The sequence below is a fragment of the Harmonia axyridis genome, chromosome 1 (assembly GCF_914767665.1).
Source record: "Harmonia axyridis chromosome 1, icHarAxyr1.1, whole genome shotgun sequence".
Classification (NCBI taxonomy): domain Eukaryota; kingdom Metazoa; phylum Arthropoda; class Insecta; order Coleoptera; family Coccinellidae; genus Harmonia; species Harmonia axyridis.
Window position 1 is genome coordinate 3,415,386 of NC_059501.1, and position 108,964 is coordinate 3,524,349.

Sequence of the window (108,964 nt, forward strand, 5' to 3'; positions counted from 1 at the left end):
TCAGTCAATTAGCCAAAATTAAAACCGATCTCACAATAATTGATCATAACTCTTTATCGATCATCAACACATTACAACCATTAGAAACCACACAATACCACCCAATTAAGATGCAAACTCTTTTCCTGTGCAACCTCCAAAAAAAATGCAACCACTCAACTATGTAAAATATACTAAATTCAAACGTTTAATACCAATATCTCTGCTTTCGCTTCATACTTTTGCTTAATTCATAGAGGGAAAGTACGCTTAATTTTGATGAAGCAAGTAAAGTGTTCAATTACTGCTTAATTGAATTATATCGAAGTCCACCTATGCGGGAGTCGAACTGCTTCAATCAGTAAGTAAACACTCGAGCTGGTAGAAACACATACCTACCTTCGATCTTTAGTTGTTAAAAGTCGCGCGTTTGTTGCAGAACGTACGTACAAATAAGTAATAAGGCCTTTAGTGCTACGTGCATCGTGATTGGTCGTTTGGATAAGATGTGATTAGCAGTTTCCGTGTTTGAGAGTTTTAGAAATGAAGGCTGTGTTGGTACTATGGGTTTTGGCCGTTTTTGGTATGTGTTTCTCTGATACTGATCAGTCGGTAGTTTGAAAAAGCAACAATGTTTTGATTGACAGAATTTTTTTTTTATGAAATTCTCACAGGTTATATTTAGGAATATGTAGGAACTAAAGAAAACACATTGAAGAAAACTTTGCACAAAGGTTTAATATTTCATTTATTAGAGAATTGGATTAACAAGGTTTATGGAATCAAATTCTCAGAAATAACTTCTACACGTGCATGAAATTGTAAAAAAAAATCACGCAGAAATGAAAATAGTTCTTACGTAAAATTTTTGATATTTTTTCAAGGAAACCAGAAAGTATTTTCACATACGTTTTTGGCTCAATTTTTTCTTTCCATACATACACAGGGTGTTCCTAAATTGGAAGTAAATGAAGTATATTCAAAATTAAAATGCTTTTCTGGTTCGATTCTTCTTTTCCATGAATGCAAATATACAGGGTGTTCCTTAATTCGAAGTAAAATGGAATAGAGAGATTCCTTAGATAATTTCAATGAAAAAAGTCCTATAAACATGGGCTGCAAAAGCTGTGCTTTTGGGATACAGGGTGTTTATTTTCTTGTAGTCCTACTTTCTTGGTGATGATTATACAATTTTATCGAATATTCATTAATTTTCTCTACAGATTGGGTAAATAAGTACCAAAACTTATAATTAATTCATTCATCACAGCTTTTTAACTGGATCTTTAAATTGATTCAGATTTTCCTGAGGATTACTTGAGAATTGTTCGAAATTTTCCTCTCGAAATCAGTAGCAGGTACTACAAGAAACCAAAAAGTATAGTACTGGACGAAGTCCTGTTTTGCATTTTTCCAAAATACCAGTGGCACACCGAAATAAAAAAAAAATTACCCTGAAGATTTGCATTCAAACTGAGCTTATCAGATGATGAAATCTTTAATATTTGAATATCTTTGCCAAATTTAAGTTGAATATCTTGCGAGGGGAAAGTGCTATGAGAAACGACTTGAAAAAAAATCAAACTGTAACATCCTGTTTCTCGAAAACAAAGCATTTGCTGATTCATGTTTATAGTCCTTTTTTTCTTAAAATGATACGAGGGATCTGTCATTTTCTTCTGTACCTCCAATTTAGGAACACACTCTATATGAGTTTAACTCTGGTACCATCTGAGTGGTTTGCGCCATTAACGAACTTAACTATAATATATTCGCAACGAAATATTCTGAGCTCTTAGAGCTATCGTGTACGGACGGACAGAATCGAATTTGACCACGAATTCTTCCTCAGTGGATCGAACCCAACTCTCAGTTCCAAATTTCATCATTAATAATAAATTATAGCCCACTGTCGCTCTGAAACCAGCGTAAAATAAACGTATTTATGTGTCTTAAACTCTCACAACGTTTATGTCCAAAAAACATTGAATGAGCACACATTCAATTCCTCTTTCTATACCCTAGTAAAAATGGCAAAAAACATTTAAGATGTACGATGTACTGTAAAAATGAAGTAACATAAACAAACTATTGTAATGACCATGGAGTAATAAATATAAATTGTCCCCAACAAGGTTAGAGTACGTTGTCGGATTGTGATATACATACATATTTGCAAATCCACAATTTTACTATATCATTATGAATGTATATCATATTGAATGAAATATATTTATTTGAATGATTCTCAATTAAATATTTGGAACCCAATATTTTTCGTAATTGTCGAATTTATAGTATGCAGAGTATTTATTATTTTCTGTATCTATTTGCTGAAATCCAAGGTTTGGCAACAATTGCTCTCCTAGTGTCATCCCTTGTTTCACGTTGTTTGGCTGAATTTCTGATATATTTAGGTCTTCATCTCAATATATTTCGAGTCGATATGAAACGTTGATTCACTATGGAACATAAGAAATGCGTTCTTTGTGGAGAAACTCGCGAATTGAGTGAAATATCGTATCATTGATATGTAGGTATTCATTTCCGCGCGCTTCATTTCAAATTTGATAGTTCATGTTGGAGACAAAATTTGCTTACTGAAAATGACATATGCTTTCTATATCTATGTTTTTTACTCTGGGGTAATGACAGATAGAGGAGGAGGTAGAGGATACTTGCGTCAATTTCACATTGAAAGAATTCCAAAAATCCGCGCCTTCCAATTATCAAATGTAGAATCTACCGCTTGGAAGCGCGCAAAACAACAACCATTGAAGTATAATTTTCTTCATCTTTTTCGCAAACCAAACCATAGACTGCATAAAATACCGTTGGCGGCTCCCAATCATTACAGATTCCACACATTTTTCTTTTTCACCTCGCTGGCTTACTTAAAATAACGATCATTGATTAATAATTTCCACTGGCTGATCTCTACACAGTTATACCTAAACATCACGATTTGCTAACACTCCAACCATGAAAATAATAACGAATATCAAATGAGATGGGAAATTACTCTCTATCGAGGTCTGCATGGAATGAAGTAGGAAGGAAGGAAAAAATTAGATAACATCTGTAGAATGGGCCGCTGTTACTATTTTAACGTGAAACTTGGAGGAAGTGATTGCTTTCTCCAAGTTTAGATACTTAGTTTGATCGGGCAGAATATTCATTCATTCACAAATGAAGACATGTGAAGTACGTAGTGTCCATTCAAGATGGTGTTGGTGGCGTTGATAGTTTATGGTGCTAATGTTTTTTCTTACGTTATTTTTCCCTCCAAAACTGATGGTGGAAACTTGACGAGATGTCTAGAGTTCGAAGGTGAGAACTCGTGATAGAATACTATTATCTACTAAGTTAATCTGCTATGGGACATACAATTGCGTGATACCTACTTTCAACGCAATGTCATTTATTAAATTTTTGGAAAAATTTGCTTGAAGAAACAGAAGAGCTTTCCACAAAATAATTATATGGTCAGATATGCAGGCTGTTAGTGAAAAAATGAGACTAACTTAAGAGGGTAATTATGCATTGAAAATTAATAACAGTTTGCTATACAATTTGTGTTTGCAAATGTATTTCGAGATACGGGGTGTGTTGAAGTTTTTCTTCAGAACTGACTTCTTATTCATTGCTCTAAAAGCCGTAGAAATACTCAAATGAAATTTGGGGTGGGTTTCAAGAATTAGTTATTGCGCATTTATTGATGCAATAAAGAATTTCATGTTCACCATTGGCGCGCATAACAGTGACGATTGCTTTCCCTTTAAGAAAAAATGGTACGCCACTGAAATATGTCAAGCATTATTGAATTCCTCGTTCAATTTGTGACAGAAAAATATTTTGAATGCCTTTTTTTCGTTTTTATGTATAAATTATGTAAAAGAAATCTAAACGCGTATTTTCATTTTCTTAATAAAAAACCCATTATCTGATAGTTATTGATAATGTATTAAAGTTGAGTTGTTTTAATTTTTTTGAATAAAAACTTCACCAAACACGTAAAAAGGCATGAGGACTTTTTGTCACCAATTTGATGATTTTTATTTTAAGAATCTCATTGGTGTTTCATTTTTTTTCTCAAGATATTCAGTTTTTAAGAATGAATTAAATACCTCATTTTGGAATAGGATATATTTTTGAATAAAAGGTGAGTAGCAAGCAGTACTTATATTTGCATGCAGAATCCCTTATTCACTGACACCCTGTATGCATGCCTTTATAGCGGGTGTGTCAAGTTCATTTTTCTCACGAGTGAGAAAAGGGCTTTCTCCACATATTGCACACCATACCTTTTCCTCAACTGCAAAAATTTGAATAATACAAGTATAATGTAACTGAATCAATTCAAAATGTCCTTTTTTGACAGAACCTATGAATTCTTTGCGTTTCCATAGAAACGACTCTTCAAAAGCCTATTTCATTGGTCTATCAAGCGAAGTGTGGGCAGTGTGCTGTGAGGAATAATATTTCTCACATTATGAGCAATACATTGATTTGAAATTCAGTTATCAATGGAGAATATGCTATTTTTTATGGCAGTTGAAGAAAAAGGTTTTTAGTGTCATCCGACTTGATAGGATAGACCTAGAAGCATTTTTTTTTTGCTCTTTGGATGTTATGTACAAAAAAAACATAATTCTTTATTAGATTATGTGAAAAGTTGAATATGCTAAACAGGGTGTTTTATTACTAAGGCCGCACCTACATTAGGTCCGCATTTCTCCCGATCCGATCCGATCCGGCGTTGTCCGATGGTCGGACGACGTCGGAAGAAAAACAAACACCTTTATCTTAATGTTAGTGCCTACAATTGAAACGAAGCTTCCGAATTCTCGATTCCCGACGACTCACGACACTATCCGATTTGACGGCCGATTAGTTGTAGGCACTAACATTAAGATAAAGGTGTTTGTTTTTCTTCCGACGTCGTCCGACCATCGGACAACGTCGGATCGGGAGAAATGCGGATCTAATGTAGGTCCAGCCTAATTCAAAATTTATAGAATCTCAAACTTGAAATATAAAGATTTTAACAAATACCTTAGATAAAATTTATATCCTCTTTCAGTAGTAGGGTGTTTCTTTCAAAAATTTATAAATTATTTTGCCCATTACTATAATATTGCATAATGAATGCAATCCGTTCAGACATTATTTAATTGTTTAAGTCGATCAACTTAATAATATCCACCATGAATTCCTAAATTTCATTCAGTATTCACAAATGAGTACTGATTTTGATAAAACAAGTTCTCAACGTTATTGAAGCATATATCTTTTCATAATTAAATGGCATAACCTATTGAACACAAATGACTTAAAAAATTTCGAAAAATTATATACAATTTTGCCCTTATAACCATTTCAAATTGGAAAACTCTTTATCAAACATTGGATAACTATATTCTGATCAAACAAACTATTACGAGGCTTTCAAACTCGAAGTAATCAAACGAGTTCTAAATTCAGAAAACGTGATGAATTCTCTTGAAACCCTATTTGTTCGAAAAAAAAAGAAAAATTATTAATTCACTTAATTTTATGGAGTCGCTGTCTCCGGTGTAGCACAGGAAACGTTCAGGTAAATATTGATAGAAGCCGAACGTAATCACTTCATTATTTTTCGAATGTTTACCCAAGCAATAAATGATTTCGTTGGAAGATTAACAATAACACTCCGAAACCGGTAAACAATAGATCTATCCGCTTATACAAAATGATACATCGCAAAATGAACGTTTATTAACTTTCAACCGGTTTTTTTCTTCGAGCTGTTAGGTTTGGGTAGAAAAAGCAGGAAGTTTTAATTGAACTCAAGTCGATCGTGCACTTTATGATAATCGTCGATATATCGAGTGTTCGGAATAAACGATCGCGCAGTAGGCCATGGACTTCCTAATGTATCACTTAGCTTACATTTTATGCTGAAATTATCGGATTTTGAGTTCCGGTGAAAATTATACTTCCTTTTTGAGTGATCGGCGGCGAAATGATCGTTTTATCATTTCGTTATGTTTAAAACGTTATTTCTAAAAAACGTTATATCCAAAAAACGTTATGTCCAAAAAAACGTTATGTCTAAGAAACGCTATGTCGAAAAAAATGTTATGTCCAAAAAAAAACGTTATATCCAAAAGATAAGGTTTTACTCACTGATGTAAATTCAACTTCAAACTCGATTATGTCTATTAGGTTCAATTTGTTACTAGATGAAAAAAGCGCTCGAAAGCATCGGTACTTACCTAGTTATTTTTTATACAGGGTGTTCCTAAATTGAAGGTACAAATGAAAATGAAAGATTCCTCGGATTATTTTAAGAAAAAAAAGTCTTATTGACATAGGCCCGCAAACGCAAATTTTTTCAAGATATAGAGTGTTAATGTTTAATTTTTTTTTCTAATTTTTTCTTAAATCCTTCACAAGGTATTTGACTTGAATTTGAGATACATATTCCATTTTTAAGTTTTGATCATATGATATGCTAATTTTAAACGCAAATCTACAGTGTGATATTGTTTCTGCAATACAGAATGAAAAATGTAGAAACAAACTTTGTCCCAGTACTACACTTTTTAATTTCTTGTAGTTTTGTCGTATAATTTCAAACAATTATCTACTAATCCCCAGGAATATCCAAATTATTATGAATATCCATTTATCAAGCTACAATTTTGCAATTCAGTTTAGGTTATACAGGATGTTCAAGCATTGGCGCGAAGCTGTATTACGGTTAACCGCTGAAAAAAGTGTAGGTGACCAAACATATAGGTATGTTTCCTTAAGGCACACCCTGTTTTTATTTAATTATCAGATTGCATGGAATCAATTAATCAAATCGTTTCATGTGCTTGATACTTACCGTTTTTGAGATATTTCGATATTTCATAAATTGAAGGGTCTTTTAAAAATAACTGTTTAATGAATGAAATTTTGAAAGTGAATACTAGAAGAGCGGAGGTAAGTACTGACTTTTTGTTAAGCATTGAGAACCCTACAGGGTGCCCAAATTGAGACTATTCATTGATGACCCAGTTGAATATTAATATCTTATTTTCTCATTCGGTAGAGAATTTTTCAAAAATAATGGTATTTCATTTGAAGTAAGCTCGATATTGACGTTTGAATAAGTCATCAATGAATTGTATCATTTTGAACACCCAGTAGAGGGTTGCTTTGGCAAGAAGTCAGTGTTTACCTTCATTCTTCTACTATCTATTTTCAGAATCACAATAAAATAATTCATTCATTTCAAAGTTATGAGGTTTCGCCAAAGACCCTCCAATTAATGAAAAATCAAAATACGTATATTAAAAACGGTGAGTTTTTAGAATATGAAAATTCGAACAAACTTGGGTTCATTTACTACACGCAATCTACAAAATTCAATAAAAAATAAAGTGTTTCATGAGAAAAAAACATATGTTTGATCATTTACATTTTTGTTGTTTGTATATCGTGTGTATTTTTGAACAATTTGAATATGTAGCTCTAATGGAGCCTAATGATTCTGAATCGAAAACTTCAGCGCTTAATCGTTAAAGAGAGGGTCACGTCAATGGAGGAACACACATATGGAGTGTTGGATGGTTGATTGCTCTGTTCTGCATATGTCACATGTTCGAGCAGTATCTTACAGACTGAATATTTTCAAGACAATTTTCAGAAATAAATGAGAATAAATGAGCGAATAGAAAAACACACAAAAGCTACCTATAGTTAGCTCTTCTTCCAAATGTTTGTGCTTGCCAAATGCTCACACATTAAAGTTGATACCAAAAAATAGACAAAATCGACAAAATACTTTGTTCTATGACTGATATTCCACATATTGGAGATGTCTTGACAACCCATAACTCAAAAGCATTCCAATCCGAATTGAAAGTTAGGAAAGCCAAAGCGTGAAATACAACTATTGTTCTGAGTGATGATTGGCTCTCAAAGATGCAGTAAAATTGCCGTGAATCGATGTAAAGATTGGCATCAGTCGGCCGTGACTCTGAATTTAATGGCCGAAGCTGTAAAATGCTGGACATGCTTAAAAAATATGCCAGTCCAAGGTTATTGACGTCTCCGATCATGACAAGGCTATGTTTGTTGACTATTATATAAATTCTTTTCTCGTTTTATTTTTTCGGTAGCTAGATGTTTTTGGATGTTTGGACTTTCCGTGGTTATCTTACTTTTATCTCCCTATAAAAAAAAACAACTAAAATGATAATGGATGTTGTTAATTCAATTTTGACGTAAACATGTTGAAAATAATACCAATACAGAAAAAACTAACAATTTTGAGTTTTATCACTCGCGAATGTAGTACGAATGCATTTTATACTGACGCGAAATCTTTTTACGGTATAGAAACTACTTCAAGAGAAAAAGAAAATAGAAAGAGAAATACTCTGGCGGAATCTTCCATAACTTCAATACTTATTGAAATAGGGATATCAGAAACTGCCAAGTGTAGATCATGTGGGTAGAAGGAAGAAACTCTTGATCACCTGGACCTAATGCCTTGTCATTGCAACCTACCCTGCAAGGTATTTACGGCTTGGCTTGATTTTCAAGCTACTTGGCTTGAGCTTGACTTGATTTCAAGTCAAGTTCAAGTCAAGTAGTTGTTTTTCAATCTCAAGTCAAGTATTTAGTTGTCAAGTACTTGAATCATATCGAGCTACTTGATTTTGATTGAATCATACCAAGCTACTTGTTACATCAATAAAAAAATGATGAAATGAGAAGGAACCATGCAAAAAACACTTTTAATGAGTAAACTTATTGCATAAAACATCAGAAAATATCAACTTTTCTGAAATAGAAACATAAGTCAAATCACTATAAATCATAACAAAATAAAAAATAATAATAAAAATTAAAGTTTCTTAATATTGAGAAACCTCCAGGCTTTGTTTGATTTCATAAATTTCCATCCACGATCTAAGACACGTGAGTCATCTTATAGATTTGTCGCCTAACCTATTGCGGGTTTTTGTAACTGTAAGAGCAGCTCAGGGAAATCGTCTTTCAACAGAAACTGAAGATGCTGGCGTTAATGAAAATTCCATGGCCATTTTGGACAAGTTTGGAAAGATATTTCTGAAATTACCAAAATCTACCAATAGATTTTATAGAAATGTGAGAAAACTACTAATAAAGTCACACTGGCGAATACTTCAGTCTCCTGGCGCACGAGATTGCAGAAATATATGTCGTGCGACTCGTGCAAACCCAGCTCAAATATATCAAGTTGCTTGATATCAAATCAAGCAATAAATATCTAAAACCAAGTCAAGCTCAAGTATGTAATTTTTCACGAGCTTGATTTTCAAGTCAAGTAGTTGGTTAAAATGTCAAGCTACTCGACTTTATGAATCCCTAAATCTTAGGCAAAAAATACTTAGAAACTTGCTGCAGTGAGGATATAATCTTCTTGAAGCCTACTTAGATTTTGGACTGTATTAAACCTCTGAAATTGGAAGACGAGATGAGCTATTATGAGTTCTTTCATATCACAAGGTTGGAAAAGTAGATCGCAGTGTCAACTGACAGAGCTATCTTGCTCATCGTCTCTGGGATATCTGGAACAAGAATATCAAACAGTATGGGGCCTATTATAGGTCCTTGTGGTACACCCGACTATTTATTACTTGTTTTCGACCTCGCTCTTTGTATGTCGACAATGAACTTTCTATTCACTAGAAATGAGTGCATTATTTTCATCAGTTTCGTTCTTAATTGTCCTTGGTGCCACATCTTGTCGAATGTTTTTTTTATTGGCAACTGGTGTTCTTCCTTTTCAAATGATTGTAATAAATAAGTATCCTTATTAAATAAATGTAGAAGTCAATCACCTTAGGCTTCAAACCATTACATATTCGAAACCATCAAGTGTATATTTTCAGTTCTACCGATTGCAAATGATTTATAGAGAGTAAGCATGTTGTTTAATGTTTTGTTCACCTTTTCTTCAATTCAGTAACAAATTGATGTAACCAATTAACACTTCCCAACATGGACCTACAAGCATTAAACTGTTTGTTTACCTGATTTATACTGATTATCGTGTGTTCCATGAAAGTGCCGTGCCACAAGTGAATTACATGAATAAGCGATTTAATTTTTTTTTATTCAGCAAATTGAATATATTGATATGGAATTTTTATGCAATTAGTTCAGAGAATATTCTGAAGTGAGGAAACACTGGAAATATCTGAAATTTTCATGACATTATCAGTAATTAGTCTATTTTTATTTGATGTAAAAGTGTGTTTGTTGTGGCAAAACTAAATATTCGACAAATTCAAATGATTATTTGACATTCTCTATGATTCTGCAAGAACTATTTCATAGTAATCAAATTTTATTAACCTTCGCTACAGAATGGGTGAATAAGTACCAAAACTTATAATTCATTTATTCATCATTGCTCATTTACGGAAAATTCATCATAATTTGGATTTTCCTGAGATTTACTAAAGGATAATTTTGACACCCTATCACTGTTGTAGGAACGTTCATTAAAATTTAATTCTCCATTTTAAAAGGTGCAGGTTACTGGTGGAATCAGAGATTCACGGCTTGGCTTGATTTTCAAGTTATTTGGCTTGAGCTTGACTTGATTTCAAGTCAATCTCATGTTGAGTAGTTGTTTTTCAATATCAAGTCAAGTATTTATTTATCAAGTACTTGAATCATATCAAGCTACTTGATTTTTAAGCAGTTTAGCAGTTTTAGCAGTTTAGTATTGTGTAGTGTCACATCAATGAAAAAGTGATGAAATGGGAAGGCACCTTGAAAAAATACTTTTATTTATTAAACTTATTGTATAAAAGAAACGAAAATAGCAACTTATTTGAAGTAGAAACATAAATTAAATCAATATAAATTATAACAAACTAAAAAATAATGAAGAAAAAGAGTTTCCTAATATTGAGAAACCACCAGACTTTGATTGATTTCATAATTTTCCATCCAGGATCTAAGACACATGAGGTATCTTATGGATTTGTCGTCTGAACTATTGAGGGTTTTTGTAACTTCTAGAGCAGCTCTGGGAAATTGTCTTCGAATAGAAGCTGGAGATGCTGGCATTGATAAATATCCTTGGCCATTATGGCCAAGTTTGGAAAGATATTTTTGAAACTACCAAAATCTACCAATAGATTTCATAGAAATGTGAGAAAACTACTAATAAAGTCACACTGGCGAAAGCTTCAGTCTCTCGGCGCTCGAAGAATCCTCTTATTTAGTTTAAACGCGCACGAGATTTCAGAACTATATGCCTTGCGACGCGTGCATATCAAGCTCAAGTAATATCAAGTAGCTTGATATCAAGTCAAGCAATAAATATCTAAAATCAAGTCAACTCAAGCACAAGTATGTAATTTTTCACGAGCTTGATTTTCAAGTCCAATAGTTGGTTAAAAAGTCAAGCTACTTGGCTTGATGAATTCCTAAATCTAGCGCAAAAAATACTCTGAAACTTGTTGGAGTGAGGATGTAATCTTCTTGAAACCTTCTTAGATTTTGGACTGTATTAAACCTCTGAAATTGGAAGACGAGATGAGCTATTATGAGTTCTTTCGTATCACAAGGTTGGAAAAGTAGATCGCAGTGTCAACTGAGGACAGAGCTATCTTGCTCATCGTTTCTGGGATATCTGGATCAAGAATATTATTATGAGGCCTATTATAGATCCTTGTGGTACACCCGACTACTTATTGCTTGTTTATTGATTTTCAAGTCAAGTAGTTGGTTAAAATGTCAAGCTACTTGGCTCTATGAATCCCTAGGTGGAATTAAATTTTAATGACGGCATTGAATTTTAATGAACGTTCCATCCACTTGGTGCATATCTCATTTAGGAAGCGTTTGCGGGCCAATATTTTTAGGAGTTTTTTCTTAAAATGATTATAGGAATCTATATTCTTCGTTCGTACCTCCAATTTAAGAACACCCTGTATAATTTCTGCACCGTGTCCCTTCCTTCCACACCTCCCCCCTTTTCTGTTATCTCCCCAAATCAAAGGGTGTCCCCCTTTGATCGTTCAACACATCCCTCATCGATTACCCCCTCCCCTCCGTGCGTGGTTCCAGGCACCGGAGTCCTTCCAGCAGCAGAGAAAAATCACCTAATTACAGGAAGAATTTGGCGGAACATCTCTCACTATCGCCGCAAATTGCTCAGCGGAAAGTTCAGATTGATTGGCCTCTTAAAGCCACTTTGATGTCGGCGGGGAATCCCCCTAAACTCCGGTGGGGTTCGCAAAGGACTAAAGTGGAGTTTCCCGCCGGCAGATTGGCAAAACTGATTACAGAATTCGTTTCGGCTGGGGCGTACTGATTGATTCTGCAAATCCCGAATTTATTTTAAGGGAGGGGGGGTGCCCAAACTTGTCGGGGCTTATCTGGAAGAGGAAACGCAAATACGGGGAAGTTTACGAGTAAGGGTTGATATGGTTTTGAAAAGTCATGGCGGCCATGTTTGGATGTTAGTGGGTGTTGTTCTATTTTAACCGTTTCAATTTTTGGTTTATAAATTTTTTGATGAATATAAACTGAAATACTTACAAGAATACTCCAATAACAATGATTCACTAAAAAAAAAAAATTCACAATTAATAATTGATAATGAACATAAACTATCAGCTTAGTACAAATATATTATTTCCCTGAAAACTACTTGGGAAATGTTAAAAAAATGTATAAAAAAAATGTGCCAGTTAAAAAAATCACATGATTCTCAAAAAAAAGGAATTATATTATTATATTATAAATTTGAGGATTTATTGTAAAAAAAAAGGTTATAATTTTATGATTCAAAGTATTGCCCATCGCTGGCCGCTACTTTGTCCCCTCTTTCAGGCAGCGTACAAATTCCCCCGCGTTGAAAGTATTGGCCATCTTTTGAAGCGATCCACGAATTTATCAAATTTTATACTTCTTCATTAGACCGCAAGTGCTGATTATATATAGAGTGGGCAACATATTGATAGCAACTTCATTTTATCAAATGAAACACCCTATATATTTTTCTATATTTGACTAGCTCTTTTTCCCCTGATTTCGAATATATAACATAGGTTTGGCCTATCTTTCTTATTCTGAGTACCACAGAGTTTCAAATTTTAAAAACCACCTGGCAAGCTAAGTAATCAGTTTTCAATTGGAAGGCTGCGATGATTCAGAATGCCCTTTTTTGAATGATCTCGTTGGCAACGATATATAACATACGTTTGTCATTGAATAAAACACTACACAGTAGCGGAAAAATTTGAAATATTTTCGCTTTATGTGGAAAACAACAAAGTAAGAAAGCTACAAGGAGAGAATATATGGAATTGCATCCAAATCATTCAATTCCAATTTATAATGAAAAGCGTATGTCATATCGTTGCCAACGAGATAACTCAAAAAAGGCATTTTGATATATCGCAGCCTTCCACTTGAAAACTGATTACTTAGCTTGCCAGGTGGTCCTTAAAATTTGAAACTCTGTGGTACTCAGAATAAGGGAGATAGGCCAAACATATGGTATATATTCGAAATCAAGGGAAAAAGAGCTAGTCAAATATAGAAAAATATACAGGGTGTTTCATTTGATAAAATGAAGTTGCTATCAATATGTTGCCCACTCTATATATATTTCGTTTTGTGAAATTATTTTAAAAACCACTAGTGGATTTCGTGAAACTTTTGTAGAAAACATTTTTTTGTATCTCTTATATTGAAAAAGGGGGGTCAAATTAGATTGAAAAACCCGGTACCTATCTTGATTATCAAGAACGTGATCTCAATCATTTTGAGTCATAACAATGTCTACATTTATTGTTTTCATATTCGCAAATGTTGACGTACTATATCTCCTATTATTCCAGTTTTATCAGGTTAATCTACAAAAACGCCTAGATCTACAAATCGATATACAGTTCATTTCAGTACTTGTGATGCGATTTCAACCGATATGAAAGAAAAAGAAGGTACAAAAGTGTTTGAAATAAATTCTTGTGATATTCAGAGCATGAAACGTTCTACTCTCGCGCCAATACCGATAAGTATACCTAGTGTTTAATACAAAACAACCAACTCTCACCTATAAACGGGCAGTGTTCAGATTAGAAATGAAAATTTGTTGGAGAAACTCATGTTGGTAATTAGATCTTAATGATATGCAATCTTCGCTCAATTCCGTTCTTATAACTTCATTATTACCATAAAAAAATCATTTCGATTTCTACGAGAGGAACTGTTAATGTGATAGAGCTAAATAAACAACTGTAATTTACTCACTCATCCACATCTGACAAGCTTATCTTATGTTGATTAATGCACTTGATCTATTTACTCTCCTCTTCTGGAAGTATGAAAATAGAAACTTCGTACCTATATGAATTTATAACTGATTTCAAGTGAGTATTATACAAATATTTGGGTGATTCAGTCTTCACTTTATACATTTATATACAGCTCACCTTTATAAGTAAACTACACTGATCAACAATTGCTAGGCATCACTTATGGAAGTGTGTTGTCCTGTCAAACATATTTTTGCAACTTATTCTCGAAAAAATTGGATAACATCTGAGATCAGGCAGAGTAAACAGAATTTGACCAATTTATATTGGCTTCATTCAGTCGTACGTTCACCGTCCACTTTATTCAAATATAAAAATGCAAAACTACAGCACAATTCACTAATAAATGAGACTAAAATCAATTATTACAGTTCAAAAATTGATAAATCTGATAATAAGAATAAAACTCTGTGGAATATTGTTAATAAGTTTACATGTAGGAAAACGAGGGCACATCACCCAGTTAGTATCATTTTAGATGGTGTGAAATACGATAGTCCTTCGGTGCTTTTTAACATATTTGCTAGCCACTTCACCTCAATGGCAAAATCTAAGTTGAAGAGTTGTTATGGCGACAATTTGTCCATTTCTTGTACCACAGCATCTTTGGTTGATAATACTTTTTACTTTTATCCGGTAACTAAGTTAGAGGTTCTTGATGCAATTAAGAATCTAAAAAATAAAAATTGCGTAGGTTTACATTCCATCTCAACTAAAATAGTGAAAAGCATCTCCGAAACCATAAGCGAGCACTTTGCCCATGTCGTTAACCTTTCTTTATCAACAGGTAAATTTCCTAATACTCTCAGGGAGTCCATAGTAATCCCGATACACAAGGGCGGCAACCTGGATGAGATCACCAACTATCGTCCCATTTCAATCATAAGTGTTTTGTCAAAAGTTTTCGAAAGAATCGTATTTACAAGAATGTTTAAATTTTTAAATAAATACAAAATACTAAATCCAGCTCAACACGGCTTCACTAGTGGACGGTCAACTCAAACGGCTGCACTAGATTTCATTGAGTCCGTGTATGGGTGTTTGGATCGCAATTTACATGTAGCTGGATTGTTTTTTGATTTGTCTTGTGCCTTCGACACGCTTTCTTTTGAATTCATTTTGAATAAATGTTACAGCTTGGGATTCAGGGGAATATTTCTTGATTGGTTACGTAGCTATCTCCATCAGAGAACTATGCGTGTTAAGGTTGGTTCCACTTATTCGACTAAATTTAAAATCGATTGTGGAGTTCCTCAGGGCTCCGTGCTGGGACCACTATTGTTCTTGTTGTTCATAAACGACTTGCCCATCCACTTGGCTCTATTTTTGGTGGTTCTCTTTGCCGATGACACCTCCGTTGTGGTCTCAGCGGAGACTGCTGAGGAGCTTCGTAACGCGTGCGAGGCGATTATACGCCAGTTCGTTGCTTGGTGCCGGTCGAATAGAGTGATAGTGAATGTTAATAAAACAGTTTGTATTCACTTCGGTATCAAAAATAATCCTGTTGACACTTTGGAAATTTATCATTCTAACTTCTTGATAAAATCTGCTGTGAGCTGTAAATTCTTGGGTGTATATATCGATAGGACCCTTAGCTGGTCCACGCATATTGTTATGCTCTGTAAAAAACTCAATAGCTCATTTTTTGCCATCAGTAGAGTAAGGGATATGCTACCACTCAGCTCATTGATTCAGGTCTATTATAGCACTGTTTATAGTTTACTTTCCTACAACATCATACTCTGGGGTAACTGTGCCGACATCAATAGAGCTTTCATCGCTCAGAAACGCATCATTCGTCGAATTTTCAACTTATCTTCTCGTACATCCTGTAGGCCAACTTTGATCGCAAATAATATTTTATCTCTGCCATGTATTTACATATTTAAATGTTTGCTGTATGCAAAAGAAAATGAAAAAAGGTGGACCAGATTGTCAAATAACCATGAATATGGAACTAGGAACCAAGATATTTTACTTGTGCCCAAACACAGAACTCAAAAGTTTGAAAAGTCCCCAATGTATCAGTGCATAAAAATGTATAATTCTCTTCCTAAATTTCTGAAATCTCTCAACTTCTTAGCGTTTAAGAGCAAGGTGAGAATTACATTGTTATCTAAGTGTTATTACTCTGTACAGGAATTTCACCAGGATTGTCCCCATATAGTTGATGTAAATTGAAATGTATATATATATATTTGTATTTGACTTGTCCCATACACTTAGGTGTCTTGAGGGACCAATAAAGATTATTATTATTATTATTATTATTATGAACTTCTCTTCATTTGTATTTTTTTCAAGTTATCTCGTGAATATCTGTACATTATATGTTCTCTAAGGAAAAAGGAAGATGTTTTGAGTTGATTATATCAAAGTCTTCCTCAATTCATCGGCTCTTGTTCACAAAATCGATTATTATCTGTAGGCTGTTACAGGTGGAGTGAAAAGCAATGTGGTATTTGTTATTAAATCTGTTTTTTTCTCTCGTTCAAACACATAAGGTGACAATAATTGAAGAAATGAGAACAATATCAACTTAACAGTCATGCCGAGAAGACGTTTGGTTCCTGTGCAACTGGACCAAATCATAAGGTGGATACAGGAAGGTTTGTCCCAGCGAGAAGTGTCCCGGCGGTTGAATGTTTCGCGAAGTGTCGTGAGTCGGGCTTGGAATAGGTTCATCCAAAACGACTCAGTAGCTTATGTTCATGGGGTAGGTCGGCAGCTGCCCAAGATCGTCTTTTGATCCTCAATGCTAGGAGAAATCCCACTTACCCGGCGTCGCGGCTCAATAGATCACTGAGAGTTGCAACAGGAGTTCTAATTTCGAACCAGACTGTAAGACGACGATCACATGTTCGTGGTTTGAGAGCACGTAGGAGGGCACAACATCCCCATTTGAACACCGGGTTCATCGACGGCAATGGGCTGAGGAGCACCGCAATTGGACACTTGAAGATTGGAGCCGATGTTTATTTACGGATGAGTCTAGATTTCGTTTGGTCAACTCCGATGGACGTATTCTTGCTTGGAGGGAAAGAGGTCGAAGGTATGCAGAACAGTTTATGGTACCCACAACAGCTTTTGGCGGAGGTTCTATATGTGTATGGGGAGGCATTTATTTGAACCAACGCACAGAGTTGGTTGTTCTGCAGAACACCACCATGACCAGCCAGAGATATCACGATATGATTATTGAACCCATAATTGTTCCGTTTGCGGCTGCCGTGGGCGAGAATTTCATTTTAATTGACGATAATGCCCGTCCACACCGTAGTCGTCTGGTAAATGAAGCGCTAGAAACTCATGCTATTGATAGGATGGACTGGCCAGCTCGCTCTCCAGACATGAATTGCATCGAACATGTCTGGTCTCAGATTTGGACGAATTTGCCCCAAAATTTTATAAATCGTTTGATCGAAAGTATGCCTCGTAGGGTAGAATGCTTGAGACGAGCTCGTGGGGGACCAACTAGGTACTAGCTTAACCGAAACTTCAGCCTTCTTATGGTTTCATCATAACATTTTTATGTTATTCAAACACAGAATTTTGAGTGTTCCTAATAAAGTCTTTTTTTCTCTCCAACTTTCCAGTTTTTCATTCTTTTCTCAAGTGAACCATATTATCAACTGAAAATACTCTGATATCTGACTAAATTTATAATCTTGGAGCGAATATTTCAGAAATAAATTTAGAACAAGTAAGTGATACCTATCAATTGTTGAGCAGTGTATTTCTAAATAAAAGTGTCCAATTTTAACAAGGAATGGTTGTTCCCTCTAATGTTTAAATCCTTGACACAACATTTCTTTTTGGGAGTATGATAGTTAAGCACCTTACAGGATGCAATAAAAAACTTTCATTCCTATATCACATCATTATTGATTATTGCTTTTAATATAGTAATGGTTCACAAAGGTGTGACAGGATCTGTAACATATTAGTCGCCTTTGAAATGTTCCTTACTACTTCTCTCTGATACTGGACACTATTTTATTTGACTTATATTTCCCTTGTGCTACTTTCAGTGAGATGGTTTCCAAAGAGACACTTGTTTCACATCAATAAAACATGCAAGCCACAAAACCAATAATTTGGTTTTTCAACAATTGATACTTTGTTAGTTTCCACTTCAAGAAAGCTTCGGAAATAAATATTTTTCTACAAACGTGCGCTTTCACTGCATCTCTACACGCATGTTAAGTAACTTCCCCACACAGTGAAAAAACACAGAAAAAAAGAAAAGTACCAGAAAGGAGTAATAAATGTAATAGTTTCCATTGAATTAATTTGAAATTAGGGACCCATTATGACAAAGAATCTGAAATTGAATGGGTAGCTTGGGACCACCATGGAATTCATAAATTCACGTCTTCATTAAGTATTCACCAAATGTTTAATGGTTTCTTCTATGTACCGTGTTTTTCACCATAATTTGAACCCCCCTTTAACTTTGTTACTAAAAGAGGTACAAAAAAATGTTTTCTACAAAAGTTCCACGAAAAGAAAAAATATTAGCTCCACAATTTTCGTAAAAAATTTGGAAATGTTTAGCAGGGCTTTTTCAAATGACAGGCTATAAGGTGAACAAGGAAGACCTCAAGCTAGATGAAGAAAATTAAAAAATATCCGTCAAATATCTCAACATAACAAAACCTACCCACTGTGCATCATAAAAATGTTCAATATGAAATCGCAGGAATTCACTATTGAGTTTTCTCAGATTGTAATCATACAGATTTGCGAAAGAATTCAGCCAATCTGTTGAAAGAAAATCTCTTCCGGTTGCTACATTACCGAGAGTCTCCGATCAGTTATTCCTATTATATTCACGGTGTACTATTGTTTGAGGAATTAAAAGAAAAAACATAAAATCGATGAAATGTGACGGAGCACAATGCACCATTTGTTGAGCCGAATGGAATTGCATAAATGATGATTTATGCAATTTTATTAGACGAACAACAGAGAATTTCATTTTTATGGAAGATATTCCTGAACACGTTTTATACATATAGTTGAAAAAAGATGATGTTTTTGGGCGTATTTTCAATTGAGGGTATACAAGGCTTTCAGATCAGTAATTTTTAGTGATTCCATTAACTGATGAAGAAGAAGAGTAACCTTTTTGTAGAATTTAACAATTTTATCTAATTTTTCATAATTTGAAAAAAAAATTTTTTTTGTGAACTGAACACAATTTAGTGTAAAAGCAACTATTGCCCTCTATTAGTAACTCTAAATTTAATTCAGAATTGGCAATCATGAGCCAAAAAACGTAAAATTGCTAATTTTCAAATAGAAATTGTATCAAAATGAGAAATTATAGTTAAAATCAAAATCCATATACTAGATACTACAATTGAGAGATTCTCGAAGAATCACCTCTTTCAATGGTATACAGGGTGTTTCCATATAGAAGTGAACCTTGAAAGAGGTGTTGGTATCACTTATTTGTTGTCGATTGAGCCATATTTATTGATAACCGAAAATCGAGATACTTGAGTTCTTGTGTTTTAAAGAAATTTCTGACCTTTCTTAATTGTTCGTCCATTTTTTCTATGTTGATCAAGTTTGATTTGAATTTTGGATTATTTTCATCAGACAAGGACATGATATGTATAAAAAAAGCAAAACTATGCTGTTAAGATGTTGAATAAGAAATATTATGATTTCAAAGTTGGTAGATGAAGAAAAGAATAGTAAATTTCCAATATGAATTTGCCTGCAACTTTGGGATTCCACAATTTATGTATGACAAAATTATTCAAAAAACTTTCCAAATTCCTTCTTCATTTCCTAAAAAAGTTTTCGTTATACATATATAATTCAGGTACTAGTTTCAGTTCAGCAGATTTTGATTTGAAATGGGAAAGAATAAAAGAAAAGAAAGTATCTAATGAATTAAATATTTTTCTATTTCAATTGAACTCAAAATTTCAGTAGAATATGTATTCACAAGTTATGCTTGAAATGATCTCCACCATTCCTTATAAAGGGTGTTTTTTTAGAGCTATAGAATTTTAAATTGCAATAAACCAACGATGGATTATTCGATTGACATGAATTTTATTTATCCGCAAGATAATCTTGTGGCATTACATTTTAAATATGATTTCTGGCATATGCTCGGATGTAGTCCAATCTGAACGTCCAATTTTCGATGAGTTTTTCCAACATTTGTGGCCGTATATCGACAATAACACGGCGAATTTTGTCTTCCAAGTGGTCAAGGGTTTGTGGCTTATCCGCATCAATGACTTTACATAGCACCACAGAAAGTAGTCTAGCGGAGTTAAATCACAAGATCTTGGAGGCCAATTCACAGGTCAAAAACGTGAAATTAGGCGGTCACCAAACGTGTCTTTCAATAAATCGATTGTGGCACGAGCTGTGTGACATGTTTCGCCGTCTTGTTGGAACCACAGCTCCTGGACATCATGGTTGTTCAATTCAGGAATGAAAAAGTTAGTAATCATGGCTCTATACCGATCTCCATTGACTGTAACGTTCTGGCCATCATCGTTTTTGAAGAAGTACGGACCAATGATTCCACTAGCCCATAAAGCGCACCAAATAGTCGGTTTTTCTGGATGTAACGGTGTTTCGACATACACTTGAGGATTAGCTTCACTCCAAATGCTGCAGTTTTTTTTTGTTGACGTGGCCATTCAACCAGAAGTGCGCTTCATCGCTGAACATAATAAACTGGACGTAGTGCGCGAAACGTATTCCGCACAGAACCATTATTTTCGGAATAAAATTGCACTATTTGCAAGCGTTGCTCAGGCGTGAGTCTATTCATGATGAATTGCCAAACCAAACTGAGAAGAAATCACTTGACAGCTGTTAAATCGGTCGCCATCTTGAACATTAATGCCAACTTAAAGTTATATACCTCGAAAAAAAACACCCTTTACAAGCACGTGCCTTTTTTCTTATTTCTTCGGTTATTACTTGCCGCCTGAAATTTACTATCAAACTTCTCGCTTCGACTATTCTCACGGTGTTAGATCCGGACTTCTCGCTGGCTACCGAAAAAAACCAAAATTATAATAAATGTAGAAAAAAAGAAGTAAGGTGAGAAATCTTATAAAAATCACAAGAACTCAAATGTATATCTCGCAAACTGTTGATTTTTGGCTCAATATGGCTCAAACGACATTAAATGAAAAGAACTAGAGCTCAAACGATCCTGACTCTTTTTTTTTTGTCTCAAAACATATAGTTCTGAAAGTATCTCGTTTTTCTTTGTTTGCATGACACCTATTCTTGTAGGATAATAAAATCAGATATGAATATATAGGGCGAATTCATAAATGGGCTTTATCCACTCAATGATAACGTAGGAAATTCTATTTTTTCAATAATTCCACAATTAAATTCTTCTAAAAATAATAATCCTGTAAAATAATGGTTTGAGGTTGGAATCATTTTATGAATACGAACCAGCGCACAAACTTGAAAACTTCGACAAATGACAACATGATATATGTCAGCTATTCACAACAGCCCTACCAACTTTCCAAATGAATATTCTCGTCGTAATCCAAAAGAATACCTTATCATTACTTTTTGCAGAGTGTAGTGTCCCTGTTCAACCGAGATTGGGGAAGTGCCTGTTCATTTTTCTCCGCATGCAGTGTAAAGATGGGGATTCAGAAGCAGATCTTCGTGTTCGTTTCTATTTAGCAGGATACTCAGGCATTGTTGACCTATCTCTGCTCTTCATACTCGTGTTTTCCTTGTATGATTTACGAGAATCATAATAACACTTTTCTAATTATCCCTGACCCATTTCTAACCCCCCTTTTCACTCTTCTGTTGCCAGTGGCGTAGTTGAGAATAATTTTTAAGGATGTCCGGTGAGGTCAGATGCCTATTTCACCACTTGTAGATGAAGTCTCCTGAATAAATTTGTCGCAGTTTGATTAGTTTGAATTTAAATTATTTTCATTCAAAAGTAACGATAATATGTTCAAAAATCAATTTCATTTTAATCTCACATCAGATCACTAAAGAAGGAAACACGCGAAAAGCAAGCTTTGAAAGCATAATACAATGAATTTAGTTAACTCTACTTCATCAAGATATATGAAAAGAAATCAATAAACTAATAATTTTAACTGTAATCATTTAGAAATATTGTCTGCAAAAGACAGATAACATAAATATAATAAAGGTACTATAATTTAATAAGGATGGTGTTAATACAATAAGATCATTTTAAAAAATGAACATTATAAACCCTCAATGAGATTAAGAGAAGTAGAAATCTCTTAAAAAAAAAGTACCTTGAATAGTTGGCGAATAAAGTCAAATTTTTAAGGAAAAATTGCTTTTTACTAATCAAACTAATGAGTTATTGAGTGAATTGTCACATTAGATAAGTTGTGAAAAAATTATTTGGGGCTTTATCATCAGCTGGTGAAACAAGCGCTGAAAGAGTTTGTTTTTGCTAGAGAAATCTCAGTGTAGATTCGAAAATTGTAACAAAGTGCGTTTTTGGGAAAATTTCTTCAACCCTAAATCATTTAAGACCATAAAAATTTTATCATATAAAAAAATAAATAACCTTTATTCTATGCCTTCAGATACAAAAATTAGATAAAAAACAATAATTCATTATTAACATCAACTTGCACAAAAATAAGGAAAAAATGTACTATTTAAACAAAAAAAAACAATACTTTAGTAACACATTTCTCAATATGAATTATATGAATTATAATTTGTTGCAATGTCATATGTAATAAGAGTTCAAATCGTCTGAAAATAAAATATTGTTTCAACAGACGTGTGTTACTTAGACACTGTTAAAATAACAAATCTGCTGTCAAAAATGTCAGTATTATAAAATTTAATCATATTACGAACTTGATTCCTTCACCTTTTATTGAATCAAACAAATAAATAATTAAATTAATAATAAAGCAGTCCAGAGAAGTTAAAATGAAATTACTATACAAGAAAGTTCACAAATATTAACACTTAGATTGTTCCTTGTACTGCACTATTTCAGGTAAATTGTGTTAGGTTAATTTTTTCCTCGAATCATTACAGTTCAGTACATTAAAGGATACAATGAACCAAAAGAAGCAAAGCTTTCAGACCGCATCCAAAGCACTTTGAAAATTGCAAAGTTATTCAGTGAACGGAAAGATTACTCAATATTTCTGATGAATATGGTAATATACATATCTTACGTTAATAAAATTGTTGCGAATGCAATATTCTATAATTATTACAATCGCCCATCATAAATACCATAATTTTAGTTCATTAACCCGTATTCACACTAAGTCTATTCTCCTGTTTATTTGTAGACAGGATCGTCCAAGCACAAAAGATTAATGGATCGGACATATAGACAAAAGTAAAATACAATATGTTCCTAAATTGAAGTTACAAACGAAAATGAAAAAAAAAATCCCATAAACATGCACCCGCAAACGCTTTGTTTTCGAGATACATAGTATTGCAGTCTGGTTTTTTTCTCGTAGCACCTTCTCTTCACAAGATATTCAACTTAAATTTGGCATAGATATTCATATTTTCTTTTTGTAGTGGACAACATATAGTTCAGAAAATGAAAAAAGAAACTCTTGTTCAGTACAACACTTTTTGGTTTCTTCTAATTTTGTAGTAACTGCTACCGATTTCGCGAAAAAAAAATTCAAATAATTCTCTAGTAATCTCCAGGAAAGCTCAAATTATAATATTCAGTTAGTAAGCTGTGATGAAAAAAATAGTCATAGGTTTTGGTACTACTTATTTACCCAATATGTAGCGAAGATTCGATAAACTGGTTTAATTATCACAAAAAAGTAGGACTACAAGAAACAACCCCTATTTCGAAAACAAAGCATTTGCAGGCCCATGTCTATAGGACTTGAAATAATCAAAGGAATCTCTTATTTTCATTTGTACCTACAATTAAGGAACATCTGTATAAGTAAAAGTCCTCATTTCCATGGTGGTATCCTCAGAGTGATAAACACAGATAAAAGGAACATGTCATTTTCAGTAAGCAAATTTGGTCCCCAATATGAACTATCAAATTTGACATGAAGCACGCGGAAATGAAAACTTATCAGTGATACGATATTTCACTCAATTCGCGAGTTTCTCCACAAACAACGCACTTCTTATGTCCCATGGTGAATCAACGTTTCAAATTAACTCAAAATATATTGAAATAAATACCTAAATATATCAGAAAACAAACCGCGCCAAATGACGTAACACAACCGATGACACTAGGAGAGCAAAAGTTGCCAAACCTTGTATTTCAGCAGGTAGATACAAAAAATAATAAATATTCTGCTAATTATAAATTCGACAATTAGGAAAAATATCGTATTCCAAATATTCAAATTTTATATTTAATCGAGAATCACTTAAATAAATACATTTCATTCAATATAATATACATTCCTAACGATATAATAAAATTGTGGATTTGAAAATATATCACAATCTGACAACCTAACCTAACCTTATTGGGGACATGTAAAATTTCGTATACTTCTTCTATCTATGTTGTAATAGTTTAAGCAAATTCAAAAGAGATGTTAAAAATATGTTAACCAATCTTGAACCATATAATATAAGCGATTACTTCAATTCTGAAAATTAAGTTTCATTTTCTTTGTATGTTTTTGACGCTATTTCTTTTAATGTATAAGCTTTTCTATATAATCTGGAAATAAACTATCTATCTATCTATTTTTATAACTCTATGGTGATAACCCAACAAATAGCGATTGAACCCTCCGCCACTGGCTTGGGATCCCCAGTAATGGCCACGTTGATTTAGGAGCGTTGCCATTATATAATGGCTCTGCGTTTGTTTCGTGAAAATCTACAGCCAACTGTATTTATACGCGAAATCCGTACAAATTATTCCGGTTTCCAAGAGACAATGACAATTTTGTGTACTTTTCACTTAGAGTAACAGGCCCCCTGTATTTGGAAAGGCTTTAATGGGATTTTGGAGGTCTTACTCATGACAAATGAGGAGTCGGAAGTCTTTTTACAAATCCTTCATGATTCAGTGTGTTTACTTGAGATTAATCGTTTTGCAAACATGTTGGAGAATTCATCACAATCACAATTCGGAGGGTGTTCTACATGGTTCTAATTATGCAACCATAATTTTCTGCTCTTGAGGGGTTAGGAAAAAATTCTGAATATTTTACAGTAACAATTCAATTTATAACAATAATAATCATATTCATTTTCATGATCGAAAATAACATTCAGGAAAGATAACAAGTCAAACATAGAAATCTAACAGAAAATGATACTGGAAAATCGTGGTTTGATAATGCCCAACGAAGAAGAGTAGGCACCGGACGTCGAAGGGGCACAAATGAAGTTCAAGATCGACGTCTAAGACTTATGGCAATTAGAGACCAATTTGAGAAAACTCGATCTTTGGCTGATGAGTGGTAAGGAGAACAAAGCCATCCTGTAACTGTCCAAACGGATACCGCCGGATAAGGTCTTTTGGACTGCAGCATTATCGACCCCATCTTCTGTTACTTCTGAGGGTTGAGCATCGCCGGCATCGATTACAGTGGTGCAGAGAACGTCAACATTGGAATGTGGAATACCATCAGGTAGTATTTTCTGATGAATCTCTATTCTCCTCGGATGCAATTGATGTCCGAAGAAGGGTTAGACGACGTCGAGAAGAAAAACGTGAACCTCAGTTGGATGTTGAGCGTCATGTACACCGGACAGTAGGCGTTATGGTATGGTGTGCTATTGCACATGCAATTAGGTTTCCTTAAGTCTTTATTCGGGGTAACATGATAGTGCTGCGTTACCTCAAGAAATAGTGGAGACATATGTTCTCCCTTACCTTAACCTAGAGAATCCAATATTTCAGCAAGATAATGCCCAATCTCATATTGCCAGAGTAGATTTAAACTTTTTCGAAGTGACCCATAGAGCATGTTTGAGACATCATCAGTAGAATGCTGGGAAATTTACCCCAGCTTCCACGGACTTTGGCGTCTCTGAGACATGAGTACAGGTAGCTTGGAATAGCATCCCTAAAGAAGAAATAGACCATCTTATTTCATCAAAGCTGAGACGTGTTGAGGAGTGTATAGATAATCGCGGTGGATAAACATCCTTGAAAAGTTTTCATTTAATATATATTTTTCCGTAAACGTAGAAAAGTGTAATTTCAGTTCCTAATGTTGATATTTGTTCCATCAAATATCAAATATTTAGTTCACAAAGTACTAAAAATAACAAAAGAGACAAATATAAGTATTCCTTGCTCAAGTAATGATCTCAAAAATTCTGCTCCAACATTTTCCTTGGAAAACTCGATTCTAACAACAGTTTTTTTTTGCAGAAACCACCACCAGAGCTGAGAGAGATAGGAGACCTCCACAACCTCCAGTAGAATGGCAGGGTTACTCAATTGCATTCCATTTTCTCCTTCCACTAGCAGGACTCCTTCTTTTATGGGGAAAACCTGATCTATTCAACAGGCTCCTATCACATGTGGACAGAAGTTGTCTTTCTGGTATGTATTGCTCAAGAGCTTAGATATAGAGGTACTAAGGGTTATTATCCTGCCCAACGCTTCCAAGATATAAAAATCTCGAAGAACGAAAATGAACCAAAACTCGTTTTACTTTTCTTTGTTAATGTGTACAGGGTGGGCAAATTTCGATGTTTTAGCACTACAACTTTTAAACCAGAGGAGATAGACAAAATCTGATACCCCATTCTCGGTCTCTTTTTCTGAGAAACTAACAAGGGTAGTATTCATTTTTGGCCACCTCCTTTTGTTTTCGAGTTTTAAGCGAAAATTGGAAAAATGGCGATATCGAAAAACATTTATTTCTCCGCTAATACTTATGATAGAGCTCTGAAATTAAAACATTAAACAGGCTCTTCTTTATGTAGAATCCAGTGGCGTGTTCGTATTTTCAAAAGGGTTTTTAATTACGAAGCTACGACCCAAAGTTATGTTTTTTCAAATAAGGACACTAGATTTCTGTGCCATTTTTTGAAAGCTCAATTTTTCCTTATTTCGAAAATATATAACATCGTATGATTCGTATCAATATAAATAATAGAAAATGGTCAAAAACTTTTTTTCACCTAAGAGTCTCAATATTTCTATGGTTTCAACTGTTAATGAGAACAGAAAAATTGAGCGTTCTATAACAAGAGTAGTGTCCTTCCGTAATTCTGATTTAATTATTTTAGTAGACTTTGATTGTCTTCAATAGTCTGAAAACGATGATCAAGTTGTCAAGTTGCCATTCGGAAAGAAAAAATATTTAGACCGGAGCTAAATCAGGTGAATTCAGTGGTTTTTCGATTTATTACCAGAAGTCATCAAAATTGAAATGTCAGACTAATTAATGCGACAATTACGAAATTTTAACTGATATTAATGCACTTTGAACGATCCCCAAGAGACGGCAGACCTCATGGTCCACCCAGTATATCCCAATTTGGATGTGGACGCCATAACTTTTCAATAATCGTAAGAGCAAACCAAACGTTCGAACGACTACCAAATATGGGCATGCGAATCACAGATAAAATAAATTAAACTCGGAAATCGAATATTTTGGAAGTATAACATCCAGAATGGAAATTGGACGATAACGAGAAATCTGGTTCTTCAATTAATCTGCAAATTATTAATCTTGTTCCATCTGTTGCTGGCACGCCTCTCTCCATTTAGCCACTAATCGAAATTGGAGATTCAAACGCCCTGCAAATATCTTGATTAACAGAATTTTCACAGGTAACAGATTGTTTTTCCACTTGGCAACATCCCCCTATACTGAAAATATCGTTAAAGGGAAAAGTTTCAATTGATGAATAGGACTTTTGAATGGAAAGTAGGTTATGTTAGGTTATGTTATATGAGTCCCAGTAACATAGGCGTACAACTTTGATTCCGCCGTTTCTTTCCGAAATTCGAGGCTTTCATTGTAAAAAACTAGTTGTAAATGCAATTCGAAGCCCAATGTATGCAGTTTTGCCATTGTTTTCATTGATTTGTAACACGGGACATTGTCTTGATGAAACAGCACATTTTTTTCTTCAAATGGGGTCGTTTTTAACGATTTCATCCTTTAAACGATCCAATATCACTATATTATAATCGCTGTTGATAGTCTGGCGCTTTTGGAGGTAATCAATGAATATCATACCTTGCGCTTTCCAAAATACTGATGCCATCACTTTGCCAGCTGACTGTTGTGTTCTTCCTCACTTTGGATTCGGTTCAACGAGTGCAATCCACTAATTTGACTGTCGATTGGACTCCGAAGTGAAATTATGGAGCCATGTTCCATCCATTGTCACATATCGACGCAAAAATTCAGGTTTATTGCACTCAAACAGCTTCAAACACTGCTCAGAATCGTTAACACGTTGTTGCTTTTGATCGATTGTGAGCTAGCGCGGCACCTATTTTGCACACAGCTTTCTCATGTACAAATATTCGTGAATGATATGATGTACACCTTCAGATGATATCTTCACAATGTCTGCTATCTCGATCAACTTCACTTTACGTTCACTCAAAATTATTTTGTGAACTTTGTTGATTTTTTCGTCGATGACAGCCTCTTTAGGGCGTCCACTGCGTTCGCCGTCTTCGGTGCTCATTTCACTAATTTAAACTTAGCATACCAATCAATGATAGTTGATTTTACTGGTGCAGACCCCTGAAACTGTTCATCAAGCCAAGATCTTGCTTCAACTGTATTTTTTACCTTCAAAAAACAATATTATCAGCACATGAAATTCTTTTTTTCCATCTTTTTTCAAATAACAACGCTCACAACGCAATATCTCACAAACTAATAGTCGGACTGCTGTCAAATTTTGACACGTATCGTTTGAAGGTTGGTATTACCTAAAAATCATATGGATTTAATACTAGCACCACCATCTGTGCATCAGACCGGAAACTTTTCAATTGGCCTAATATGTTTATAGGATTTTTCTTCACGAAAAGAGCTGTTCTATACGACGACAAACTTATTGCTCTAAAATCTGGACCACCCTGTATAAGCGGATATTTGAAAATAAGGTGCATTGAGTGACACCATTCAGCGTTGTGTTATCGTCAAGCTAATAGTTGCAGAATTATAGATAATCGCGAAAATAAATAGTATCTAGTAAATAGGTTTAACCTCGTTCGAAAATATCTAAACGCCATATTTTCCTAGGGCTTCTACCTGCAATCTACATTTTACCGGGGTGAATAAATTCAACCCTAGCAGATTGCGAGCAGGGTAATTCGTTTTAATGCAATAGCGGCCTACTTTATATATCCACACTTTCCAAACTGAACTGCTCTGTAATCCTATCATATATAATTGAATTAGTTGAAACGGGTTTTTAATTTGAAATACGGACCCCCCTGTTTCAGTGGCGTTGAAAGTTCATGTTTTCCAGTTTAAATTGGAGGCCTTTGAATAATGTTCAATAATTTCCGGATTCAGAACAGTATATTTTCGAATATACTCAGTGAAAAACTAGACAACTAGAGGTTAGTTACACTACATTTTGATTTATGTAACGGGTGTGTTTTTTCGAGGTATATAACTTCAAGTTGGCATTACTGTTCAAGATTGCGACCGATTTAATAGCTGTCAAGTGATTTATTCTCAGTTTGGTTTGGCAATTCATCATGAATAGACTCATGCCTGAACAACGCTTGCAAATAGTGCAATTTTATTTCGAAAATAATGGTTCTGTGCGGAATACGTATCGCGCACTACGTCCGTTTTATTTTGTTTAGCGATGAAGCACACTTCTGGTTGAATAGCTACGTCAACAAACAAAATTGCCGCATTAGAAGTAAGCTAATCCTCAAGTGTATGTCGAAACACCGTTATATCCAGAAAAACTGACTGTTTGGTGCGCTTTATGGGCTGGTGGAATCATTGGTCCGTACTTCTTCAAAAACGATGATGGCCAGAACGTTACAGTCAATGGTGATCGGTATAGAGCCATGATTACTAACTTTTTCATTCCTGAATTGAACAACCATGATGTCCAGGAGCTGTGGTTCCAACAAGACGGCGCAACATGTCACACAGCTCGTGCCACAATCGATTTATTGAAAGACACGTTTGGTGACCGCCTAATTTCACGTTTTGGACCTGTGAATTGGCCTCCAAGATCTTGTGATTTAACACCGCTAGACTACTTCCTGTGGGGGGCTATGTAAAGTCATTGGTCTAAACGGATAAGCCACAAACCCTTGACCATTTGGAAGACAACATTTGCCGTGTTATTGCCGTTATACGGCCACAAATGTTGGAAAAAGTCATCGAAAATTGGACGTCCAGATTGGACTACTTCCGAGCCAGCCGTGGCGGTCATATGCCTGAAATCATATTTAAAATGTAATGCCACAAGATTATCTTGCAGATAAATCAAATTCATGTCAATTGAATAATCCATCGTTGTTTTATTGCAATTTAAAGTTCTATAGCTCTAAAAAAACACCTTATATAAATAAGCAGCATCAAAGTATGCAGAAAACAACTGAGTTCTGAACATCTTAGATTCAGGTTACAAAATACATGAAAACTTGCCTCTTGCTGACTCCGATGACGTTGAAGAAAATGAGAACAAACTTTCTCACCTCCAACTAGTTCACAATTCGAACTCTACACAACCCCTAAAATCCAGATTAGTTATTTATAAAACAAGTGCAGAAGGCATTGATATTCTTCCACGAGTTCAAAATTCAAAAACGAGCCAGGAAGTGGCGAGTTTTGGAATGAACGAGTGGTAGAATGAGCCTTCTGTACGAGTATTATACATTATTTTCTCTAATTCATTGCATTTTTATTGAAATTAATGAAATGTTTCCCTAAATATCATTTAGTGATTTTTGCATTGAAAAATGATGGTTGGCAGATCTGATTTTTTTGAGGCAAATTGATGAATTGACAGATAAAGCCGTGGCGGAAAGTTCGGAGTACCAACATAGAAAATTAAAATATAACCATGAAAACTGTGCGTTTCTGATATATTCTCGCACGATTTTGTTCTACAAGATGTGGAAGAATGAACGGAATAACCACAGAATTAGAGAAATCATATTTGAAATGTAATGCCACAAGATTATCACGCGGATAAATAAAATTCATGTCAATCGAATAATCCATCGTTGTTTTATTGCAATTTAAAGTTCTATAGCTCTGAAAAAAACACCCTTTATAAATAAGCAGCACCAAAGTATGCAGAAAACAACTGAGTTCTGAACATCTTAGATTCAGGTTACCAAATACATGAAAACTTGCCTCTTGCCGACTCCGATGACGTTGAAAAAAATGAGAACAAACTCTCTCACCTCCAACTAGTTCACAATACGAACTCTACACAACCCCTAAAATCCAGATATTCAAATTCTTCAACATTCGAATCGTCGCTAAGCTCAAACGACTCACGTCACGGTAATAAAACACCTCCAAACTTAATCGAAAAACAAGTAAATGCTTCTCCGGAATTCTGTCCTATCTGCATTAACCCCCTTCTCCTTGAGTTTCACTCCAATTGTTCCAGAATTCACTTCGAATTTATTCTGAAGTCAGACCGTTGTCATTACAGAACGATTAGATTGATCAAAGAGAACCAAGAAAGTTAAATTGACTTTCAATTGTTACGGTTCCAATTCTCCCATCTCTGTCGAAGAAAAGGGTTTGTTCAAAAAAAGATCTACGGTATGTCAATGGGGACAAATCAGAGTAGTGCATTAGCCCAAAACTTTAGTTTTGCGAACTGTAACTTCTCACCATATTTCTAGTGAATTTTAACTAACGGGTGTTTTTTTTCGAGGTATATAACTTTAAGTTGGCATTACTGTTCAAGATGGCGACCGATTTAACAGCTGTCAAGTGATTTATTCTCAGTTTGGTTTGGCAATTTATCATGAGTAGACTCACGCCTGAACAACGCTTGCAAATAGTGCAATTTTATTTCGAAAATAATGGTTCTGTGCGGAATACGTATCGCGCACTACGTCCATTTCATTTTGTTTAGCGATGAAATGCACTTCTGGTTGAATGGCTAAGTCAACAAACAAAACTGCTGCATTTGGAGTGAAGCTAATCCTCAAGTGTATGTCGACTCACCGTAACATCCAGAAGAACTGACTGTTTGGTGCGCTTTATGGGCTGGTGGAATCATTGGTCCGTACTTCTTCAAAAACGATGATGGTCAGAACGTTACAGTCAATGGTGATCGGTATAGAGCCATGATTACTAACCTTTTCATTTCTGAATTGAACAACCATGATGCCCAGTGGTTCTAACAAGACGGCGCAACATGTCACACAGTTCGTGCCACAATCGATTTATTGAAAGACACGTTTGGTGACCGCCTATTTTTTACGTTTTGGACCTGTAAATTAGCCTCCAAGATCTTATGATTTAACACCGCTAGACTACTTTATGTGGGGCTATGTAAAGTCATTGGTCTATGCGGATAAGCCACAAACCCTCGACCATTTGGAAGACAACATTCGCCGTGTTATTGCCGATATACGGCCACAAATGTTGGAAAAAGTCATCAAAAATTGGACGTCCAGATTGGACTACATCCGAGCCAGCCGTGGCGGTCATATGCCAGAAATCATATTTAAAATATAATGCCACAAGATTATCTTGCGGATAAATAAAATGCAATTTAAAGTTCTATAGCTCTATAAAAACACCCTTTACAAAACTGTCTTTTTGAAACATGTATCATTCCATTTTTATCAGTGGCGTAGTTTTTACTTGTCGATTATCGAAAGATGACAGCCCCAAAAGTGACAGCTACCCAGATAGTGGCCTAGTCAAATTAAAACCTTGTGTAATTACTCATAATTTTAACATTTATCAGTACTCGCTAAACTTCCCTTAACTTATTGATTGAAATGAGCTTTCTCTTACAGTCTTCTGTCCATCCTTCAGCAAACGGCAAAATCTACTAAAATGGGCCATGGAAAATCTGCCCAACACATGGTCTTCATCATCAAAAACTCTATCGGGTGGTATCCCAGATCTGTGGAAAGATGGTTCTCTCCTATGTACACTCATAAATATGGCGGTACCTGGTGCTTGTTCTAACCCTCCGAAACATTGGAAGAAGTCTCCCACCCATGCTCAAGCCTTGGCCTACAAGTATTTAGGAGTAATTCCCGTAAGTTCACCTGATCGATATATTTGGAGAACATTACAAACCATTTCCATTTCAGGTATTCCAAGAATCAGATTTTAAAGAACCGTTGTCTCCTAATCAAGAAAGAAAGTTCCTTCTCTATCTCCAAGACTTACAGCAGGCTATCAGATCTCGTGGCAGCAGAGATACGTGTACAAAATTCTCTGACAGTTACGTAGCCAAAGGTATGGGTCTTCAAAATGGGGTGCAGTACAAAAAGACCACTTTTTACGTCTACTCCAACACCAACAACCCTAACTGCAACAACGTTCTGGTCTATATCAGAGGTCCATATGATACCCAAGGCACTGCAACCATCCCAGCCTTCTACAACTTAAATCCTTCGCCAATTTTGACCTCCCTCCACAGACAATACCGGCCAACGGACAAGATAATCTTCAAAAAAGAGGCGAGAAAGTCCTTCCTCAAATCCATAGCCCTGGACTTGTCCTCTCTGGTGAATTTCGATAAGAGATCTACGTCAAACGATATATCTATTCATGTGGAGATGGAAACAGATAGAGCCAAAGTTAGTTACATACCTTTAAACTTCGGTATTTACGAAATAAACCTTATAACTGATGGAGAAATCTTAGCCAACTCCCCTTTCACTGTAAGCGTTAGCGAGGACAATTCTGGAACCAGAGACTCTTTCGATACAACTGAGAAGATCTTGGAACAGTTACCCAAGTTGAAGAAAAGGAAAATAGTTGCTAGGTTCATCGATTGCATAAACGAGAAGATTTTATTGGACTACGATGCAAACGAAACTTTGTCAACTTCTCGTGAATCCAGACATGAACTTCCTTCAACGTTCTTCACAAATGATTTAGAAGACAATTTCAAAGAAGAAGATAAATCACTTGAAACTGATGAAAAATTTATTAAATTCTCTGAAGATAACCTTCCTCCCATTTTGACAGTTACTGAGCACGAAGAATTCGAAAGCACCTTTTTATTGAACGATGACCAAATTGGTAGCTTGAGCGAATTGAAGTCCCCTAAAATTGTTAGAATTGTTCAAGCTGATACTGAAACCCCAATCGATTCTCTCGAAATATACGAAGAGCTGGAAGAACCCAAATCAGATTCACCCTTATCAATTGAAGAAACCTTCGAGATTGTAACTAGTGATTGTCCCACTTCCGGCTCTACACAAAATCTGTCCCACTTTGAAAAAACAGCTCTTGAAGTTACCAAGGTTTCTGAGGGTTCAAAAACTGAAGATCTTGTTCAAAAGCGACCAACATCAATCGTCAGTCCTTTTTTAATAACCCCTAAGTATGACGAGAAATCTAATGACGTGAGTCAAGAACCAGCAACGATCGAAGAAGAAGAAGAAGAAGAAACTCTGGAAGCTTTAAATAACAAAAACACTGACCTGAACCACAATTCCGAAAAAACCCCAGAAATCTCATACACCCCAAGGAAGTTGATCTTGATGAGGAACAGCATCAAAAACAGTTATGTTGAAAGACTCAAAGCCATACTTGTCAACAAACTCACAGAATCAGAAAATTCGAAAACGATAAAAAACATAGTGAACACTAGTAGCAAACTCAGCCGTATGAAGGAAACGCAACAGGACGAAAATAACAACTCCTTCGAAAATTCATTCCTTAGAGTTACTTCCCCAATATGCCCTAACCATATTGTCCCAGAAGTAGAAGAAGAAAGCCCATTCATTCCAGTCTCTGAAAGAAGAAAATTGTTCGCCAGACAAACTCACCTATCGCTACCAAGCTCAAACAACTCTTCATTTTCTGAGAAGGAAAATGAAGATGTTGCGAATGAGTTAAGTGACAACTGTAGTCTCAGACTTCTCAGCGTTATAGACACGATCAGGAAATCTACAAATTTGAGCTTGAACAGAACGATATCCAACAGCACGCCCAATATATCCACCTCCAAGAGCTTCAGCTCGATGGGAAGTAACTCTGAAGGGAGCAAAGATAGTAGATCATCTTTCATCGAAACCAGAAAATATTGGCTGAGTTTATCAACTGAGAACTGTTCAAACATTCCTTCAAAATTCCTCAAACACGACAAATTGGAACCAAGAACGTTACTAAACGCCTCGAAGGTTTTCAGTGAGAAATATAGATCGGCCGAAGATGTCACAGCAATTTCTAGGATGAGTTTCAACAGAAAACTGAAGAAATATTCTTCCCTCAATCAGAAAGACTTCGAAGCCATCGAATTCATGAGTTTGGAAGAGAGAAAAAAGATCCTTTTGCAAGATAAATATGAGGAGGAGAAGAAAGCTACGAGATTCGTCAAGAGAAATGTAATTGTTAACAAGAACACCGAAATCACAAATGACGACAAAACAAGTGAGTTATTTGTGGATTTGATTTATTTCTGGGGTTCCACAGGGCTCAGTATCAGTCTTTTCAGTTTTTGGTTCAAATTTTCAACACTCGATATTGATGCGATTGTAATTTTGTCTTGGCCTCTTTTTTTATTCCTTTCTTCTGGGAACAGCCTGTATATTAATATTGGAAACTTAGTCAATTCAAAAATTTTTTTTTCAGAAAGCGCACAAGAAATGCCCGCACAAGTAGAGAGAAACGCCACAATGTCCAACAACTACCCAGAAAAAAAGAAGACAGAAGAAATAAAACCACCCACCCAGTTCAAGAAAGCAATCACCTTCTTCAAGAACCTAGAAAATTCCAACCACCAAAAGAGAAAGCTGCCGTTAAGACCTAAGCCTGAGATCAAAAGGAGGTTCTCCTCGGATTTTATAGAGAAGAAGAAAAAAGACAAATCTATAATTGGTGGCAGCTTGAGGTTACCAAAAACTTCGGAGAAATTTTCTGTTGCTAGGATTTACTTCGATATCATGGAAAATAAGAGAGGAAGTTTCAGGGGTACACCAAACAGAGAAGCACTGTCTGAATCTCTAGCCTCCTTGACTAGCCGAACAGAAGAAATCTTGGATAAATCTGATGGTCCCATCGAACTGAGCATGTTTAAGAATAAGGTCAAACCAAGGAAGAGGAAGAGTTTGAAAAGTATTTTTAATATTCACTACTGAGTTGTTGATTGTATTCGATTAAAGTTATATTTATTTATTAACCTTATGTTTTGATATATATTACCTTTCCCAACATGAATGCAGAATGCACTTTTTCGTTTTTTTATTGCAGGGAATGTTGATAAACGCTGCAAAACGGACCAACCACATTTTGTTTTTAAGAATCAAGACTATATTTTTTCAGAAATCTGAAAGGTCGGCCACAAACTGGGCTAAATTGCCGCCCTTCGAAAAGAGGCGCCTGAAACAGTCGTTTCACTGTTTCACCCCTAACGCCGGCTCTGGGGATCTGAATGTATGAAAAATGGTTACCGGTTAAATTGAAAAGTTAATTTTGTTTTTTGTTGGCCCTTCAAAGTAGACATAGCAATATAGCTATATATTCTTTCGAAATAGAGTAATAGAAAAAATTATTAACTTCAAACAATAAAGCATGTGTAGATAAAAGCCTAGTATTAGGAGAGGAAATGTAAACGGGGCATCATACGTATAATATAAGAGTACGGATAAAAACCTCAGCAAAAACTCTGTCTCCCCGTATAGAGGTAGTTATTGGTTTGTGTATTCGTTTACAGAATAAGCTGACATATTAACATTGAAGGGCTTCCTTTTCATCGTTCCTCCTGACGACATATATATACATATATATAATATATGTAATTAGATCTGAAATCCAAAAGAAAAGAACCAGAAAAGAGTAATAAATGTAATAGTTTCCATTATATTGATTTGAAGTTAGCGACCCATTCTAAAAAAGAATCTGAAACTGAAAGGATATAGCTTGGAAATCACGATGAAAGAAAAGGAAGACAAGTATTGAACTATTAGTGAGATTATTACAAAAACGTAATTATACGGTCACCCTATATAAACTAACTGACAAAGAAACTATACAATTCCCAAAATTTTTTTGGTAAAACATAGATAGTATAGCAAGGAAAAAAAATCGTGAATGTTTTTTCATTTAGACAATTTTTGTTACTTAGATAGTATGGATAGTTTTTTGCAAGTTTCTTGAATTTTACAAGAAACCAGATGTTCGAGAAGATCCAAAGTCGATGTTTAGTTGTTGTTAAAATGCCTAGAACACGTGTACGCGGAATTTATCGCCAGCTAAGTGAATTTGAAAGAAGTCGAATTATTGATCTACAGGAGGTGGGGTTGTCATTTTTAGAAATCGCTAACCGTACAAAAATAAATCCAACTACTGTTATGAGATGTTGTCAAGCGTGATTTGCTAATGCCCAAAATGGAAGAAGAGTAGGCACCGGACGTCGAAGGGGCACAAATGAAGTTCAAGATTAACGTCTAAGGCTTAGAGCCCGATTTGCGACAACTCGACCTTTGGCTGATGAGTGGTTAGGAGAACATGGCCATCCTGTAACTGCCCGAATGGTTTACCGACAGATGAGGTCTTTTAGACTGCAGCATTATCGACCCCATCTTGAGTTACCTCTGACGGTTGAGCATCGCCGGCAACAATTACAGTGGTGCAGAGAATGTCAACATTGGAATGGCATCAGATCGTCTTTTCTGATGAATCTCGATTTTCCTTGGGTGCACATGATGGCCGAAGAAGGGTTAGACGACGTCGGGGAGAAAGACGTGAACCTCAATTCGATGTTGAGCTTCATGTACACCGGACAGTAGGCGTTATGGTATAGAGTGCTATTGCACAAACAAGTAGGTCACCTCTAGTATTTATTCGAGGTAATATGACAGCGCTGCGTTACCTTCAAGAAATAGTGTAGCCATATGTTCTCCTTCACCTTAACCGGATCGAGAATCCAATATTTCAACAAGATAATGTCCGACCTCACGTTGCGAGAGTTAGTTCAAACTTTTTCAAAACGACCCATGTAAATCTTTCGCCCATATAGCATGTTTGGGACATCATGGGTAGAAGGCTTGGAAATTTACCCTAGCCCCCACGGACTTTGGCGGCTCTGAGACATAAAGTACAAGTAGTTTGGCCTGGTATCCCTCAAGAATATCCCCACCAAATACTAAGAAAGACCTTGGAACCATGAATATTGGGTTAGGCCGTCGACGTGGAAGCACGGCCGGAATATCCCCATTATTTTCTGCGCTTGGGATTATCGTAAGGAACTAAGGAAATAAGGTGACTCTGCTATGGGTACCAGGGCACTGTGGGGTTGAAGGAAATGAAAGAGCGGATGAACTTGCAAAAAGTGCATCAAGGTTAAGACCTGCTGGACCTGAGCCTTTCTGTGGGATAGGAAAAGACCAATACAAAGCTGCGGTCCAGCTATGGGAGTTGAACAGTAGGACAATTCACTGGACTAACACTCCTAGACTTGATCAGGCAAAGAAATTCGTGGAGATTTCACCTACTTACACCAGAAACCTCCTGAAGCTGTCGCGAGCAGAGCTTCGGGTGATGGTGGGACTGCTGACGGGGCACTGTCGGTACACACATCATTTGTACCGTATGGGTAAGTCAGCAGACGAGATTTGCAGGCTCTGTGGATCGGAAGTAGAAACGGCTGAACACTTGATATGCAAGTCTCCAGAGCTGGCTGGCCTAAGAACCATTCACATGGGCAAGCCATTCCTGGATACCAGAGAGGTAATGGCCAAGGCCCCTAGGGAGGTTGTCGATTTTATTAACGTCGTTGACGACCTCCCTGGGTTTTTATGAATGAGTAGGGTAGTGAACAAAAGATCTGCTTGGTCGCAGTTCCCGGAAGGCTTACCGAAGCAAAACGATCCCAGTTCAAATAATAAAAAAAAAAAATCCCTCAAGAAGAAACAGACCATCTTATTGCATCAATGCCGAGACGTGGTGTTGCAGTTTCTTTGTCAGTTAGTATAATTCTTTATAACCTCATTACAGATTGCAATTCCTCATCGAAAACGTTCTTATATTTCAATTACAATATTTGCATTCATCCTTATCAGTGAAGCAATTGATTAGTCTGCAAATTCATCGTTGATTAGTATATTGAATTTCATTGTGAATAGAACAGATAAAGACTTCCTTTGGGGGATCCCCCTTTCCGTTATAAAAGTTATTCTCTATAAATCGATTAGTTCTTCTTGTGGTGCTTGTTGGTATATATTCCAGATTCCAGAACCTCCAAAAAAAAGGTGAACTTAATATTTACTGATAGCATTTTAATTTTGAACAATTATCCATAAATCATTTACCATATTTGTTTTCATCAGAGGAAAAATATTGGTACTTTGTCTTTCTCAACGACTTATAAATGTACGTTTTTTTTTTTCTCAGGATGCATGAAAAATCCTCTCATTCATTATAAAAAAAATTATTCGAAATTCAAAATTACAATTGTTAAAGTATTCTTTTGAGGCTGATTTGAACTTCAATCATTTATAATTGCACAAATTGAATTTGCTAGTGTAGTCAGGGTAGTAACGCTTGAGCAAAAATAAATACAACTTTTGCACTATAGTTCATTATTTTCTTGTTTATGTCCAAAATCTCGATACGTATATTTTATTATGTATTTTCAATAATCCTTACCATTTTGCTTTCAATTGGTTTTGTATTTTCCTCAGATAGAAAATTAGCAGAAAAAATATTTTGTTCGTACTTTGCTTCACAAATGAAATAACTCATGACAATTGTAGGTAATTATTATATTCTGAAGGAAGAATTAGAATTTTTGGAATATCTCGAACAGAATTCAATTTATAGCGAAATATTTGGAAGAATAATATTTCAGTAACTCAAATTCGAATCAAGTTACCTATGATCTGCTTTCTGAAATCATATAATTTACAAAAAAGATATCTAGGATCCTTGAAGATTTTTTCAATGAGTCTTATAGTTCTCCATATGCTTTCAGTGAGAATTGAATTTGGGTCCACCTGTACACAAAAAATACTGAAATATATTTTCATTCTTAATTGAATATGGTAATTTATCATCTTTGAATTTTTAGTAATATCGATGAACCTCTTTTAAAAGCGATGAAGAATGAATTTAAGATATCTTTTTTTTTTTTTCAATAAAGTCGACATAAGTTATATAGTTTTTTTGAATTAGCATTTTTCGTGAAGACAGCTGAAAGAAAAACCAATGGATTTCACCACATGATTATGAAATTCTTATAATACCTTCATTTGGGATTCTCAGGACTAAGATATGCATTTAGAAATATATAGACTACCGCAAGCTCGTTCCCCGAACAGATCGCTGTATCATTTCATCACAACTATCGAATTTTGAACCGGGAATGGTTTCAAACGATAAATTTCCTCTAACTGATGACGAGTCTATGGTCAAATTCAATTCTGTCCATACGTATATTCGTATGCACGATTTGTTCTCGAATTGAAAATCCTAAAAACTTGAAATTCAAACGTGAATAGATACATTTCTCGTAAATATGACCATTAGATTTGTTTCTTGTTATTTTTAAATCCCACATAAATATCTCAACGCTTTAAAGTCCGAAAAAAAAGGTCATAAATATTCTTAAACCGATTCGGTTGATATTATTTACAGGGTGGTAAACCTAATTTTCTCGAAAACGGCCGAATGTTTTTATTCTGTAAAGAGCGTTCAGTAAGAGTCAATGTTGACTTGAGATCCGTGATAAAGTTGGAGAATAAAAGGACGCTAGGCATTGCGACGCTATATATTTTTTTTTTTATTTTTTTATTAAATCTTTCGAAAGATGATTTCATTCTTATTTTTTATTTTCAAATAACATTTTTTCTTCATTTCAAACCGTAAGCTATCTACAGCGTGTTTTATGATTATTATCAGAGTCAGTTTAAATAGGGTGTTTTTTAAGAGCTATAGAACTTTAAATTGCAATAAAACAACGATGGATTATTCGATTGACATGAATTTTATTTATCTGCAAGATAATCTTGTGGCATTACATTTTAAATATGATTTCTGGCATATGACCGCCACGGCTGGCTCGGATGTAGTCCAATCTGGACGTCCAATTTTCAATGACTTTTTTCAACATTTGTGGCCGTATATCGGCAATAACACGGCTAATGTTGTCTTCCAAATGGTCAAGGGTTTGTGGTTTATCCGCATAGACCAATGACTTTACATAGCCCCACAGAAAGTAGTCTAGTGGTGTTAAATCATCTTAAAGATCTTGGAGGCCAATTCACAGGTCCAAAACAAGAAATAAGGCGGTCACCAAACGGGTCTTTCAATAAATCGATTGTGGCTGGAGCTGTGTGACATGTTGCGCCGTCTTGTTGGAACCACAGCTCCTGGACATCATGGTTGTTCAATTCAGGAATGAAAAAGTTAGTAATCATTGCTCTATACCGATCACCATTGACTGTAACGTTCTGGCCATCATCGTTTTTGAAGAAGTACGGACCAATGATTCCACCAGCCCATAAAGCTCACCAAACAGTCAGTTTTTCTGGATGTTACGGTGTTTCGACATACACTTGAGGATTAGCTTCACTCCAAATGCGGCAGTTTTGTTTGTTGACGAAGCCATTCAACCAGAAGTGTGCTTCATCGCTAAACAAAATAAAATGGACGTAGTGCGCGATACGTATTCCGCACAGAACCATTATTTTCGAAATGAAATTGCACTATTTGCAAGCGTTGTTCAGGCGTCTATTCATGATGAATTGCCAAACCAAACTGAGAATAAATCACTTGACAGCTGTTAAATCGGTCGCCATCTTGAACAGTAATGCCAACTTAAAGTTATATACCTCGAAAAAAACACCCGTTATATAATATTTTTCATGGTGCTCCACAGAATCCATGGGGGTCAGGTCCTGCGAAGTAAATCCTAATATTCTGGCAAAAAAAACTCAAAATTAAATATTTATTTCTACTGGAATACAGATTGATTCACCGCGATGGCCTATTAGACGTTTATGGAAAACTAATCATAATTTTTTGCTGAAAATTTGCATGTTTGAGTTTGAGACAATGATTTTCCTCACTAAAATATTTTCAGATCTCCACAACTTCCGGTTATACCGGAAACAGATTACTACTTCCTTATTTCGAATGGCACACCAAATATGTTATTGCATCATTAGATAACTTTTTTGACGACAATTTCAGCAATATGCCATACCTTGGGTAAAAACTCAACGGTTTATGAGTTAATGGGATTCTTATGGAAAAAATGTTTGCGACGAGGACTCACTTTTTTTTTTTAATATTACCGCAGAAAGAGCTTTTCCCAAAAAATTCCACAATTCCACAAAGTTTCAAATTTCAAGAACCACCTGGCATGCTCGTAATCAGTTTTCAAGTGGTAGGCTGCGATAACTCAAAATGCCCTTTTTAGAGTTATCTCGTTGGCAACGATATGACATACGTTTTTCACCATAAATTGAAATTGGATGATTTGGATGCAACTCCATATATTCCTTGTAGCTTTCCTATTTTCATTGTTCTTCACATAAAGTGAAAATATTTCAAATTTTTCCGCTTCTGTGTAATGCATATTCGATGAATAGTTTCATTCAATGACAAACGTAAGTCATAAATCGTTGCCAACGAGATAACTCAAAATAGGGCATTTTGAATTATCGCAGCCTTCCACGTGAAAACTGATTACTTAGCTTGCCAGGTGGTTCTTAAAATTTGAAACTCTGTAGTACTCAGTATAAGAGAGATAGGCCAAACATATGTTATATATTCAAAATCAGGGGAAAAGAGCTAGTCAAATATTGAAAAATGTACATGGTATTCCATTCGAAAAAATGAAGTTGCAATCAATATATTGCCCATTCTGTATATATTTCGTTTTGTGAAATCATTTTAAAAAACACTAGTCGATTTCGTGAAACTCTTGTTGAAAACATTTTTTTGTAGCTCTGTCAGTAACAAAGTTAAAGGGGGGGGGGGTCAAATTATGGTAAAAAACCCGGTACACCTAATTGAAACGTCTATTTCTCACGATGCAAAAAATAGCACGGATCCTTATTCATTCGTTGTTTTTTAGTATGTCGAAATGAAGAGTCCTGGGGCTACCATGTACCTTCTTCAGATCTGGTTCGCTTGCAGCTATTTGATCCCATTTCTAATTGCACAAGACGTATTGCTTGATAGGTCTCAACCGCATTGTATAGCAGAAGTACCACAAGTTCTTCCTTCTCCTCCTCAGCCTGTATACGATAGAGATGAAGATGAAGATCAAAATGAAGAAGAATATCCGGTAGCAGATTCATTGGAAGATAATTATCAAGAAGAAAATTTAGATCAAATATTGTCGAGTCTTCCAATAGGTAAAACTGTCAACATATATGCAACAACGACAGTTACTTGTGCTCACATGAACTATATCAACATTACTATTAACTGTGGTAATTGTTGGAAACTGGTTTACAAAAACAGTGATCTCCGAGTTATTCCGACCAATATGGACCAAGGAGCACAACAGTTGACAGGAATAAAGTTAACAAAATCGAAAATCCAGAAGATTGAACCTGGTGCCTTCTCAAACTTGCCTAACTTGTTAGTTTTAGAGTTAGAAAATAACAATTTGACTAAAATCAGTAGAGGTATTTTCAACTCCCTACCTGAACTCGAATTCTTGAACCTAAGTCATAATTCCATAGCTGAAATCGAGGAAGACTGTTTCCACGGTTCTTCCAATATAGAAATATTAGATTTGAGCTTCAACAAGATCATAACTATACCTGAGAATATCTTCCAGCACCAGCGGCTTAAAACTTTGAACATATCCAATAACTTGCTGGCCAACTTTGATGGTCAAAAGATTCCTGAGTTGAAAACTGTCATCCTGGATAATAATCATTTGGAAAAGTTTCCATCTTTTTCGGGATCCTCAATAACTCATCTATCTATCAAATTCAACTTCATTACTTCTTTCAATGTCACTGATTTACCTACATCACTCGAAATGTTTTTGATAGGTAACAACAGAATACATCATCTAGACCAGTATTCCTTTAATTTGGCGAGTTCTTTGAGAATCCTGGACATGTCAAATAATTTCTTGGGTGAATTTAACCCCGAAATATTGATAAATCTCGATGAACTCGAAATTTTAGACATTTCTGGGAATGATATGAAAACCATCAATACAAAACTGTTCATCATCCTGAAATCCTTGCGGAGTATCAATCTGGGAAAGAACAACATCACAACTCTTCCAAAAGGTGTTTTTCAACATTTATCCAACCTGATTAACCTAGAATTCTCAGAAAATAATATCACTTATATCCAACAAGGAGTGCTGAAAGATTTGGTATCTTTGCAAACATTGAACTTTTCTCGTAATAAGATAAAGTATCTGCAAGCTGGAATTTTCAGCGGTTTGAAAAAACTGGAAGTCTTAGATCTGAGTTCGAACAACCTAGAATCGTTTAGTTTCCATGTTTTGAGCGCTTTGGAGAAATTGAGGGTACTGGATGTATCATACAATCGACTCACATCCTTGATCGTTAACCTAAGACGCACGAGAGGTGCATTAATAGCCTTAGACGGTAACAATTTCACATGTACCAACTTGGCGAAAACAATTAATGTTCTAAGATCGGAATACATAGGTGTGCTTAGAGGAAAAACACTATCATCAGAAAATATTGACGGTATTTCTTGCAGTGAAAAGAACGAAAATGCAAATACAGAAGATAACATGACAGATATGAAGTATTTCTTCGAGAGAGGCTTCAAAAACACATCTTTCTACAATTTTTTCAAAGATTTTCGCAGATCTGACTGGACAGAACCAAACGTCAACAATGTTTTGGATTATTTACGTGACAATCTCACAGTTGATTTCTCGAAAAGTATGAAGAATCACGTAAAGGATTTCATCAATTTTCAGAACGCTTCGTTCAGAGAATTTTTCCAACAAATGGAGGATATAAGGAAGCACAACGAAAGTACATCTTTAGAGGGTCTGTCCTCTGTTTTGCAGAAAGAAATCGAGTCATTTGTGACCTTCGAAAATTCTTCTTTTCAAAATTATTTGGACAAGATGTCTCAAATCGTGGATAGCATGCGAAATGATAGAAATAGGTCTGAGGATATACCAAAAATTATAGAAAGACTGCAGAATTTCAAGAGTGAGAAGTTAGTTTCATCCAGAGAAACAGAAAATAATACAGAACTAATAGAGGCCATCAATCAACTAAAGATATTCCTGATCTTGTGCTCTTTTGCAATTGTGCTACTGGTTCTTGGAGTTAAACTGTTTCCAGTTGCTAGAAAAAGATACTCCAGTCGTAATTTCCAGGAATCAAACACTGAAATACCTATGTTATCATGAAAGCTAGTGCGAATGCTAGTGAAATATAATAATAATAATAAGGTTTGTTACATCAATCATCTAAAATCATGAGAAAGAGGATGACTTTCCTTATGTAAGAGTTTGAAGAGTAATTCACTAGATGATTACAAAAAAAGTTTATATAATTATTGAATAATAAAGTTTAAAAAACCCCCTGATAGTTATAACTGACTCCACAATATATTGATAACTGTCGACTTTTTGTTTCTCAGAAAAAGAGATCGAGAAGTGGGTATCAGATTTTGTCTATCACCTCTGGTTTAAAAGTTGTAGTGCTAAAACATCGAAATTTGCCCACCCTGTACATACAATACAACAAAGTTTTTTTTTTTAAGTTGGAGTTTCTAATAACGACTGCAAAGAAAAAATTTTTTATTGGCTTTTAATATAGACTGAACATCAGTGAAATATCTCAAGTAGTAAATTTTGATGATTAATTATTTTTTTTTTCTCTTCAGAATATACTATGCTGTACCTACCTTTAAATCTAGTACTAACGCAAAATTTGTTTATATAAACTTTACCTATACTATCAGAGCTTTCATATTAATTTTCTATTACTAACAACACCTATTATTCATGTAATTATTCTCAATAAATAATCTAAACTATATTTTTTTCAGTTTGAAAATATCCTAATCTATCTGTATCAATATACTCTGAATCTTTACCTTTGTTTTGAAAATTTATGACTTCGCTTTTTCTGTATAAGGTTATTTTTTAAATTTCTTTCTTAGACTTTTAGCTTTCAGAAATCATGAATACATTTCTGCCTGAAAAATGATACAAGCATTGGCGTAGTCGAGAGCTTTGGCACTTTTGTTTGAAATGGTGGTATTCATGTAATTTTTCCAAAATTTCGCATGAAACTGCAAGACATTATTTCAGAATCGAATAGTAAATTTTTAATTAATAATACCTATGGACTTGCTTTTTAATCTCATGTAAAAGCTGCATAGATTAATTTTGGGATGGTCCACTTCATTGATAACACACAAAAATTTCAGCAAAACTAAGGAATAAATTTGGAAGTTTTAAACAAAAATTTTCCTTTATCTGTCAATGGTACGATCCTTACGCATATTGCATGAACGTTCATTTTGCTATTTTGCAACTGATTTCTCAATTCAGGTTGAATCGGATGAATTTTTTTTAAATTATTTCGAAAACAAAATTTCATATGGGTATTAACTCAGAAACCATCTGACTAATCTTTTGTATAGGATGTATAGGTGTTCCTAAATTGAGATGAAAAAAAGAGAGATTTTATAAGGTGTTATAGATTAATAGAGAATTGTTTGAATTTTTTCCTCAAAATAGGTAGTATATCAAAAAGTGTAGTCGAAATTGATTCCTCGCTTATCACTTGGTGAAACATAATTTCAATATTAATAAAAGAAATAAAACACTTGACTATACGTTCCACAAATTTTAATAAAAATAAATAATGTAATGATGTTGACATGCACGTTTCGGGTTTCATCCCATTATCAAAACTAAATATAAAATATACACACAAGTACATATAAATTCTACGTAACAGATGTTAAAACCGGAGACAGGCGAAAATCTAATTGATCGTTCACAATTGGGAGATTTTGTTTTTGAGCTGAAGATATTTCCAAAAACTCCAAGAGATCCAAACGTTTACCTTTATCACCTCTGTGTAAAATTTTTGTTTTATTGAAATCTATAAAATGATTGGAAGTGATGCAGTGATTAGAAAAACCCGTTGTTGACTTATTTTGAAGAATCGATCTTTTATGTTCTTCAATTCTAATTCCAAGAGATCGACCGGTCTGACCTATATAAAATGCAGGACATTCATCACAAAACAGTTTATATACACCACTCAACTGTGAAATGTTCAGCCGATTCTTACCACTAAAAAACATTGTTCTTAAATTTTTCTTATTCGTACATATAACATCAATATCGTTTTTTCTGATTCTTTTACAAAGTTTATCACTAAGAGATGGGATATAATTGATGTATACAAATTTATTTATTTTTATTAAAATTTGTGGAACGTATAGTCAAGTGTTTTATTTCTTTTATTAATATTAAAAAGTGTAGTACTGGACCAAAGTTTCCTTTCAAATTTTTCTTAATTACCAGTGGTCCACAAAAAAAGTTCTGGAGGAAAGAAGCGGGCACTGTTCCAAAAAAAAAAGACCATGTATAGATTTGCATTCAAAATTAGCATACCACATCAAGAAATCTTCAAATTGAAGAATTCAGAATATTCATGCCAAACTGAAGTTGAATAGCGTGTGAAGGGTAGGTGCTATGAGAAAAACAAAGCGTTTTCGAGTATATATTCTCAGGAAGGGCAGGAAGACCTCGGTCGATAGCCCTTTGAAAAGTTTTCAATAAAGTTATTCTCTCTCTCTCTATTCTCAGGACTATTTTTCTTAAAATGATCCAAGGAATCTGTCGTTTCCGTTTGTACCTCTAATTTAGGTACACAGTATATATACGAAAATAATATATTCAGAACGTGAAAATTCAAAAATGACAAGCATTTAGATAAAAGGATATACCACTAGAGATAAAGTTGGTTACCCCTGGTATAGAGTCTTACAAATTGAGTTTTCAAAAGTACGCGCCTGTGTAACGCACTTCGCACTTTGAATTCTGTATCATTCCCCAGATTTTGTAAAAAGCCGTGTTTATTAGTTGAACTTCAAGTTCGAACTTACTGGCATTAATCTCATTCCTTCTGTCTATCAATCAATAGTAAAATCGTTCCTTAAATAATCTTATTTATCAAAATAAGCCAATTTCTTCAACGGCAACGTACTAATTTGAATGACAATTTGTTTGTTTGGATTCCGAACACTGACAGGAGAACTAAAATGGCGGTGTGTGACGTCATCACAAATAGAGTTATTTCACAGCTGAAAGTTTACTATTTATAAAAATGGAGGTCCATTAAAAAAAGGTATTGAGAGTATTGAATTATTACTCGATGTTTATGGTCGACAGTACCAAAATGTGATTCACAATTTTGATAAAAGAATCGGCTACTCTAAAGGCGCAAGAGATGGTCACATGGGAGATATGAATTTCAGAGTGTAAATGGCAGACATTGTATAAATAAAAACTTTTTCAATTTCAATTCAAATTTTATGTCTTTTGATTATGTTGGTATGTTCTTCTTTTCAGGTATCCCCAACATCATGAGGAATCTACTTATTGAATGGTTCTTCATTTTTGTGCTCCTGAAGTATATACATTGTTTGGAAAATAAAAAGTGTGAAGTGAAAGCTATCAATGAAAATCGAGTAATTTGCGGGCAAGTTTGCAATGAAATACTCTTTCAAGTGGAAAATGTTACTTGTGCAAATTTGGACCAGATGCACGCCACAAAAAATCTATGTTCTCACAAGTGCTCTATAACATTCTCAGGAAATAATGACATACTCAGAACCAACGCGTTTTCTTTAATGGATCAATTGGAACAAGTTTTTCTCAATAGCACAGGAATCAGAACAATCCAAAGCAGAGTGTTCCCAAAATATTCCTCGATCAAACTGGTGAATTTAGCAGACAACAAAATCTCCAGGATACCTAAAAACACATTCTTTCAACTCTAGAACCTGACATTTCTAGATCTGAGCAACAACAAGATCGAAGATATAGAAGAAGATTCTTTCAGCGGATGTGATTCTCTGAACTACATCGACCTGAGCAACAACTCTTTGACGAAATTATCTTCTTCGAAATTTGAATCATTGTTACAGCTTCAAACCATGAATCTCTCAAGGAATTCTTTGGAAACCATAGATTCCAACTGGTGCCACCATTTTCATTCCTTGAAAACCCTCATTTTTGATCACAACAAGATAAGTACTGTGGAAAATTGCACGTCAAATTTCAATATCGATTTCCTTTCAATTTCCCACAATCATTTGAAGGTTTTAAATGGTTCCTTATTCCCAATCAATTTGAAGAAGCTCAATTTGAGTGGTAATCTCATAAGGATGATCGAAAATCGACCGTTCCAACTTTTGGAAAATCTGGAAGTCTTGGATATTTCGAAAAATAAACTCGAAAATCTTCCATTTGCACTATTCGTCAATTTGAAGAACTTAACGCATTTAGACGTGTCATTCAATAATTTTGCGGAGATCAATGTAGGAGTTTTTCATGGCCTAGGCCATTTGACATTCCTCAATTTGAGTAATATCAATTTACCCGATATAGAAGCTGCTGTATTTTTTTCGATGGAAAACTTAACAGAAATTGATGTCAGCGCTAATGGAATTGTAGATTTAGATACAAAAACACTTTTCGAGTTTTGTTCTAAATTGTCCCACTTTAGCATTGACAGTAATTCGTTTACTTGTTTCGATTTGTCACAGATTTTTATGCAGGCTAAGGCAAAAAATATCTCAATCTCTACCGGCAGTTCTTACACAAAAACAAATATACTGGGAATATCATGTGTTGAAGAATATCAGGAACCTTCCAATATTTCGAAATCGACCCATCAGCTCAAGAATTTTTTCGATAACGATTTCAAACGAAGCTCTTTCTACAAATTTTTTGGGTCATATAAGCAATCAAGCAGGGACGATGTCAAAGAATTAATCAAAGTCCAGAAAGATTTCCTCAAAAACATAACACGTGAAATTTCCAATTCGGAAAAAAATATATTGAATAATTTTCTCTCGGAACAAAGGAATAACCCAAACTCTGAAAACACAGATATGTTCTTGCAGAAATTGTTGACAGTCATCGAAGCCGACCAGGGTCAACATGATGAACGAAACCTAACATCTAAATTGCTTACAATTTTAGAGCAACAGAGCGAAGCCTCAGCACAAAGAGCTGAAAATCCAGAAATGGAAGACATGATTTCTTCTCTTGGCAATTTAAAATTAACATTTATCATCTTCATGTTGATTCTGGCTGTTATTTGCATTTTTGTAGTGTACAAAAGAATATTTGTTTATTCAGAAACAGATGATATTTCTTTAACTGATCTACCACGTGGAGCTTATCCATAATATGATATTCTCGAATGAATTAACTTTTTTCACCATATTATTGCAATCTACTTTTTGACTGTAATGTTGACTGTAGAATAGTAACTTAGTAAAATATGGACATCAAAAATAATAAAACTTTGTACATACGAATGTACCAATCTACTTATTTTTTTCGGAAATTTTTATTGTACTGAATCATTTTTGACGTGAATAAGTATTTATTCCAATCAGTTGTGATCTACAATAAAAGTACAAATGGAAAATAAGACTTCTTATTCATAAATATACTTATTGAAATATTTGTCATTTTATCACCACCATGTTGCATGTCCAAACAGAATCTGGATTTCTTGATAAATATGACTTATGTTTGGGTATGTATGCCCAATAGAAAGCAGAAACAGCTGAACACATGGTATGCAAGCATCTTATGGCAGATAGATGTTCAGGATTGAAGATTCTACGTAATATCAAATTTTGAAGCTGAAGTAATCAGTAACTCTTTTCATGCATTATTACCAAATAAACTATACGCATTTTGGGCGGATGCGATTAAATTTAACACATCCACCAAATTAGTTTTTTAGGGTTCGACTATATGGCGGCATCTAGGAATAGTAGCTTGAACCAAGCTTTTATAGTGATGTGAACGTTACAGGATTCTACTCCAGGTTGTATGCGTCCATGAATAAATTTAGTAGTTTGTGCATAGATGGACTAATCTACTGAATTGAATTTTGGGAATTTAAAAAAGAAACAGGCATAATAAGTGTGCCATCATTTCTCTATCAAGATGTCTGAGTGCATATACTTATTCCAAATGATCATTTATTTTTTTTTAGACCGTAACAGTAATATTTGTCGTTAAAAATATTTTTCAAACACAAAACAAAAATATCTGGACATAGCAGAATTTTTTCGACTACTACTGATTTGCTGATTTATATTCAGTATGGTCATTTGACCATTTTAGTCCCGAAAATTTGATAGAAGGAGCAAATGCTCCTTCTATCAAATTTTTTTGTTTTTCTCGAAATTTATAGTCTTGGTTTTTTCTTTTTGCTCTTTGAAAGCCGCTCATCCAGTTCTTCCACTGAACTATCTCAAAAAGTGATATCCAAAGCTTAGATTCCGAATTAGACTTGAGTTATGTCCTTCTCAATCAAAATGTAAAATTTTTTAAATTTGATTTAGAAATAAAAATTTTTATTAAAACTTTAATAAGAATAATTCCATCTCGTTAACTTGCTGTTAATAAATGAAAGCTTTCTTTGTGTATTGTATTGTGTATTGGCAATAACATTGCCAAAAAAACTCAATCCTCTTCTTTCTTCTCGTCATAAAAAAAAACAAATAACTCAATGGCCATTTTATTCAATAACACTATAAAATAGCACAATATATAAAAATAGAGATAACTAGGTACCATGTGAAAACATATTTAAATTATTTTCTATAAGTTTGTTAATTCTGAAACGATTTTATCAATAAACATTTGAGACTTTGTTTTAAAAATGCAACAGACTATTAAAATTAACATACAACTGAGTCACATTATCAAATCGACGTTACTTAAAAAAAAAAGTTCATAATATGTTAACCATGTTTCTCGAAGCTCTTATAGCATTATCCATCAACGTTGCTCCATTTTTAACGAATCAAATGTTACTACAAAGCTAATATGAAACAAATATACTTATATATTGATGCATAACTGTTTGAATATCTAAAAACTTCATAACCCTATCAGCGCTTGAAGATATTTCAATCCGAATGAATCGTTTGATCTACCACTGACGAGGATAACCTCCAGGGGGTGGCTGTTGAGGATATCCTTGAGGAGGAGGTTGTTGATAGTACCCCTGAGGTGGGTAAGTGCCTGGTGGATAGGCTTGAGGTTGTCCTGAATAGCCAGGATTTTGTGGATAACCGCTCTGGTAATTGTAATCTGAAATTGCAAGTAAAGTTTTGATAACAATACTGATCGCCTTGATCAAATGAAAATATAATATTTCAGTCATTTGAAGTCTTCATTCAAAATTCGAGCATTCCAGTACAAGTTTGTTTGAAATTCAATGCAACATGGCGGATGGGCGGAGCTACAGTGACGACACTAGTGGTCTCGTTTTAGATTGGCTGCCGGTTTCTGAGCCTAAATATGGCGGCTTTTTGATTACGTTCTCCATTTAACTGATTTTTGGGATTTATTCAAAATGTAAGGCCCATTTCATTAAGTCACTGTAGTAGGTATTCTTCAGTTGAATGAATTTGTTCTATGCAGGGTGGCCACTTTTTCAATGGGATTGTATTGGTAACTTTTGAACCATAAGAGTTAGAAGGTCGGTCAAATGGAGAAAAAGTTGCATTTATAGAAGCATTGTCAAGCAGTTCAAACAAATCCAGATATCATAAGAAAAGTAAATTCTGTCATTTTGATTTTTTTTTCCCCACTTTATTTTAAATATTATCAAATAATGTTACAGGAATTTTTTATTCGACTGTAAAATATCCTCAATTTTACGTAATCAGATTTCGTATCCAACGTTTCGTACTCTCTAGATCACCCTCAAACTCATTTTTTTCCATACGGACCTGCATATTTTATGACACTTTCCAAAATGACTTTTAACGCTAAATTCAACAATATATCATACAATGTCATTCAAACTTGATATTCCGGTGATTTTGACCATTATCCAAATTTCTTTGGGTCGGATCTGTATTACATTTAGGTACCTTTAGTTTAATTAACAACATGCAATACATTTCGATGAGAAAATCAACCTACTCCTCTTGAACTAAATGGAACATATCAGAATCAAATCAAGAAACAAGTAATAATTATTTACATATTTCAATTCAAAGAAAAATCGAATGATTATTCGAAAGTAAATGAAAATGAATGAAGTAAGTGTTCGAAATGTCCACCACTTTGTAAAATGCACTTAACGGTTCTGGAACCCATACTTCTTATACATTTGCTCATTTCGTCTTCTTGAATACCTTCCAATACATTCTCAATCTTCTCGCAAGAAATCACTATTGTTGGATTTGTCATCTGTTCTGTTGAAACAAATTACAGAATCGAACTTTATTTTGATATCATTACGATATAAGTTTTGCAAGGCTTGGTATTCAAATTTAAAATCATTGTATTCGCGTCTCTTGACTATTTTATTAACAGCAGTTTTTGATAATTTGCATTCACTACAGATCCGACCCAAAGAAAATTGGATAAGGGTCAAAATCACATAAAAATCAACTTTGAATGACATTGTATGATATATCGTTGAATTCAGCGTTAAAAGTTATTTCGAAAAGTATCATAAAATATACGGGTCCGTATTGAAAAAAATGAGGTTGAGGGTGGCCCAGAGAGCACGAAACGTTGGATAAGAAACCTGATTACTTCAAATTGAGAACAATTTACTGTCCAATAAAAAATTCCTGTAACATTTTTTGATAATATTTGAAATAAAGTGGGAAAAAAAGAAGAATCAAAATTACAAAATTTACTTTTCTAATGATATCTCAATAACCGGCCCTGATAATCCCGATTTGTTTGAACTGTCTTACAATGCTTCTATGAATGCTACTTTTTCTTCATTTGACCGACCTTCTAACTCTTATGGTTTAAAAGTTACCAATACAATCCCATTGAAAAAGTGGCCACCCTGTATACAAATCTATCAGGTCCAATAATTTCATTTTTGTCCAAGTGTCAGTTCAGTTCAGTCAATCGTATTCTTAAGTTCTATGGTTAAGCCCCGCAATTCGCCATTTGTAGGCTCAATTTGAACGAATTGTCGCCACTGTGTTTTATTAAGTCATTGTAGGCGGCGCTTATACGCCCAATTGTCACCACTGTCTTGAATAGACACTGTCTCGTTACCATTTCACAATACTCACTTTGATAAGGCAAGGTACCATAGGGATTGTAACCTTGAGGCATGGGTGGAGCTGCATACGCCGGATAGGGCGTGTTAGCGGGAGGGGCAAAGGGTACAGGCATGCCCTGTACCTGCACCGGATATGGAAGGTTACCGCCTTGCGATGGTTGGGGAACTTGTGGAGCTGAACCTGCTTGGTTTTGTGGCGGAGTGGTAGGACTATCTCTCTTCGCATCTGAAAATCAAACATCGATCGTTCGTAAGCTCACTAAATCTAACGAAATTATTTTTCACAAGATTGGAGAAACAAGAGAGTATTAGTGATACAGAGTATTCAAACCCCTGAGTACTTACAAGTATCGACACTAGGGAAAGGAGAGTGAGGCACAGGAGCCGTGCTTCTGCTAGACTCCTGGGTGAGATCCTTCAGCAGCTCCTCTTTTTCAGTCTTCCTGGCAAAGCAATAATCCGACACCTTATTTTGGAACGCCACAAGTAACTACGGGAAAAACTGATCGTTATAAAACTTGATGAAAACTAACGAGGTCAAAAAAAAACTTGTAAAGGGTGTTTTTTTTAGAGCTATAGAACTTTAAATTGCAATAAAACAACGATGGATTATTCGATTGACATGAATTTTATTCATCCGCAAGATAATCTTGTGGCATTACATTTTAAATATGATTTCTGGCATATGACCGCCACGGCTGGCTCGGATGTAGTCCAATCTGGACGTCCAATTTTCGATGACTTTTTCCAACATTTGTGGCCGTATATCGGCAATAACACGGCGAATGTTGTCTTCCAAATGGTCAAGGGTTTGTGGCTTATCCGCATAGACCAATGACTTTACATAGCACCACAGAAAGTAGTCTAGCGGTGTTAGATCACAAGATCTTGGAGGCCAATTCACAGGTCCAAAACGTGAAATTAGGCGGTCACCAAACGTGTCTTTCAATAAATCGATTGTGGCACGAGCTGTGTGACATGTTGCGCCGTCTTGTTGGAACCACAGCTCATGGACATCATGGTTGTTCAATTCAGGAATGAAAAAGTTAGTAATCATGGTTCTATACCGATCACCATTGACTGTAACGTTCTGGCCATCATCGTTTTTGAAGAAGTACGGACCAATGATTCTACCAGCCCATAAAGCGCACCATACAGTCAGTTTTTCTGGATGTAACGGTGTTTCGACATACACTTGAAGATTAGCTTCACTCCAAATGCGGCAGTTTTGTTTGTTGACGTGGCCATTCACCCAGAAGTGCGCTTCATCGCTAAACAAAATAAAATGGACGTAGTGCGCGATACGTATTCCATTATTTTCGAAATAAAATTGCACTATTTGCAAGCGTTGTTCAGGCGTGAGTCTATTCATGATGAATTGCCAAACCAAACTGAGAATAAATCACTTGACAGTTGTCAAATCGGTCGCCATCTTAAACAGTAATACCAACTTAAAGTTATATACCTCGAAAAAAACACCCATTACCATACCACACTAGGCAAAAATTTATGCGACTGCATTTCTCTGAAATAAGTCATTTTTTTAGAATACTATCGATATGCATAAAGGGCATTTAGTTCTTGGATTCTTCAAAAATGCCATTTAATATATTCCTCAAAGTATCGGATTCAATTGAAATCTACTTAAGGAATACATAAAGTTTGCTTCTTACTTGAGTCAAATCATTGTAAAATTTGGTCCCTTCTTGCAGATTGTTCAGAAGCTCCCTGAAAGCGTCATGTGCACCAGCCAATGAGCTCATCATCTCCTCTCTCTTGCCAGCGGTAGAACCCCTTTCTTGCATGAACTGAGCATTGGCGTCCTAGAAATCATAATTTTTCTAGAAATACGGAGAATTCACCGACAAATTTCAATATAATGAGTAGTTAATTAGCACATTGTCGTCATACACATAAAGCAATTTCAGTAAGAATCTTTCGTGCATTAATAAACACCCAATACTTCAGTCTGAATATAAATCCGAAGCAAAAACTTCCTAGACATACTGTCAAAACAAAGATATACAGGGTGATTCACCGGGATGGCCTATTAAACGTTTATGGAAAACTAATCATAATTTTGAGCTGAAAATTTGCATATTGGGGTTTGAGACAATGATCTTTCTCCCTAAAATATTTTCAGATCTCTACAACTTCCGGTTATACCGGAAACAGACTACTACTTCCTTATTTCGAATGGCACACCCAGTATATTATTGCATCATTAGATAGCTTTTTTGATGGCAATTTCGGCAATATGCCATATCTTGGGTAAAAATTCAACGGTTCATGAGTTATTGGGATTCTTATGAAAAAAAAGGTGGCGATGAGGACTCACATTTTTTTTAATATTTCAGCAGAAAAAGTTTTTTCCAAAAAATTTTTGTTCTTTTTCAATTCCGCAAATACGTAGTATTATAAGACTGTTTTCGGCTTGGACCAAAAATATACAGGGTGTTTATAAGAGGATCATGAACTTGGACAACTCAAATTCATCAAAACTCAAGATTTTCAAATTAGAACCTATATTTTTTATTATTTCAGTCGATTCTACGTACGAAAATAGTGGGGGTTACTTCAGCAAACCCTATACCTAAAATGAATACTTCAAGAGTTATCGGGGAAGAACTTCAAATGAGAAAAAACCGCTATTTATAACTGTGAGAATAACTGTCTGTTACTTCCTTAAAACACAGAAAGAAAATAAAATTCGATGTTTGGATAACTAAATTTTACATTTCATGAATTTTAATTAATTTTTCGTTGGTATTGTTGAGAAATCCATAAACCAATACAATTTTCAATTACGAATAATTCATTACAATTCATGAAATGTAAAATTTAGTTATCCAAACATCGAATTTTATTTTTTTTCTGTGTTTTAAGGAAGTAACAGACAGTTATTCCCACATTTATAAATAGCGGTTTTTGAAGTTCTTCCTCAATAACTCTTAAAGTATTCATTTTAGGTATAGGGTTTACTTAAGTAACCCCCACTATTTTTGGACGTAGGTTTGACTGAAATAATAAAAAATATAGGTTCTAATTTGAAAATCTTGAGTTTTGATGAATTTGAGTTGTGCAAGTTCATGATCCTCTTATAAACACCCTGTACATTTTTGGCCCAAACCGCAAACAGTCTTATAATACTACGTATTTGCGGAATCAAAAAAGAAAAAAATTTTTTGGAAAAAGCTTTTTCTGCTGAAATATTCAAAAAATGTGAGTCCTCATCGCCACCTTTTTTTTCATAAGAATCCCAATAACACATGAACCGTTGAATTTTTACCCAAGGTATGGCATATAGCCGAAATTGCCATCAAAAAAGCTATCTAATGATGCAATAATATACTGGGTGTGCTACTTGAAATAAGGAAATAGTAGTCTGTTTCCGGTATAACCGGAAGTTGTAGAGATCTGAAAATATTTTAGGGAGAAAAATCATTGTCTCAAACCCCAATATGCAAATTTTCAGCTCAAAATTATGATTAGTTTTCCATAAACGTCTAATAGGCCATCCCGGTGAATCACCCTGTATACAGCAATACCTAACCTAAGATATAACAAACTAACCGTAATCCTCTGGATCAACCCATCCTGTTTCTCGATGCTCTCCCTAACTTGTTTCTGTAAGGGACCGTAGGATTCCCCGAGTAGTTCCACAGACAGGGCGGGTTCGCTTATGGCGCCATCTTGCGCCAGAGCGGCCATAAACTTGTCTTTCATGTCGATGGCGCCACTCTTCAATTCGGATTCGATCACATCACGCTCTGCTTTCAAAGTTTCAACCTATAAACATATCAACATCAAGATAAAAGAATTTCGATAAAAAAAATGGTATGTTTTTTTAATCGATGGATGTTTATTTCATTGTAAAGAGGTAGCTCTCACCTCTTCCATCAAATCCCTGAGAGTATCGACTGCGCCACAATTGAGACAATCTTCGGAATTGCCCCTTGGTATCGCACCCTCCCATTCAGAAGTGGGCTTACTAAGCATCATCATTCCTTGTCTATGTTTCTCGAACTTCTCACGTACGATCTTATCGGCCTGGAAATGAAAAACACGGGTCACAACCCTAACCCCCACCTAACCTCTAGTCGGCTCAAACTCACGTTTATCGCGTTGTTTATCAACTGGCGATACTTGGCAGAATTTGAGGTTAGCATCTCGGTGAGTTTGCTAGAGGGCGTTCTGGTCCATTTCTCCTTGAATTGAGCCCTTAGGGAATCGTCAGATTCTCGCTCTTCGTTCAACATTCTGTCGGTCTACAAAAAAAAAAAAGAAGGGATTGAATTCTGTATCATTTGATTCGAATTAAATTAATTAAAGAATTAAATTAGGTCAAAAAAGTTCCGGGAATCGAGTCAATAAAACACAAAATATGTATGATGATGCTCAATCTCCATTCATATAGGTGACACTTGTGCCAATTTAGCAACAGAATTTTAAATGTTCAAATTCCGGTAGTTTTTTGACGGAAGGTATATCTACTCAAATGAGCATTATAAACAATACGCTCTATTAGTGTGACGTCACACACCGCCATTTTTCGTTCTCCTGTCAGTTTTCGGAATCCAAACAAAGAAATTGTCATTCAAATTAGTACGGTGTCGTTGAAGGAATTGGCTTATTTTCATAAATAAGAGTATTTGAGCAACGATTTCAGTATTAATTGATAGATAGAAGGAACGAGGTTAATACCAGTTAGTTCGAATCCTGTATCATTCCCCAGATTTTGTAAAAAGCCGTGTTTATTAGTTGAACTTTAAGTTTGAACTTACTGGCATTAATCTAGTTCCTTCTGTCTATCAATTAATAGTAAAATCGTTCCTTGAATAATCTTATTTATCAAAATAAGCCAATTTCTTCAACGACAACTTACTAATTTGAATGACAATTTGTTTGTTTGGATTCCGAACACTGACAGGAGAACCAAAAATGGCGGTGTGGGACGTCATCACTAATAGAGCGTATTGAGAAAAGTATGTCCTTCAAGTTAAACATAATCCAACACAGATTATCTATGTAACAGAATTGAAATCAAGGTTATGTTCATTTAAATGGCACAGATTAACAAAATATTTATCAAACGTTATTTTTTAAATAAAATACCTTTATTATCTATCATTCCATCTTATAATTTGTACTTACTGAACAACTCTAAATCTCTATTGTATTCATATTAAATATGCCTATTGAAGTATATCTTCACCTATCTTCAGAAGTATGTTTTTACTCTACTCAACTAGTGGCACAGTTAACCTAACAAAATCTAGACTAGCAGTTCAGATGATAATCTTCATCAAGGTTTTCTTTCGTTTCAACATCTTTACCGCCTTGAATTGTGTGGTATATCTTTACCCTCCTCTAGTTGCAACAAACCTAACCTTAAAAACCTAAACAAATAGTTCATATGGTTTTTCGGATAACAACGCACATCCTCATCAAAATTTTCTTTCATTCAAATAAGCTTCAATAACTCACCTCGTCTAGTATGTCTTTGTTCCTCTTCAACAGTTCGGGAAGCTCATCGATCAACGTTTGTAGCTTGCTATATCCACCTAGGTCACTCACGGCATTTGCCTTCTCTATAATAGATGGCGGCAGGTTTTTACCATCAGTCATCTCAATAGAAGCTGGTAGATTCATTACCGTCAAAGCTCTAAAGTGACAAAAAAAATATTTTCAATTCATCTTGTGTGATTTCAAAACTTACCCATTAAGCACTTGAGTTGACTCCCTGAGCCGTCCAATTTCAGCATTGACAAGTTCTTGCTTCCTCAGATCGTAAGCTGCCAGAGCTTGGTGTACTGCCACTGGTACAAGTTCGCCAAAGAGATCTGGGGATAGTTCGAGGAATATATTCCTGAATTGTAGGTAAATTGTGTGTTTTTTTAGAGCTATAGAACTTTTATTCGATTGACATGAATTTCATTTATCCGCAAGATAATCTTGTGGCATTACATTTTGAATATGATTTCTGGCATATGACCGCCACGGCTGGCTCGGATGTAGTCCAATCTGGACGTCCAATTTTCGATGACTTTTTCCAACATTTGTGGCCGTATATCGGCAATAACACGGCGAATGTTGTCTTCCAAATGGTCAAGGGTTTGTGGCTTATACGCATAGACCAATGACTTTACATAGCCCCACAGGAAGTAGTCTAGCGGTGTTAAATCAAAAGATCTTGGAGGCCAATTCACAGGTCCAAAACGTGAAATTAGGCGGTCACCAAACGTGTCTTTCAATAAATCGATTGTGGCACGAGCTGTGTGACATGTTGCGCCGTCTTGTTGGAACCACAGCTCCTGGACATCATGGTTGTTCAATTCAGGAATGAAAAAGTTAGTAATCATGGCTCTATACCGATCACCATTGACTGTAACGTTCTGGCCATCATCGTTTTTGAAGAAGTACGGACCAATGATTCCTCCTGCCCATAAAGCGCACCAAACAGTAAGTTTTTCTGGATGTAACGGTGTTTCGACATACACTTGAGGATTAGCTTCACTCCAAATGCGGCAGTTTTGTTTGTTGACGTAGCCATTCAACCAGAAGTGCGCTTCATCGATAAACAAAATAAAATGAACGTAGTGCGCGATACGAATTCCGCACAGAACCATTATTTTCGAAATAAAATTGCACTATTTGCAAGCGTTGTTCAAGCGTGAGTCTATTCATGATGAATTGCCAAACCAAACTGAGAATAAATCACTGGACAGCTGTTAAATCGGTCGCCATCTTGAACAGTAATGCCGACTTAAAGTTATATACCTCGAAAAAAAACACCCTATACAAAGAAAATGACTGAATCCTTGGATCATTTAGAGTAAACAAGTCCTTAAACATGCAGCCACAAACGCATGTGATATACTAATTTTGAATGTGAATCATCTACAGGGTGATATTTCTTAATAAACGCATTTTAGCCTGTTGCGCACAAGAACTATCTTAAACTTGTTTCTTAAAGACCTAAGAACGAACCTACAACCATTTTGAATTTTTGACACTCACCTTTGAAATTTTGACTCATGGGCGTTTGAACAGGGAAGAGTCTCACCGGCTGAGCCTTTCCCAAGGGTTCCAGAGTCTTAACGTCGGGAATTCTTTCATGATAGATGAAGTCGTTGTCTTTCGTGGCCTCTGCAAGGTTCCTTTGGGCCTTCAGGAATATGTTGTTGAACAAGGTCCTTCCAGACCTTTGATGGGATGCCTTGAAGAGTTCTACGGAATGCTGAAAGAAATATGGCTTTATCTCCAGCCAGGAAATTATCGGTTGACACTTACTTGTAACCTGGCAAGTTCTTCACCTATCAATTTTTGATTCCTGCACACTAAGCTCTGGTAAAACTCCGCTATAGCGTGAAATCCAGCTTGCTTACCTGCAATCTTCAACAATATTACAATTAATTATTCAATTTAACTAAATTCAGCATGTAACAAATATAAGGAAAACTTACAATTGGAATCCACTCCTTGTCCCAAAGTGGTTTGAGATTCTCTCTTTGGAAAATCTTCAAAGCTTCATTATAAAGATCCTCACAGGAAGATGCTAACTTAGCCACAATGGCATCTTTCATATTATCTAATCAGAAATTATCAATGAATAAATGTAAAATTACCATCGAAACTATGGTCTACATACCATGGATTGCCTTGTGGACAAAAATCTCTTGAGCCTGTGCCAACATCAGAGCAGACAGAGCCCCCAAAGTATCTGGATTCAAATCTGGTGTAGGATCTTGTTGAATTGAAAGCATCACTGTAGATTTAAGGTGATGGAAAATACCAGCTGATTGCTGAAAGGGTAAGATTACACATCAAAATCTGCTGTTGGAAGCTTATATGATTCTTATTACCTGGAGAAGTTTGACAGCCAATTTCAGACCTTCATCGCTCTCAATACTTTGGTTAGCTGCGACAGAACTTTGAAGAGCAGCAATATTGAACAATACGCAAATTTTTTCATAACTAAGGGAAGAGATAGCTGAAATGTCGTATATTAAAAAAGGAATTATCAAATTCGCTATGTTTACTAACTCAAACTTTGTCTAGATCCAAATATCGACCCTTTGTCAAAGGCATCTTTCCATTTGAAGGGGATCTGGAGCTCATTAGGTGGTATCTTCGATTCAATAGAGGCCAATTGATCATAATATCTACAAAAAAATATTTCCTTCAAATTCACCTTTTTCGTTAATAAAATTAACGGAGTCAAAGTTATATTTTGTGTAGGAGCAGCGGATACAAGAGATTATTCACAATTTGAATAAAATAAAACCACAAAATATGTTTTCTTGATTGATATTAAATGATAATCAAAGTATGAATCATACCCATAAATAATATCCAAAGAGCTCTCGTACTTCTCGAAGGCTTTCCAGATAGCATTACTTCGGATCTTCGCAAATTCATTTATAGCATCCGAATAATCGACAGGCTCATCGGCCGTACTAAATCTCGATTGTATCACATTTTGGAAAGGTTTAACTACATCGATTTCTGATGGTTTTTTCAGGGGCACTTGCAACAACTCAGCCATTTTGATTCAAATAGAAGTCAATTTGTTTGACAACCTACTGGACGTTTTCTGTCATTATACATAACTTTTTACAGAGAATCCAACACAATGCATAAAAAATCACTAAATCAAACCTTCAAAATGTTTGTTTACAATGGTCAACTTGTCAAAAATGTTTGAATAGCAATGCCAAATTAAGTAAAAAATCTGGAATAAGATTTTCTATGCAATTGATAAAATTTTCTCAGATGAAAGAGACTCCTGCAATGTTTGGAAAGGAAAATATAATAACCCAACATAACCATGAAGTTAAAGTCCGATGTATAATCCATATGATTTGTTGTATTTTAGCAATTCTATAATATTATTATTTTATTTTTCTCAACATTAAAGTATAAGTGATAAGTAACCATAATCATGTCTCTCGAAATTGTGTTGTCCTTAGAAAATTTTTCTACAGAAATATTATTGACGATATTCAGTTATTTACCAAAAAGAGACTTAATTAGTTTGAAGAATGTATGCACACGTTTTTATAAAATAGTTAATCACCATTGGGATGTTCTTCTTTTCAATCGTCGCGAGTTGTACTTGGTTACAAATCAATGCAGCGACTATATTCAAAAGAGGTGAGTTGAAACAATTAATACTCTAAAAATTTACGATGGAATTTTTTTAAGGTCTCGAAAACTGCTGGCACCTTTTGAGAAACATAGAATATCAAATAATTGGAAAGTAGGCAGGTATAAGGAGAGTAGTATATATTTATCAAGGGCATTCATAACTCAGTTTTATCTCGAAAAGAATTCAATATGGATTGGTAAAGGTGGTTGTATTAAATGTTGTCAAAGAGTTGGAAACACAATTAACATGCACAGGGCAAAGTACAAGTTACATGGTTATAATCATACAGAAGTTTGCAAATTTGTTGTAAGAAATAATTATGTAACAACTGTGAACAGGTGATTTCATATATGATGAAATTGCAATGTTTATATTGAATTTTTTATAGGGATTGTCTTCGTCTATTTTCACTACAAAAAAGAGGGTACACTTCTGTTATCAATTTCAAAGAAATGTCCATGTCTAGTGTTGATATGGAATCCAATGTTGTAGTTATAGGTAGTAAAGATGGTGCAGTACAATTATTCAAAATTTCACAAGATTCTGATTTAATACCAAGTGAAAAAATTGAATATGATGACCGAATATGGTCACTTGCTTTGAATGAAAACACATTAGCTGCAGGTACTGCCGCAAATAAGTCTCGAATATGTATTTTTGTGAAAGATATAGAAAGGTAAGACATTGAACATCTAATTTCTTTCTGAATTTTCTCAACTTCTATTCTTTAGTGGTCAATCCTTGCATAAATTCTACGCCAATAAATACGGAGCAGGTATTCTCCATTTGAAATGGCAAAGTCCCTTTGTGTTATGGTCAGGAGGGTATGATTACTGTTTGAAGAGATGGGACCTAAGATTGGGTCAATGTGTACAAACATTTTTAGACCCGTGTGCTTCCAAAATCAACTGTTTCGATTATGATTTAATCAATACAGTTATAACAGGATGCAATGATAGCAGAGCCACCTTATGGGACGTGAGAAAGGATAAATATGTACAGGTAAAAGTTACACCGTCATAGGGTAAATGCACTGGTTAGCCGACCGGTACTGGCTCTCGACCATTCCGTGATTTCAGATAAAATAATAATAAAAATATATCATGTAGTGCAAAATATTTCCGCTGTACGTGTTCTTGACCATTCTACCCTTCCAAGATAGTTTGCATAGTAGGGGTATAGGTCAAAGTTTTCGCGTTAAAAATTAGTTTATAATCGTCTATCATAGCAAAGCGTTCTTTCTCGTCCTCTCTTAGAAAAGTGCTTTGTGATATGTGACCAGAAAACAGTAATTATTTCTTATTTTAAATGAATTATGTGTGTATATTTTGTTCCATATGAACTATAAGATATATTTTTAAGTGTATTTCAATCAAAAAGCAAATAAATGTATATTTTTTTGTTCAATATTCGACGGTCGCGAACTGGTATTGGAAAATTTGTATCTTTTATTTCTCAACCAAAGTGGCCGAGAACCAATATGTCACTTTAATAATTGTTTATTTCAACCGATATATTTCTGTTGGATCATTTTCGTGTTTTTTCGATACCCTGATTCATTTATATATCTACTTTCTGAATAATAGTTTGTGACCACTGAATTAACGTTGAAACACTTATTTCTACCACTCATTTATTCGCGGTTGAGAACACATTTGATTGTACTTAATTCTCGACCACTGGTGGTCGGTGTTTTATATTTTATTTACTCATCAGTTTCTAAATAGATATTAAGAGCAAAATAACCAAAGAATGTTGTATGAGTTGCTATTTTGAAATATTTATAGAAAGTGGAAACTTCTGCAAAATAAATTTTTTTACGTTCCGAATGTTTCTTACTTAATTACCTCATCTGAAACCCATGTGAGTGATAGGTAGTGATTTCGATGGTACGGTACGAAAGTAAGTACTAATCACTCATCTCGCTCTAAAGTTTCATATAAAATTTTCAAGTGGAGCGGCCACTATTATTAGTGGTCGAAAACTAACACAAAAATGGTCGAGAACTCTGCGGCGTGGTCGTGAACCGAAGGTTATTGAGATTTTCTATATGTTTTCACATTTCAAAGGTTTAATGCGAAAAGAACGCTTAAAATTATATGACAAATCATTTAAAACTCTCCAACTTCATTAAAATTTAATAAGTTTATGTGTGAAAAAATCATGCTCGAAATCGATGTTTCTGTTAACTGGTCGAGAACCAGTGCATTTACCCTATTGAGAACAAAAAAAGAATGGCCCAATATTTTTCCAGATATATTACATGGAGTCTGCTAGTCGCTCTAGAAGAAGATCGCCCATTCAAAGCATAGCATTCGATGCGGAACATTTATTTGCTGCAACCGATCTACATATGAATATACTGGATTTTTCTGTGATAAAGGGGGGTATTCAAGATTATAGTGAAATTTTTTCTACACAACTTGTGATATAAACTTACCTGATTGATATTTTATCTCTAAACTAAAAAGAAAATAAAAAATAATGCTAGACTTCAGGCAGTGTTATTTACCTGTTGCTTTTGATGATGGCATTTCTGTTATTGAAGCATTCATCAAAGAATCTCCTTGCTAAGCTTTTAAATAACGGAAATGGAAAATTGTATGCTTCAAAAAATTATAACATCTTATATAAATATATTCAGATGATAAAAAACATTCTTACAATCTTAATCCTAAATATCTCAATATAAAACCTTCGTAAAGATGGAAGATGGTAATACAATACATTACAATTATTAATATGTGTAAAAATGCTTTGCTGCGATTTTTTTTCATCGGCCATCGGAAATGTCAAGAATATTGAACGATTTGAGCGTACATTTATTTCTCCCTGAAATATTCGTTCTATTTCTAATGAGGTAAGCATCAATCAAATAACAAAAATGACTCCACATAAATAACATATGCACCATCAAATTGAACATTTAAATTTGTTTTTATTCACTCTTCAATTCATTAACCACTCAAAGTTCTTCAAAACTCATAAGTACACTTGCCGAAACTTGTTCAAAACTGATATGCTTAATTGAAACTATACGTATAACATGAAAAATTATTCTTTTTCTATCTTCTTGTCAGATCCGATGCAATTTCGTATAAAGTGTAAATTTCACATACCTAAGGAGTTATCATATCGATTCATAAATAGTTTTCACTTAACTTATCAATTAATTTATTATTCTATCGTGCGCTTGATGATACTGCAACAAACATCCAATTGCTCCGAAATAGCCTTCGTGCTCCAAAAATAGAGCCTTCATCGTTCCTTTGGACCAATAGTCCATCGCATAAGCCAATAGTTTCATTGCAATCGGGTTGACTCTCAGAAAATTACCAATAAATACCACCTGGAACAATCAAAGATTATATGTATGTTTATACAGAATATTGGACAAAAAGTAATGAGACTATAGCTGTGAATATAGACATTTACATAGGATTGTTGAAATATTCGCTTCAACTTAAGAACAACTAGAATCGTTATTTATAATATAATAATTCTTAGAAAGAGCTTTTTGTATAGTTTTATCTTCTCTAATTCACTGAATTTCCATTGAAATTAATGGAATAGTTCCTTAAATATCTTTTAGGGAATTTTGCATTGAAAAATGTTGGTTGGAAGAACTGTTTTTTGTATACAAATTTGACAGATAATAGATAAATCTGTGACAGGAAACTACTGAGTACCAACATATAAAATAAAATATAACGTATTGCAGAATGAATAGATATGCCTCAGAATTAGAGAAAAAGATTGTTATTTGTACTCACCCTATCAATTTTTTCTTGTATAGCGCACATACGCGCAATAGAACCAATGTTATTGGTTATTGTCACTAAGGTGGCCCTGGCCAAATCTTCTCTCTTCACTTTACTTCTCTTCTCTCGAGAATTCATGTGCCCAAAGCTGCAACAACAAGAAACTTAATCGATCCAAGGTCAATTCGATAGTGTTGTTAAGCCTATATTCTAGTGATGTATAGAGTTTAACATTTATCGGTTTTAACATCGGCTACAATCCCTATTAAATTCTCCAATGAATTTGATCTTTATTAATTGAATCTATTGCAACTACAGCCCACTTCAAAGCAGGATTTACCCAAGAATCAATTAAAGGTGTTAACAAACTAACCTGCTTGCTACCAAGTCTCCGTTGAGACCAAACCTGGAATAGTCACCTCCATAGATGTCACGAACCAACTTGTCTACATTTGTATTGTCTCCGCTGGCTGCCAATTCGATGGCCTCCTCAAATGTATTACAGCCGGTCAAGAGACAGCAGAGACCTAGGAAAGTACCTCCACCTAAACTGTAAAGGAAAAAGAATTAAATGTGGGTGAGGTTAGGTTAGATCCGTTTGAGGTTATATGCAGGCCTACAGTCAGCTATGATTTTTCAAGCAGAATGTTCTTCGTCCATGATTTTGTGCAGATATATGTATGGAAAAGAGAAAAGCCAAATCTCTCAAGCAGGTATTTATTATTTTTACGTTTTCATGTTTTTTTGTTGCCTCAAAAAATTGTTACAAAAAGGTGTTAATTACATTTTAATGAAAATACCACAAGAATCAAAAGATTCTGTTTTCAAGGCATGTCTGCAGGTTAATTGATTACAGTTATTTGGTGTTTCAAGCGTAATTGCATGAAATTACATTAGTATAATTTTGAAAAAGCACGGAAAAGATCTTGTTGCTTGCATCTTAAGGTCTTGACCAACATCCATGTGGCTGTGGCATGTTCAATTGAATGTCAAATACAAATTGTGACGCATATCATGTGGGTGTGCCACAGGGGTCGATTTTAGGTCTATTTCTTTTTAAGTATTTAGTCGTATTTTGTATTCAAGTGCAAATAATAATTTATGATTCACATAGTGCGAAAATGTGTTTGGTTCTTACCTTGTACCTGATATCCTTTTGTAATTAGTCGGTGAGTTCACAGATAAAACGCTGACTCCTGAACCTATATTAACTATCAGAAAAGGATAAGGATTGGAGAAATCGTATCTCTCCTTTTTACACAAGGTCTCGTCTGTTGGATTACTCCAGTAGTAGCATTCAGTGTGATTGTAGCTGTCTACAAACTGCAAGCCTTTCAGCAAGGAATCAAACTCGTCGTATTTAGCCAACTTCATGTTCACCTCCTAAAAAAATTGAATATTTATACCAGCGAGTCTACAAATGAAGTCAATTTGCATTTTGTGCAGATCGCTCGATCCAAAGGTTGCAAAATTAGAATTGAACGCTAGTTTGGCTCTCATTGTTTCAGATTAATTAGTGACATATGCGCGCCAGTAAACATGGATTGTTACAACACCATCAATTGAAAAGTTTATACTATCAGTGTGTCCAACCTAATCGTTAGGACAATCTCCCCGAAATTCGGAAATTGCAGACATTAAGGCAAAATGACAGCATAAAAGAAGCGTTGTTAGTTCAAAACAAGCATAGGTATACAAAAAATATACTCACCCTCTGAAAATCGTTCTCGAATTTATATGCGCCTCCACCGGTGGCGCAAACAGTTGTCACGAAGTTTGCCAGCCCTTTGGATTTGGCCAGAGACAAAAAGTTTTTCATTTCGCTGGTTGGGAACCTGATGAAATGAAGGGTGCCTCTTCTTCCCCTGATAAAAATATCGTTCATCTTGAAGAAAAATATTCGGTTTTTCTCTTTCAAAAAATAAAACAACGGTTAGATGTTTCAGCCCATTGATGGGATTGTGTGGGCAGTGTTAGGTTTTTAAGCAGTGGCGACAACGCCGTTTTTAACTTCTTCAGGCGTTGTACAGGCTCAATAGAATCAGAAAATTCGGGGCTTTTTGGCCTATAGTGACTCTTTGCTAACACGAGAGATGGCGCTACACGCTGCGCAATACTCGACAGATCGGCATTACCACGATAGGTGCAAGGAATAAATTATGGGCGCGCCATACAAATTTGAAAAGAAAATCTCGGCTAAAATGCTGGAAATTTTCAAATTCTGTTAGATAATCCAGCCGTGAAGTCCTTAGGGGTGTAGATTGTGTTTGATTAGAATAATAAGAATACATTCTGGGTGTCCCACATGAAACAGTCCAGCTGAATATTGGAGGTAGACATCTTGTGATTGCTAATTCATATTATACGATCATCCTCATAAGAGGGGTGGCAACCCCGTCAATCATCTTGAGTGGTAATAAAATAAGCTGAAAACTTTGGAAAAACCCGTACTTAGGGAAGTAGGTATGTGACTAGACTGTTTTATGCGAGCCACCAGATTCAATGAGTACCACAAATTGATCATTCTAAAAACCCGTTCATAAAGGGATTGTCAAAATTCTTTTTGTGGTTAATCATAAAAGATAGGTTACAAAACACTGGTGTGCTCACTCACTCTTAAACGACTTTTGAAGGGACCAGTCTTCTTGGATTTTAATGGTATCAGTCCCTTTTCACTTGATATCCCCATAGTTTCTTATGGTGCTCACGTCGTCTTTCTGTCAATGTCGTTTTGAGGTTAAATCAATAATAGTACCATAAAGATCAAAGACTTTTGACAGAACAAATGAAAAATTTTAAATGATGTTTATTGGTCATTTCTTTGTATAGCGCCACTTCAAGGAAGAAAAAGTAAAAGAGAGCTATACTGAGCCTGATTCACTAAAACTATCTCAAACAAAATCCAATGAGTGAACACACTAGTATTTTAGACATCTTAGTTCGATAGGGGTTGAAGAGTCATCCATAACTTTTGCTTTCAAGTATATCGAAGGAAGAAGAAAAAACTGTTCGTGAGTGTTGCAACCAAATTTGAAAATTAATATTTGGAATTCCATAGTTTATCTGTACAATCGATAATGCGAAAGTTGTGGATGATTTTTTCATACTCCTATCTAATCTAACACCACATCGTTGATTTTTTCAGAATCTCGACAATCTGATAAACCTGGAAAAAACTGGGCAATATGAGAATTTTTTCAATTTAGGCCCAAACTTTTCGCAGATCTTAAACTCTATTCTTCCAAAGATGAATATTAAGACCATAGTTAGAATTCCCACACAACTCTGCTGAATTTTTAGGAGCAAATCTCGATTCTTACTTGAAGGTGCACATCACGATGTCCAGTTTTACCATACGCCGAGTTCTTCGTCAAATATTTCCTTATATTCCTGACCGAATCCACTTCAGATTCTAATTCTGCCTTCGTGCTATCCTTCGGCTCGAAGTAGACCAGCTTGCAGAGAGATCCACCTATGTCCATGCCAAACCATGGCATAGCTGAAACAAATAATATAAATCAACAACAACAAATAATGGGGAAAGCAATGATGTGAAGTCAAGTGCTCAATTGGACCCTTGAAGACCACATATATCTAACACTTCACTTTATTTGTCAACGTAGTCACCTTAAAGAGATATACATGTACTCCAACGCACCTCTAACATTTCAATATCTTTTTTCTGTAGAAATATTCGTCTTTGTTTTCGAGAAGGTTAGGCTTCATTAAAAATTGGTTAATTTCTTAGATTGATTGTAATAGCAAAATATTTGATGGCTAACAGACTTTAATTTTAATTAATTCCAGAAAAACTACCTCCTCGAGCGGGACTCGAACCCGCAACCTCCGAATGACTAGTCCAGCGCTCCACCACTAAGCCACCGAGGAAGTTGGAAGTTCGCTCGTCTAGTGATTCGGAGGTAGCGGGTTCGAATCCCACTCGAGGAGGTACTTTTTCCGAAATTAAACAATTGTCTGTTAGCCATCAAATATTATGCTATTATAGGCTGCAATCTCCCCAATCACTTCTTCTTTCTTTTCCTGGAGCATCTTTTAGCCATTTTTGTCGATGCTTTGCTTAGACAGTATTTGTTCCAATCAAAAAACAGTGTTTTATCGATACAAAAACTCGTTCTTATTCATTTTCCAAACAATAAACATCTCGATCCAGACTTAACTCAATAGGTATTCGAAAATTTTGACACGCATCTTGTTATTAACAAGAAAAAAGTGGTACGGAGATGGCAAGTGGCCACTAAGGGTGCAATTGTTGCTTGAAAAGCTTCTGACTTAACATCCCAGCTAGCTTTCCCCGTTCTTTTCCTACATTCAATTTCTTCAAATTTCCTCTTTTTAGTACTGAGACGTTTTCGATTCCACTTTCAAATTAGTCACAGTATCTACAAATGATTTCAATAATTTATAAACGTTGTTGGAGCGTTTATATAAGTAAATGGCATAACCTACAAATGACATAAGAAATGTCAAAAATTAATACAGTGTTGCCATTATAACATTCCCATACATTCTATTAGTGTGACGTCACACACCGCCATTTTTGGTTCTCCTGTCAGTGTTCGGAGTCCAAACAAATAAATTGTCATTAAAATTAGTACGGTGTCGTTGAAGGACTTGGCTGATTTTCATAAATAAGAGTATTTGAGGAACGATTTCAGTATTAATTGATAGACAGAAGGAACGAGGTTAATATCAGTAAGTTTGAATCCTGTATCATTCCCCAGATTTTGTAAAAAGCCGTGTTTATTAGTTGAACTTCAACTTCGAACATACTGGCATTAATCTCGTTCCTTCTGTCTATCAATTAATAGTAAAATCGTTCCTTAAATAATCTTATTTATCAAAATAAGCCAATTTCTTCAACGACAACGTACTAATTTGAATGACAATTTGTTTGTTTGGATTCCGAACACTGACAGGAGAACTAAATGTTAATTTTATAAAAAATACAAATGTTACTGCCATATAAACAATTAAGCCGAATTTCTGTCAGGACCACGTGACTAGTTCATTAATTGAACGATTTTATCTGTATCTTTCCTGATACATTCTTGTGTTTGTGCATCGTCTTTCCAGATAACAATATCTCATTATTTCTTGTCCAGTCCAGTACTAGCAATTTGTCAAATACTTGTTTTCCTTGACTATTCATAACTTTTTCAATAATGATTAATTTCATCACTGATTTTTCCCAACGAGTTGTAATCGTAATATACGAATAATTAAAAAAACATGTTCTTTCTTGCGTTTGAAGGATTCTTCCATCATGTGTAATTAGGCAATTAAATTTGATTTTAGAAGAGACAACGATTTTCTTTATAGCTCATTTTACATGTGTTCGTTCCATTTAAATTTCACTCGTTGAGAACGTGTGATATTCAACGCATATTGTATGTAAAACAGACAATAATTTACTGACGGAAGCATCTTACATCAGGAATGTTCAACTAACGTGAACTTCATCGAAGCATGCTTGTTTTTTTTTGTCATTCATAAACAATTCAAAATTATTTCTTTTTTTGCCTGGGAACGTGATTCAACTGAATTCAATAGGAGATCGTTAAAGCTGGATAATGTTTCGATTCACCTTGGACTTGACATCTTCAGTTTTTGGAATTTTTAGAATGAAAACATTTTGGAGATATTGAGGGACTTTACACCATGAACTCGAACTTGACCGACATTTTTTCATTACTATCAAGTTTTAATGATATACGATGATTTTATTGAGGTTTTGGGAAGAACACTTAATTATCCCACCATTAGATTTTTGTCTGTTATGTTCACCTAGATTTGACCATGATTTCACAAGAATTATCAAGTTTTTTGAGTTATAATAATCCAAGGAATCTTTACAAGGGTTCAGCGAACGTTTCAATATCGATGTTGTCATCTTCAGAATCTAAAAGTTACTGACAAGGTTGACATTTCAATTTTATAACAACACACAAAATTTTAACTCCGTCGTTTTTGTGGTCACGCAAATATTTGGTAATTTTTTTCGATATTCTCCTTGAATTTTCTCTGGTTCTGGTTGAGTTATCAACATGAAATTCAGCACAGAGTTTGAAATTGTCACGTCACATCTAAATGCACCATTCCATCCCGATCGAATTGGTTATTTTGAAAATATCAAGAAAACAATATTCGATTGTCTATGTTTACCGAACCCTTAGTCGGATTTTGCCATCAAGGAAGTTGAGAGTGTTCTATTATGACTTTTGACAGATTTCTGTTCGAATTGATTATATGTTATGAAGATCTAATGAAAAAATTACATGAACAGGACTCTCCTAAAATCAGAGCTTTTCTAATTTTTTATTCAGGGTGTTTCTTGAGAAATCAAGTATCTCAGTTAGATTTTCAGGTGTAGGTATTACTATAAGGATTAAGAATAAACGATCAGTTTCGGAATAGTTATTTATAATACAAGTGCAGAAGGCATTGGTATTCTTCCACGAGTTCAAAATTCAAAAACGAGCCACGAAGTGGCGAGTTTTTGAATGAACTAGTGGTAGAATGAGCCTTCTGTACGAGCATTATACATTATTTTCTCTAATTCATTGCATTTTTATTGAAATTAATGAAATATTTCCATAAATATCATTTAGTGATTTTTGCATTGAAAAATGTTGGTTGGCAGAACTAATTTCTTTAATTGAATTGACAGATAAAGCCGTGGCGGAAAGTTCGGAGTACCAACATATAATAATAAAATATAACCATGAAAACTGTGCGTTTCTGATATATTCTCGCACGATTTTGTTCAACAAGATGTGGAAGAATGAACAGAATAACCACAGAATTAGAGAAACAGTAATAAAGACAAGTTTCTGGGTATATCTCGGTATCATGCATCATATCAGACGGTAAAATAGAGATTTTCAACTGGCAAAATAGGAATACATTTTGAATGATCAGAATTTGAAGAAACCTAGAAATAAACCAAGTTTCTCGGTATTATCATATTAGACGCTAAAATAACAAACCGAATTGGAATATTTTGTTGAATTTGTTTTTGAAAAGTACAAAGTTTCCCATTTATTGTTTCAAACATCACATGAACTAAGTATGAATGCTCAGTTATGAGAAATGATAACCGAGTATATCCCAGGAAAGTGTCTGAGATTTCGCACTAGCGAAATACTAGCCATACATTTAGAACGATCAGAAATTCAGCAATAAAGCAAAGTTTCTCGGTATATCTCGGGATCATCATACATACAAGACGCTAAAATAACATATGGACCGACAAAGTGGAATTTTTTGTTGAATGTTTTCTCGAGACATACCAAGTTTCTAAGTTAATATTATTTTTTTTAATATAGTAAGAACTAATTATAAATGCTCAGTTATGAGAAATGGGAACCGAGTATATCTCAAGAAAATTGCTGGGATTTGAAACTAGCAAAATAGAAAACGATCAGAATTTGCAGAAACCTAGAAATAAAGACAAGTTTCTCGGTATATTTCGGGATCATCATACATACAAGACGCTAAAATAATAAACCGACCTATAAATTTGAATATTTGTTGAATTCATTTTTTGAAAAATAAAAAGTTATTTGTTCATTAACTAAATATAAACGCTCAGTTATGAGAAATGGTAACCGAGTATATCCCGGAAAAATGGCTAAGATTTCACACTAGCAAAATGGTTAGACATTTGAAGCAAACTTTATCGGTATAGACGGTATATCTCGGTATCATCAAATAAGTCGTTGAAATAACATATGGACCGACAAAGTGGACTTTATTGTTGGATGTTTTTCTTAAAATAAACAAAGTTTCTCAGCTTTATAATGATGAAGGCTTTCACGGCTGAATTGTATGACAGAATTGGAAAAATCCATGGTCTAGTCGGTGAATTGTCTCAGTTATTTTTTTAAACACAACAAGTATAAACTTCCATTTATGATTAATTATAAGTGGTAACCGAGTATATCTTAAGAACTAGCAGAGTAGGAATACATTTTGAACTACCAGAATTAGCAGAAACTTAACAAGAAACCCAAGTTTCTCGGTATAAAACCATAAGTAACTCAAAGAACAAACTATAACAACCGAACTCTTTCTCTCTCTCTCTTCGCACTTGGACTAATATTCAACATTTTGCGTGTCGCAAACGCGGGTTTTACCAACTCGGCAATTGCTGAAACGTTTCGATCTAACTGAGGAGAATACTCACTTATGTCCATCATCCTGGTAGGTACCGTTGTTTGAAGCCGTGTTCGTCGAGTCTCTATATATCGGAATGTCTTGGTCTCGGAACGGCGGAAAAGACGACCAGCAGAACACGCTCGACACCGGTACACTGCGCGCTCGGGTTCCGTAGCACGGTTTTCCACCCAGAAACGATGATCTCGGAAACTCTAGCACCTGGTGGACATGGACATTCCTGCCGCGACGATAGCTAGTTAATTAGGCTTAGAGGCTCGATGAACGAAAGTTTTGATGGAAATGGGTGAAGGCGATCGTTTAAAGTCCAGCGGAGGCGCGATTTGGTGGTACGAGGGGTGGCCGAAAAGTGGTCGAGTGCCTCTGGGTGGTACCTAAGCCTTGCACGCCTACTATGAGGCTAATGGGCGCAAAAAATACAGGCGGCGAAATGAATAATAGGCATTGTAAGAATATTTATGCTATCCATTGATATTCTCATAAATTAAAGTAATAAAATCGCTTCTGATATAGAAATTTCTTTTCAAAATTCTACTGATTTAACACCTTTAGATTTTTTCAACATTTCCAATATAATAAATGTTGTTCTTTAAATGTGACCAAAGGAACAAATCTACCTACACTGCGCAAAAAAATTAACGCACATTACGGAAATCTCAAATTTATTCTACAACTGAAGGTGTTCTCAATGATAATTATTTTTATCAGAATTATGCATGCATATGTTATTCACTTTCAACGGTTTTCTTCAATACAGATGTTTTTTCCCAGCAGGAATAAAAAAAGATAAGATTATCAGATTTTGAATGTATTGGCTCCATTCTGAAATCAGTTGTTCTCGATCAATTCTAGTGATCAATAGTTTTTCTTTCGTTTGATTTTCTACACTCGATCGCTATGCAACTCGAAACACTCCATTTGACCCAAGAGGAAAGTGCCCAAGAGTTAGTTTTGCGAGAAGAAGGGTGGACATACACAAGAATTGCAGAAAGGTTTGGAGTTTCCCATACGAGTGTGTCCAGAATGTTGCAGCGATTCAGGGAGACAGGTATGAATGTCCGAAGACCAGGACAGGGTAGACCACGGGTAACAACTGCCATTCAAGAACGTTACTTGAGAGTTTCTTCGTTGAGACAACGGTTTGCAACCGCTCGCCTCCTTCAAAAACAGCTTGAGTAAACTCATGGGGTGCAAATTAGCACTCAGACGATAAGAAATCGCCTCAGAGAATATGATTTAAGGCCTCGTGTCGCGGCAAGAGGCCCATCTCTTACCCCAGCCCATCGAAGGGCGCGTTTGGATTTTGCGAGAGAGCATATTCATTGGGAAGAGGCTGATTGGGAAAGAGTTCTCTTCACAGGTGAGTCTAGATTCTGCCTCTACCATTGTGATCGACGTTCCCTTGTATACAGACGTCCACATGAAAGATATGCTCAGTGCAATTTGGAATATCTTTGACTGCTCCCACAGACCTAGTGGTCGTTGATAATGGAGCTATGAATGGTGATAGGTATATAAGAAACATTCTTGAAGAGCATTTGTGCTATTTGCCCCATACATTGGTGAAAATTTCATTTTTATGGACGATAATGCCAGACCCCATCGTGCGCGCATCGTTCAGGAGTACCTTGAAGAGGTTGAAGTCTCTCGAATGGAATGGCCAGCAAGAAGACCAGATCTCAATCCGATTGAGCAGGTTTTGGACAACCTCTGAGAAGTTCAGAAAATCATCCAGCTACTCTTAATGACTCCAACTCAGAGAAATCTGGGAAGGATTAGATCAGAACATTTTAAGATCACTCATTTTGAGTATGAACCGTCGTTGCCGAGCTGTAATTAACGCAAGGGGTGGAAATACCAAGTATTAAATCACTCATCAGCATTCCAGTATTTTGAAAATTGTTTATTTCTCTTCTTTCACATAAGTTTCGGTGAAATCCTGAATTTTTCTTCCATTTAATGTGTCTTGTTTCGTTCAAAACCTTCCCGAAAGAACATAAAAAATAAGTTATAAAGTCAATGTAGAGTTAACTTTCATTAAAATTGAAAGTGAAAGGCGTTTTCGAAAAATATCCAATTGAGAGGAAAAAAGCATTCGAGAACGAGAATATTCACAATATTTCAAGTGACCAAAAAAATGATTCATACGTTATATTATTACAAGATCTATGAATTAAATCAATTTAACTATCAAATTATCTAATTCCAATAAGCAGAATCATGCCACAAAAATGTTGTTAGGCTAGATTATTTCCTTACGTTCAATAAATATAAGAAATATTTTCAACTAATAGAACAATTTGTTGGTTATTTTTAAGATGTCTTAATATATTGGTGTGTTCACTGATTAGATTTTGTTTGAGATAATACGCTCTATTAGTGTGACGTCACACACCGCCGCTTTTAGTTCTCCTGTCAGTGTTCGGAATCCAAACAAATAAATTGTCATTCAAATTAGTACGGTGTCGTTGAAGGAATTGGCTTATTTTCATAAATATGATTATTTGAGGAATGATTTCAGTATTAATTGATAGACAAGAGGAACGAGGTTAATACCAGTAAGTTTGAATCTTGTATCATTCCCCAGATTTTGTAAAAAGCCGTGTTTATTAGTTGAACTTCAAGTTCGAACTTACTGGCATTAATCTCGTTCCTTCTGTCTATCAATTAATAGTAAAATCGTTCCTTAAATGATCTTATTTATCAAAATAAGCCAATTCCTCCAACGGCAACGTACTAATTCGAATGACAATTTGTTTGTTTGGATTCCGAACACTGACAGGAGAATTAAAATGGCGGTGATGTCATCACTAATAGAGAATGACATGACAGCAAAAACATTCCATTCCACTCGGTACGCGGAGCTACATAACACAATCTTCATATTTCCATGGAAACTATAGCGGAATTTGGTGCGAATGCCACAGAAAACAATGCGGAATTCAAGTGAAGTATCGGAAATATCCAAGAAGATCCCTTAAAAGTGACCACTTTTTGAAAAGTGAGGGGCACAACAGTATTTCTACACAAAATTGGTCTTTTCAAGGGTAAATTTCAATTGACAATTCAGGTCGTTCGAACATTCAAAAAATCCGCTCTTTCGGATTTCCACTTATCCAAACAACATTCATTCAAAAAAAGATGGTCTCTGATTACAATCAGATTGATTAGGGCAATAATCATTTTTTTTTCTGAATTCTTTTCCTCAAGCAAGCAAAACTGTCCTCTATACTCACGTGGAGTTTGAAAGTCAAGAGTTTCGTCAATTTGCAATAAATCAAATGAAATTGCCACAAACTTTAGATGAAAACCGATAAATTCTCGATTCAAAATACGTAGATTTTTACAGATTTGGACTAAAAAAACTTGGTGGAGCGTTAACAGAATAATTTTTTGTGTCCATGTGAAACAAAGTCGGGTTGAATACAATATTTTATAACCCAAGTACGGTTAGAACGATTTTTATGATCTTTGATTTATTGGATATCAGAATAAATATCGGAAAATCCACGAATGAAAAAGGCGAAATAAAAAAGAAATTCTGAAAATAGTTGTATAGATTGACGTCAATTAGAAAAACACTATTATGGTTGTCGAATGGGGGGGATAACAATTGATTCAGAAAGGTTGTTCTGAATTCGTAAAATTATAAAAATTATAATATTCATATGAAATTTTATTTCGAATATTTTCAATGATAATTTTCTCCAGATTCCAAAGGTTTATTATTGAAAATGATTGACAAATCACGTTATTTGACCTTCAATCTCAACTTACAATATATTGAAGGATATTCCATCCTTGCTGCTCCTGAAGTAGGTAATCAGCGACGTCAAAACATGTTACCGGAACCCGTCGTGCGCAAAACAAAACGCAACGAAAATTTGAACCCGTGAGCCACGCACTTTCTTCAAAACTGAGGATACTATCAAATATTCACTTCATAGATATTTACTAACACAATTTTTATCAGATATGAATTCCTACTAAATTATCTCAAAGTCCTCAGATAAATGTACTGAAAGGTCGAAGTAAATTATCTAATCCTTCAATTAAAAATTTATAACATTAGTGAATCACCAAGAATTGTGCATACTGTTTATCAAATAAAACAAGTATTTGCGAAAAAAGGGGTAAATATATGAATACTATATCCACAAATCAAGCCACTACTTGAGAGTGTTGAAAAAATGAATAAACTTGTATTTCAATACAAATCTTTTCCACTCTATTATAGAAAATTGCATTATTATATTTTTACAGCTCAATTAGACTATACTGCAAATTTCATAATTTTCTGTTTAGTGTCATAATGAATAAGTGAATGTGGTATTTCCATTAGATCAATTAAAAATAAATATAATTCAGAAGATTAGGACACTGAAAGTATGCCATCTATTGGGGCATTTTTGAACAACAAATAAATCAGATGTACTTAATTTATCAAGTCTTAAATTATAGGTAATCAAAGAAATTCAACGATTTTCCACATAGTAAGGGTTTCAGGCAATTGAATTGAATAAAAAAAAATTTAGTGCTTCTTCAATGCCTGTCAATTTAAATAAATTGTTACGAAACAACTCCCGGTACTCATTTATTTCAGTAAGTTGATTAATCATCACCTTCCCTTTTATGATGTTAATCTAGGAAACTTTTCAATATCTAGATTTATGCAGGGAATACGTACATGGAATCTCATCTGCCTTAAGACTCTCTCCTATCTCATCGGAACCATTGCAGCAGCTTGCTTTCGAAGCAATATCTTGTTCTTTGGCATCCATGTTAATGAAGCCAATAAAACGAAGGTATAATGAAGTTCTTGATTCTTAATAGAATTTCTGAAATGCATTCACAATCAATAAGATCAATCAAAAGTCCTATAAAGTGAAACACATACAGAAAGCGCTCAGATGTGCAGATCTGCTTCTTGCAATTATTTGTTAATCTATAAATGATTTCTTATCAGTACATTCTCAACTTGTTGAGAAATAGATCAGATGGGTGAGAAAACAATCTTATTGATCAGGAATCATCAACTTTTTGCAAAGATGAACTCAATTCGACCAAGCTGTCGTCAATCTACAGAGATTCTGAGAGATTTTCAGAGAAAAAGTAGAGTGATTATCTTAAATATAGGAAAAACACGCAAAAATTTTTTCGTTCAAATTAAAATTGTAACAAAAATAGACAGGTTAACCTGGTTAACACATGACACTGACATAGATTAGTTAAATTCCAACATAGACTAGAGCAGGATTCCTGCTGGGTAGGTGACGTTTTTACCAGGATCATTTAATCATTCATCATAATTGGATGCTGTTATCTTTATTGAAAGAACAATACTAACTAATTATAATAATTTGAATGCAATATAGTAGCGAATTATCAGAATATCTGCTTCAGTTTTCGTTGTTTTTAAGATTTGACGTCATTATCGTTTCACAAGTTGAGTGTTCTTTTTCTAAAAACCGTAATCATAGTATACATCCCTTTCACAATCTGAAAATATGTTTGTATTAATACCTAAAGATTCAGTATTCATATCTATCTAATCAATTTTCATAAAATACCCTAAGGAATATGTTAAGATCCATCTCGTACAATGGACCAACTTTAAGCGCAAGTCTCCTGTTGGATCGAATCATCATCATCAACAGCATTTTCTTCGTTCTGATATCTGCTTCATGCCAATTGCTCAAGAAAACTGAGGACTGGACTGCCTCACTCTGAAAAATTATACAGATCCACAAAAGGAAATTGAGAACGCATCACTCCCAATAGTAATGGTGGATGCGATATACAGATAGAAAAAAAATTTCCTGTAAATGTAATAATATGCTGAAGGATAATGACTCAACGATATATGGTATTATTTTCAAACACTCTTTAATTCATTTCAAATTTGATCAACTAAAAAAAACTATATAAAATGCCCAGAAAAACGATTCACTTCAAGTTCCCAAATATTTTTGGTGGATGCGCTTTTAAGGTCATTATACCTACCTCTTCTACTATATAATTTGCCGACCAATATATTATAAAGAGATCAGAAAATGCAAAAATTAAGCATGTCAGTGCGAAAAAGTAAATATGATCTATTTTCTTGGTACCCTGGAACAAATTTATATTATAGCTTCTTTCAAATTTCTTTTTAGCCAAATACCATAATAATAACAGGGTATGGAGCCAGCTGTATGGTCATTGTTAGAAAATCCATGAAAAAAAGAATCTTGGTATTAGATTTCAATTGAGAGAAGTCGCTGAAAAAACGGAAAGGAATATCATATTGATATTTTGTTATTGGATTTTGTCAGTACCTTATCACTTTCTGGTGTTCTATTACACATTCTCTAACTACATAGTATTCACCATCTCTGACAGGAATATTTTCTCTTGCGCTCATAAGTCTGCCATAATAATCAAAATTTGCCAGAATGTGGTTCAGATGCTTCAGTCTAAATGTAGGAAAAACACATATGGCAAATCTTGCTACATTTGAGGACACCACGTAAATTTCTATTATGCTCATTCCTAAAACAAAAAAGAATAGTACAAGCTTTTCAAACTGAATAGAATCTTGCAAATGGCTAATTTTATTTAACATCAAATTTAGGCCTGCCATATTGGATTGACATGAAAGGTAGCAAAAGAAAGTTCTTCACAGGTTTATAGCGAAAAATCTAACCTATGGCATGTAATAGCATAGATATCCCAAACTGTCGTTCAATGCTGAGAAAATTCATGGTGGCCCAAGGCAAAACCCTTTGGCATTGTCGTTGCGCATCCGCCAAATCGCACCTGCGACCGATCAAATAGAAAAAAATGGTGGCACCGCAGAAGCACACGAAGCAAGTACAAAACAACAGGACCTGAACGATTGTTATTTTGTAAGCCTCTTCTCTAAGTGGCTTAAGGGCCTTTCTGATACCTTCATGCGGGGTGTTTCTAACCCAGTAGTCATGATCGAAGGCTTCTTTAAAGAGTTTTTGCATGGCGTCTGTTCGTAAAATGAAGAATTTCTGAACTGTGGTGTCTATTGTCAAGGTGCTGGCTAGGAAGAATGCTATTTCCCTCCAGTTCTTCCTTACATCTCTGAATACCTCGATGGAGTAAAGGTTCAAAAGGATCAATTTTCCAAAGAAAATGGCCGCAGCTATTCTACAGTATATTTGTATCATTTTGCCTTTCCAGCTATCTTTGTGCCAGAGGCTGTTGAATCCAGAAAGAACAATTACATTTTTGAGCAGCCTGAAGTAGTCTGAATTACTATGTTTCTTCTCTTTCCTGGAAATCATAATTTATAAATTGGTATCTGTTGAAAAATTTTTACTCTTATAAACATAATGACATTAAAAAATTTTAATCAGGAAAGATTCGTCTCTTCAATTTGATTTTGGGTTATTATTTATAACTGTTCAACTGACTCTGAAATTTTCAGTTAACATTTTTCAAACAAAAACGCAATAACTTAATAGCCAAATTTCTCGAAACAGCTTCTTTACCAAAAACTAGGTAAATTTTGGTATGAAAGGTATTAAGAATTCTCAAAAAAAATATTGAAGAATGAAAAACTTAGTGAAATTACTGTATCGACTTTTTCTATACAAAATTTGAAAACTTGAAATGAGTTTTTCTTAATTAAACATTTTTTGGGAAACTGAAAAATTACTTATATCAACAGTATAAAAGTCATACTAGAATTTCATTTTGAAAGTTTTATTTGTCAATAATTAAATTATCTTCGTTTCGAAATTTTCAAGTTTTTTCAAATATTCTTCATTACGCTAAGTTCAACTTTTAAAAAAATCATTCGATCATTACCTGACCATTTTGAACCTAGAGTATCAAACCACATTGAAATCTGTCGAGGATTGAGGAAAATATATTAAGTTGCATCAACTTAAATTATCCGTTTTTTCAGGATTTTTACCTCAACTGGGCTTTCAATTTGGCCCTCATATAAATTTCATCAAAGGAATAAATTGACCTCAAAAACTTTGTTTCAATTTCAGAGTATTTTTTAGTATAATTGAAATCGAAACTTTATTGTTTCCTGTAATAGCTTAATTGTATACAGTAAATATTTAATATGGGATTATTCTTTGATCAACAATTCAGAAAAATTTAAGATTTTGGTATAATTCCACTCCCTACTAAGATATGGTGGATACGCCAAGGTTTAATTTCAATACCGAAAACGTCTTTCGAAGTATGGTAATAAATGTTATTTTATAGTTTCAAATCAAAATAGTTTTACTGTTCACAGAAATATTTCATTTAGAATTACATTTTCCAATCAATAATTGAAATGCTGGTGTAATTCCTACTTCCTCATAAAATATGTTGGATACGGCAAGGTACCATTTAACTACCGAAAATTTCTTTCGAAGTGAGTGCTCAATGCTAAAATATTTGTTTTGAATCAAAATTTGTAATTTAATTGTATACAAAGAAATTTTTTCATTTCAATTAGAAGGGGAATGTGGAACGCATCTTCAGTTGTCAATTTGACTTTCAAGTTAATCAAGTGTACGCGTGCGTCAGTGGCTGTGCTCGTCATCGCCATACTAACTAATCAAGCCCTTCTTTTCTTTCCGTAATTCAAGTTCCTCATCAAAATAACGAAGTATATGAAACAAACAAAATCGCGTGAAAGGTCCCCATAATTTAATGATCAAGTTGATGTTTTTTCAACATTTAAAATCGCACTTCCAGCTTCTGTCTGGCTGGTATGTGTCCAGTGTCTAGTGAATGAAATCTAATTCCTTGTAAACTCCATATTTTGTGATTACGAGAAATTACTATCTTGTTACTAGTTTTCGATTTTAGTTGGAAAAATGCTGAAAATGGAAACGGATAAAATAGAAGATTCAACTAACAACCAGGTAATTTCTTTGAAAAACGCCATATGGCTTCTTTTGATGATTTGATTTCCTTGTCCGCTGAAATTCAAAGATGTAGGTGGACATATATACTTCACTACTGTGATGAATTGTTATACATATTTACAATTACTTTTTCATGTTAGTAAATACTTCGTGGGACAATTAGTTTCAATAAATTCAATTTAAAAAATGTATTACATTCCTGTTTTTTAGTGAATTTCTCCTGGTTACATCAATTTATGAATCCATTAAAATGTATTTGAGATTCATTGTTTTCTTTTCTCATTAAAGATTCTAGTGACCTAGGTAATAATGACTTGAGCAGTATTTCTTAATAACGTTTCAAAATAAAAGAAATAATCAATGAAATTTTCATAATAGGTTTCATTATTCAGTGCTTGGTACAAGAAATGATGAAATTATTGTAGTGTTTTGTATTAATTAATGCTTGCAACAATTGTGTAAGAGAATGAAATTTAATTTCCAATTTGATGATTAACTGTTATGGTAACTGTATATACACAAGAACTTCGTTTCTTTGTTTATTTGCGAATTTTAATTAATGAAATTCGCAGTTTTGTTTGAAATATGCAAAAGTTTAATTTATTCTGAATCATTTAAAATCTATTGAAATTTCATTGATTGTGATGTTGTTTCTTTCAAATTTTTAGTCAGTTTTCTTATAGGGGAATAGTTATTTTTTTGAAACAAGCTAAGTAGGTATGTAATCAGATGTCTCATCAAAAAGTCATTATGATTAGCAGTTATGATGAAATAGAGTTTGTCACACGAGTTTTTTTCAAAGCAATTATTGTTGTATAAGAATTGTAAAATGATACCTTTGCTAAAACATTCGAAATTTCTTATTGCTAATAATTTTAACTATGTAAGAATTGCACATGTTATCATTTGAATTTTTCCTTGGCAAATTCCTTGATCTCGGATTGATTTTTTTCAGTACCCAATGACTGTTTTACAGCCCTATGATACTGCCAGAAAAAAAGAGATCACGGTCGAGCGTGAGGCTTGTTTGAAGATGTTTGAAAAATGGAACGAGACTGATCAGGTGGAATTTGTGGAAAATCTGTTGGCTAGGATGTGTCACTACCAACATGGCCATATAAATTCCTATCTCAAGCCAATGCTACAACGTGACTTCATTTCCTTATTGCCAAGTGAGTTTTTTAATTTCATTGAAAAAAAAAAACCTTTAGAACATTACGATGACGTCAATTTGAAGTAAACCCCTGTGTCATTCCTTTTTTTTCAACACTTTCTACCATAGTATATATAATTTTTTTTGCAAGTCTGAATAAACATTTTTATCTATAGGAAAGGTCATTGAAATTTTGTGGCATTTGAATCAACATTGAATTCTAACTCAGAACAGATTGCTAGAGTGAGAATGTAGTGAATCAAAATTATATTTACAATTTGGTACTAGTAATAATAAGTTTATTATTTATAATGAAATGATCTTGAAAATGGTTGAATCTAAAAGCTTTTGTATATGATACTTGCTCTTGTATATTTATACTTCCAAGTGACGTCACTGATGGCATGTTGCGTGAAATGGCATTTTGGTGGCCTCTTTGAATTTAACTTTTTTGATTGCGATTTTTTTTCTTAATATTCATGCAGATTAAGAATATCCACTTTCTCTGGTCTTGATGAACATTACTGAATAATTTAATATATCTGTCGAATATTCTATCAATCAAAAAACGCTTTTCCTGTGTTCAAGAAATTATTTGTGGAAAACTATGAAATCCACCATATGTTTACTTTACCAAAGAGTAATTTCTTTCAAAATGTTCTAAGTGAAATAAAAAGGATTTTTTGCTGTTATTACAATATATAGGATGAGTCATAAAATTTTACTTGGGTTCCTGATAAAAAGCAAAAATTTTTTTTTTCAAATTACTTTGAATATACAAAAGAAGCGGGGCAACATTGCCTTAGCTGTGTTAAGGGCATTTTCTTGCTCCATAATTAAGGTGTATTTTTCGAATTTTTCACCCTTGAAATCTTGAATTTATTAAATCATTGAGCATTCTAAGAGTGACTTCGGTTATCTCTAATTGCTTCATTCACGCTAATTGAGTACAGTTTGGATCAGATAAATTATATATGTCTCTTAGTTAGAAAAAATTCGCACTAAAATTAATTTCATTCTGAAAGATCATTTGAAAGTTACAAAGGAAAAACAAATTATGTTTCTGGAACTTTAACAACATATATCTTTTCACCTGAGCCGAATTGGGAAAAATTGTAAATGAAACAAGCATTTTATTTGATGAGAGGATCGGTAAATGTAATGTACAACTTCGAGACTCAGCCTGTATGTAGATATCCTTAGTTACTCCTTTGGTCCCTTGCAGAGAAGGGTCTGGATCACGTGGCCGAAAACATACTATCCTACTTAGATGCAGACAGTCTGAAAAACGCAGAAGTCGTTTGCAAAGAGTGGCATCGGGTAATATCCGAAGGAATGCTGTGGAAGAAGCTCATTGAACGAAAAGTAAGGACAGACACGCTTTGGCGAGGTTTGGCAGAGAGAAGACAATGGTAAGTCACCATAAGGGTTTGAATAGTGGATTTGATATTCTTGTGTTGGCATTTCTGGATGTCTGTCATTAGTGACAATTATTTGAGGTGTAAATGTCAAACCCTTTCATAAATAAGATCACATAAGATGATCTTTGCGAAAATGATTCTCAAGTCTCAATATCGAATCTTCCCTCTTTTGTAATTGGTTATTATTAACTGTTATTTTTGGTTGAATCTTGCTTTTTTTTGATATATTTGTTGAATCCACTATTTTTGATATTTTAGTTGAATCCTACTATTTTCTATATTCCTTGGAGTTGTAGATGAAACTACATCAAATTTAGTTATAATATTGTAGTCATATGTTATTATAATTCAGTGGTCTTTTTTTTTTTAATAAAGTGTCCAAGTATTTGGAGCAGGTAATTGTTAAATTAACGAAATTCCGTTATTCTTATTTTTTTAAGCTTTGAAGAATTACTGATCTTCTCCACTGATATAATCACCTCAAGTAATGTATCTAACGTAATAATACGAGAAAAAATTTAAATTTTTTGTTTGTTCTACATAATCTTCATACAATATTTGTATTAATAAGACTAATAAGGTTTATCACAAATGTCAAATAAGAACTCTTCTGTTGTCACCATAGAGTAATAAACATAGATAGAGGAAGTATATGCAATTTTTACATGTCCCCAACATGGTTAGATTATGTTGTCGGATTGTGAAATATTTTCAAATCCACAATTTTACTGAATCGTTATGAATGTATATTATATTGAATGAAATATATTTATTTGAGTGATTCCCTATTAAATATGCAAATTTGAATATTTGGAATACGATATTTTTCCTAATTGTCGAATTTATTATAAGCAGAATATTTAATATTTTCTGTATCTACCTGCTGAAATCCTAGGTTTGGCAACTTTTGCTCTCCTAGTGTCATCGGTTGTTTCACGCTTGAAGTTTGTTTTTTGAATTTCTGATATATTTAGGTATTTATCTCAATATATTTTGAGTTAATATGAAACATTGATACACTATGAGACGTAAGAAGTGCGTTCTTTGTGGAGAAACTCGCTAATTGAGTGAAATATCGTATCACTGACATGTTTTCATTTACGCGCGCTTCATGTCAAATTTGATTGTCCATGTTGGGGACAAAATTTGCTTACTGAAAATGACATACGCTTCCTCTATCTATGTTCATTATTCTGAGGTTGTCACGTATTTACCTATCACCAAAACTTCTTGTTCATGAAAATTGACACCAATGACAGATCTACAGAATTGGAAAATTCCGGGATTTTAGCTGTGGTCCCACTTGACTTTTCGCTACCACTGAGGCATGTATCTTCAGAGATTTCTAGATCATAGATTGCAATTCGACGCTTCAATAAGAATGTCAATTCTGTCCCGGATGCAGTGATTGTACAGAGGAGGCTGGGCCATCTGGGTCGTTCCCTTCCCTTCTGACAAGTTTAGTTTAAGTGTGAACCAATGCTGGTAACCAGGCGCTATGAACTACTGGTGTTTCTTCTCTTCTATAGGCTCAATATACTAATATTCACTTCGGAGGACTCCAGTGTCAAGTTACAATCTAGTAACATACGAAACAATTAAAAAGCCCAGAATTCTTACTTTGTTAAACAAACCGGCCATGAAAGCCTTCAGCATTGTAATAATGACAGATATCCAAGTGTGCCAACCCAACAATAATAGTCCGGGAGCCAGTAACAGATATACATGACCAAGTTCCTCTCAAACGGTAATTAGTAGAATGCATCAGGTAATAGTAATTCAGTCATTTCCTCCCAACTGAAAATTTGTCAAATTGTAGCTAACCCAATATCTAGACGAAAAAATACAATCAGCTGGCTATAGCATGGTGGATTATACGTCAGCTGGTGCCTCAAACATGAAAAAAAAAAAATATTTTCAATGACAGCTCTGACAGCGACTCTGATAATGAATCAGAGAGTGCCACACTCGCGAGAAAAGGACTTTCTCCACATGTTGCACAATAATATTTAGTTACTTCCACTCTCTGATTCAGTATCAGAGTCGCTGTCAGAGCTGTCATTGAAAATATAATTTTTTTTTCGTGTTTGAGGCACCAGCTGACGTATAATCCACCATGCTATAGCCAGCTGATTGTATTTGTTCGTCTAGATATTGGGTTAGCTACAATTTGACAAATTTTCATTTGGGAGGAAATGACTGAATGTATTTTTTTTTCTTCGTGTTTGGGGGGCTGCCGCCGATCTCCCCCCCAACCAAGTTGTAGCTGACGTTCACAAGGCTTTTTATTACTATTATCTGATGCATCTCACCAAGTATCTCGAGAGAGGAAATAATCAACCAAATTTGCACCTGGCTCCCGGACTATAACAAACGTGCCTTTAAATCGATAGTCAGTAGTCGGTATTTTAAAGGAATAATTCAACTTTGACCTTTTTTTTCAAAGGATCCAGTACTTGTTCAAACCCAGACCTGGGGAGCACCACAGACCGCACGTCTTCTACAGATCCCTGTACCCGAGGATCATCAAGGACATCGAGACGATCGAGAGCAACTGGCGCAACGGCAGGCACATACTGCAGAAGATAAACTGTCGGTCGGAGAACAGCAAGGGCGTGTACTGCCTGCAGTACGACGATCAGAAGATCGTGTCCGGCCTGAGGGACAACACGATCAAGCTGTGGGACAGGAGCACGCTCCAGTGCACCAAGGTGCTGACCGGTCACACCGGTTCGGTGCTCTGCTTGCAGTACGACGACAAGGTGATCATAAGCGGCTCGAGCGATTCGACTGTCAGGGTGTGGAACGTCCATTCGGGACAGATGGTGCACTCGCTAATCCATCACTGTGAGGCGGTGTTGCATCTGAGGTTTAACAACGGGATGATGGTAACGTGTTCTAAGGTGAGGTTTCTTCCTAGATTGCTTATGATAGTGTATAGCGAATATCTTATTTCTCAATGTTTGAGCCTCTATATTTTCATATTATATATATATATATATATATATAATCAATCTATTAGGTTTTAAACTTAATAAACTCTCTCCAGTCTTTCCTGTTTGCCGTCAACTCTCTAGCTTCTGTTATGTTCTTCCCTCTTCTCGTGATTTCCTTCGCAACCATATCTGTCTTGCAGGCCTCTCTTCCTCCATTCTAATCAAGTGCCCCCACCATCCCATCTGTTTCTCCTATATAATCCTTCATTGACATCTTCAATTCTCTCCTATTCTCGTTCTTCCACCTATCCAATCTTGTTATATGCTTCATTTCCATTGCCTGTAATTTGCTCCTACTCCTTTGTGTAGTTATCCATGTTTCACAACCCCTTTTTTAATTTATGCCTCTTCTCTTGGATAAATATTGATCTCATACAGGGTGATTCACCGGGATGGCCTATTAGACGTTAATGGAAAACTAATCATAATTTTGAGGTGAAAATTTGCATATCGGGGTTTGAGACAGTGATCTTTCTCCCTAAAATATTTTCAGATCTCTACAACTTCCGGTTATACCTGAAACAGACTTCTACTTCCTTATTTCAAATGGCACACCCAGTATATTATTGCATCATTAGATAGCTTTTTTGATGGCAATTTTGGCAATATGCCATACCTTGAGAAAAACTCAACGGTTCATGTGTTATTGGGATTCTCATGAAAAAAATGTTGCGATGAAGACTCACATTTTTTTTAATATTGCCGCAGAACGAGATTTTTCCAAAAAAATTTTTTTCTTTGTCGATTCCGCAAATACGTAGTATTATAAGACTGTTTTCGGCTTGGACCAAAAATGTACAGGGTGTTTATAAGAGGATGATGAACTTGGACAACTCAAATTCATCAAAACTCAAGATTTTCAAATTAGAACCTATATTTTTTATTATTTCAGTCGATACTACGTCCAAAAATAGTGGGGGTTACTTAAGCGAACCCTATACCTAAAATGAATACTTTATGAGTTATCGAGGAAGAACTTTAAATGAGGAAAGACCGCTATTTATAACTGTGTGGAGTAGTTTGCGATTTCCGAAAAACACAGAAAGAAACTAAAATTCGATGTTTTCATAACTAAATTTGACATATCAAGAATTGTAATGAATTATTCGTAACTGAAAATTGTATTGGTTTATGGATTTCTCAACAATCCCAACGAAAAATTAATTAAAATTCATGAAATGTAAAATTTAGTTAACCAAACATCGAATTTTAGTTTCTTTCTGTGTTTTCCGGAAGTAACAGACAGTTATTAACACAGTTATAAATAGCGGTTTTTCCTCATTTGAAGTTCTTCCCCGATAACTCTTGAAGTATTCATTTTAGGCATAGGGTTTGCTTAAGTAACCCCCACTATTTTTGGACATAGAATCGACTGAAACAATAAAAAATATAGGTTCTAATTTGAAAATCTTGAGTTTTGATGAATTTGAGTTGTCCAAGTTCATGATCCTCTTATAAACACCCTGTACATTTTTGGCCCAAACCGCAAACAGTCTTATAATTCTACGTATTTGCGGAATCAAAAAAGAAAAAAATTTTTTGGAAAAAGCTTTTTCTGCTGAAATATTCAAAAAATGTGAGTCCTCATCGCCACCTTTTTTTTCATAAGAATCCCAATAACTCATGAACCGTTGAATTTTTACCCAAGGTATGGTATATTGCCGAAATTGCCATCGAAAATGCAATAATATACTGGGTGTGCCATTTGAAATAAGGAAGTAGTAGTCTGTTTCCGGTATAACCGGAAGTTGTAGAGATCTGAAAATATTTTAGGGAGAAAAATCATTGTTTCAAATCCCAATATGCAAATTTTCTGCTCAAAATTATGATTTAGTTTTCCATAAACGTCTATTAGGCCATCCCGGTGAATCACCCTGTATAACTGGCATTATTACAACATTATTATTATTATTATTATCTGTTCTTTTTCAGCAGGACTATGCATGTCCCTGTTTACCCCTTATTACAGTATGCCTTTTTCATGCCTATTTTCATATCAATTTCTTAGCTACATTTTTCCCAGATGGCTTGCATTATTACACCATGACTTTTTTTTTGAATAATTATTTTATTTATTGAAATCACTTTGAATCATTTATCATCTCAAACTATGGATTTTCATTAAGAATCAGAAGTTACCATGACCACTTCTGTTCACTGAATCCAATTTTCATCTTGAAAGATCTTCAAACAAAAGCATCGGTGCAATTCCTAACCTAACAAACCGCAAACGTCAAATGAACTTGTTAAAACAAGCATGCCGACCTTTCAACTTTTTGTTCCTCAAGAAATTCGGTCTCTCTTCGCTCGTTCTCGGGTGCTTTAATTCTAACCTATATTCTTATGTCTCTGTTTGCAGGATCGTTCCATTGCAGTTTGGGACATGACCTCACAGACCGAGATCAACCTGCGACGCGTTCTGGTGGGACACAGAGCAGCCGTGAACGTAGTGGATTTCGACGAGAAATACATAGTGTCTGCTAGTGGTGATCGGACTATAAAAGTTTGGAATACGTCAACTTGTGAGTTTGTACGTACTCTGACTGGCCACAAACGGGGCATCGCCTGTTTGCAGTACAGAGATCGTTTGGTTGTGAGCGGCAGTTCGGATAACACGATTAGGTGAGTTGGTGACTCTCTGAAGGGACGACAGTGTTTCTTTAACTCAATTTTCCCCCCCACTTGTTAAGATCGTCACGTGAGGAGAAAGCGTTATATCTCCAGGCGACTCTTTCTTTATCCTTCGATTACCACCTCACTATTAAATAAGTGATGCTACATTTGTTGTTTGAAAAATGGATAAAAACGAGTTTCGTTTATTTTGATTAATTCACTTCAAATAATTATTGTTCAGCATTCGATGTATAGGGTGTTTTTTTTAGAGCTATAGAACTTTAAATTGCAATAAAACAACGATGGATTATTCGATTGACATGAATTTTATTTATCCGCAAGATAATCTTGTGACATTACATTTTAAATATGATTTCTGGCATATGACCGCCACAGCTGGCTCGGATGTAGTCCAATCTGGACGTCCAATTTTCGATGACTTTTTCCAACATTTGTGGCCGTATATCGGCAATAACACGGCGAATGTTGTCTTCCAAATGGTCAAGGGTTTGTGGCTTATCCGCATAGACTAATGACTTTACATAGCCCCACAGAAAGTAGTCTAGCGGTGTTAAATCACAAGATCTTGGAGGCCAATTCACAGGTCCAAAACGTGAAATTAGGCGGTCACCAAACGTGTCTTTCAATGAATCGATTGTAGCACGAGCTGTGTGACATGTTGCGCCGTCTTGTTGGAACCACAGCTCCTGGACATCATGGTTGTTCAATTCAGGAATGAAAAAATTAGTAATCATGGCTCTATACCGATCACCATTGACTGTAACGTTCTGGCCATCATCGTTTTTGAAGAAGTACGGACCAATGATTCCACCAGCCCATAAAGCGCACCAAACAGTCAGTTTTTCTGGATGTAACGGTGTTTCGACATACACTTGAGGATTAGCTTCACTCCAAATGCGCTTCATCGCTAAACAAAATAAAATGGACGTAGTGCGCGATACGTATTCCGAACAGAACCATTATTTTCGAAATAAAATTGCACTATTTGCAAGCGTTCAGGCGTGAGTCTATTCATGATGAATTGCCAAACCAAACTGAGAATAAATCACTTGACAGCTGTTAAATCGGTCGCCATCTTGAACAGTAATGCCAACTTAAAGTTATATACCTCGAAAAAAAACACCCGTTAGTAGGTAGGTTTTTAGGTCATTGCTTGATTTTCTAGATTATGGGACATCGAATGCGGTGTGTGCCTGCGAACATTGGAAGGACATGAAGAGTTGGTCCGTTGTATCAGATTTGACACTAAACGAATTGTGAGTGGAGCTTATGATGGAAAAATTAAGGTTTGGGATCTCGTGGCTGCTTTGGATCCTAGAGCACCGACCAGCTCTCTTTGTTTACGAACTCTGGTGGTAAGTTGCCTATTTTTTTTTTTTTTATAACGGCAGTTACAGTTGATTTTTCCGACTGAAAAGTGCAATTGCAAATGAATAAATGATCGGTCAAAAGCTCTTAACTTCACGTCACTGTTTTTCTCATTTTTTTATGCTTCTAAGTAATCTTATAAAAACTAACTACTACATAATTTAAAAACCTTGAAAAACAATGATAAGAAGTGAATAATGTCGACAATGTAGCTTGAGACTAATGGTTTTTTTAATATTAATAAATTTGAAAATAAAACGACAATTATCAGTCTTCAATTCGTTTATGGCATTAGCCATAAATAGTGATAGTTAACTTTTTATGTTGGCAATTGAAGAAATGTCATCAGAGGTCAATCAAAACATTCTATGACAACCTCAAGGTGACGCACGTCATTTCTTAAGAATTTCTGATGACATACCCAGCATTGCCAACTAAGCAACGCAAGTGGTTATTCAACAGACAATTTTTTTCTTGTGCAGGAACATACCGGAAGGGTATTCCGTCTGCAGTTTGACGAGTTCCAGATTGTGAGTAGTTCGCATGACGATACCATTTTGATATGGGACTTTTTGAATTCCGATTCATCTATTTCGCCTCAACGTGAGTAAAAACTTTCTCACTCTTGTCTTGATTACATTCTTTTTATCGAAAATGGGAGTTGAAGGTGATGATTTTCTTGGTTCAATGTAGCGATAGCTTGTGAATGAGATTCAGATTGTAACGAGCCAAGGTCGAATTAGAATAACTAAGTGCATCCCATGGATGCAGCTCTATAGAAAAGGATGGTCTCTAGCTGTGGAAGATTGAGAGATGAGGAGAAAGTGATGGTAGCGATTTCTCAATTCTTCGCAATCACCTCAAGAGTCTGCTTTTTGTGTTTATGTCGAACTGTCAAATACTTTAGTAGGTATTGTGATTTTTTTACTGTTGAGGAGTTACTATAACGATATTGTTTTTTCACGTATATCATTTTTTTTTGTTAATATTTATACATATATAGTTCTTCATGACATATTATAATTGTACAAAATTGTAAAGTTATTAAATTAATACATTGTTTATCGATTTATATGAAATAATGGCTTCATATTTTGATGCGGTGCATTATTTTGTTATTGTATTTATCTGTATATGAGAAATTAAGAGGTTTAATCGATGGAGTGAATATTGTATTATTGATTTTCTGATAATCGTGTTCTGAACTGCACACATAAAGGATCGATTTGTTTCCTTTGATTGCAATCAATTTTTTTTGTTGAAATTTTTAATAAAAAAAATTAAATACAGGTGATTGGTGTTTTCTAAATTTCAAATGTCCGATTCTCATGTTTTTGAGAAACTACTCACTGATCCATAAGATTGAGAGGGTAAGTATGAAATTAATTATATATTTCGCACATATTGATCAGAAAGGTGAATAAAGTTTTTTGACAATATAAAAATAATTCACCATCTATTCACGTTCTCATAGACAAAGTTCTGAGAATGATATTCATTCTTTTGACAAAAACTATGTTTTTTAATATTTAAAAAATATTTTTATAACTCATTTTTGTTAGATGTGGAATTAACTGAGTGAACTTAGGATGACGTCAATTGTAGTAAACATTTTGTCTTTTATAAAGGTTGCAACATTAAATGCTAACCTCAAATTACTATAGCAAGAATGTGATGAATCAAAGTAATAATCTCAATAAAAAAAAATTATTGAATAATAAGTGAATTGCTTCCAACAAAATTATCTCCATAAAAAAATAGTTAAATCAACAATAAGAAAACATCTCAATGACGTCATGATGGGGTAATTATCATTTTGACGGTATTTTTGATTTCTATTTTATTGAAAATATCGATGAATATGTAAACTTTCCACGTTATAGGCCAATTTTTCAAAATACAGAGTTTATTAATGAGAGTTTTCATTTTGAACAGCCTGCTATCTAGTAAGCTGTCACATTTGACAAATGAAGCAACGCTCTAATACTTAAAATGGAACTATGTACGCTTCAACGGTGCATTGAAATTGTTAAAATTCACCACTAGTATAATGAAAATTTTGCACTCACAATTTTCAAAACTAAAGCACTTTTGGGTTGCTGGGACAAGTTAGTGATATGAAGAATCGAAAACGTGTGCGTCACTCAAGATCAACTCAGAATATTGTTGTTGCCCATAATGTTGACGAAACCCAGGTCTGTTGATTTTTTGTCGTTTTTGGGTAGTAGGCTATGATTTACTATAGCCGGAATTAAAAGATATTGATATGGACAACTTTCATTTTCAACAAAACTGCGCAAAGTGCCACACAAACAACAAACTAATTGTAATTACAATTAATTGTGTTATTTCTCGAAGAGGTGATTACAATTGGCCACAGAGAATTTGTAATTTAACACCTTTAAACTTTTTCCTTTGTGGCCACGTGAAAAAAAGGTTTATCTATACCAATGCTCTACAATCGATTCAAGAAACTTTTTTTTTTTTGGAAATCCCTTATTTGATATGGAAATATGGAAGAAATACAAAACAGCAATTAAATTGATAGAATTTTTATTTACATCCATAACAAATTGATAGTTTCTAATAATTTTTTGATGACTTACAATTGACTGATATAATAATACTGAACATCAAATGTCGATATTACAAATTTGGGTAGTCATTTTAATTCAACAAATTCACAAAAAGACAAGATTTGCATTGACTAGTATCCAGATAAAATATTAAAAAATTAATTATATAAAAATAATCTTCTAAAAATATATTTGCTTAATATAAACACTGGGATACAAGGTTTCAACACACAATAAGTTCTTATCAGAAACAAAAATATGTTTTCAAGTTTTTGAAATTCATCATATAGAGATATTTCAAAAAATTGAAAATTATCAGTAATCAAACACATGTATATATATATTATTTTCTTACTGGAATTGAGTAAACGAATGATATGAATAATTACCTCTCTTCAATTTTGGTTTTCCATTTCCAATAAGACAAATTTTTCAGTTCCCATAAGACATGTTAACACTAAGTTTGTCTTGTTTCAATTCTCATCCAGAATTTTTAACAAATGAGTTCTTGGAGAGATATTGAAAATTGTCAGGTTTAAAGCTATTATCAGTCACATCTATCATTATAAGTAATATAACAAAAAAAAAAAAATTTTTCTAAATGTGAAAAAAAATCCCAACTTGGATGTAAATCAAAACTTTAGTTCATTTCAAGAAAATACAAAGACAAAAGACTTTTAATAGTCCCACAACAAACATAAGATATGTTAAGGTGGGTAAGTTTAAAACAAACTATATTTTCAACGTTCTTCAAATTTTTATGGATTTTTTTGGCAAAGTTGAATGAAAGCTAGTAAGTTCATTAGATAAAAGAATTATTGCAGCAAAACATACTTCAGGAAAAATTTTTCAAAAGATCATAACTATCAGCAGATGTATATGAAAATTTTCATATTTATTTGAAAATAATCAAAACCATTTTTGGTTCAATTCACATTTTTAAGGACCTTCTAAAATTTCAAATCAAATTGGTTACATATATAACAAATAAAAGGATCTAGAATACATATATTCTATTAAACACATAAAAATGGTCAGAACCAATATGAACTGTACAAATTTTGATGGTTTTTGTTCAACCAAAATACAGAGTACATCCTCTTACGGAATACATTCTATTATTGCAGTTTGGTCAAACTTGAAATTGACCCAACAAGAAGCACCAATCAATTCTGGTAGCTTATCAGCCAAGTTAGGGAACAGTTCCCTTTTAGGAACACTTTTTCGTTCACATTTTTTGTTGTTCTTACCTTTTTCTTCCTCGACTTTTGTGCTTGGTCTGTTCTTATGTTTAGACGCTGTATTTTCACAATCACTCAGACTGTTAGACTTCTTTCGACTCCTTTTGCTGGAAGAAGCTCCATTAGCCAATTGCCTCAACTTCTTCATAAAGGGAATGATTAAGAAGAAAGCATTTGGATTTACTCCCAATTTAATTTTTGTAGTGAGATCCTTCCTGTTGGTGGGTAAATCCGCAATAGAGAACCAACCACAAGATTTGATTTCACAACGTGTTCTAGGTTGGAACTTGGTAGACATAGGTATATTCTTGATAATATAAAGTCTAACCAATTGATCGTTGATTACTGATTCAAACCAATCATCTGGGTCTACATAAGAAGTAATATCAAAGCCTGTTTCTTCCAGTACTTCTCGTATGGCACAATGTACAGGATCTTCTTCCTCGTTTACTTTCCCTTTTGGAAAACCCCAAGTCGTTTTGGTCCAATAACTTTTCACTAATAAGACATGAGTGAGTCCTTCAGATAATAAAATGGCTCCATAAGTCGGAACAGTTTGCTTGTATTGTTTCCATTGAGCTAGGATTTCAGGCAACCTATTTGCTTCCTTCTGCAGAAAGGGGCTGTGTTGAAATACGTGAGCTGCAAACTCATTAATCGTACAAGTTTTCAACTTATTGTCGTTACTGACATAAAAATCCAAATAATACCAATGAGCCAATTCGATCTGGAAGCAAATTCTCACATGATCTTTCTTAGCAGAGTCCGGTACGTTTATGAGAAATCTGGTAAGAAGGTCATCCAGGATTTCCGTTGGTATGGAATGCTCTACTTTTTTCGTTTCCTCCATTATTATGAAACCGAATACAATTTAACTGGACCAACTTGAGAACGTTTTTACTGTTTCTACGCCAATTTCAACTTGAGACTATTATAGTATAGGGAATTACAAGCACCAAAAACACAAAATAAACACTTTATTTCGTTTGCAATGTTCATTTTATCCGAACGAACTCCTTTATTACGTCGAACTGAATTAAAAACAAAAAGTGACAATTTTGATGTCAATTCCTCTTCTTTTTCTCTTCTTACCATAGACATATGTTATTCTATGTCGATTTCACGCAGAAACAGTTTCGCCAGCGGCGTAGCCAGGATTTTCTTTTGGAGGGAGGGAGACCTGAACATCGAACGATTTATGAGGAGGGTATATCGGGTTGAAAGGCAGTGTAGATTCAATAGAACATAATTTGTAATGAAATTTTCTTTATTATTGCAGAGAAAACAAAAAAGCATAAAAATGATTAATATAACGTAGAAACATAAAATGGCCAGGTTGTTTATAGAGGTGTTCTAGTTGTTCATGTTGGTGCGAGGTCTTAATGTCCTGTTAGAAAATTTTATGCTGACATCCTGCACTCTCATGTTGGGAGTCAAAAACTGCTGCAAAGTGTTAACACCAGCCCTTGGTTCTCTGTCAAACGGATAACCCATCGATCTTCTATCGGGATATAACCTATCCTTGATTCCACAGAAAACAAATGCGTCATTGCATGGTCCTTCGATATTTTGATCGATCTGTGAGAAAATAAATAATTAAATAATCGGTCACAAAACACTTGAACAGATTTCAACTTACCGAATCGTTGTTATAATTAGATATCATCACGAATAATTGACAGGGCATTCCTTCCGGTGTACCCTTTGGTATCAGCATATGTTGAGGCCATCCACACCCGCAAAAGTTGAACTGAGCCAACTGTTCTCCACCCTGTGGGCGACTCGTATCCAAATCCCTGAAGGTGCGTTCAAACGGTATTGTCACTGAAGATTGAGTAGATGCACGGTTTATGGTGTTCTGTCCTTGTTTCACTACGATCAAAATCGAAATAATTGCATTTGAAGAAATCTCTTCCAATTGAATGATAATAATCCAAAGAAGATTTTTTTCAAAATATTTTATTTTTTTTGCTCGCTAAGTTATCTCTATTTTTTTAGACCTGTGCCAAACCTATTGCGAGTAGAGTCTCATTCAAAGCGAAAACAAATTTAGAGGGAACACCACCATGTGACTGCTCAGTTTAAAACGAAATTAGAGATATTTCTTCTTAAAAATCACCGATTTTTCACTTAAAAAAAGACTCGTTGATTGAGTACTTCCTTTCGACGAAAGTTGGAACTATTGTAATATTCCTAACATCTAAAGGGTGTTTTTTTTAGAGTTATAGAACTTTAAATTGCAATAAAACAACGATGGATTATTCGATTGACATGAATTTTATTTATCTGCAAGATAATCTTGTGGCATTTAATTTTAAATATGATTTCTGGCATATCACCGCCACGGCTGACTCGGATGTAGTCCAATCTGGACGTCCAATACCTTGGATGACTTTTTCCAACATTTGTGGCCGTATATCGGCAATAACACGGCAAAATGTTGTCTTCCAAATGGTCAAGGGTTTGTGGCTTATCCGCATAGACCAATGACTTTACATAGCCCCACAGAAAGTAGTCTAGCGGTGTTAAATCACAAGATCTTGGAGGCCAATTCACAGGTCCAAAAAGTGAATTTAGGCGGTCACCAAACGTGTCTTTCAATAAATCGATTGTGGCACGAGCTGTGTGGCATGTTGCGCCGTCTTGTTGGAACCACAGCTCCTGGACATCATGGTTGTTCAATTCAGGAATGAAAAAGTTAGTAATCATGGCTCTATACCGATCCCCATTGACTGTAACGTTCTGGCCATCATCGTTTTTGAAGAAGTACGGCCCAATGAATCCACCAGACCATAAAGTGCACCAAACAGTCAGTTTTTCTGGATGTAACGGTGTTTCGACATACACTTGAGGATTAGCTTCACTCCAAATGCGGCAGTTTTGTTTGTTGACGTAGGCATTGAACTAGAAGTGCGCTTCATCGCTAAAATGGACGTAGTGCGCGATACGTATTCCGCACAGAACCATTATTTTCGAAATAAAATTGCATTATTTGCAAGCGTTGTTCAGGCGTGAGTCGATTCATGATGAATTGTCAAACCAAACTGAGAATAAATCACTTGACAGCTGTTAAATTGGTCGCCATCTTGAACAGTAATGCCAACTTGAAGTTATATACCTCGAAAAAAAACACCCATTACTTCCTTTCGACGAAAGTTGGAACTATTTCAATATTCCTAACATCTACTAAACATTCAATCGTTCTAGCAACACCGCACATTATTTTTGTCCCTCCTCTTTTGGGCAAATATTGACAGATCACGAAAATGTGCTCGCTATCCCATATTGTTGTACTTACAATTGACCGGAAACTTATCCAGTTCTATGAACATCAATCTCTGGTCCCTGTACCTCCAGGGGTTTCCCCTTTCATCGAATTTCGGAGCCAGGAATATCCTACAGGTACCTCTCCTGTTTCCTCCCCTGTTATTGACGTTGATGGTATACGTGAAGGGCTGGTGCTGGAGGTGAGTGAATCTCACAAAGACTGGACCTCTTGGTGAGAAATCCATACCTCTGGATAGGTCGACATCTGACTGTTGCCAGAAGGTGTTCATGGTATTTGCGGGCGCGCCTTGGGTTTGGATACTGCAATCGGAGATTGTAACACCATCGTAGTCCAGCTGAAACGAAAGGAAGATTTAGTTGGTCTGTTTATGTATGCGCCCAGGAGTGTCTCAAAATGAACCTCTCAAGGCGGCGCATATCTACATCATCACGGACAGCCAAACCACGCTGAGATCACTGGAATCGTGTTGTCAGGGGTCTCTGCTGACTTGGGAGTGCCGTAACACCATAAAGCAACTGGCCAGAGGAAATAAGGTGACTCTACTATGGGTACCAGGGCACTGTGGGGTTGAAGGAAATGAAAGAGCTGATGAGCTTACAAAGAGTGCATCAAGGTTAACACCTGCTGGACCTGAGCCTTTCTGTGGGATAGGAAAAGACCAATATAAAGCTTCGGTCCAGCTATGGGAGTTGAACAGCAGGACAATCCACTGGACTAACACTCCTAGACTTGTTCAGGCAAAGAAATTCGTGAAGATTTCACCTACCTACGCCAAAAAGCTCCTGAAGCTGTCGCGAGCCGAGCTTCGGGTGATGGTGGGACTGCTGACGGGGCACTGTCGGTACAAACATCATTTGATATGCAAGTGTCCGGAGCTGGCTGGACTAAGAACCATTCACATGGGTAAGCCGGTTTTGGATACCAGAGAGGTAACGGCCAAGGCCCCTAAGGAGGTCGTCAATTTTATTAACGTCGTTGACGACCTCCCTGGGTTTCTATGAATGAGTAGGGTAGAGAACAAAAGATCTGCATGGTCGCAGTTCCCGGAAGGCTTACCGAACCAAAACGACCCCAGTTCAAATAATAAATAATAATAATAGTTGGTCTGGGGTTCCCCAGGGGTAAGACCTTGGTACATCAATTTTCGCTCAGACAGTATAGTACCGGAAATCAATCATTTGAGCCGCCTGAAAACTTTTTGGCACTTTGGAAATTCATCTTAAGTGTGTTTTGCGATCTTTACAATTCAAGAAGCTTAGGAATGGCGTCTCATATCGAAGACGTTCAAAATTGAAGGTGTTGACATTTCCAGTTTTAATAATTCTACTTACAGCTCCAACTTCATATCGTGGAAGCGTGGATTTGAATTCCTGGAATATATCGTCAATGTAAGCGTGCCATCTGTAGAAAATGGGATCCCTCATGGCAGTAGCCGAATCCCCCATAACTCCAAAAGTTTCCTGAAAGAAGAGAATGTATGAAACATTTATAGTTATGAATATCTGTCATAAGTGTCAGTGAAGTGACTGTCGTTGAGTCTCTATTTGTAAGAAATAGTTGTTTTTTTTTTATTTTGATTCATCTTATAATTATATATAGTATCATTGCATGCAAGGAGGCATTTTTAAGAAAACGATTGATGAGTAAATTCCTGCTTACCAGATGCCTATGATCAGGATCGTGAATATACGAAATGAAAATGTGTCCCATATTGTGCAGATCGCCGTAGAAGGTCCTGTTGGGAGACAGTATGCTAGACTCGAGGATGTTGCCCAAAATGTCTATACCTTCATTTTCGGTCAGCTGCACTCTTTCACCACGTTCCTGAAAAACAATCAGGTTATGATAGGTTAGGTTAATTTTATACAAGAATCTACTAACATTCTCAACATAACCTGCGTGAATTGCTGAGAAGATTCTGTCTCTCCATCTGACTAAATCATCGATATCTTGTCTTATTTGATCGGTTTCTCTGTTGAGGTCAGAGATCGTTTGGTTGTGCACACGCGATGGATAGCTCCTGCTGGCCACCAAACTGTCCATTTTGGGGAAATAACCCTCAGCTATTGGAGCTCTCCAATCAGAGAACCGTGTCACTCTTTTGAGGCTGTTGCAAAGTCTTTCAAAGTTGTACCTTTAAAAAATACATAAATTGTAGTAATTCGACTTTTCTTTAGACTTGGTACTGCACTCTAAAGCTGAAGTAACGGGTGTTTTTTTTCGAGGTATATAATTTTAAGTTGGCAATAGTATTCAAGATGGCGACCGATTTAACAGCTGTCAAGTGATTTATTCTCAGTTTGGTTTGGCAATTCATCATGAATATACTCACGCCTGAACAACGCTTGCAAATAGTGCAATTTTATTTCGAAAATAATGGTTCTGTGCGGAATACGTATCGCGCACTACGTACATTTCATTTTGTTTAGCGATGAAGCGCACTTCTGGTTGAATGTCTACGTCAACAAACAAAACTGCCGCATTTGGAGTGAAGCTAATGCTCAAGTGTATGTCGAAACAACGTTACATCCAGAAAAACTGACTGTTTGGTGCGCTTTATGAGCTGGTGGATGTCCAGGAGCTTTGGTTCCAACAAGACTGCGCAACATGTCACACAGCTCGTGCCACAATCGATTTATTGAAAGACACGTTTGGTGACCGCCTAAATTCACTTTTTGGACCTGTGAATTGGCCTCCAAGATCTTGTGATTCAACACCGCTAGACTACTTTATGTGGGGCTATGTAAAGTCATTGGTCTATGCGGATAAGCCACAAACCCTTGACCATTTGGAAGACAACATTCGCCGTGTTATTGCCGATATACGGCTACAAATGTTGGAAAAAGTCATCGAAAATTGGACGTCCAGATTGGACTACATCCGAGCCAGCCGTGGCGGTCATATGCCAGAAATCATATTTAAAATGTAATGCCACAAGATTATCTTGCGGATAAATAAAATTCATGTCAATCGAATAATCCATCGTTGTTTTATTGCAATTTAAAGTTCTATAGCTCTAAAAAAAACACCCTTCAGTTAGGATTCTGATGGTTACAAATTTTTTGTTGAAAAGTGCGTCAAACGCTAATTGAAAAATGCCGTGAACAAGGGTCCGGTCACTTCAGGTTCAATGAGGTTGAAATTACCTGGCTATTATTTGCTGATGCATATAGTAGAACAATTCCCCTCTTCTGTTCTTATTGACAACCTCCATAGCAGCTTCAAAAGGATAGACAAGATGCCAGTGCCAATGGTGAAGGTTGATACCGATGTCTTCCCTGAAGTAAGCCAGACGATGTTCATCTTCCAAATTTGAAGCAGTGTAATCCTTTGGAATCTCAATAGGGGTCTAGAAAGCATAGCAGTTAGCAAGAAGGAGTAAATCAATATACTAAATGGTATTACATAGTTGTCGCAACTAGACTTGTGGCAATAGAAGGTGATATTGGTTCTTGTCTACGACGTGTTTTAGAAATTCTGACAATTTCAGAAACCAGAAAATTTATCACCAATATAGTCTTTGACAGTAGACGTCAGGATAGGTAATTTTTAAGGTTATGGGACTTTGACAATAACTGTCAAGTTGCATAATAGAGGTTATCATCAGTTAGACAGACAGGTGAGTAAAAAATTATGATTTTGATGAATTGGTTGAGAACCCCTGGGAATTCTGAGTGATACATACCCTAGATCCTTCTGGAACTATAGAACTTTCTTCCCTAGCTCTGACAAATACCTGGCTGTCCACAAACTTATCAGGAAACGACCGAATAAAAGAAGGAATGTCCACATCCTTAGTGTCCGCCCTGTGCAGCAGGGCTACAGAGAGACAGTAATTGAATAGGTAAGGATTGACCCTGTCCCTACAGTAGACAGCAACGGACAATAGGTCGTCAACAGACCTCACTCCAATGAAGATGTTGATCAGTTTGCCAGCTAATCTCCTGTGTTTAGGGACGAAGAGAGAAAAATTTGAGTGACGAGGCAAGTCCAGTATATCGCCCAGATTTGGTACCGATATCTGTTTTACCGAAACTCTCTCACCAGCGTCTTCGCCGAATCTGTTGGCCAGTTGCACGCCAATGGGCTTGTATCTATCGGCCTGGAAATTGAAAAAAGATTTTGAAATATGAAAAAGCATCAATCTTAATACATTCGTTAAGTAAATAAAATTAATAATTTGATTATTCAATGATTCGAACATTTCATTCCTAGTCAGTTTTGAGATTTTTAATATTATGTAATGAAAATACAACACTCCACAGTTCTTTATTTTCGGTCTTTAATTTGTCTCATCTCCTGAATTTTTTAACTTTTTCAACATTAAAAAGAATGTCTGAGACGATTCGGAGCACGAACAAATGTGTATCATGTTTTGCCCCCTGCCACCTACGCCACTGCTAAACAATCGATCCCTCGACAGGTAGATAGAGAAGGGTTTGAGTACACTTACCAAATAATTGTTTGGTATATCAAATACCACCTTTTCATCACCTTTAGCCACAAAAACAGGTTCTTGGGGTCTATCGAAAAGCAAGGAAAGGTGTTTCTTGGTACCTGAAGACATTCTGTGAAAACTTTGAATCAGAATTATTTATTAAAATATCCCAAAAGGAATTTGGGAACTTATGAAGGGTTGAAAACATTTTTTTGTTTATTATATTCATAAATGAATATTAGGGGATATTGGAAGAATAAAAATTGAATTGAATTAATTTCATTTTTTGTCTTGGCCAAAATTTAAAGTGGAAAATTCAACGAGAAATCATAAAATTTAAACAGTGTATTTTTCAATTTGCATCGACTTTGAAAAAAACTAGGTAGAAACTCACCTTATGCTCAATTCTCACTGAAAAAACAAGAATTGACGGTCTAGAATTTTCCTCGTTCTTTTATATTGAACAGAAGATAGGAAAAACGGAAATACTTATCGGGGAGTTGTTTATTGTAGAAAATAACAATTCAGTGGTTGAGATTAAGTTAAAAAATATGCCTGATATCTTTTCACCGCAAAAAAAGATTAAACCTTGTTTTTTAAACCATTATTTCGATTTTTGCCAGTTTATACCTATCCATTCTTTAAGAAAGCATTAAAAAAAATCGAGGGTAAGTTCAATTGGAGACAAAAATGCTTTATTTAATTTAAACTGTAATAATACTTTAATTGTCGGTTATTTATTTCGAATTCCAAATCGACTATTCGAAATTTCATAAAACTGTGTGGAGAAAATTATTGTCTTCAATATCATCCCATCGATAGGTATATATTGATTTTTTCTTCAGATTTCAGAATAAAGTTGAAAAAAAATTAAACAATATACAAAAGATTTTTGAATTGAATTCCTGGAATTCAATTCCATGTCATTCACAAATAATATTTTTTGTGTTATTCGAGATTTATACTCTTTAAATTGTATCTGTATATAGGAAAACAGTGTTTTATGCATCTCCTGAATGAGAAAATAAAATGAGAGCACTTTTGAATCTTATAAGAATAAGTATTCTTATTGCAGGCCAAAGAGTTTAATGATAAAAGATGATAAAACATGTTTCTGTGATTCTGACAGGTTCCAGAAAACTGACGTAAGGCCATCGAAACATCACCAAATTCCCCTAACAGAATAACCTCTGCATCATTCATGAGTGAAAAGAATATATGAGCCTAGTGCTATTTTTGTTTATTGGTCGACTTTTCGCTGGTTGCCTTGCATCCTCCTCCGTATGTCATGAGAGCACAAGTTCTATTGTGTATATCAGACATTGAATAAATTCGAAGATAGCTACAAATTCTTGTGTTCTCACAACGAACGATTAAATTAAGATACTTCATTTCTTAACCTAGTTTCAATTAAATTGTCTAAAAATGTCTACTCCCGCCAGACGACGCCTTATGAGAGATTTCAAGAGGTTTGTAGTCATCAGTTTTACTAATCATCGTAAAGGCTATTCATATAATCACTTTGTATCTGGTATTCCTTTGTCTGGCCAACAACCTTCATCTTTGTGTATGACGATTCATCCGTTATTTTAGGCTTCAAGAAGATCCCCCAACAGGAGTTAGTGGAGCCCCTACAGACAACAATATTATGATTTGGAATGCTGTTATTTTTGGCCCTCATGACACCCCTTTTGAAGATGGAACCTTCAAACTCACAATTGAATTCACAGAAGAATATCCTAATAAACCCCCTGCAGTTCGATTTGTCAGTCATATGTTCCATCCTAATGTTTATGCGGATGGAGGTATTTGTTTAGATATTTTACAAAATAGATGGAGTCCCACATACGATGTATCTGCAATACTTACTTCAATTCAAGTGAGTAATCTATGAAAGATGTCTGTCAAAAAAATCACACCTTTGTTTTTAATTTTCAGTCTTTGTTAAGTGACCCCAACCCTAATTCTCCAGCAAATTCTATGGCTGCACAACTTTACAAAGAAAACAGAAGAGAATATGAAAAACGAGTCAAAGCCTGTGTAGAACAAAGTTTCATTGATTAGCGCTAAGAATTGAGTTTCAAATTTAATATTAATTATTTGAGAAAAACTGTATAATGTGCTTCAAAATTTTGCCAAGACATTTTCCCCCCTAATTGTCTTTGTTTTTACACCATTTAAATTCAGTTTTTCCTTACCCGGGGTTTTATTTATAAAGTGTATCCAAATAATATGATATTTATTGATTAGATGGGTTATGTGCCGAATTATTTTTTTTTGTTGCAGATGTTCTTTGAAAGAAATAGGGAATTATGATTTAGTTCAAATGAGTTCTAAGAATTTTGATTTTATTCTAATTGTGCCCACTGACTCAAATTCAAAAACTCTGCTGTTCCAAATTTAATGAAATTTATTGAAGAACATTTCCAACTCTATCTGTAGTACCTTCTTTTCAACTATTTTTTTGTCTGTTTGCAGTCTCAGAATTTATACAGAGATCTGCTTATATGAATATGTTGGTGAGATACAGGGGTATGTAAGATATATATTCTTGTAACAATAATAACTATTTTTTGAATTTACACGATACAGAATTGGTTCAATTGTTCCATTAAAACCTTCACCGAATTGTTTGGCTTTACTCATCGCAAACCTTACTGCCTATTCATTGGAATAGTGCTCTATGTGTTATAATAACTGAATATAATAGAATAAATTATTATACTCTAGCATTCTCTTTTTTTTACACTTATTCTGGGATTTTAATAACTTTACCCTTGTGTCGAGTTGAAAATGATCTCTAAAATTTTTCCAGATTTAGACAAACCAAATTATGTTCAGATATCCACTAAACATGCGATTTGGACCATCCTAAACAACTTTTGTTTGGTGTCTGTCGGTCTGTGTGTCCGCAAAACCGTGTAACAGCCGTACCTTCTACATTTCTTACCTGATTTTGATGAATTTTAGTATGTGCATTCAGTTTAGGCCGGAGATGGTCCCATACAAAATTCAGCTTCTTCAGATGAATGGTGTGATGTACATGCACAAACGTGAAATCTCGGAATCTCAATATTTCACGTCATAGATTTT

At 34.9% G+C, this 108,964-nt stretch overlaps 11 protein-coding genes across 24 annotated transcripts; 6 read left to right on the forward strand and 5 right to left on the reverse strand.

Annotated features, from left to right (window-relative positions):
- The first annotated feature begins 335 nt into the window (after positions 1-335).
- On the forward strand, positions 336-36,647 carry LOC123684632. Of its 4 annotated transcripts, none has more exons than XM_045623965.1 (5): positions 336-562; positions 26,722-26,895; positions 33,301-33,548; positions 33,604-35,899; positions 36,101-36,647. In XM_045623965.1, exons 1-5 carry the CDS (start codon positions 523-525, stop codon positions 36,604-36,606), a joined length of 3,264 nt encoding a protein of 1,087 aa, XP_045479921.1. In that variant the 5' UTR covers positions 336-522; the 3' UTR covers positions 36,607-36,647. The 4 variants fall into 4 exon arrangements, with proteins under 4 accessions (XP_045479921.1, XP_045479913.1, XP_045479928.1 ...); XM_045623957.1 differs by lacking the exon at positions 336-562 and adding an exon at positions 3,168-3,309; XM_045623972.1 differs by lacking the exon at positions 336-562 and adding an exon at positions 13,859-13,970.
- Positions 36,648-39,566: 2,919 nt separating this feature from the next.
- LOC123681356 (toll-like receptor 7) lies at positions 39,567-46,016 on the forward strand. The gene is made up of 2 exons (XM_045619729.1): positions 39,567-39,716; positions 43,546-46,016. Exon 2 carries the CDS (start codon positions 43,557-43,559, stop codon positions 45,840-45,842), a length of 2,286 nt encoding a protein of 761 aa, XP_045475685.1. The 5' UTR covers positions 39,567-39,716; positions 43,546-43,556; the 3' UTR covers positions 45,843-46,016.
- Positions 46,017-49,065: 3,049 nt separating this feature from the next.
- Positions 49,066-51,126, forward strand: LOC123681361 (toll-like receptor 4). The gene has a single exon (XM_045619742.1). The coding sequence runs from the start codon at positions 49,619-49,621 to the stop codon at positions 50,876-50,878; it is 1,260 nt and encodes a 419-aa protein (XP_045475698.1). The 5' UTR covers positions 49,066-49,618; the 3' UTR covers positions 50,879-51,126.
- A 1,088-nt stretch (positions 51,127-52,214) lies between these two features.
- LOC123671440 (programmed cell death 6-interacting protein) lies at positions 52,215-63,307 on the reverse strand. The gene is made up of 16 exons (XM_045605301.1): positions 63,102-63,307; positions 62,806-62,924; positions 62,625-62,752; positions 62,411-62,564; positions 62,226-62,350; positions 62,053-62,154; positions 61,780-61,999; positions 60,479-60,602; positions 60,247-60,424; positions 58,875-59,027; positions 58,651-58,809; positions 58,333-58,548; positions 56,433-56,582; positions 55,105-55,249; positions 54,770-54,985; positions 52,215-52,808 (listed from the first exon to the last, which is right to left on the reverse strand). Exons 1-16 carry the CDS (start codon positions 63,305-63,307, stop codon positions 52,648-52,650), a joined length of 2,556 nt encoding a protein of 851 aa, XP_045461257.1. The 3' UTR covers positions 52,215-52,647.
- A 63-nt stretch (positions 63,308-63,370) lies between these two features.
- On the forward strand, positions 63,371-66,402 carry LOC123671441 (F-box/WD repeat-containing protein 4). The gene is made up of 5 exons (XM_045605302.1): positions 63,371-63,915; positions 63,967-64,248; positions 64,299-64,586; positions 64,642-64,912; positions 66,165-66,402. Exons 1-5 carry the CDS (start codon positions 63,704-63,706, stop codon positions 66,342-66,344), a joined length of 1,233 nt encoding a protein of 410 aa, XP_045461258.1. The 5' UTR covers positions 63,371-63,703; the 3' UTR covers positions 66,345-66,402.
- A 127-nt stretch (positions 66,403-66,529) lies between these two features.
- LOC123671442 (pantothenate kinase 1) lies at positions 66,530-81,093 on the reverse strand. 4 transcript variants are annotated; one of them, XM_045605304.1, is made up of 8 exons: positions 80,765-81,093; positions 80,555-80,705; positions 70,992-71,170; positions 69,383-69,556; positions 68,810-69,054; positions 68,045-68,221; positions 67,684-67,819; positions 66,530-67,259 (listed from the first exon to the last, which is right to left on the reverse strand). In XM_045605304.1, the coding sequence occupies exons 2-8, from the start codon at positions 80,646-80,648 to the stop codon at positions 67,080-67,082; spliced, it is 1,185 nt and encodes a 394-aa protein (XP_045461260.1). In that variant the 5' UTR covers positions 80,649-80,705; positions 80,765-81,093; the 3' UTR covers positions 66,530-67,079. The 4 variants fall into 4 exon arrangements, with proteins under 4 accessions (XP_045461260.1, XP_045461261.1, XP_045461262.1 ...); XM_045605305.1 differs by lacking the exons at positions 80,555-80,705; positions 80,765-81,093 and adding an exon at positions 79,645-79,798; XM_045605306.1 differs by lacking the exons at positions 80,555-80,705; positions 80,765-81,093 and adding an exon at positions 75,878-76,118.
- Positions 81,094-81,119: 26 nt separating this feature from the next.
- LOC123671443 (putative odorant receptor 19b) lies at positions 81,120-82,569 on the reverse strand. The gene is made up of 5 exons (XM_045605307.1): positions 82,185-82,569; positions 82,031-82,127; positions 81,871-81,978; positions 81,438-81,593; positions 81,120-81,366 (listed from the first exon to the last, which is right to left on the reverse strand). Exons 1-5 carry the CDS (start codon positions 82,487-82,489, stop codon positions 81,307-81,309), a joined length of 726 nt encoding a protein of 241 aa, XP_045461263.1. The 5' UTR covers positions 82,490-82,569; the 3' UTR covers positions 81,120-81,306.
- A 1,832-nt stretch (positions 82,570-84,401) lies between these two features.
- LOC123683345 (beta-TrCP) lies at positions 84,402-95,616 on the forward strand. 6 transcript variants are annotated; one of them, XM_045622376.1, is made up of 9 exons: positions 84,402-84,596; positions 84,697-84,752; positions 85,732-85,927; positions 87,134-87,320; positions 89,776-90,232; positions 92,685-92,947; positions 94,125-94,314; positions 94,810-94,930; positions 95,021-95,616. In XM_045622376.1, exons 2-9 carry the CDS (start codon positions 84,705-84,707, stop codon positions 95,035-95,037), a joined length of 1,479 nt encoding a protein of 492 aa, XP_045478332.1. In that variant the 5' UTR covers positions 84,402-84,596; positions 84,697-84,704; the 3' UTR covers positions 95,038-95,616. The 6 variants fall into 6 exon arrangements, with proteins under 6 accessions (XP_045478332.1, XP_045478323.1, XP_045478308.1 ...); XM_045622352.1 differs by having other exon boundaries at positions 84,403-84,596; positions 85,711-85,927; XM_045622367.1 differs by having other exon boundaries at positions 84,402-84,752.
- A 1,247-nt stretch (positions 95,617-96,863) lies between these two features.
- Positions 96,864-99,193, reverse strand: LOC123683378 (m7GpppN-mRNA hydrolase). Its single transcript, XM_045622389.1, has one exon. It carries the CDS (start codon positions 98,992-98,994, stop codon positions 98,005-98,007), a length of 990 nt encoding a protein of 329 aa, XP_045478345.1. The 5' UTR covers positions 98,995-99,193; the 3' UTR covers positions 96,864-98,004.
- Positions 99,194-99,393: 200 nt separating this feature from the next.
- Positions 99,394-106,389, reverse strand: LOC123683330 (phenoloxidase 1-like). Of its 3 annotated transcripts, XM_045622322.1 has the most exons (10): positions 106,266-106,386; positions 105,887-106,001; positions 105,119-105,535; positions 104,580-104,782; positions 103,315-103,567; positions 103,093-103,257; positions 102,765-102,893; positions 101,443-101,767; positions 99,784-100,016; positions 99,394-99,722 (listed from the first exon to the last, which is right to left on the reverse strand). In XM_045622322.1, the coding sequence occupies exons 2-10, from the start codon at positions 105,998-106,000 to the stop codon at positions 99,498-99,500; spliced, it is 2,064 nt and encodes a 687-aa protein (XP_045478278.1). In that variant the 5' UTR covers position 106,001; positions 106,266-106,386; the 3' UTR covers positions 99,394-99,497. The 3 variants fall into 3 exon arrangements, with proteins under 3 accessions (XP_045478278.1, XP_045478262.1, XP_045478269.1); XM_045622306.1 differs by having other exon boundaries at positions 103,093-103,567; positions 106,266-106,389; XM_045622313.1 differs by having other exon boundaries at positions 103,093-103,567; positions 105,887-106,010; positions 106,266-106,283.
- A 643-nt stretch (positions 106,390-107,032) lies between these two features.
- Positions 107,033-108,600, forward strand: LOC123683386 (ubiquitin-conjugating enzyme E2-17 kDa). The gene is made up of 3 exons (XM_045622401.1): positions 107,033-107,340; positions 107,465-107,750; positions 107,810-108,600. Exons 1-3 carry the CDS (start codon positions 107,297-107,299, stop codon positions 107,933-107,935), a joined length of 456 nt encoding a protein of 151 aa, XP_045478357.1. The 5' UTR covers positions 107,033-107,296; the 3' UTR covers positions 107,936-108,600.
- Positions 108,601-108,964: the final 364 nt, after the last annotated feature.

What these genes read in the sequence shown, in the direction of transcription:
- LOC123671441 (XM_045605302.1), top strand. Translation starts at nt 63,704, where the DNA reads ATGTCTCTCGAAATTGTGTTGTCCTTAGAAAATTTTTCTACAGAAATA. An exon ending in TATGTAACAACTGTGAACAG is followed by an intron (nt 64,249 to 64,298) that starts GTGATTTCATAT and finishes AATTTTTTATAG; the next exon opens with GGATTGTCTTCGTCTATTTT. An exon ending in TTTGTGAAAGATATAGAAAG is followed by an intron (nt 64,587 to 64,641) that starts GTAAGACATTGA and finishes TCTATTCTTTAG; the next exon opens with TGGTCAATCCTTGCATAAAT.
- LOC123681356 (XM_045619729.1), top strand. Translation starts at nt 43,557, where the DNA reads ATGAAGAGTCCTGGGGCTACCATGTACCTTCTTCAGATCTGGTTCGCT.
- LOC123671442 (XM_045605303.1), bottom strand. Translation starts at nt 73,582, where the DNA reads ATGACAACATCGATATTGAAACGTTCGCTGAACCCTTGTAAAGATTCC. An exon ending in TCGAGAACGATTTTCAGAGG is followed by an intron (nt 69,055 to 69,382) that starts GTGAGTATATTT and finishes CAATTTTTTTAG; the next exon opens with GAGGTGAACATGAAGTTGGC. An exon ending in AAAAGGATATCAGGTACAAG is followed by an intron (nt 68,222 to 68,809) that starts GTAAGAACCAAA and finishes TTTCCTTTACAG; the next exon opens with TTTAGGTGGAGGTACTTTCC.
- LOC123671440 (XM_045605301.1), bottom strand. Translation starts at nt 63,307, where the DNA reads ATGGCTGAGTTGTTGCAAGTGCCCCTGAAAAAACCATCAGAAATCGAT. An exon ending in TGGATCTAGACAAAGTTTGA is followed by an intron (nt 62,753 to 62,805) that starts GTTAGTAAACAT and finishes ACGACATTTCAG; the next exon opens with CTATCTCTTCCCTTAGTTAT. An exon ending in TGATAAACAACGCGATAAAC is followed by an intron (nt 58,810 to 58,874) that starts GTGAGTTTGAGC and finishes TTTCATTTCCAG; the next exon opens with GCCGATAAGATCGTACGTGA.
- LOC123683345 (XM_045622336.1), top strand. Translation starts at nt 85,585, where the DNA reads ATGATACCTTTGCTAAAACATTCGAAATTTCTTATTGCTAATAATTTT. An exon ending in AGTTCGGATAACACGATTAG is followed by an intron (nt 92,948 to 94,124) that starts GTGAGTTGGTGA and finishes TTGATTTTCTAG; the next exon opens with ATTATGGGACATCGAATGCG. An exon ending in TTTGTTTACGAACTCTGGTG is followed by an intron (nt 94,315 to 94,809) that starts GTAAGTTGCCTA and finishes TTTCTTGTGCAG; the next exon opens with GAACATACCGGAAGGGTATT.
- LOC123671443 (XM_045605307.1), bottom strand. Translation starts at nt 82,489, where the DNA reads ATGGCAGGCCTAAATTTGATGTTAAATAAAATTAGCCATTTGCAAGAT. An exon ending in GAACACCAGAAAGTGATAAG is followed by an intron (nt 82,128 to 82,184) that starts GTACTGACAAAA and finishes CCGTTTTTTCAG; the next exon opens with CGACTTCTCTCAATTGAAAT. An exon ending in CATACCCTGTTATTATTATG is followed by an intron (nt 81,979 to 82,030) that starts GTATTTGGCTAA and finishes AATTTGTTCCAG; the next exon opens with GGTACCAAGAAAATAGATCA.
- LOC123681361 (XM_045619742.1), top strand. Translation starts at nt 49,619, where the DNA reads ATGAATCTCTCAAGGAATTCTTTGGAAACCATAGATTCCAACTGGTGC.
- LOC123684632 (XM_045623957.1), top strand. Translation starts at nt 3,204, where the DNA reads ATGGTGTTGGTGGCGTTGATAGTTTATGGTGCTAATGTTTTTTCTTAC. An exon ending in GGACAGAAGTTGTCTTTCTG is followed by an intron (nt 26,896 to 33,300) that starts GTATGTATTGCT and finishes TTTCTCTTACAG; the next exon opens with TCTTCTGTCCATCCTTCAGC. An exon ending in AGTATTTAGGAGTAATTCCC is followed by an intron (nt 33,549 to 33,603) that starts GTAAGTTCACCT and finishes TTTCCATTTCAG; the next exon opens with GTATTCCAAGAATCAGATTT.
- LOC123683378 (XM_045622389.1), bottom strand. Translation starts at nt 98,994, where the DNA reads ATGGAGGAAACGAAAAAAGTAGAGCATTCCATACCAACGGAAATCCTG.
- LOC123683386 (XM_045622401.1), top strand. Translation starts at nt 107,297, where the DNA reads ATGTCTACTCCCGCCAGACGACGCCTTATGAGAGATTTCAAGAG. An exon ending in CTTATGAGAGATTTCAAGAG is followed by an intron (nt 107,341 to 107,464) that starts GTTTGTAGTCAT and finishes CCGTTATTTTAG; the next exon opens with GCTTCAAGAAGATCCCCCAA. An exon ending in CAATACTTACTTCAATTCAA is followed by an intron (nt 107,751 to 107,809) that starts GTGAGTAATCTA and finishes TTTAATTTTCAG; the next exon opens with TCTTTGTTAAGTGACCCCAA.
- LOC123683330 (XM_045622306.1), bottom strand. Translation starts at nt 106,000, where the DNA reads ATGTCTTCAGGTACCAAGAAACACCTTTCCTTGCTTTTCGATAGACCC. An exon ending in ATATACCAAACAATTATTTG is followed by an intron (nt 105,536 to 105,886) that starts GTAAGTGTACTC and finishes TTCAATTTCCAG; the next exon opens with GCCGATAGATACAAGCCCAT. An exon ending in CACGATATGAAGTTGGAGCT is followed by an intron (nt 101,768 to 102,764) that starts GTAAGTAGAATT and finishes CTTTCGTTTCAG; the next exon opens with CTGGACTACGATGGTGTTAC.